This window comes from Triticum aestivum, chromosome 4A (assembly GCF_018294505.1).
Source record: "Triticum aestivum cultivar Chinese Spring chromosome 4A, IWGSC CS RefSeq v2.1, whole genome shotgun sequence".
Taxonomy (NCBI): domain Eukaryota; kingdom Viridiplantae; phylum Streptophyta; class Magnoliopsida; order Poales; family Poaceae; genus Triticum; species Triticum aestivum.
The window spans coordinates 498808848-498953026 of record NC_057803.1 but is presented as its reverse complement, the minus strand read 5'-3'; positions in this window follow the sequence as shown (position 1 = coordinate 498953026).

The window sequence follows — 144179 nt, the reverse complement described above, 5'->3', positions numbered from 1 at the left end:
TTCACTGGTTCGGCTGTGGTGTGAGGCTGCCGTCGCCGCAGGGGCCTGGCCAGTGGTGGGAATAGTAGGGGCCGGTGAGGCCTTCGCGGCAGCACAACCGACCACGGGAGGCAAGAGCACGCGGTGGTTTGGACGGCTAGAGCAAGAAAATTAGAGGTTGAAGAAGCAGGACGACCATTGGATGTTAACAATCCAACAATCACTGGTGATAGAATCGTTCGTTGACTAAGTTCACAAAGCCCACAGTCCGCGTCAACTTAGTAGGCCCACAAGTCAGTCTCCCATATGGTGGGTCCCAGCTAGCAGGGGGTATTCATTTTTTGTGCGTAATAAGGAGGCACTTCCTTGCGTGCGAAGATATAGCTGGTGGGTCCGAGCTGTCAGCTGGGGGAACATTTTTTTCCGCAAAATACAGAGCCCTTCAGGTGGGTCCCAGATGTCAGGTGGAGGAATCATTATTTTGCACGTAATAAGGAGGCATTTCCTTGTGTGCAGCCGTGGACCCAGCTGTCAGCCTCTCCCACGTATAGTCCACTTCCGATGGATGTCGTTCATTGACCACGTTGACCACGCCGTGCCGAGAGCACCAGGGCGGTGGACGACAGCGAGGCCTACGAAGGGAACGACATGGGGCTGGGGAAGACACGACAATGGCTGCCCACGCGGTGGGGAGTACGAGGGTTGACTGGTTGGGCTATCGTCGCCAGAAAATAATAGAAGGTGTGGGTGAGTAAAGGGATATCCAGGCCAGGGATGCGAGTATGGTGGGGCCGTGAGGCCTGCCCGACAACATAGACGGCCACAGGAGGCGAGAGCAGGCAGTTCCGCCAGCGCTGGTTTGGGCGGCTGGAGCAGGAAGATCAGAGACTGAAGAAGCACGATTGCCGTTAGATTGACATCTAATGGTCTGACGCTGGTAGAGTCGATTGTTGACTAAGTTTCTTTTTTTTGAGAAACCTTGTGTATGCATGAACTTAGTAGGCCCGCAAGTCAGCCTCCAAATCTGTGGCAGACAACATAGAGCCCATTTGCTATTTTTTTTAATAATTTGCAGTCCATTTGCTAATTCTTAAGCAATTTATTACAACCCATTTTCAACCCAGGACCACGGTCAAAAAATCCAACCTTATTTTGCATATTTTGGTGGAGTCCGAACTATTGTAATCCCAAAATGATAAACATTTATTTTTTAAGAACTTATTGATTTGCCAAAATATCATTTTGTTTTTGTAAGCAAATAAGACGTGGGACAATTGAGTTGGTTTAAGGGAAACCCAGTGGTAAAAAAATCAGCGCCGGGAGGAAAAAAAATAAGGATGTAAATATTAAAAGGGAACTTTATGTATTTTCAATATAATGATACATGCATATGAACTAGTAAAACTATAGGTAGATATTAGAAAATGGAAGTAGGACATGACGTTTCAAGAGGAAAATAGAACTGAGTTGTGTGTTTGATTCAGTAAAAAAACTGCTTGCCGATATTCTAACACAAATATAACTAACGCTGGCGGGCTAGAGGCCAGTAGATACCTGCTGGATCTTTGTGCCCCATTGTCATCATGGGTTGTGCCTGTTAAAAACAAAACCAAGACTGGGCAGTCTACAACCCAGTTGAAACTTGCTCGACCTGAAAAAACAATATACCTGCTCAATAAACGAGAGATTTCTGCAAGTACGGACTGATAACTGGGATCCAATAGGTATATTATTTTTTTCATCGTGATAATAAGTGCATGCACTTGTTTCAAAAAAATTGGAGAACTGGGAATTCGAACGGCAGGTGCTTATGCTACCCATTAAATAAAAATCAGGTGCCTGCAAATTCATTTCGAAACAAATGATTCAGCTTTATATCCACGTCGACCCTCGGCATGATGGTTGGAAGCAAATGCCAAGTTCATACCGAAAGATTGTTAATAACAATACCAACTTGCGGACGACAAGGTAGTACAAGTACTAATACCAAACTAACTTATAATCTTTTTAGTCCTGGCCCTAGTGTTTGTCTGGTAGATAATCTTGTAGAGGACCAGCTCCCGCTCCTTCTCTTTCTCCAGGTCCCCGAGGTGGTACTGGTGCATCACCCAGTTGGTCCTCTGCTGGTTGAAGTTCTTGTTGGTGTGCAGCACCAGAACCTTTTTGCTTCCCGTCTGCCAGCCGTTGACCATCACCGGCAAGGTGTTGCTGGTCTTGTGCCACATCGCGTGCATGACGCACTTCGACTGTATCTTGCAACACGTCCACGTGCCCCTTTTGAACGCCCTGGAATTACGCTGGAAGAAATGCTTGCTTAGGCCACTTAGTGTGATACCTGCAGCATTGTCAAATACATGTTTTAGTGTACGTAGTTGGCATTTTCATAACATCTTTGGCATGTTGCAGTCACTTGTTTCACTTTTTATTAACTGTCAAATTGTAATTGCTTCACTAGGTCTGCGTCTAAAAAGAAAAATAGAGCTATAAACAAAGGAATATGTTTGTGCAAGTAGACGGCCGGTCGGTGTCTTACCTGGAAGTTTCTCAGGATGGGTGTAGCATATGCCGTGCTCGCTGTCGATGGTTGGTATGGACAAATCGATGAGAGGGTGAGATCTCGCGCTGTCAGCACTCACTTTGTCCTCAAGGTGCTCGATCAGCTCCTGATCCGTGGGATCAAACTTGACGTCAGCCGACAGCACCAGCCAATCCTTCTTGGACTTGCATCAGTTAATTCCAGTTATATGGTACTCAATGTATGATCAATCGACTATTTTAAGTGAATGATGAAAGATTTCGACAGATAAGTGGTACCCCAAATCCGAAGTCCATAATACCCAAACACGCCAACGGGATTCTTGTGTCACCTCACGTGCATCGTGCTGTCACGTCAATTCAATGTGAGGACATGATGAATAATTTGACCAACCTATACTAGTACTGCTACTGTACTACTTACTAGTCGTATTTAGTGTCACATTTTAACCATAGGTTTAACTAACAAAATGTCAATGCATGTCACCGAAAATTATTCCATTGGAAACTATGTTCGAATAAGAATAAAACGATATAATTTTTTGTGACATGCATTAACATTTAGTTAGTGAAATTTATGGTCAAAATTTGACACAAATTACGAAGGAGACCGATAAACCAGGAGGGAGGTAGTAGTACGAGTAGCGCAATATACGATATAGAGGACTAGTACACATTTAGAAATGGAGTAAGAAGTTACAAGGCTGTGCGACAGACTTTGTAGGCTACATGAGTAATACAAAATATAATTCCCATTGGATAACACTTTCACCAACAAGTATGCACTTGAAGCCTAATTGATATATATATATATATATCTACACAACGTCTCCATCATCATTATCAGTACATCCTACGCAGGTGAGTTAGGATGCACTTGATCCCAGAAAGGTATCTTTCCTTCAAACCACATGAGTGCTTCAAATTAATAACAGTACATAATATCCAACAAAAGAGGGTCATGCTAGAGCAGCAGGATACATGGCTCAGTCTATATATTAGTACGAATCAAGTTGTGCATATTTGCTGTTGGCATGAACCACATCAATGCATGTCGGGTTTGCAAAAGCCATCCATCGCATGGAAGCTTGATACCTTTCACACACTGAAGATTATCTGGCAACAAGTTGTGTCGACGAATCTCTGGATATGGTGATTCATGAAACCCATGGTATGGTGTGTAAACGCAGTTCCCCCTAGCGAATGGAAGTTGCATAGCATGGTAATCATCACCGGTGATATGATCGATGATTGGTTGAATGATCGGATAATTGAGCCCGAGGAACATGGAGTGGTTGTCGAGGCTGTAAACCCGCCTCCAGTTGAATACGCCTGACCCAATGGAGCTGGGATCTTTCTTGAACACGAAGCAGCCATAGCCATCAATGTCACGAACGCCCCAGACATTGTACTGCATGTGGTTTGATGTAATGGTTTGCTCAATTTAGTACGTGCGGATGAGCATCAAATGACCGTCGTCAGCTGAACAAGCGGTAAACCACCACCCATCGGCTGGTATGATTCCAAGTCCTGGAATCATGAAGGCCAGCGCATTTGCGTCTGCTGCAACAATTCAAATTGGAGACCAAAGGGAAAAAATAAACAATCATATTCAGAGTATGTGTGGAATTAAGATTATTATAAAATGACACATATCATGGACAGAGAATTGCAATGCCGTGGTCATAATCATACCCCAAGTTAAAAAAACAAGCCAATGGCTTTCATATTCTAGTAATATGTCATGGTTCAAACATCATGTAACAATGAGAGGAAAACAGCTATGACAAGGCCTACTCATATTCTACCATAGCACTTACTACTGTTCTCAAATCAACTCTAAGCAATAACATGCGTTGTTATAAAAATCTTGGAAATGAGAGTAACATATAGCAATCATGAGGTTATACTCATAATATCTGTTCTAACAATAATTAGATGCCAATTGTTCTCATATCAACTCTAACAATAACATGTGTGGTCATAAAAATCTAGGAAATGAGAGGAGCATATAGCAACGATGTGGTTATAGACATACCATCTATTCTAAATTTGTAACAATGAACAGGCAGTCATATTCATAAGGTAAAGATGAGATGAGATAGAACAATTACACGACGATAGATTCCACCAGTATAGGCAGCCAATCTGTGTGTCAACCACGTAAATGATGCCATCATGCACTATAGCATCAGACAGAAATGTTGCCTCAACAGGATTGACGATGAGCCATAACCATGTATGGCGACCGGATTCCAGATAGACTAACCCCATGTTGAACAAGGCAATGAGCTTGTAATCCATGTCATCTTCTGATGGTGTGGGCACTTCACAGATTACAACCTTTAGCAAACAGAGGTCGAGCCAAAAGCTCGACGTGTCTCGTGCGTAGTAGGCAGGAGTGTCCTGCGGGCTTCGAGGCTTGATGGCGGCGGTATCCAACGATGGAAGGGTGATCTCTCGCTAGGTGTAGATATCCACGAGACACCTAGGACTACCGGATTGGTGGATGAGGATGATCCAGTTGGCCTTCATGCCCGCCCAGTAGTGGCCGCGCATGAAGGACAGGTGGACGGGTAGTGGTAGCATGTCGAGGGGAACCATGACAACCTCCATAGGATCATCAAGTCGGTGTTTGGGCCACCTGCGAGGATCGGGCATCAACAAGCAGGGTGTCTTGAAAAGAGCCGGTCGGTTGCAGACGAGTAGACGGTACAAAGACACCGAGCATGCGGCCAGACGGACGGTGCTGAGTAGGTCCATATGATTATAGATCTGTTCCAAGAGAACATCAGGGAGGGAATTTCAATCGCAGCTCTGTGTGTCCGTCGGTTCTGCCATAGGTTTTTTAAGGGCGCTGAGTGATTGGGGTTTCCGGTTCCTGCGAGCCAGCGGGGAAGTGGATTCGGGCGGGCGAGCAAAGAAGATGGCGTGTGTGGCCGAGCAGTGAGCGGGGAGATATGGTACGCGTGAGCTACCAAGGAAGATGGTGCGGGAGGGCGAGCAGTAAGCGGGGGGAAATGGTGTGCAGACGACGATGGGGAAGAGAGGAGGAAGAAGAGTGCATGACGGGGAAGAAAGTGCATTAAATCTCAATTCTACTAGTACTACTACTAGGATATACCGTCCTTTAGAGTGTAAATAGTTACACCGATGACATGTGGGTCTACCTCAAGAGGGCCCATATGCCAGTTAATGGAGGAGAGAGGTGCGTAGTCGTATTTGCGGAAGCGTGCTCCACTGGCAAATATGATGGCAGTACTGGGTAAGGCTGATTTAGTAACACCAACACGTCGTTCAGCTTATTAATTAAGTGTCCCATCTGCTACAGCGTGTATTGTCACTTCACTGTGAAGACTAGTTGAATAGTTCTCTCTGACCGAGATGGGGAATAATGGATCGCGAAGACTTCCTATCTACAGTATCCCTATGCCTGTACGCTCATCCTATCCAACAAGATGAAACATTGGCCAAGGCACCCGACGCCAATAATGTAGGAGTACTAGTACTACCTCCTTTCCGGTTTATAGGGCTCAATTCAAAAATCTCATCAACCAAGGTAGATGATGAGTGGTGGAATAATTTTTGTAGTTTGCAAAACACTCAATTAATGCACTCGTTTTCCTCAAAAAATTATGTTTACCAATGCATTAATTTTGTGTCAAACTTTGACCATCTACTCCCTCCATCCAGGTGAATAAGTCATCTTTGGTTGTGCACCGTGACTAAGGTGGAAAAAGCAAGAGAACTTAATGTTTATTTGCTAATTAATAACATTGCATGTAATGAACTAACCACTGCATGTCTTGGTTGGTAGTCTCGAGTCATTGAAAACATGCACGCCCACATCTCTTATTGGTTGATATGTCAAGAAACAAGGTGGGAGTTAATGCACCGTGCCTAAGTGTTTTGGGATTATTTGGTTTTCGTAAAGTGACTTATACACTTAGATGGAGGGAGTATTTAACTAATAAAATGATAATGCATTTCACCAAAAATCATATCATTGGATTCGTATTTGAACATAGTTTTTAATGGTATAGTTTTTTATGACATGCATTGACACTTTGTTAGTTAAATTTACAGTCAAAATTTTACACTAAGTACGAAGGGGACCATTAAACTAGGACGGAGGTTTATATACAGGTCAATAAAAAATCATCAACTAATGTAGTTGTAAATGATGAGTGCCCGAAGATTTTTTTCTGAAAGTACTCAATAATGGGCTCGTTTTCCTCAAGAAAATTGTGTTTATGAATGTATTAATTGGAATGCATGCATGAGGAACAAATGACCAGAACTTTTACATGCATTGGTGAGTTATCTCTTAATTCTTGCATGTAATGTTTTAATGAAGCTTGAAATATGAACATGTCAATGGGAGGGAGTAAAAGCCTCATGCATGCATGCAACATGCAACACTCACACGTACACATGGACGCACACAACACTCACGCACCCATGCGGCACACATCACATGACGCAACACACACGCTCAAGTGCTCAACCTACTCCCTATGTTCATGAAAGACCGTACATTTAGAGATTTACACATTGACCAGGGCATAATTAATGTCCAAAAGTAGGAGACTTATGTGTGCATGCGACCATTGAGAGAAGAAGATTAAATGAAGGTTGTTGCATGTTGTAACTAAGGATAGACATGTAGCCTATAGAGCACAAGTTGGTGCATTAGTCAATCAATATAGATTTAGATTAAAGGCTAAATGCATTGGAAGTGTAGATGTACACTCTTTGTTTTTTATCTGATGTACACTCTTTGTTGGAAGACCGAGGGAGTACACGTGCATGCACTCACATACGGAGCCAGGGTGGTTCGCACACAAGGGTTGGACTCCTGTGGCGCCTGCGTAAAGTTTTGTTTAACTGATTTTTTTGCTCTGCCAACTGACAGGTGGGACCCAGAAACCACGTGAGAATTTAACCAGTCAACAAAGTGCCACGTTGACTATGTGGCCGGTCAGTAGGGTGCAATACGGTGCTCTACGATGAGCTAGTGATCGTATAATCACCGCAAAACAATATAGTTATCGTAAAGAGCGTATTGTTACATACGATGACCGCCAGTGTATTTTTCTCGTTTCAAATTAAGCCATGTTAACCGGAAAGGACGCAATATGGACTAGTACTAGTACCGCTTTGATGTGTCCCGTCAACATGCCGAACGAGGAGAAGCTTGCTTACTATGCCTCTCCCTCGCCCACGCGCGAGGTGGCTCACAGGACGAGGAGAGGGTTTTGACTACATCACCCTCTCCCCTCCCTCTCGCTCGCCCTCGCGGTGGACGTGCAACAGTTAAATCGGTGTCAAATTGCCAGAAGCATATTGTACTATAGTATCATCATTGTTGGACCTTCCGAAGTGGCGAAGAGCCAAGTGCAAGGTTCACACGAGTACTAACTGTTGAACCTCCTGAAGAGGCAAACATCCAAGCGCAAGGTTTTATAGGAGTTTTCGTCCTAGTAGGAGTATACTACAAGTATAGCGAATGATGCTACTGTATGATGCCGCCACGCCACCTATATCCAAAGCTATGCCACTTTTTTTTCTCAAAGAGCGTGTTAGAGCTCGTGCAACAACCACACAAGTTGCACGCACACATAACACATTTACTAGTAATAAATTCTAAAGGACAAATGCCAGTATGCCACACAAATTCATCTCCACTTCATGTGATAAATTTGTGCATGACTAGTCTACATATATTCACAGCGCTACCGTTCACAATTTACCATACTCCACTTACATGTTATAGATGGGCTACATGTCCTCCTCCAGGTTCCAGTCCCAGGTGTTCTTCATGGATGGCATGATCCATAGCAGTGGGCAACGGGAATCATTGTCGCAGCTTTCTAGTCTGGTTCCACATGATGGAGACTCATCCAAGCTGAAGCGGCATAAATCAAGGATAGCGTTTCCCAGCATGTCGTTCATCCGGCGGTGCGCACTGAAGACACAACCATGCTTCATGAACGGCAGGCCTTCGGTGTCATGCACAGAAGGTGGCATCCACTTCACAATGGGGTAGCTATCCCCAATGAAAAGCGAGTACTCTCGAAGAGTGTTCCTTGGCACCCACGTAGCATCACGGGGATCGAACTCGACGGCGTTCATCTGGTACACGCGGCATCTCAGATCGGGACACATGGTGACATACATAGTCAAGGTCCATGCATAATAATGTTGTGCTCAAATATGGCGGTCAGTAATACTATGTAGCAAATAGTACTACTCCGGTATAGAGGAAGTAAAATAACCGGCTTATTATATATAGCCACTCTTGGCTACATGGATGAGATAGTAAGACATGGAAAAACAAAAATGGTGGGAGCTAGTGGGTTCAAGTCTTCAAGGGCCTAGCTAGCTATACGCGTCCTCCAAGGTAAAAGTACTCCTACTAGTACTAGTAAGTAGTACAATAATGAAAGAGAAGGCGAGAGGGTTAAAAAATATAATACTAAATGGAATACCTAGGTAGATGGTGACGGTCCGGTCGTTGTAAATTGTGTGACCATGTTGCACATCAATGGTACCATGGGTAATGAATGCTAAGATAGTTGATCCCAATATGCCAAAGTCAGCTACAAGGTTCCAGGTTAAATCGAATAGCAGATGCAAATGCACATCCAGGATCGGCGATCTTATTTTGATCGGGGGATGACTGGTCCCTGCAAAATAATGGAGTACCGTTAGGGATGCAAATGATGGTTTATGCATTCCGTTTGTAATCTCCGTACCGTAGGATGGCAACCAGATGAAACAAGTCTCCTAGCTTGTCATCGCGAAGATGCGGCCTAGATCGCACACGGTGTTTTCGAATGTGTAGGGGTACAAATCTGCCGCGGCCAACATGCGCCAGCTTCTGCAATTACCGCCTCTTACATTGATGGCAATCCTTATGTCGAACACCGTGATGAGATAGTAATCGTCGTAGCCACATCGCTTTGTCGGCGGGTCCGCGATTGCTATCTTTGTCAATCTCATGTAGGCATCATCATACGTATTCAAGCCTAGTCAGTTCGGAAGGACGATTCCAATGGTGGAGAAGGGGTCTACGGGAATGGCCACACTGCTGTGGATGTTGTGCAAAATGATGGTGGTATCCGGCCAGAGGTATGCAAGACAATCTTCGTTGGCATCGACCCGGACCTATATATAAGACAGTGGGCAGTGAAGAAATTACGGGATGGAAATGGAATAACTAAGTACTGCATGATCAAACTCCATGTCTGACCTGCTCATCGGACAAAATCCGACTACCTCTCAACATCGGCAACTCTAGTGGAGTCAACATGCAACCATGGCCCGGGAGCGGTGGACTGTTCGAAGGATTGTCCCATAGAAGAACCTTCTCCTCGAGGACGCATGGAAGACCAGCAAGCATGGCCTTTTCCCAAGCCTGTTTCGAAGGAAATATGCCCTAGAGGCAGTAATAAAGTTATTATTTATTTCCTTGTATCATGATAAATGTTTATTATTCATGCTAGAATTGTATTAACCGGAAACATAATACATGTGTGAATACATAGACAAACAGAGTGTCACTAGTATGCCTCTACTTGACCAACTCGTCGATCAAAGATGGTTATGTTTCCTAACCATAGACATGAGTTGTTATTTGGTTAACGGGATCACATCATTAGGAGAATGATGTGATTGACTTGACCCATTCCATTAGCTTAGCACTTGATCGTTTAGTTTGTTGCTATTGCTTTCTTCATAACTTATATATGTTCCTATGACTATGAGATTATGCAACTCCCGTTTACCAGAGGAACACTTTGTGTACTACCAAACGTCACAACGTAACTGGGTGATTATAAAGGTGCTCTACAGGTGTCTCCGAAGGTATTTGTTCGGTTGGCGTATTTCGAGATTAGGATTTGTCACTCCGATTGTCGGAGAGGTATCTCTGGGCCCTCTCGGTAATGCACATCACTCAAGACTTGCAAGCATTGCAATTAATAAGTTAGTTGCGGGATGATGTATTACGGAACGAGTAAAGAGACTTGTCGGTAACGAGATTGAACTAGGTATTGAGATACCGACGATCAAATCTCGGGCAAGTAACATACCGATGACAAAGGGAACAACGTATATTGTTATGCGGTCTGACCGATAAAGATCTTCGTAGAATATGTAGGAGCCAATATCAGCATCTAGGTTCCACTATTGGTTATTGACCGGAGACGTGTCTTGGTCATGTCTTCATAGTACTCGAACCCGTAGGGTCCGCACGCTTAAAGTTCGGTGACGATCGTAATTAGGGTTTTTGTGTTTTGATGTACCGAAGGTTTTTCAGTGTCCCGGATGTGATCACGGACATGACGAGGAGTCTCAAAATGGTCGAGACATAAAGATTGATATATTGGAAGCCTATATTTGGATATCGGAAACATTCCGGGTGAAATCGGGATTTTACCGGAGTACCGGGGGGTTACCGGAACCCCCCGGGGGTTATTGGGCCTACATGGTCCCTAAGGGAGAAGAGGAGGGTCGTCCAGGGCAGGCCGCGCGCCCCTCCCCCTAGTCCGAATAGGACAAGGAAGGGGGGGGGGGCAGCGCCCCCTTTCCTCTTTCTCCCTTCCCCCTTCCTTTTCCAACAAGGCAAGAGGGGGGAGTCTGTTAGGGATCGTAGCAGAAATTTAAAATTTTCTACGCATCACCAAGATCAATCTATGGAGTAATCTAGCAACAAGGGAAAGGGGAGTGCATCTACATACCCTTGTAGATCTCTAAGCGGAAGCGTTGCAAGAACGCGGATGAAGGAGTCGTACTCGCAGCGATTCAGATCGCAGTTGATTCCGATCTAGCGCCGAACGGACGGCGCCTCCGTGTTCAACACACGTACAGCCCGGGGACGTCTCCTCCTTCTTGATCCAGCAAGGGGAGAGGAGAAGTTGAGGGAGAACTCTAGCATCATGACGGCGTGGTGGTGGAGCTTGTGGTATTCCTGCAGGGCTTCGCCAAGCTCTACGGAGGAGGAGGAAGAGTTGGAGGAGGGAGGGCTGCGCCAGGGAAGAGGTCACGGCTGCCCTCCCACCCCTCCACTATATATAGGGGCAAGGCGAGAGGGGGAGGCACCCTAGGGTTTCCCCTAGGGGGCGGCGGCTAGGCAGATTGGATCTCCCTAGGGAAAATCCTAGGGAGGCTTGCCCCCCAAGCCAAGCAGGTGGAGGCTTGCCTCCCAAGCCAGGTGGAGGCGCCCCAACCCCCCAAGTAACATGGGAAAGGGTGTGGGGGGCGCACCACCCCTTAGTGGGCTGGTTTGCCCCTTCCACTTTGGCCCATGAGGCCCTCCCACACTTGTCGGGGCTCCCGAAACACCTTTCGGTCATGCTGGCCATAGCCTGATACCCCCGGAACACTTCCGGACTCCAATACCCTTCGTCCAATATACCGATCTTCACCTATGGACCATTCCGGAGCTCCTCGTCATGTCCGGGATCTCATCCGGGACTCCGAACAACCTTCGGTAACCACATACTATTTCCCATAACAACTCTAGCGTCACCGAACCTTAAGTGTGTAGACCCTACGGGTTCGGGAACCATGCAGACATGACCGAGACAACTCTCCGGCCAATAACCAATAGCGTGATCTGGATACCCATGTTGGCTCCCACATGTTCCATGATGATTGAGGGAGTCCTGGATTAGGGGGTGTTCGGGTAGCCGGACTATACCTTCAGCCGGACTCCCGGACTATGAAGATACAAGATTGAAGACTTCGTCCCGTGTCCGGATGGGACTTTCCTTGGCGTGGAAGGAAAGCTTGGCGATGCGGATATTCAAGATCTCCTACCATTATAACCGACTTTGTGTAACCCTAACCCTATTCGGTGTCTATATAAACCGGAGGGTTGTAGTCCGTAGGACATCAACTCCATATACAACAATCATACCATAGGCTAGCTTCTAGGGTTTAGCCTCCTTGATCTCGTGGTAGATCTACTCTTGTACTACCCATATCATCAATATTAATCAAGTAGGAGTAGGGTATTACCTCCATCGAGAGGGCCCGAACCTGGGTAAAAACATCGTGTCCCTTGTCTCCTGTTACCATCCGGCCTTAACGCACAGTTTGGCACCCCCTACCCGAGATCCGCCGGTTTTGACACCGACATTGGTGCTTTCATTGAGAGTTCCTCTGTGCCGTCGCAATCAGGAAGGATGCCTCCTCCCGTCTTTAAAGACGGCGCCATTGCTAAGGGAGCCTTGGCTGTCGGCCAAACTCTCTGGCTAGGTGTTTTCCTCATGACCGCCTGTTCGGCTGTTGCGCCGACGGTGACCTCTCGGGTCATCAAAAGCAACCTACACGTCAGCTCGGAGCTCGTCGAGCAGCTAGATCCAATGGAGCTCTCTTCCGTAAACGAGCTCTTGGATCGCATCGCCGCCCTGGGGGTCACTACGGATTACGACCAGGTTGGGCTTAAACTCGATCTAAGAGAAATTAACTCTCCCCAAGTCACCCACCATGTTGCCGTGGTAGAGGCGCAGTGCGGCGACCCTTCATCTATTTTAAGGACTAGCTACGTCCAAATTCCCGACCCTTCCAAGCCGGTTACCCGCGGAGAGGAGGATGTAACTCAAGACCTGAGCTTAGGATCAGGCAACGGGATAGATTTGTTGGACAACATCCAAGAATCCGAACTTCAGAGTTCGGAAACTCTTAGGCCTCCGAATCTTGGATTGGGTGAGGTTTCAGATTCAACGACACCCGCCCACCCGAACATAAGCGATCTCTCCCAAATCAGGCAGAGGCCCGAGGAAACAGTACATCATTACTGGGCCAGATTCCTCCTGGTTATGAACATGATAAAGGATTGCCGCGAGGGAGACGCAATCTCAATTTTCTGCAGTAATTGCACGGACGAGGGAATCCTTAACGCCGTAAGTCGTCGTGATATTACACGCTTCGCTGACTTGGCGTCCATAGTACAAAAATACTGTGCGATGGAAAGCGCCTGGAAAACCGAAATAAAATTTTGGGATAATCCGGCCTTGAAGAGTAATCCCGTCCGAACTAAGAGGGTGCATCATCATAGGACACCCGGGATAAACACCAAAAAGCCAAAACCCTCTACAGGGCATGGAACCATACTGGAAAGGTGGCTTGATGGACCCTGTAGAATTCACAGTACAGATGACGCTGCACCAACTCACAACCTTAGAGCATGTTGGATACTCTGGCAGGTGTCCAAAATTGGCGAGGACCTCTTAATTCTGGAGGCCGCAGAAAGCCAGCCCGAGGACACCAGTACCGTTCTCACAGTCTTCGAGACTTTCGCATCAAACAATATGCGAAAAAGAACACTCCGCAGCCTCGCCGAAGTCTATCAAGTTGCAACAATAAATCCATGGAGCGACATTGCTATTACCTTCAACGCAAGTGATGAACCTAGATTCCGAATAGCCCGAGCACCAGCCGCATTGGTCCTCAGTCCCATAGTGGAAGGCTTTCGCCTTACCAAGGTGCTCATGGATGGAGGCAGCGGACTAAACCTCATTTATGAGGAAACCCTTCAAAAAATGGAAATAGACTGGAACCGCATCGAGCGAAGCAGCACAACCTTTAGAGGAATAATCCCCAGTCGGGAAGCGCGCTGCACAGGAAAAATCACACTAGATGTGGTGTTCGGCACGCCGGATAATTAAAGGTCCGAAGAAGTCACGTTTCAGGTGGCCCCGTTCAAAAGCGGATATCACACTTTACTAGGGCGGGAAGCATTCACAATCTTCCAAGCAATACCCCATTACGGGTACATGAAGCTTAAGATGCCCGGGTCGAACAGAATTATCACTCTAGCTAGTGATCCGGACATAGCACTCCGTGCCGAAAACAAGACGGCCGCATTAGCCCTTGAGGCACTATCCGAAGCCTTAGCGGCCGAGGAACTGACTGCGCTGCGCTCCACGGTTAACAGGGATGATGTGATACTCGACAAGAGATCCAAATCCACATCCTTCAAGCCAGCTGATGAAATAGTCAAATTCCAGGTCCATCCAATGGACCACAATAAAACAGCTTCCATCGGGGCACGACTGAACCCTGATGTAGACGCCACACTACGAGAGTTCCTACGAGAGAACTGGGACATTTTCGCTTGGCACCCTTCAGACATGCCAGGGATCCCACGCAGGCTGGCCGAACACAGCTTAAATATCCTAAAAGGATTCAAACCTGTCAAACAAGCCCTTCGGCTTTTTTCCGAACCCAAGAGACAGGCTATGGGAGAGGAGCTAGCCAAGCTATTGGAGGCCAGATTCATTAGAGACATAAAACATCCGGACTGGCTAGCAAACCTGGTGATGGTACCAAAGAAGGATAAATCCTGGCGCCCGTGTGTCGATTTTAAAGACCTTAACAAGGCTTGCCCAAAGGATCCCTTCCCCCTCCCCCGTATCGATCAAATTATCGATGCCACCGCAGGACACGATTCGTTGTGTTTCCTCGACGCATACTCCGGTTACCATCAAATCAAGATGGCAGAATCATACCAAGCCGCAATAGCATTCATCACACCATACGGCCCATTCTGCTTCAACACAATGCCCTTCGGGCTGAAAAACACCGGCGCAACATATCAGCGCATGATCCAGACATGTCTGGAAAACCAGATCGGCAAAACAATGGAGGCGTATGTGGATGATGTGGTCGTCAAATCAAGATATGTCAAATCTCTAGTAGACGACTTGAGGCTTACATTCGATAACCTCCGAAAATATGACATCAAGCTCAACCCGGAAAATGCGTCTTCGGTGTTCCAGCCGGAAAGCTCTTGGGCTTCATTGTATCCGGTAGAGGAATTGAAGCAAATCCAGCCAAGATCCGAGCTTTGTCACAACTGGATATCCCAAAGGACCTCAAACAAATACAAAAATTAACCGGATGCGTGACGACTTTAAGCCGCTTGGGAGAAAAGGCACTACCCCTCTATCGCCTCCTTCGGCGTACCGAACACTTCGAGTGGACGGATGCCGCCACGGCCGGACTTGATGAAATAAAAGCCATATTGGCAACAAACCCAGTCCTGGCCGCGCCGAATACCGGCGAACCAATGTTATTGTACATTGCAGCAACACATCAAGTTGTCAGCGTAGTGCTCGTTGTCGAGCGGGAAAAGGATGGACACAAATTCCCCCTTCAAAGGCCGTCTACTACGTGTCCACTGTCCTCACTCCATGCAAATCACGGTACCTGCATTATCAAAAGATGGCATACGCGGTATTCATGGCATCCCGGAAGCTACGACACAACTTTCAAGAGTGTTCCATAACAGTAGCCTCGGAAGTACCACTCAATGATATTATCAACAACCGCGATGCAACGGGCCGGATTGCAAAATGGGCCATCGAGCTTCTCCCATTCGATATAACCTATAAGCCATGGTGAGCTATTAAATCGCAAGTTTTGGCTGACTTCGTCGCAGAATGGACGGAGGCCGAGCTCCCTAAAGAGTATGGCACATATTCAAACTGGATTATGCATTTCGACGGCTCCAAAATGTTGGCCGGACTGGGGGCTGGCGTCGTCTCGACGTCCCCCACAGGAGACACAGTCCAATATGTGCTCCAGATCATGTACACGGATTCCAACAATGCATCCGAATATGAGGCCCTCCTACATGGTCTCCGGATAGCAGTATCCATGGGTATCTAGCGCCTAGAGGTACGCGGGGATTCAAACCTCGCGATATCCCAAATAAATGGAGACTTCAATGCCAAGGACCTAAAAATGGCAGCTTACCGCAACGCCGTCCTAAAAATGTCAGCTCGGTTCGAAGGGCTGGAGTTTCACCATATAGCCCGAGAAAACAATCAAGCAGCGGACGTCCTGGCACGCATCGGAGCAAAACGCGATGTAGTCCCCCCAACATTTTTTTGGAAAGATTGTTCAAGCCATCCGTAGCATGGGAGGGGGAACCCACAAATAACAGCCCGGACCCAGCCGCACCACTCGTCGCCAAACAATCTAACACAATTGGAGGCTCTGCCAATGAAATTACACCTTCAGCCCACGTAATAATGGCGGTTATCGCCCCATGGACAGAACCACTCCTAGCCTACCTTACTAGGCAGGAACTCCCGGAAGACCAAAACGAGGCCCGCTGCATAGTGCGGCGATCTAAAGCCTATAGAGTCCATGAGGGAGAGCTTTATAAGAAAAGCACTACTGGAGTGCTTCAAAGGTGCATCTCCGAAGAGGAAGGGCGGAACCTTCTGGCTGAAATTCATGCCGGACTCGGTGGTCACCACGCCGCTGCTCGGTCCCTTGTTAGCAAGGCTTTCCATACAGGCTTTTATTGGCCGACGGCCCGGGCAGACACTCAGGACCTAGTCCAACGATGCGCTGGTTGCCAACTTTTTGCCAACCAAAGCCATATGCCACCCACCGCACTCCAAACTATACCCATCACCTGGCCTTTTGCGGTCTGGGGGCTTGACATGGTCGGACCCCTTAAAGGTGGGACCGATAGGAAAAAATACTTACTGGTCATGGTGGATAAGTTCACCAAATGGATAGAAGCCAAGCCTGTGAAAACGGCCGAATCCGGACCTGTGATAGACTTCATATCCGGGGTTGTACACCATTATGGCGTCCCCCACAGCATCATAACCGATAACGGTACAAACTTTACCGCCGGCGAGGTAAAACTCTGGTGCAAAAACATGGGCATCAAGCTCGATTATGCTTCCATCTATCACCCACAAACCAACGGCCAGGTCGAACACGCAAATGGTCTTATCATGAGCGGCATTAAACCCAGACTGGTGCGGTCCCTCAAGGAATCTAACACGCATTGGGTAGAGGAGCTCGACTCCGTGCTATGGGGGCTGCGGACCACGCCAAATCGCACCACCGGATACACACCATTTTTTATGGTGTACGGCGCAGAGGCAGTTCTGCCCTGCGACATAATTCATGACTCACCTAGAGTGCGCATGTACAAAGAAAGAGAAGCGGAGCTCGATCGGCAGGACAACTTGGACGCCTTGGAGGAGGAGCGTGACGTGGCAAAAGCCCATTCCGCATTTTATCAACAGCAGGCCCGAAGATATCAAAGCAGAGAAGTACGGACCAAAATTACAATGTTGGCGAACTAGTTCTACGCCTGCCGGATAAGAGAAAGGACAAACTCAAGCCCAAGTGGGAAGGTCCATTCATAATCGACCAAGTCCTGACTGGTGGGGCGTACCGCCTGCGAGATGCGTTGGATAACCGACTCGAGCCAAACCCGTGGAACGCCACCCGTCTCTGAAGATTCTATGCCTAGCGCCGGACTCTGTGTTCGTCTCCTTCCTCTGTCCATTTTTTGCATTTTTCTGTCTTACATTTCTCTCCTTCCCCTCTTTTCTTTTATAGCCCTTAAAGGCTCATCTAGTGACACGCCACTCGCGCTCATTAAACCTGGGGGCTTCTTTAACAGAAGCTTATTTATACGGGCTTCACGCCCAACACATGCGTCAAACTTCTGCATGTACCTTTTTCTTCACCATTATATGCATCGATATGACTTAAGTTTTGGCCAAGCTGGGTTGCCTGGCTCCTGTGCTTACCCCTACATTCCCGATTGTTCGGCTAGGCGGTAAAGGGAGCACCTCTGCGATTGTTACTGTCGGGTCAGCCGGATGTGTACCTCGGACTGGGTGAAGCCGAAAGCTAGCGTTCTTAAGGGAATATTTGGTCGATGAAATAAAAGATGATCTTTTTACTCATTTTATGCGCCCCCAGATGCTTTTTTCTGCGTCTTCACGCAGTCCGGACATGCACTTTAGGGCATGCCTCCCAGCGAAAGGAACCCCTAACGGAACTATTCTCTCTGGAAGATGTTTCTTACTAACCATGTAATATAACATAACTAGTTGGGCACTTGTCTGATAAAGCACTAATGACCCCTACGCCTGGTCTCCACGCATACCCCAGTTCTTATATAACCGCTATGGTATTCGGACACACTCCGGACCGTCAGGTCCCGAGGTTGAAGCGAAAAGGTCGGCAATGACAAACGATCTACAATCCGGCTAGAAGGCTGTCTAATTTACAGTCCTGCTGGGAATACTTCGTGGCCAACTCTACTTGGCCATATACTAAGCTTACAGGGATCTCCTTCCCGTCAGGCCCCACTGGTCCGACCTCGGCCATGTGGTTTGGGTCAGACTTCGTAAAACGGGTCTTCACCATGGCCCAGGCCTCCCTAGCGCCTTGTCGGCAGGCCGATATCTTCCACAACCGGAAGCGCCGCCGAGCTCCCTTCAGCTTCTCCGCAAGCTCTCCAAGGCCCTCGGGCATGGAGTGGGCAGGCCATAAGGCTTGGGCAATGCTTCGCATCACCTGCCGAATTCGCTCGTGCAGTTGCAAGAGTTCAGGAAGAAGGTCACCCGTAGAACTGGGCATCTCCTCTGCAGGACGACCTGTGAGCATACCTACAGACATTACTCTGTTAGTCGACTTCCTCGCCGAACTCTTTTTTCAAAGTTCGTTCAAGCACTTATTAAATATGCCGCGTCGAAGCCGCTGATTCTCCTTCGTGGAGTCCGACAGCTGGCCACGAACATCTTTAAGTTTGACGTCCAGCTTGGTGTTGGCGTCCTGAAGATCATTCTTCTCTCGCCTCACCTTTGTCAATGTACTCTCACCGGCCTTTAGCCAGCATAAGAGTTGTTGCTTTTCCGGATCAAGTCCGGCGCCATCTGCAATATGATTTATCAGATTTGCACCCACACCGCACAATACTAATCTTTCGAAGTGTATCTTACCTGAGAGGGTCTCTTTGGGATCCCCTGCTGTGGCTAGTGCGGCCCCTAGTTGGGCCTTGCACTTTTCTAGCTCCTGGGACAGTACGGTATTCTTCTCTGTAAGAACCTTCATATTAAATGATCCTTAAATCAATTGCTCTAACTGTTTCAAGTCTCGGGGGCTACTGGTATATATATATTTGACCAAAATTTTCTTACCCGTATGTCTTTTACATACTGCTCCGTGGCTCTGGCTAAACCATTTTGAGCGGCACGGAGGTACGCATCTCCCGAATTAAAGGCATCTAAAGCCTCTTGGGAGAAACCAGCGTCGCGTAGAACTGTCCGGCGACGCCTGTGGTTCATGGCACTCTCCACTTTAGAATTTGTGGCAGACAGCCTGTCCGCATCCTCTGTCGGAGGAGCATCCGGTGCGTGCCTTGTGCTCGCCTCCGCTTCCTGGCCAGACGTTTGAGCCTGGCTGGTGGAGGCGCGTTTGGCAACCTCTTCGGATGTAGTCCGACGAGGTCTCTTCGTTCTGAAGATAGCACGAACGTTAATATGCCCTGACAGAATAACACCAGGGAAACAGAGGGTGCGCTATACCTTTGCGCCGGCATCTCAGTCCGGACTACATTCCTTTTTGCCCCACGGGGCCCTGCGGCCCCTCGTTGGCTAGCCACCGCAGGTTCGGCCTCCCGCCTCGGAAATCTCCCCTGCAAAACACGGTTGTCGTCAGAAACACCGGAATACGTGAGAATGGAATCTCTCTCAAGGGAATGAGACTCCGGTTCCTGTCACCTGGGAGGCTGGGATTAACCCTGGGTAATCAGCCGTAATGGCTACCAAGGTATTGTCCTTGCTTAGCTGATGGAACACACCATCGATAAGCGCCACCGATATGTCCGGATCCTCTTCGGAGTTCGGATCGAGGGACCGTTCTGGGTTCTCGGGCTGTGGATGGCGGCTGTTTATATCCTTTACCTCCTGTCGAAGTTCCTGCATTGAAGTCGTTAGACTACATATCTAACCATGGGAGTATAAAACAAACGGGTAAGCGCAATTGTTCACTTACCCAACTTGGAGGATCGTACATAGTAAATCCGGCCTGCGGGTTGACGCGGAGGAATTCCTCCTTTTCTCCCTTGTACAAAGAGGATAAAATCTTTACTAGGGCGGCGGCTGAGGCCGGCCCCTTACGACCATAACGGGTGGTGTCATCCTCCCCGTTGAAATCCCACATAGGGTGGCCTCTATATTGAAGCGGCTGCACCCCCCGCATAATGCATGCGGCCATGACTCCAATCATGGTTAGTCCGGAATGAGCCAACAGTCTTATCCGGCCCATCAGGTAAAGGACGTCTCTGTCGCTTTCTCTCTGAGAGCTCCGCGGACGCCAGCTCAAGCGTTTCTTCAATGGAGCACTGTTGAACTCAGGGAGACCGACCCGGATAGGGTCCGGTAGTGGGACGTCATCTATGTAAAACCATTTCGAAGGCCAGTCCTCGGACGCCTTCTTTGGGGTTCCGGATAGGTATCCGGTCCCGGCGATGCGCCATACTTCGGCTCCGCCCACTTGGTATATAGACCTCTCTTGAGAACGGGGCACCAGGCAGAATAACCTCTTCCACAACGCCAAATGAGCCTCAACGCCTAAAAATAGCTCGCAAAGGGCGACGAAACCCGCAATATGTAATACGGAGGCGGGCGTGAGATTGTGCAGTTGGAGGCCGTAGAACTCCAGAAGCCCGTGGAGAAATGGATGAATTGGAAATCCCAGTCCCCTTATTAGATAGGGGACGAGGCACACCCGCTCTCCTTTAGAAGGATTGGGGGTGCTCTCTACTTGTTTTCCGCCATTGTAGGTGGCGAGACCGGCTCGGACCGGGACCATGTATGCCTGAGGGAGAAATCCCTTGGCCTGAAGCGACACTAACTCGCTATGCAGGATGGTGCAACTCTCCCAGTCCCCGGGTTTGGGACCGGAGGGGCAAGGGGAGGAGCTACGACGGCTGGCCATGCTGGAATGGACCTTTGCTGGAAGCGCTCTGATGATAACTCACGGAGAGGAGAAGATGTGGTTTGGACCTAAATCCCCATCCCGTTAAATAGGCGGATCGTTTATACGGCTGGGGGTGTCGATGTGAAAACGCCCCGGCTTTTCGCATTCGTTTGACGCGTGGAAGACGGCCATTATTGGGCGTGGAAGCCGAGGAGCACTACATTACAAAAATCGGACATTATTCCTATAGGTACACAGGATTTGGAGAAGAACCCGCCTTGCAATGCCGAACAATCTGTGCGCCGGACTCATCGTCATTGAAGCCTGGTTCGGGGGCTACTGAGGGAGTCCTGGATTAGGGGGTGTTCGGGTAGCCGGACTATACCTTCAGCCGGACTCCTGTACTATGAAGATACAAGATTCAAGACTTCGTCCCGTGTCTGGATGGGACTTTCCTTGGCGTGGAAGGCAAGCTTGGTGATGCGGATATTCAAGATCTCCTACCATTATAACTGACTCTGTGTAACCCTAGCCCTATCCGATGTCTATATAAACCGGAGGGTTGTAGTCCGTAGGACATCAACTCCATATATAACAATCATACCATAGGCTAGCTTCTAGGGTTTAGCCTCCTTTATCTCGTGGTAGATCTACTCTTGTACTACCCATATCATCAATATTAATCAAGAAGGAGTAGGGTATTACCTCCATCGAGAGGGCCCGAACCTGGGTAAAAACATCGTGTCCCTTGTCTCCTGTTACCATCCGGCCTTGACGCACAGTTCGGGACCCCCTACCTGAGATCCGCCGATTTTGACACCGACAATGATCTCATCGGATGAACCACGATGTCGAGGATTCAATCAATCCCGTATACAATTCCCTTTGTCCAGCGGTATTGTACTTGCCCGAGATTCGATCGTCGGTATCCCGATACCTTGTTAAATCTCGTTACCGGCAAGTCTCTTTACTCATTCCGTAACACATCATCCCATGATCAACTCCTTGGTCACATTGTGCACATTATGATGATGTCCTACTGAGTGGGCCCAGAGATACCTCTCTGTTTACATGGAGTGACAAATCCCAGTCTCGATTCGTGCCAACCCAACAGACACTTTCGGAGATACCTGTAGTGTACCTTTATAGCCACCCAGTTACGTTGTGACGTTTGGCACACCCAAAGCACTCCTACGGTATCCGGGAGTTGCACAATCTCATGGTCTAAGGAAATGATACTTGACATTAGAAAAGCTTTAGCAAACGAACTACACGATCTTGTGCTAGGCTTAGGATCAGGTCTTGTCCATCACATCATTCTCCTAATGATGTGATCTCGTTATCAACGACATCCAATGTCCATGGTCAGGAAACCGTAACCATCTATTGATCAACGAGCTAGTCAACTAGAGGCTTACTAGGGACATGGTGTTGTCTATGTATCCACACATGTATCTGAGTTTCCTATCAATACAATTCTAGCATGGATAATAAACGATTATCATGAACAAGGAAATATAATAATAACCAATTTATTATTGCCTCTAGGGCATATTTCCAACAGTCTCCCACTTGCACTAGAGTCAATAATCTAGTTCACATCGCCATGTGATTAACACTCATAGGTCACATCGCCATGTGACCAACATCCAAGAGTCTACTAGACTCAATGATCTAGTTCACATCACTGTGTGATAAAAACTCAAACAGTTCTGGGTTTGATCATGTTATGCTTGTGAGAGAGGTTGTAGTCAACGGATCTTGCCATATTCAGATCCCTATGTATTTCGCAAAACTTTATATCGTAGATGCTGCTACCACGTTCCACTTGGAGCTATTCCAAATTATTGCTCCATTGTACATATCCGGTATCTCTACTCAGAGCTATCCGGATAGGTGTTAAGCTTGCATCAATGTAACTCTTTATGTCGAACTCTTTATCACCTCCATAACCGAGAAACATTTCCTTATTCCTCTAAGGATAATTTTGACTGCTATCTAGTGATCCAGTCCTAGATCACCTTTGTACCTTCTTGCCAGACATGTGGCAAGGCACACATCAGGTGCGGTACTCAGCATGGCATACCGTATAGAGCCTATGACAAGAGCATAGGGGACGACCTTCGTCCTTCCTCTTTCTTCTGCCGTGGTCAATCTTTGAGTCTTACTCAACTTCACACCATACAACTCAGGTAAGAACCCCTTCTTTGACTGATCTATTTTGAACTCCTTCAAAAACATGTCAAGGTGTGTGTTCTTTGAAAGTATCATCAGGCATCTTGATCCATCTCTATAGATCTTGATGCCCAATTTGTAAGCAGCTTTATCCAGGTCTTCCTTTGAAAAACACTCTTCAAACAACCATTTATGATTTCCAGAAATTCTACATTATTTCGGATCTTACAATATGTCATCCACATATACTTATCAGAAATGTTGTAGTGCTCCCACTCACTTTCTTGTAAATACAAGTTTCTAGCAAACATTGTATAAACCTAAAAGCTTTGATCACTCCATCAAAGCATGTATTCTGACTCTGAGATGCTTGCTCTAGTCCATAGAAGGATTGCTGGAGCAAGCATACCTTTTAGCATCCTTAGGATTGACAAAACCTTTTATTGTATCACATACAAACTTTTCTTATGGAAACTGGTAAGAAAACTTGTTTTGGCATCCATCTGTCAGATTTCATAATCGAAAAATACAGCTAATGCTAACATGATTCCGACGGACTTAAGCATCGCTACGGGTGAGAAATTCTCATCGTAGTCAACTCCTTGAACTTGTGAAAAGACTCTTTCCCACAAGTCGCACTTCATAGAAGGTAACATTACCGTCCATGTCCGTCTTCTTCTTAAAGATCCATTTATTCTCAATGGCTTGCCGATCATCGACCAAGTCCACCAAAGTCCATACTTTGTTCTGATACATAGATCCTATCTCGGATTTCATGGCTTCTAACCATTTGTCAGAATACGGGCCCACCATCGCTTCTCCATAGTTCATAGGTTCATTGTTGTCTAACAACATGATATCTAAGACAGGATTACCGTACCACTCAGGAGTAGTACATATCCTTGTCGACCTACGAGGTTCGATAGCAACTTGATCTGAAGCTTCATGATCACTATCATTAACTTCCTATTCAACAGATGTAGGTGCCACAGAAAACATCTTTCTGTGTTGCATCATTCTCTGGTTGAAATAAAGGTTCGACAACCTCATCAAGTTCTATCTTCCTCCCACTCAATTCTTTCGAGAGAAACTCCTTCTCGAGAAAGGACCCGTTCTTAGCGACAAACAATTTGCCCTCGGATCTGAGATAGAAGGTATACCCAACTGTCACCTTTGGGTATCCTATGAAGATGTGTTTTTCCGCTTTGGGTTCGAGCTTCTCTGGCTGAAGCCTTAAGCATCGCAGCCCCAAACATTAAGAAACGGCAACTTTGGTTTCTTGCCAAACCAATGTTCATACGATGTCGTCTCAACGGACTTAGATGGTGTCCTATCTAAAGTGAATGCAGTTGTCTCTAACGCATAACCTCAAAATGAAAACGGTAGATCGGTAAGAGACATCATAGATCGCACCATATCTCATAAGGTTCGATTACGATGTCCGGACACACCATTACCCTATGGTGTTCCAGGTGGCTTCAACTATGAAACAATTACACAATGTCTTAAGTGATTGCCAAACTCATAACTCAGAAAATCCCCTTTTGATCAGATCGTAGGAACATGATCTTTTTGTTATGATGATTCTTAACTTCACTCTGAAATCGCTTGAACTTTTCAAACGTTTCAGACTTGTGCTTCATTAAGTAAATATACCTATATCTACTCAAATCATTAGTGAAGATGAGAAAATAGCGATATCCACTGCACGCTTCAATTCTCATTGGATCACACACATCTGCATGTATGATTTCCAACAAGTCACTTGCCTGTTTCATTGTACCTGAAAACGAGGTCTTAGTCATCCTGCCCATGAGGCATGGCTCGCATGTGTCAAGTGATTCAAAATCAAGTGACTCCAAACATCCATCGACATGGAGTTTCTTCATGCATTTTACGCCAATATGACCTAAGCGGCAGTGCCACGAGAAAGTGGTACTATCATTATTAACTCTACATCTTTTGGCGTGAACATGTGTATTACCACGACCAAGATTCAATTAACCATTCACATAGGGTGCTTGACCATGAAAGGTATCATTCATGTAAACAGAATGACCATTATTCTCTAACTTAAATGAATGACCGTATTGTAATGAACATGATCTAATCATATTTATGCTCAACATAGATACCTGATAACATTTATCTAGGTTCAATACTAATCCCGAAGGCAGATGGAGCATGCGATGGCGATCTCATCAACTTTGGAAACACTTCCAACACACATCGTCTCCTCGCCCTCAGCCAGTCTCCATTTAGTCCGTAGCTTTTGCTTCAAGTCACCAATAATAGCAACTGAACCAGTATCCAATACCCAGGTGCTACCAGGAGTACTAGTGAGGTACACATTAATAACACGTATATACTTTGTTGAAGTTTCCAGCCTTCTTATCTACCATGCATTTGGGGTAATCCCGCTACCAGTGACCGTTCCCTTTACAATAGAAGCACTTAGTCTCGGGTTTGGGTTCAACCTTGGGTTCCTTCACTAGAGCGGCAACTGGTTTGCCATCCATGAAGTTTCCCTTCTAGCCCTTTCCCTTCTTGAAACTAGTGGTCTTGTTAAACCATCAACACTTGATGCTCCTTCTTGATTTCTACCTTTTGCGGTCTTAAGCACCGCGAACAGCTCCGGGATCAACTCCATCCCTTGCATGTCATAGTTCATCACGAAGATCTAGTAGCTTAGTGATAGTGGCTAGAGAACTCTATCAATCACTATCTTATCTGGAAGTTTAACTCCCACTTGATTTAAGTGATTGTAGCACCCAGACATTCTGAGCACATGCTCACTAGTTGAGCTATTCTCCTCCATCTTGTCGGCTAAAGAACTTGTCAGAGGTCTCACACCTCTCAACACGGGCATGAGCCTAAAATCCCAATTTCAGCTCTTAGAACATCTCATATGTCTTATGGCATTCAAAACGTCATTGGAATCCCGATTCTAAGCCGTAAAGTATGGTGCACTAAACTATCAAGTAGTCATCAGGATGTGTCTGTCAGGTGTTCACAACATCCACAGACGACACTGTACGGGTTTGCACATCGAGCGGTGCATCAAAGACGTAAGCCTTCTGTGTAGCAGTGAGGACACTCCTTGGACTACGGACCTAGTCCGCATCATTGCTTACAATATCTTTCAACTTGGTCTTTCTCTAGGAACGTATTGAAACAGGGAGCTACAACGTGAGCTATTTATCTACAACATATTTGCAAAGACAATTTAGACTATGTTCATGATAATTAAGTTCATGTAATCAAATTATTTAATGAACTCCCACTCAGATAGACATCCCTCTAGTCATCTAAGTGAAACATGATCTGAGTCAACTAGGCCATGTCCGATCATCACGTGAGACGGACTAGTCAACATCGGTGAACATATTCATGTTGATCGTATCTTCTATACGACTCATGCTCGACCTTTCGGTCTTCTGTGTTCCGAGGCCATGTCTGTACATGCTAGGCTCGTCAAGTCAACCTAAGTGTATTGCGTGTGTAAATTTGGCTTACACCTGTTGTATTCGAACGTTAGAATCTATCACACCCGATCATCACGTGGTGCTTCGAAACAACGAACCTTCGCAACGGTGCACAGTTAGGGGAACGCTTTTCTTGAAATTTTAGTGAGGGATCATCTTATTTAAGCTACTGTCGTTCTAAGAAAATAAGATTTAAAACATGATAAACATCACATGCAATCAAATAGTGACATGATATGGCCAATATCATTTTGCTCCTTTTGGTCTCCATCTTCGGGGCTCCATGATCATCATTGTCACCGGCATGACACCATGATCTCCATCATCATGATCTCCATCATCGTGTCTTCTTGAAGTTGTCTCGTCATCTATTACTTCTACTACTATGGCTAACGCTTTAGCAATAAAGTAAAGTAATTACATGACGTTTATGTTGACACGCAGGTCATAAATAAATTAAGACAATCCTATGGCTCCTGCCGGTTTTCATACTCATCGACATGCAAGTCGTGATTCCTATTACAAGAACATGATCAATCTCATACATCACATATATCATTCATCACATCCTTTTGGCCATATCACATCACACGGCATATGCTGCAAAAACAAGTTAGACGTCCTCTAATTGTTGTTGCAAGTTTTTACGTGGCTGCTATAGGTTTCTAGCAAGAACGTTTCTTACCTACGCGAAAACCACAACGTGATATGCCAATTTCTATTTACCCTTCATAAGGATCCTTTTCATCGAATCTGATCCGACTAAAGTGGGAGAGACAGACACCGGATAGCCACCTTATGCAACTAGTGCATGTCAGTCGGTGGAACCAGTCTCACGTAAGAGTACGTGTAAGGTCGGTCCAGGCCGCTTCATCCCACGCCCACAACTGCTTTGTGTTCTACTCGTGCATAGAAACTACGCATAGACCTAGCTCATGATGCCACTGTTGGGGATCGTAGCAGAAATTTAAAATTTCCTAAGCATCACCAAGATCAATATATGGAGTAATCTAGCAACAAGGGAAAGGGGAGTGTATCTACATACCCTTGTAGATCGCTAAGCGGAAGCGTTGCAAGAACGCGGATGAAGGAGTCGTACTCGCAGCGATTCAGATCGCGGTTGATTCCGATCTAGCGCCGAACGGACGGCGCCTCCGCGTTCAACACACGTACAGCCCAGGGAAGTCTCCTCCTTCTTGATCCAGCAAGGGGAGAGGAGATGTTGAGGGAGAACTCCAGCATCACGACGGCGTGGTGGTGGAGCTTGTGGTATTCCTGCAGGGCTTTGCCAAGCTCTACGGAGGAGGAGGAAGAGTTGGAGGAGGGAGGGCTGCGCCAGGGAAGAGGTCACGGCTGCCCTCCCACCCCTCCACTATATATAGGGGCAAGGGGAGAGGGGGAGGCGCCCTATGGTTTCCCCTAGGGGGCGGCGGCTAGGCAGATTGGATCTCCCTAGGGAAAATCCTAGGGAGACTTGCCCCCAAAGCCAAGCAGGTGGAGGCTTGCCTCCCAAGCCAGGTGGAGGCGCCCCAACCCCCCAAGTAACATGGGAAAGGGTGTGGGGGGCGCACCACCCCTTAGTGGGCTGGTTTTCCCCTTTCCCTTTGGCCCGTGAGGCCCTCCCACACTTGTCGGGGCTCCCGAAACACCTTTCAGTCATGCTGGCCATAGCCTGATACCCCCGGAACACTTCCGGACTCCAATACCCTTCGTCCAATATACCGATCTTAACCTCCGGACCATTCCGGAGCTCCTCGTCATGTCCGGGATCTCATCTGGGACTCCGAACAACCTTCGGTAACCACATACTATTTCCCATAACAACTCTAGAGTCACCGAACCTTAAGTGTGTAGACCCTACGGGTTCGGGAACCATGCAGACATGATCGAGACAACTCTCTGGCCAATAACCAACAGCGGGATCTGGATACCCATGTTGGCTCCCACATGTTCCATGATGATCTCATCGGATGAACCACGATGTCGAGGATTCAATCAATCCCGTATACAATTCCCTTTGTCTAGCGGTATTGTACTTGCCCGAGATTCGGTCGTCGGTATCCCGATACCTTGTTCAATCTCGTTACCGGCAAGTCTCTTTACTCGTTCCGTAACACATCATCCCATGATCAACTCCTTGGTCACATTGTGCACATTATGATGATGTCCTACCGAGTGGGCCCAGAGATACCTCTCCGTTTACACGGAGTGACAAATCCCAGTCTCGATTTGTGCCAACCCAACAGACACTTTCGGAGATACCTGTAGTGTACCTTTATAGCCACCCAGTTACGTTGTGACGTTTGGCACACCCAAAGCACTCCTACGGTATCCGGGAGTTACACAATCTCATGGTCTAAGGAAATGATACTTGACATTAGAAAAGCTTTAGCAAACGAACTACACGATCTTGTGCTAGGCTTAGGATTGGGTCTTGTCCATCACATCATTCTCCTAATGATGTGATCCCGTTATCAACGACATCCAATGTCCATGGTCAGGAAACCGTAACCATCTATTGATCAACGAGCTAGTCAACTAGAGGCTTACTAGGGACATGGTGTTGTCTATGTATCCACACATGTATCTGAGTTTCCTATCAATACAATTCTAGCATGGATAATAAACGATTATCATGAACAAGGAAATATAATATTACCCAATTTATTATTGCCTCTAGGGCATATTTCCAACAGAGTCCTACTCCCAGTGGGAGTAGGACTCCTCCAGGCGCACCCCTTGGGCCGGCCGCACCTCCCCCTCTCCCTTCTTTATATACGAGGGCAAGGGGGCACCCCATGACACACAAGTTGATCTTCGTGATCGTTCCTTAGCCGTGTGCGGTGCCCCCTTCCACCATATTCCACCTCGGTCATATCGTAGCGGTGCTTAGGCGAAGCCCTGCGTCGGTAGAACATCATCACCATCATCACGCCGTCGTGCTGACAAAACTCTCCCTCAACACTCAACTGGATCAGAGCTTGAGGGACATCGCCATGTTGAACGTGTGCAGAACTGGAGGTGCCGTGCGTTCGGTACTTGGATCGGTCGGATCGGGAAGACGTACGACTACTTCCTCTATGTTGTGTCAACGCTTCCGTTGCCGGTCTACGAGGGTACGTAGACAACACTCTCCCCTCTTGTTGCTATGCATCACCATGATCTTGCCTGTGCGTAGGATTTTTTTTGAAATTACTACGTTCCCCAACAGTGGCATCCGAGCCTAGGTTTTATGCGTTGATGTTATGCACGTGTAGAACACAAGTGAGTTGTGGGCGATATAAGTCATACTGCTTACCAGCATGTCATACTTTGGTTTGGCGGTATTGTTGGATGAAGCGGCCTGGACCGACATTACGCGTACGCTTACGCGAGACTGGTTCTACCGACGTGCTTTGCACACAGGTGGCTAGCGGGTGTCAGTTTCTCCAACTTTAGTTGAACCAAGTGTGGCTACGCCCGGTCCTTGCGAAGGTTAAAACAGCACCAACTTGACAAACTATCGTTGTGGTTTTGATGCATAGGTAAGAACGGTTCTCGCTAAGCCCGTAGCAGCCACGTAAAACTTGCAACAACAAAGTAGAGGACGTCTAACTTATTTTAGCAGGGCATGTTGTGATGTGATATGGTCAAGACATGATGCTAACTTTTATTGTATGAGATGATCATTTTTTGTAACCGAGTTATCGGCAACTGGCAGGAGCCATATGGTTGTCGCTTTATTGTATGCAATACAATCGCGCTGTAATGCTTTACTTTATCACTAAGCGGTAGCGATAGTCGTGGAAGCATAAGATTGGCGAGACGACAACGATGCTACGATGGAGATCAAGGTGTCGCGCCGGTGACGATGGTGATCATGATGGTACTTCGGAGATGGATATCACAAGTACAAGATGATGATGGCCATATCATATCACTTATATTGATTGCATGTGATGTTTATCTTTTATGCATCTTATCTTGCTTTGATTGATGGTAGCATTCTAAGATGATCCCTCACTAAATTATCAAAGTATAAGTGTTCTCCCTGAGTATGCACCGTTGTGAAAGTTCTTCATGCTGAGACACCACGTGATGATCGGGTGTGATAGGCTCTACGTTCAAATACAACGGGTGCAAAACAATTGCACATGCGGAATACTCAGGTTAAACTTGACGAGCCTAGCATATAACATATATGGCCTCGGAACACGGAGACCGAAAGGTCGAGCGTGAATCATATAGTAGATATGATCAACATATTGATGTTCACCATTGATACTACTCCATCTCACGTGATGATTGGACATGGTTTAGTTGATTTGGATCACGTGATCACTTAGAGGATTAGAGGGATATCTTTCTAAGTGGGAGTTCTTAAGTAATATGATTAATTGAACTTAAATTTATCATGAACTTAGTACCTGATAGTATCTTGCTTGTCTATGTTTAATTGTAGATAGATGGCTCGTGTTGTTGTTCCGTTGTATTTTAATGCGTTCCTTGAGAAAGCAAAGTTGAAAGGTGATGGTAGCAATTACACGGACTGGGTCCGTAACTTGAGGATTATCCTCATTGCTGCACAGAAGAATTACGTCCTGGAAGCACCGCTAAGTGCCAAGCCTGCTGCAGGAGCAACACCAGATGTTATGAACGTCTGGCAGAGCAAAGCTGATGACTACTCGATAGTTCAGTGTGCCATGCTTTACGGCTTAGAACCGGGTCTTCAACGACATTTTAAACGTCATGGAGCATATGAGATGGTCCAGGAGTTGAAGTTAATATTTCAAGCAAATGCCCGGATTGAGAGATATGAAGTCTCCAATAAGTTCTATAGCTGCAAGATGGAGGAGAATAGTTCTGTCAGTAAACATATACTCAAAATGTCTGGGTATCATAATCACTTGACTCAACTAGGGGTTAATCTTCCTATTGATAGTGTCATTGACAGAGTTCTTCAATCACTGCCACCAAGCTACAAAATCTTCGTGATGAACTATAATATGCAAGGGATGAATAAGACTATTCCTGAGCTCTTCGCAATGCTAAAAGCCGCGGAGGTAGAAATCAAGAAGGAGCATCAAGTGTTGATGGTCAATAAGACCACCAGTTTCAAGAAAAAGGGCAAAGGGAAGAAGAAAGGGAACTTCAAGAAGAACATCAAACAAGTTGCTGCTCAGGAGAAGAAACCAAGTCTGGACCTAAGCCTGAGACTGAGTGCTTCTACTGCAAGTAGACTGGTCACTGGAAGCGGAACTGCCCCAAGTATTTGGCGGATAAGAAGGATGGCAAAGTGAACAAAGGTATATGTGATATACATGTTATTGATGTGTACCTTACTAATGCTCGCAGTAGCACCTGGGTATTTGATACTGGCTCTGTTGCTAACATTTGCAACTCGAAACAGGGGCTACAGATTAAGCGAAGATTGGCTAAGGACGAGGTAACGATGCGCGTGGCAAATGGTTCCAAAGTCGATGTGATCGCGGTCGGCACGCAACCTCTACATCTACCTTCGGGATTAGTATTAGACCTAAATAATTGTTATTTGGTGCCAGCGTTGAGCATGAACATTATATCTGGATCTTGTTTGATGCGAGACGGTTATTCATTTAAATCAAAGTATAATGGTTGTTCTATTTATATGAGTAATATCTTTTATGGTCATGCACCCTTGAAGAGTGGTCTATTTTGATGAATCTCGATAGTAGTGATACACATATTCATAATGTTGAAATCAAAAGATGCAGAGTTGATAATGATAGTGCAACTTATTTGTGGCACTGCCGTTTAGGTCATATCGGTGTAAAGCGCATGAAGAAACTCCATACTGATGGACTTTTGGAACCACTTGATTATGAATCACTTGGTACTTGCGAACCGTGCCTCATGGGTAAGATGACTAAAACGCCGTTCTCCGGTACTATGGAGAGAGCAACAGATTTGTTGGAAATCATACATACAGATGTATGTGGTCCAATGAATGTTGAGGCTCATGGCGGATATCATTATTTTCTCACCTTCACAGATGATTTAAGCAGATATGGGTATATCTACTTAATGAAACATAAGTCTGAAACATTTGAAAAGTTCAAAGAATTTCATAGTGAAGTTGAAAATCATTGTAACAAGAAAATAAAGTTTCTATGATCTGATCGTGGAGGAGAATATTTGAGTTACGAGTTTGGTCTACATTTGAAACAATGTGGAATAGTTTCGCAACTCACGCCACCCGGAACACCACAACATAATGGTGTGTCTGAACATCATAATCGCACTTTATTAGATATGGTGCGATCTATGATGTCTCTTACTGATTTACCGCTATCGTTTTGGGGTTATGCTTTAGAGACGGATGCATTCATGTTAAATAGGACACCATCGAAATCCGTTGAGACGACGCCTTATGAACTGTGGTTTGGCAAGAAACCAAAGTTGTCGTTTCTGAAAGTTTGGGGCTGCGATGCTTATGTGAAAAAGCTTCAACCTGATAAGCTCGAACCCAAATCGGAGAAATTTTTCTTCATAGGATACCCAAAGGAGACTGTTGGGTACACCTTCTATCACAGATCCGAAGGCAAGACTTTTGTTGCTAAATTCAGAGTTTTTCTAGAGAAGGAGTTTCTCTCGAAAGAAGTGAGTGGGAGAAAAGTAGACCTTGATGAGGTAACTGTACCTGCTCCCTTATTGGAAAGTAGTACATCACAGAAACCAGTTTCTGTGACACCTACACCAATTAGTGAGGAAGCTAATGATAATGATCATGAAACTTCAGATCAAGTTACTACCGAACTTCGTAGATCAATCAGAGTAAGATCCGCACCAGAGTGGTAGGGTAATCCTGTTCTGGAAGTCATGCTACTAGATCATGATGAACCTACGAACTATGAAGAAGCGATGGTGAGCCCAGATTCCGCAAAATGGCTAGAAGCCATGAAATCTGAGATGGGATCCATGTATGAGAACAAAGTGTGGAGTTTGGTTGACTTGCCCGTTGATCGGCAAGCAATTGAGAATAAATGGATCTTCAAGAAGAAGACTGACGCTGACGGTAATGTTACTGTTTACAAAGCTTGACTTGTTGCGAAAGGTTTTCGACAAGTTCAAGGGATTGACTACGATGAGACCTTCTCACCCGTAGCGATGCTTAAGTCTGTCCGAATCATGTTAGCAACTGCCGCATTTTATGATTATGAAATTTGGCAAATGGATGTCAAAACTGCATTCCTGAATGGATTTCTGGAAGAAGAGTTGTATATGATGCAACCAGAAGGTTTTGTCGATCCAAAGGGAGCTAACAAAGTGTGCAAGCTCCAGCAATCCATTTATGGACTGGTGCAAGCCTCTCGAAGTTGGAATAAACGCTTTGATAGTGTGATCAAAGCATTTGGTTTTATGTAGACTTTTGGAGAAGCCTGTATTTACAAGAAAGTGAGTGGGAGCTCTGTAGCATTTCTGATATTATATGTGGATGACATATTATTGGTTGGAAATAATATAGAATTTCTGGATAGCATAAAGGGATACTTGAATAAGAGTTTTTCAATGAAAGACCTCGATGAAGCTGCTTACATATTGGGCATTAAGATCTATAAAGATAGATCAAGATGCTTAATTGGACTTTCACAAAGCACATACCTTGACAAAGTTTTGAAGAAGTTCAAAATGGATCAAGCAAAGAAAGGGTTCTTGCCTGTGTTACAAGGTGTGAAGTTGAGTAAGACTCAATGTCCGACCACTGCAGAAGATAGAGAGAAAATGAAAGATGTTCCCTATGCTTCAGCCATAGGCTCTATCATGTATGCAATGCTGTGTACCAGACCTAATGTGTGCCTTGCTATAAGTCTTGCAGGGAGGTACCAAAGTAATCCAGGAGTGGATCACTGGACAGCGGTCAAGAACATCCTGAAGTACCTGAAAAGAACTAAGGATATGTTTCTCATATATGGAGGTGACAAAGAGCTCATCGTAAATGGTTACGTTGGTGCAAGCTTTGACACTGATCCGGATGATTCTAAATCGCAAACCGGATACGTGTTTACATTAAACGGTGGAGCTGTTAGTTGGTGCAGTTCTAAAACAAAGCGTCGTGGCGAGATCTACATGTGAAGCGGAGTACATAGCTGCTTCAGAAGCAGCAAATGAAGGAGTCTGGATGAAGGAGTTCATATCCGATCTAGGTGTCATACCTAGTGCATCGGGTCCAATGAAAATCTTTTGTGACAATACTGGTGCAATTGCCTTGGCAAAGGAATCCAGATTTCACAAGAGAACCAAGCACATCAAGAGACGCTTCAATTCCATTCGGGATTTAGTCCAAGTGGGAGACATTTAAATTTGCAAGATACATACGGATCTGAATGTTGCAGACCCGCTGACTAAGCCTCTTCCACGAGCAAAACATGATCAGCACCAAGGCTCCATGGGTGTTAGAATCATTACTGTGTAATCTAGATTATTGACTCTAGTGCAAGTGGGAGACTGAAGGAAATATGCCCTAGAGGCAATAATAAAGTTATTATTTATTTCCTTTTATCATGATAAATGTTTATTATTCATGCTAGAATTGTATTAACTGGAAACATAATATATGTGTGAATACATAGACAAACAGAGTGTCACTAGTATGCCTCTACTTGACTAGCTCGTTGATCAAAGATGGTTATGTTTCCTAACCATAGACATGAGTTGTTATTTGGTTAACGGGATCACATCATTAGGAGAATGATGTGATTGACTTGACCCATTCCATTAGCTTAGCACTTGATCGTTTAGTTTGTTGCTATTGCTTTCTTCATAACTTATATATGTTCCTATGACTATGAGATTATGCAACTCCCATTTACCGGAGGAATACTTTGTGTGCTACCAAACGTCACAACGTAACTGGGTGATTATAAAGGTGCTCTACAAGTGTATTCGAAGGTATTTGTTGGGTTGGCGTATTTCGAGATTAGGATTTGTCACTTCGATTGTCGGAGCGGTATCTCTGGGCCCTCTCGGTAATGCACATCACTCAAGCCTTACAAGCATTGCAATTAATAAGTTAGTTGCGGGATGATGTCTTACGGAACGATTAAAGAGACTTGCCGGTAACGAGATTGAACTAGGTATTGAGATACCGATGATCAAATCTCAGGCAAGTAACATACCGATGACAAAGGGAACAACGTATATTGTTATGCGGTCTGACCGATAAAGATCTTCGTAGAATATGTAGGAGCCAATATGAGCATCTAGGTTCCGCTATTGGTTATTGACCGGAGACGTATCTCGGTCATGTCTACATAGTTCTCGAACCCTTAGGGTCGGCACGCTTAAAGTTCGGTGATGATCGTAATTAGGGTTTTTGTGTTTTGATGTACCGAAGGTTGTTCGGTGTCCCGGATGTGATCACGAATATGACGAGGAGTCTCGAAATGGTCGAGACATAAAGATTAATATATTGGAAGCCTATATTTGGATATCGGAAACGTTCCGGGTGAAATCGGGATTTTACCGGAGTACCAGGGGGTTACCGGAACCCCCCCGGGGGTTATTGGGCCTACATGGGCCCTAAGGGAGAAGAGGAGGGTCGGCCAGGGCAGGCCGCGTGCCCCCTCCCCCCTACTCCGAATAGGATAAGGAAGGGGGGGGGGCGTCCCCCTTTCCTCTTTCTCCCTTTCCCCTTCCTTTTCCAAGAAGGCAAGAGGGGGGAGTCCTACTCCCAGTGGGAGTAGGACTCCTCCAGGCGCACCCCTTGGGCCGGCTGCACCTTCCCCTCTCCCTCCTTTATATACGGGGGCAAGGGGGCACCCCATGACACATTGATCTTCGTGATCGTTCCTTAGCCGTGTGCGGTGCCCCCTTCCACCATATTCCACCTCGGTCATATCGTAGCGGTGCTTAGGCGAAGCCCTGCGTCGGTAGAACATCATCACCGTCATCATGCCGTCGTGCTGACAAAACTCTCCCTCAACACTCGGCTGGATCGGAGCTCGAGGGACGTCACCGAGTTGAACGTGTGCAGAACTCGGAGGTGCCGTGCGTTCGGTACTTGGATCGGTCGGATCGGGAAGACGTACGACTACTTCCTCTACGTTGTGTCAACGCTTCCGTTGCCGGTCTACAAGGGTACGTAGACAACACTCTCCCCTCTCATTGCTATGCATCACCATGATCTTGCGTGTGCGTAGGAATTTTTTTGAAATTACTACGTTCCCCAACATGTTTAAGCATCGTCTTGAAAAAGTTGGTGTAGGAAGCACCGAGTCTTGCGGCGGTGAGGACGTCGAGCAGCATGCGATTTCTACCAAAGGATCCTCGTCCAAGGTTTCCCAGCCTCGACGAGGAGGAGAACCGTCTGGCGAATCCATGGGAGCAGCGACGAACTGCCTTCTCTTCGGGGGGAGGGGAACTGGCGAGGAGGAGATAAGAGTGTAGTAACCGCAGGGCCTCGCCCCTTCCAACTATAGCTCCTCGATCGTTCCTTAGAATAGGGGTGAGGCTATTATTTACTACATTCCTTAGAATAGGGGTGAGGCTATTATTTACTACATACTCGTACTGTAGCTACTTGTCTGCAAGGTTTGCTGGCTTGATTGGCACGGCGGTGCGGCGGCTTGCTCGGGCGCGCCGCGCTAAGGCCAGCCATCTGGCTCGAGGGAAGGCCAGCGTGACGGCTTGCTCGCACGTGAGTCACGCTCGGGCCAGCCTGCCATCCCGTGCGGAGGCTAGCGCGGTGTCCGGCCCGTCTGGCGGAGCGGCGGCCAACTCACTCATCACCGGCGCCACCAACGAACACGCATCAGTACTGTTTGAAGTAATGTTCAGGAAAAATAATGATTTGAGGGGAATAACAAGACATATGGTCAGATGTGGGTCCCTTGTGTCAATGGTCAAACAAAATGTGTTGGTTTAAGCTGCCTCGTCAGCACGGATGTGTGGGCCAACCCTCGCACTAGGTAGTAGATTTTGGCATGGATTAAGAAATTTTGGGTATGTTTTTGCTATTTTTTGTACAATAGTTCATTCCTAGCTAGGGCTGGTTGAAAGTGGTAGTTTTTTGTTAAATACTCTACATACTATAAGTAGGAGTGAAAGTTAAGCTTTGGAAGCCAATAAGCAAGGCTAGTTACATATTGCCTATGTGTACGCGATTGAAACTAAATATCAACCATGAGTGACTAATATCTTGATGGAAAACTCGAAACTATGGAAATACTAGCATTCTTTTGCATGGTTGGAAATACTAGCAATGTTCATGTGCCTTGCAACGGATCATAATTAGAATAATACTTATTCACAAACTTGTAAAAAACACTCTAATTTTGATATACATATATCACTAGAGATATATTGTGTTTCAATCAGAATATATTCCTTGGGTTGTTTTGGTGAGGTGAGGGAGGGATGTGGTTGGTTTTAAGATACTAATTATGGGTTTTTCTGCAAATTGGTAGAGAAGTGGGATGTTGGTGCGAAAAGGCAACAACTTACCTCACAGTCGTTAGATGTAGATCTAATGGTCAGAAATGACGGATGCCATATGAAGGAAATATGCCCTAGAGGCAATAATAAAGTTGTTATTTATATTTCCTTATATCATGATAAATTTTTATTATTCATGCTAGAAATGTATTAACCGGAAACTTAGTACATGTGTGAATACATAGACAAACAGAGTGTCCCTAGTATGCCTCTACTTGAGTAGCTCGTTAATCAAAGATGGTTAAGTTTCCTAGCCATGGACATGTGTTGTCATTTGATGAACGGGATCACATCATTAGAAGAATGATGTGATGGACTAGACCCATCCGTTAGCTTAGCACTATGATCGTTTAGTTTATTGCTATTGCCTTCTCCATGACTTATACATGTTCCTATGACTATGAGATTATGCAACTCCCGAATACCGGAGGAACACCTTGTGTGCTATCAAATGTCACAACATAACTGAGTGATTATAAGGATGCTCCACGGGTGTCTCCGATGGTATTTGTTGAGTTGGCATAGATCGAGATTAGGATTTGTCACTCCGTATATCGAAGAGGTATCTTTGGGCCCACTCGGTAATGCACATCACAATGAGCCTTGCAAGCAATGTGACTAATGAGTTAGTCACGAGATGATGCATTATGGAACGAGTAAAGAGACTTGCCGGTAACGAGATTGAACTAGGTATGATGATACCGACGATTGAATCTCGGGCAAGTAACATACCAATGACAAAGGGAACAACTTATGTTGTTATGCGGTTTGACCGATAAAGATCTTCGTAGAATATGTAGGAACCAATATGAGCATCCACGTTCCGCTATTGGTTATTGACCGGAGATGTGTCTCGGTCATGTCTACATAGTTCTCGAACCCGTAGGGTCCGCACGCTTAATGTTCGATGATGATATGTATTATGAGTTATGTGATTTGATGTACCGAAGGTTGTTCGGAGTCCCGAATGAGATCACAGACATGACAAGGAGTCTCAAAATGGTTGAGACATAAAGAATCATATATTGGAAGGTTCGAGTCATTTCGGATAAGTTTTGGAGTACCGAGGGTTACCGGAACCCCCTCCGGGAAGTTATTGGGCCTAGTGGTGGAAGAGAGGAGGCAGGCCAAGAGGTGGCGCCCCCAGCCCAAACCTAATTGGACTAGGGCTAGGGGGGCTGGCCCCCCTTTCCTTCCTTCTTCTCCTACTTGGACTAGGAAAGGGGGAAACCTACTCCTACTAGGAGTAGGAATCCCCCCTTGGGCGCGCCCCTTGAGGCCGGCCCTCCTCCTCCTCCCCTCCTTTATATACGGGGAATGGGATACCCCATAGACACACAAGTTGGTCTTTAGCCGTGTGCGGTGCCCCCCTCCATAGTTTTCCACCTCGGTCATATTGTCATAGTGCTTAGGCGAAGCCTGCGTCGGTAACTTCATCGTCACCGCCAACACGCCATCGTGCTGATGAAACTCACCCTCGGCCTTAGCTAGATCAAGAGTACAAGGGATGTCACCAAGATGAACGTGTGCAGATAGCGGAGGTGCCGTGCATTCGGTGCTTGATCGGTTGGATCGTGAAGACATTGTACTACATCAACCGCGTCACTTAACGCTTCCGTTTTCGGTCTACAAGGGTACGTAAACACACTCTCCCCTCTCATTGCTATGCATCTCCTAGATAGATCTTGCGTGATCGTAGGAATTTTTTTGAAATAATGTGTTCCCCAACAACATACACACCATGATCACCAACTAAGTCTTCTGTAGGAGTACTAGCAAGGTGTCCGTGCATTGCATGGAACATCAAGATGCATTTTTTTTATAAAACACTTGTTGTGATTGACCCATGCGTGAGTAATCCCATGTGTAAAAACTAATGATATCTCGAGAAAGAGGAGATACGGTGAAGAGGAGTGGGGCGTGATGGTGATTGGTGGTCGGACTGAGCGGAGGCATGGGGATGGACGACGCCGGTAGCGACCACCATGCCAGTTTGTTCCAGAGGCTTCCTTTTTTAATTTCTCAACAATGAGGTTGTTGGAGACAAGGATGAACAAGGGAAGGCCTTGTCTGCAAATGTGGAGAGAGGTGCGGGTATCTTTTAGTTTAATTTCTATGCGTCCGATATAGATCGGACGGTCTATATTGCAAGATGGCACGTGTACCATCATCACCAACTCGGTTTTTTTACAAGATAAGAAATATAAGTGTGGAGATACAAACGTATTATCGATACTTGTTTCCGTAAACTAGGATCTACATTCTATTCAATGGCTCAGCATGTGGGGCCTTAGCACAATGACTTTTCGACTGTGTAAAACAAAGGTTTTCCCGTCGCCGATAAGGAGGGGGTCACGGCGGCGCGCTTTCGTCTTGCTCTAGTCCTAGTAGTCATACTAGGTGGTCTACGCATGTGTAGATTTATTCTTTTTCATGTCTCATGTTCACCGTACTGCCATGATTGCTGATGAATAGACGGTAAGTTATTCACGGGGAAACCCTTGTTGAGCGTGTTTGCGAGAGAGAGAGAGAGAGTGCGTGTGTGATATGTGTAGAGATTGGGACAATGATAAGAGATTCTTTGTGTCTATGTGTGTGGAGGATAGAGAGAGACATGTACATGGGGCTTTGTGTTGTGTAACATGGAGACACATAGACATAATAAGAGAGTGAGTGTGTGAGATACACATGCGGACACGGGGAGAGATGTGTGAATTAGAGAGATGGAGAATTTTGGTGTGCATCTGAGCTAGGGAGAGGGGGGATATATACATACCTAGAGCTGGAGAGAATATGCAAGGGTGTGTGTCTTAAAAGAAGGATCCAAATAGATGGGTGTTTGTGCGTGTCTATGTGTGTTTGTGCGCGCGTTTGTGTATGAGAGGGAGTGTGTGTATGTGGAGTAGAGAGACCACTAATGATGTAGACCTAGTATAGGGAAGGGGTAATGGTGTGACATGTGTGTCAAAGAGAGACAAAGGCATGCGTAGTAGCGGGATAGCATGGGTGCGGGCGGGGAGCAGACTATTTGGAAGAGACATCGAGTGTGTGTGGGAGAGGGGTGTGAGAGCGAGAGAGAGAGAGAGAGAGCTAGCGACAGATAGAGAGAGAGAGAGAGAGGAAGAGAGGGGGAGAGAGAGGGGTCGTTTGTCTGCAGAAGTGGCATATAGATAGGGAGACAATGTTGATGTTGTTCGAAAGTAGCCTATGTATGGAGACGCAAGGGAAGCGAGTCATCGTGTGTGTGATAGGGACTTCATGAGAGATCTAGAATAGATGGTGTAGAGAACAACATGCGAAATTGAGAACGATGATACATTAGGGAGCTATGGAAAGAGTCACGACATATATGTATACAGAGAAGGAGCTGGGGCGGGTCCGCATGTGGGAGAGGTAGAAAGAGGAGAGTGGTGCACAAGGAGACAAAGTGTGCTTGTTTGCAGTGGGGGTGTGATACGTCTCCAACGTATCTATAATTTTTTATTGTTCCATGTTGTTTTATTATCAATCTTGGATGTTTTATAATCATTTTATATCATTTTTTGGTACTAACCTATTGACATACTGCCGAGTGCCAGTTCCTATTTTTTCATGTTTTTACATCGCAGGAAATCAATATCAAATAGAGTCCAAATGGCATGAAACTTTACGATGATTTTTATGGGCCAAAAGGAAGCAGATGGGGCATCGCTCGAACTACGCCCAGCCCGGACTAGGGGCTGAGAGCGGGGAATTTTACGTCCCACCCACCACCCACTTCATAGCCACTGTCGAGGACTTAACCGACATGCTCGATTACGGCTCCGAAGACATCGACGGTATGGACGATGATGCCGGAGAAGAGCAGGCCCAAAACACGCCGTTTACCGGACAATGGACGGCCACCTCTTCGTATGACATGTATATGGTGGATACACCCAAAGAGGGCAATGACGATAACAAGAAAAATCCAATCGAGGATATACCTCCCGAGACTCAAACAAAGCGCTGACGTCAGGGGCGCCGCTCTAAATCACGCCGTGGAGAAGACAACAATACTGGCACCAGAGAGAACAACAGTCCGGATGATGCCGAAGACCAAGAAGATCCCGGCGAGCGAACCTCCGAATAGGACGATGGGGAAGATGAGAAAATTAGCCCTGATGACCAGGCTATAAACAAAGACTCGAAGGATAGTAAACCCTCCGAGGAGGAGGTGAGCCTCGGCGACGAAGACTTTATCGTGCCCGAGGAACCCCTTAAGCAGGAATGCTTTAGGCGCAGGCTAATAGCCACTGCAAGGAGCCTGAAAAAGAAGCAGCAGCAGCTCCAAGCTGACCAAGATCTTCTCAACGACAGATGGACTAATGTCCTGGCAGCCGAGGAATACGGCCTCGAGCGCCCAACCAAGAGTTACCCGAAGCCTAAGTCGCTACCTCAATTCGATGACGAGGCGCTGGAGCCCATACCATCAACACATAATGCAGCCGACCAGTCACCACGTGGCCGTGACAAAACGGCAACTCAAGCTGAACACCAGCCCACACTACCTTGCTGAAAAAGTAGAGACACAACAGCTCGGGGAGATACGTACGATCTATGACAGGACTTGGAAAATAAAGCAGGTCAGATCAAATCAATCTACGGATCACGGGGGAGCGCCTCGACGCGCGAGGATGGCTATCTAGCCGGATGCGACAAGCATAACCACCCCTGAGCTGAAAACCGCAAACGGACTACATCCGAGCTGCGTCACAACTTGGCCCGATATAGAGGCGCCGCACACCCCCTATGCTTCACTCATGAAGTAATGGAGCACAAATTCCTAGAAGGGTTTAAACCCGTGAATATCGAATCATATGATGGAACAACAGATCCCACAGTATGGATTGAGGACTTTATTCTCCATATTCATATGGCTCACGGTGATGATCATCATGCCATCAAATACCTCCCGCTAAAGCTTAAAGGACCAGCTTGACACTGGTTAAACAGCCTGCTAGAAAACTCCATTGGCAGCTGGGAGGACCTGGAAGACGCCTTTCGCAACAACTTCCAGGGTACATATGTCCGACCCCCGGACACCGATGACCTAAGTCACATAGTTCAACAACCCGGAGAGTCGGCCAGGAAATTCTGGACTAGGTTCCTAACTAAAAAGAACTAGATCATTGACCGCCCGGATGCCGAAACCTTAGCGGCCTTCAAGCATAGCATCCGCGACGAATGGCTTGCCTGACACCTAGGCCAAGAAAAGCCGAAGTTCATGGCAGCCCTTACGGCACTTATGACACGCTTTTGCGCGAGCGAAGATAGTTGGCTAGCCCGTAGTAGCAATACTGCAAGCGAACCCGGCCCCTCAGAAGCTAGAAATAGCAACGGCAAGCTCCGACGCAACAGGCACAAGCGTCGAAACAACAGCGACAATATCGATGACACGGCGGTCAACGCCGGATTCAGTGGCTCCAAGTCTGGTCAGCGGAAGAAGCCATTCAAAAGAAACAATCCAGGCCCATCCATCTTGGACCGAATACTCCATCGACCATGTCAGATCCACGGCACCCCCGATAAACTCGCCAATCATAACAACAGAAGCTGTTGGGTCTTTAAACAGGTCAGTAAGTTCAATACCGAGGACAAGGAGAAGGGGTCACTGTCGGTGTCAAAACCGGCGGATCTCGGGTAGGGGGTCCCAAACTGTGCGTCTAGGATCGATGGTAACAGGAGACAGGGGACACTATGTTTACCCAGGTACAGGCCCTCTCTATGGAGGTAATACCCTACGTCCTTCTTGATTGATATTGATGAGTATGAGTGTTACAAGAGTTGATCTACCACAAGATTGAGATGGCTAAACCCTAGAAGCCTAGCCTATATGACTATGGTAATGAATATCCTTTCCGAACTAACCCCTCCGGTTTACATAGACACCAAGGGGATCTAGGGTTTACATAGAGTCGGTTGCTGATACGTCTCCAACGTATCTATAATTTATGAAGTATTCATACTATTATATTATCCATCTTGGATGTTTATTGGGCTTTACTATGCATTTTTATATTACTTTTGGGACTAACCTATTGACCCAGAGCCCAGTGCCAGTTTCTGTTTTTCCCCTTGTTTCAGTGTTTCACGGAAATTCAATATCAAACAGAGTCCAAACGGAATGAAACCTTCAGAAAAGTTATTTTTGGAAGGAGAGCAATACAGGAGACCTGGAGTGCATGTCGGGAAAGAAACAAAGGAGGCACGAGGTAGGGGGGCGCGCCCACCCCCTGGGCGCGCCCTCCACCCTCGTGGGCCCCTCATGGCTCCCCTGATGTATTTCTTCCACCTATATATCTCTATATACCCAAAAACGATCTGGGAACACAATAGATCGGGAGTTCCGCTGCCAGAAGCCTCCGTAGCCACCGAAAACCAATCTAGACCCCTTCCGACACCCTGCCGGAGGGGGAATCCCTCTCCGATGGCTATCTTCATCATCCCGGTGCTCTCCATGAAGAGGAGGGAGTAGTTCTCCCTCGGGGCTGAGGGTATGTACCAGTAGCTATGTGTTTGATCTCTCTCTCTCTCTAGTGTTCTTGAGGTGGCATGATCTTGATGTATCGCGAGCTTTTCCATTATAGTTGGATCTTATGATGTTTCTCCCCCTCTACTCTCTTGTAGTGGATCGAGTTTCCCCTTTGAACTTATCTTATCGGATTGAGTCTTTAAAGATTTGAGAACACTTGATGTATGTCTTACCGTGCGTATCTGTGGTGACAATGGGATATCACGTGATTCACTTGATGTATGTTTTGGTGATCAACTTGCGGGTTCCGCCCATGAACCTATGCATAGGGGTTGGCACACGTTTTCGTCATGATTCTCCGGTAGAAGCTTGGGGCACTCTTTGAGGTTCTATGTGTTGGTTGAATAGATGAATCTGAGATTGTGTGATGCATATCGTATAATCATACCCACGGATACTTGAGGTGACATTGGAGTATCTAGGTGACATTAGGGTTTTGGTTGAGTTGTGTCTTAAGGTGTTATTCTAGTACGAACTCTAGGGCTGTTTGTGACACCTATAGGAATAGCCCAACAGATTGATTGGAAAGAATAACTTTGAGGTGGTTTCGTACCCTACCATAATCTCTTCGTTTGTTCTCCGCTATTAGTGACTTTGGAGTGACTCTTTGTTGCATGTTGAGGGATATTTATATGTTCCAATTATGTTATTATTGTTGAGAGAACTTGCGCTAGTGAAAGTATGAACCCTAGGCCTTGTTTCCTAGCATTGCAATACCGTTTATGCTCACTCTTATCATTTGCTACCTTGCTGTTTTTATATTTTTCAGATTACAAATACCCATATCTATTATCCATATACCACTTGTATCACCATCTCTTCGCCGAACTAGTGCACCTATTCAATTCACCGTTGTATTGGATGTGTTGGGGACACAAGAGACTCTTTGTTATTTGGTTGAAGGGTTGCTTGAGACAGACCATCTTCATCCTACGCCTCCTACGGATTGATAAACCTTAGGTCATACACTTGAGGGAAATTTGCTACTGCCCTACAAACCTCTGCAGTTGGAGGCCCAACAACGTCTACAAGAAGAAGGTTGTGTAGTAGACATCAAGCTCTTTTCTGGTGCCGTTGCCGGGGAGGTGAGTGCTTGAAGGTATATCTTTATACCTTGAAATATAATCTTTTTGTTTCTTGTTTTATCACTAGTTTAGTCTATAAAAGAAAACTACCAAAAAATGGAATTAAGGGTACCCCATATGCTCCATCTTTTTGATATCTACCATGAAAATAAGGATTCTGATAATTGTGCTCAAGTGCTAGAAGAAGAATGCATTAGAATGTTTGGCACTAAATCTTTGAATGATGAGCATGATTGCAATATTGTTAGTATGAATTCCTTGAATATCCATCATGCTAATGATATGCAAAGCCACAAGCTTGGGGAAGCTATGTTTGATGAAGATGATATTTTTTGTCCCCCAAGTTGTGATGAGCAAATTTATTATGATGAAAGCATGCCTCCAATCTATGATGATTATTGTGATGACACATATGCTTTAAAGAATAATGATAACAATGGAACTTGTCATCTTGATTTCAATTTTCAATCCCATGATAGTTACTTTGTTGAGTTTGCTCCCACTACGATTCATGAGAAGAAATTTGCTTATGTGGAGAGTAATAAAAATTCTATGCTTGTAGATCATGAAAAGAATATTTTAGGTGCTGGTTATATTGTTGAATTCATTCATGATACTACTGAAAACTATTATGAGGGAGGAATATATGCTTGTAGGAATTGCAATAATATCAAGTTCCCTCCCTATGTGCTTAAAGTTTTGAAGTTATGCTTGTTTTGCCTTCCTATGCTAGTTGATTATTGTTCCCATAAGTTGTTTGCTCACAAAATCCCTATGCATAGGAAGTGGGTTAGACTTAAATGTGCTAGTCATATTCTTCATGATGCTCTCTTTATGTTACAATTCTTATCTTTTATATGGGCATCATTGAAATCATCATGCCTAGCTAGGGGCGTTAAACGATAGCGCTTGTTGGGAGGCAACCCAACTTTATTTTTGTTCCTTAATTTTTTTTCCTGTTTAGTAATAAATTAATCATCTAGCCTCTGTTTATATGTGGTTTTATGTGTTTAATTAGTGTTTGTGCCAAGTAGAACCTTTGGGAAGACTTGGGTGAAGTCTTTATGATCATGCTGTAAAAAACAGAAACTTTAGCGCTCATGAGAATTGCTGCCATTTTTTTATTGGAGAGTGATATTTAGTTAATTCTTTTTTCAGATGATTAATATATAAATTCCTCACGTCCAGCAATTTATTTGAGAATTGTATTAGTTCCAGAAGTATACGTTTTATTCAGATTACTACAGACTGTTCTGTTTTTGACAGATTCTGTTTTCATCGTGTTGTTTGCTTATTTTGATGAATCTATGAGTAGTATCGGAGGGTATGAACCATATAGAAGTTGGAATACAGTAGATATCACACCAATATGAATTTAGAATGAGTTCATTACAGTACCTTATGATGATGATTTGCTTTCTTATACTAATGGAGCTTACGAGTTTTCTGTTAAGTTTTGTGTTGTGAAGTTTTCAAGTTTTGGGTAAAGATTCGATGGACTATGGAATAAGGAGTGGCAAGAGCCTAAGCTTGGGGATGAACAAGGCACCCCAAGGTAATATTCAAGGACAACCAAGATCCTAAGCTTGGGGATGCCCAAGGCACCCCAAGGTAATATTCAAGGACAACCAAGATCCTAAGCTTGGGGATGGCCCGGAAGGCATCCCCTCTTTCGTCTTCGTTCATCGGTAACTTTACTTGGAGCTATATTTTTATTCACCACATGATATGCGTTTTGCTTGGAGCGTCAATTTATTTTGTTAGGATTTGCTTGCTGTTATTTAGAACAATGTTTTGCATCTTTTATTTCAATAAACGTGGCATTGATAGCCTTTACTATACCCATTTTACAAGCCTTCATGTTGCTGTTTGAAAACAGAAAGTTTACCACTGTTGCAATAATTCCCTAGAAAATTCAGAATGTGATAAAATGTTGAAACCTTTTGCATATTAAGATCTGATAAATTTACTACAGTGGGAATTTTCTTTCACAATTTTTGGAGGTAGGGAAGTATGGATCTTGATGCACTCTTTACAGACTGTCCTGTATAGGCAGATTGCTGTTATGTTTGCATTGTTTTCATATGTTTGCTTCTTTAATGATTCTATTTGAGAATAGGACTATTAAATATGCAGAAGCATTTAGTATGCAATGTTGAATAATAATTTTAGTGATTTGCTATAGTATAGTATGATAAGGTTTTTGCAATGGTTTATACTAACTTATCTCACGAGTCCTTGTTGAGTTTTGTGTGGATGAACTTTTGAGATTTAGGGAGACCATGATATGAGAGGAATTAAGGAGACACAAAAGCTCAAGCTTGGGGATGCCCAAGGCATCCCAAGATAATATTTCAAGAAGTCTCAAGCGTCTAAGCTTGGGTATGCCCCAGTTGGCATCCCACCTTTCTTCTTCAATAACTATCGGTTAGTTTCGGTTGATCCTAAGTTTTTGCTTCTTCACATGATCTTTGCCATTCTTAGAATGTCATTTTATTTTGCTTTGCTTTCTGTTTGAATAAATTATCAAGATCTGAAATTATTAAATGATAGAGAGTCTTCACATAGCTACATAATTATTTAAACTACTCATTGATCTTCACTCATATCTTTTTGGAGTAGTTTGTCATTTACTCGTGTGCTTCACTTATATCCTATGAGTAAACAGTTGAGTGAGCGAATATCATAAATCTGAAATTATATATGTTTCATATGCTTATCCCATGGGGAGTGATGACTTCACATATAAGAAGTAGAAGTGGTAAATTTATTGAAGGTTAGCAAACATTGTATTGGTCACTTGAACAATTCATGAAAGAATATTGAAGGAAGAGAGATTTCACATATAAATATACTATCTTGGACATCTTTTGTTGTTGTGAGAACTCATTAAAATATGACATTCTAAAAGGTTGAGGTTGGACAAGGAAGACAACATAATGGGTTATGTTTTCTTATATCTGAAATAAAGTATATTTGTCATGGATCATCCAACATGTTGAGCTTGCCTTTCCCCCTCATGCTAGCCAAATTCTTCGCACCAAGTAGAGATACTACTTGTGCTTCCAAACATCCCTTAAACCAGTATTGTCATGAGAGTCCACCATACCTACCTATGGATTCAGTAAGATCCTTCAAGTAAGTTGTCATCAGTGCATGCAATAAAAATTGCTCTCTAAATATGTATGATCTTTTAGTGTGGAGAAAATAAGCTTTATACGATCTTGTGATATGGAAGCAATAAAAGCGACGGACTACATAATAAAGGTCCCTATCATAGGGGACAATAAAGTGACCTTTCTTTTGCATTAAGATTTTATGCATCCAACTATAAAAGCACATGACAACCTCCGCTTCCCTCTGCGAAGGGCCTATCTTTACTTTTATCTTCTACCCTTATGCAAGAGTCATGGTGATCTTCACCTTTCCTTTTTACATTTTATCCTTTGGCAAGCACATTGTGTTGGAAGTTCTGATATATATATCCAATTAGATGTAAGGCATCATGAACTATTATTGTTGACATTACCCTTGAGGTAAAAGGCTGGGAGGCGAATCTATAAGCCCCTATCTTTCTCTGTGTGTGATTAAAACTTTGAACCCATAAATATCGCGTGAGTGTTAGCAATCGTAAAAGTCTACATGATAGTTGAGTATGTGCGGTTTGCTAAATCAAAGCTCTGACATAGACTCTTCCTGAAAATAAGATGAATTGTAATTGTTTGATGACTGATAACATGGTTTGTTAGTTTTCAAGAAAGTTTACGATCTATACTTTAACATGTGAATAGCGTATTACTTGATCATGAGAAGCTTTATGAGATGAACTATTGTTATGATATAATGATGCTAGAAAAGGTGATTGAAATTATCATTGATCAAACTTGTGCACCTGCTTGCATTCACACTTCATAAATTATATCTTTTATCATTTACCTACTCGAGGACGAGCAGGAATTAAGCTTGGGGATGCTGATACGTCTCCAACGTATCTATAATTATGAAGTATTCATGCTATTATATTATTCATCTTGGATGTTTATTGGGCTTTACTATGCATTTTTATATTACTTTTGGGACTAACCTATTGACCCAGAGCCCAGTGCCAGTTTTTGTTTTTCCCTTGTTTCAGTGTTTCACGGAAAAGGAATATCAAACGGAGTCCAAACGGAATGAAACCTTCGAAAAAGTTATTTTTGGAAGGAGAGCAATACAGGAGACTTGGGGTGCACATCGGGAAAGAAACGAGGGAGGCACGAGGTAGGGGGGCGCGCCCTCCACCCTCGTGGGCCCCTCGTGGCTCCCCTGACATATTTCTTCCACCTATATATCTCCATATACCCAAAAATGACCGGGGAACACAATAGATCGGGAGTTTCGCCGCCAGAAGCCTCCATAGCCACCGAAAACCAATCTAGACCCGTTCCGGCACCCTGCCGGAGGGGGAATCCCTCTCCGGTGGCTATCTTCATCATCCCGGTGCTCTCCATGACGAGGAGGGAGTAGTTCTCCCTCGGGGCTGAGGGTATGTACCAGTAGCTATGTGTTTGATCTCTCTCTCTCTCTCGTGTTCTTGAGGTAGCATGATCTTGATGTATCACGAGCTTTGCTAATATAGTTGGATCTTATGGTGTTTCTCCCCCTCTACTCTCTTGTAATGGATTGATTTTCCCCTTTGAAATTATCTTATTGGATTGAGTCTTTAAATATTTGAGAACACTTGATGTATGTCTTGCCGTGCGTATCTGTGGTGACAATGGGATATCACGTGATTCACTTGATGTATGTTTTGGTGATCAACTTGCGGGTTCCACACATGAAGCTATGCATAGGGGTTGGCACACGTTTTCGTCGTGATTCTCCGGTAGAAACTTTGGGGCACTCTTTGAGGTTCTATGTGTTGGTTGAATAGATGAATCTGAGATTGTGTGATGCATATCGTATAATCATACCCACGGATACTTGAGGTGACATTAGAGTATCTAGGTGACATTAGGGTTTTGGTTGATTTGTATCTTAAGGTGTTATTCTAGTATGAACTCTAGGGCTGTTTGTGACACCTATAGGAATAGCCCAACAGATTGATTGGAAAGAATAACTTTGAGGTGGTTTCGTACCCTACCATAATCTCTTCGTTTGTTCTCCGCTATTAGTGACTTTGGAGTGACTCTTTGTTGCATGTTGAGGGATAGTTATATGTTCCAATTATGTTATTGTTGTTGAGAGAACTTGCACTAGTGAAAGTATGAACCCTAGGCCTTGTTTCCTAGCATTGCAATACCGTTTATGCTCACTTTTATCATTTGCTACCTTGCTGTTTTTATATTTTCAGATTACAAATACCCATATCTACTATCCATATACCACTTGTATCACCATCTTTTCGCTGAACTAGTGCACATATACAATTTACCATTGTATTGGGTGTGTTTGGGACACAAGAGACTCTTTGTTATTTGGTTGCAGGGTTGCTTGAGAGAGACCATCTTCATCCTACGCCTCCTACGGATTGATAAACCTTAGGTAATCCACTTGAGGGAAATTTGCTACTGTCCTACAAACGTCTACACTTGGAGGCCCAACAACGTCTACAAGAAGAAGGTTGTGTAGTAGACATCAGTTACATAAGAAGGAATCTTCATAGTCGGTCACCAAGCTTGCCTTCCACGCCAAGGAGAGTCCAATCCAGACACAGGTACAGTCTTCGGCCTTCATGTCTTCACAGCCCATCAGTCCCGCCCAATAGATAACAGGCCGGACGCCTGAGGACCCCTTAGTCCAGGACTCCCTCAGTAGCCCCCGAACGAGTCTTCAATAGCGAGGTGTTCGGCACACAAATTGTCTTCGGCATTGCAAGGTGGGTTCCTCCTTTAATGATCTCCAAGTGATGTATTCGACCATTGATTCCATGTCGCTCCCCTCGGCTTCTGCGCGTTAAATAACTTCGCCTCCCACGTGTCAAGCGAAGGTGGAAGGTTAGGGTATTTTTGCAGATAACACCCCACCCATGCAAGGAAGAGCACCTATTATAGAGATTGGATCCTAGATCCATCCGAAACAACACAGAGGAAATCCCCAGAAACTACTTGGGAGAAACCATTCCAGCATGGCTAGCGCCCCCAGCTCCTCCACCCGTTTCGGCCCAGAGAAAGGCCAGTGGGAGAGGTGTTCTGTGTCCCACAGTCAATTGATGAAGCTGCAGACGCAGGGATTTCTTCCCCCCGCAGATCTAGTTCCCGTTCAAGCGGGGCTAGATTCCTTCAACGGTGAGATTCAGGCAGAGGACTTCCCTAATCCATTCGGGGGAGAGCGAGTATGTTTCGTCCCCTACCTGCTAAGGGGCGTCAGATTTCCCATTCATCCGTTCCTCCGAGGGCTTCTGGAATACTATGGCCTCTAGTTACACAACTTCACCCCTGCCTCTGTTCTGCACATTGCGGGTTACGTCGCTATATGTGAACTATTCCTGGGTATCGAGGCTCACTCCGAGCTGTGGAGGAAGTTGTTCTGTCTTGTCCCATGTAATCACGAGGGGTCAATATTTGAAGTGGGCGGAGCCGAACTATGGCGTGTCGCTGATACCGAATATCTGTCCGGCACACCAAGGAAGGCATCTGAAGAATGGCCTTCCGAATGGTTCTATATTGAGGACGCCGTGCTTCCCGACCCAGTTCGAAAGGGACTTCCTGAATTTGCAAGCGTCCCGCTGAAGAAACACCACAGTTGGCATCCTCTGAGTCTTGAAGAGGACGACAGCGTAGAAGTTTGCCAGCTTATGAGAAAGATAAGGACGCTCGCTCAGTCCGGACTCACAATAATCGAGGTAATGGCGATCTCCATAGTGCATGGGGTTCAGCCGCTACAATACAGAGGGCTGCCCATGTGGCACTATAATGGAGAGGATGACGCCTCCCGCTATGGCCGGAAGGGTCCGGATACCCCCAGCGCTGTGGCCAAAATATTGGTCGAGCTGTTTAAAGGGAAGGAAGAGGAATTTCTTCGTATTAAGCACATATATGGATATTCTCTGTATAATCCTCCCAGTTGGGTAAGCTTCGACCCCTCGATTTCACTCATTCCCCTTCCGTATTACTTTTGATAAATTTCAAGTCTGTTTGTTATGACAGCACTGGCGGAAGGTCACCGAAGGACTTCATAGTCCTGCCCCCACAACGAGAGATCCACAACCGGGAACTAGATCCTGGGTTTGAAGAGGATCCGGATATATTCGTGGTGCTCACGGGGGGAGTGTTCTACCAGACAAGCTATGACGGCACCGAAATGGCCATCACCGCCGACTACCCTGGCCTTCTTCCTGCTTCACATGTAAATAATTAAGAAACACCTTCTCTAAAAGAGTGCTCTTACGCCGTCTCACCCACTGCACTGTATCGTGCTTCACAGGGGAGACGTTCGGCGATTTCGAAGAGATCGGTTCCCGCGCCGGACAAGCCTTCCAAGAGGAAAGTAAACAAAGACACGACCGTGCCTTCATCAAAGAGGTATGAATTCACCAACCTGCACCTGAGCAGTCACGTCCAATCGTGACCTTCCCGTTTGCCATGTGTCAGGAGGAAGGCGCACCGGACTATATCCGGAGGTCCGAGGCCGTACTTCCCATAGCCAGGGTTCAAATCCTGCCGTGAAGACGGGGGCTGATGCAGGGGCGACGCCGGACTGTCCTCCAGCCGAGGACTCGGACGATGTATCCGTCACCAACTCAGAAGTGGAGAGTGCTATGAATCATCAGCGCCGCCGGGCCATTTTACAAGACCCTGGTTTTTCAGAAGAGTCGTTTAACGCCTTCAACTCAGCCGATGCATACATCCGGGCTGCTCGAGATGGGATTAACAGGGCCACAACGCAACATTTGAAAGATGTGCAGGTAAATTCGCTTTGTCTGACTATGATAACCATATGCCAGTAGCCCCCGAGACTTAAAGGGGTTGAAACAACTGATTTAAGGATCAATGTATGACCAGGTGCTTACGGAGAAGAATACCCGGCTAGCTCAGGAACTAGAAAAGTGTCAGCGGCACCTGCTTGCTGCCAATGCCGAACTAGAGAAATACAAGGCATCTCCCGGTAATAGTTTCCTCTATCGAAAACTCATAATGATACACCAATAGTGTGAATCTGGGTTCTAATCTTTATGTTGGGTCGTTAGACCAAGTACGAGAGCAACTGGACGCCGCTCGAAGCGAAGAACATGGAGCCAAAAAGCTACTAGCAGCGGGCGAGCGTGTATTGACAAAAGTCGTTGAAGAGAAAAAGAAACTCCAGGATTCGAACACCAAACTAGGCGAAGAACTGAAAGATGTGCGAGCGCAGCTAGCCGACTCTGTGAAGGAGAACAAGAAGCTGCGAGGCGGCATATTCAGTACGTGGCTGCTTTTATCTTATAGCAGTTTGGAGGTAACGATAGCTGATATAGTTGTAATTGCTGGTGTTTTGACGAACCGCCCCGAAGAGGAAGTGTCTGGATCATCAAGTGATCTTCTGCAAGGGCTGTCGCAGTTGCACGAGCAAGCTCGGCAGGCTATGCGGAGGGTAGCCAAGGCTTTATGGCCATCCGACTCCCCTCCAGGAAGCATGGAGAAGCTGGTAGAGCTGTTCAAGGGAGCGCGGCGGCGTATCCGTCTGTGGAAGATATTCGCCTGCCGAGAGGGTGCGCGAGAGGCCTGGGCCATGGTGAAGATGCGCTATACCAAGCTGGATCCTAATCACATGGCTCGTGTCGGGCCGGTAGGGCCTAATGGGGAAGAAATTCCTATTAGTATAGTGTATGACCAAGTAGAGTGAAAGTGCGTTATATCGACTAGAGGGGGGTGACTAGGAGATTTTTATGAATTCTTCACTGAGGAATTTACCAGTGAGGAAATTCCTTAGTGAAGAACTACTAGCAGTGGAATAAGTACTCAAAAGTAAACATAACAAAACACAAGCATAGTCATCATCATGAAATGAAGACAGGCACAGAGTACATGAAGCGTAAGCACAGGATAACATAGGATGAAGACAGACAGACTAAAGAAATTGAACTGAGGAAATTGAGAAAGTCTTCAGTCAAAGTCTTCAAACACAGATATGAACAATAGCACAACACAATTATGAGGAAATGAAAGAGTTGAGGAAATAAAACCAGTAGGCTTGGTGAAGACAATGATTTGGTAGACCAGTTCCAACAGCTGTCTCAGTTGTACATCTGGTTGGAGCGGCTGAGTATTTAAACTCGAGGACACACAGTCCCGGACACCCAGTCCTGAACACGCAGCTCAGGACACCAAGTCCTCACCGTATTCTCCTTGAGATAAGGTCACATAGACCTCGCCCAATCACTCGTGGTAAGTCTTCAGGTGACTTCCAAACCTTCACAAACTCGGTCACTCGGCGATCCATAATTCCTATTGGATGCTCTAGACCATGATGCCTAACCGTCTGGAAGAAGCACAGTCTTCAAAGGTAACAAGCATCGGATCCACGCAGGATCAATCTCTTCAGTGATGCTCAATCACTTGGGGTTTGAAGGTGTTTGGTTTGGGTTTTCCTCACTTGATGATTTTCGCTCAAAGTCCTCGGAGGATGGGTTGCTCTCAAATGACAAGTGTCAGTTTCTCTCGGAGCAGCCAACCAGCTAGTGGTTGTAGGGGGTGGCTAATTATAGCCTAGGGAGTAGCCCGACATGATAAGACATAAATTCCCTTCAATCATATGACCGTTAGGTGGGTAGATATTTTGGGACAGCTGGCGCATAGCACAGCAACGGTCGGAATTTTGAGTAGCAAAATCCTCAGGGCTATCATGTTCCTCACTGTGTAGGCAATCCGCACTGGCGAATTCCTAACTCCTCAATCAGAACAAATTCCTCAGAGACCAGAAGAACTTCGTCTCTGTCACTAAAGAAATTGACTGAACTGTATGAGATTTCCAATGGCTTCACTCGAAGGGATTGGTAGGTGTAGGATTTTGAGTTGAGCATCACATGGAAATTTTTCCTTAGTATTTCCTTGACCCCCTTTAACAGTACGGTGTTTCCTATGACTCAAGAAAGAGAAAATGAAACTACGAAAACAAAAGTCTTCACGCTTCATGTTCCTCGAATGAATACCAAGTCTTCAAGGTCACACCAATTTCTTCACTTTCAAAGTCTTCAGAAAGTCTTCAGAAATCCAAAGTCTTCAGTCGAAGAACTTCATTTTTAGGGGTCGACTTTCTCTGTAAATATCAAACTTCTCATAGACTTATAGACCTGTGTACAACTCACAAACGCATTAGTCCCTTAACCTATAAGTCTTCAATACACCAAAATCACTAAGGGGCACTAGATGCACTTACAATCTCCCCCTTCTTGGTGATTGATGACAATATAGGTTAAGTTTTCAATGGGGATAAACATATGAAGTGTAAATACTGATATTGAGGAATTTGATTGCAAGATATAGAAGAACTCCCCCTGAATATGTGCATGGTGAGGTATTTGCTTTTCAAGCATTGCACATTTGAAGAGTAGAATCAAGGAGATCTCCCCCTATATCTTGTAATTCATACACGCATTTGACATATCACAATGAAGAATATGAAATGCATGATGAAATATGGTGACTGATGTAATTCAGCATGCGTGCATTAGCATAATTTAGGAATAAGCATGCAGAAAAACATATCAAAAGTATCAGAGCACCATCGGGTTTAAGTTTACAACTCGACCCAATAAAGTTTCAGAAGAACGAGAGTTGTAACTTAGCAAAAAACGCCCATATAAGATAGACCCTGTCGGTGTCAAAACCGACGGATCTCGGGTAGGGGGTCCCAAACTGTGCGTCTAGGCCGGATGGTAACAGGAGGCAAGGGACACGAAGTTTTACCCAGGTTCGGGCCCTCTCGATGGAGGTAAAACCCTACGTCCTGCTTGATTAATATTGATGATATGGGTAGTACAAGAGTAGATCTACCACGAGATCGAGGAGGCTAAACCCTAGAAGCTAGCCTATGGTATGATTGTTGATGTGTATGCTGTCCTATGGACTAAAACCCTCCGGTTTATATAGACACCGGATAGGGTTAGGGTTACATAGAGTCGGTTACAATGGTAGGAGATCTACATATCCGTATCGCCAAGCTTGCCTTCCACGCCAAGGAAAGTCCCTCCCAGACACGGGACGAAGTCTTCAATCTTGTATCTTCATAGTCCAGGAGTCCGGCTGAAGGTATAGTTCGGCTATCCGAACACCCCCTAATCCAGGACTCCCTCAGTAGCCCCTGAACCAGGCTTCAATGACGATGAGTCCGGCGCGCAGATTGTCTTCGGTATTGCAAGGCGGGTTCCTCCTCCAAGTACTTCATAGAAGATTTTGAACACAAAGATAGTGTCCGGCTCTGCAAAATAAGTTTCCACATATTGCCATAGAGAGAATAATATTTACACCAATCTAATCTGCTGACGTATTCCATAGCGTGACACACCACGACCAAGCCTTTATCCGAGTCGTTTCATTATCCCACCTCCACGCGTTATGCGAGGCGGTTTCCTTGGCACGTCTTGTTAAAGCAGAGATCGTGTCCCCTTATCCCGGGATTCTCATCAATACGGGTGTGGGTAACCCAACCGCGCCATTGATTACAGCACTTGGAGATAAGCGAGTTTTACCAGGCTGGTGGGGACATGTAGTTGCGTCCTATATAAGGGGATAAGGATCCACCTTTTCACCTACGCCTTCTTCCTCCTTCGCCTATCCATTCTTGCGCACTCGAGCTCCAGCGCCCAAGTCCGCACTCCCCACCTCAACCTCCTCCAGCCATGTCCGGAGCAGGAGGCAAGTGGATGGTCTCCTCCGTCACGGAGGGACACATCAAAAAGCTGAGGAAGGCCGGATACCTGTCTAACGACATCGCGTACCGGCTCCCCGAAAAGGGGTAGCTCATCCCCACCCCTAGGCCCCATGAGAGGGTGGTGTTCCTCCCCCATTTCCTCCGCGGACTGGGCTTCCCTCTCCACCCATTTGTCCGGGGGCTCATGTTCTACTACGGCCTGGATTTCCACGATCTGGCTCCGAACATCGTCCTCAACATCTCGGCGTTTATCGTCGTGTGCGAGGCCTTCCTCCGCATCCGCCCCCATTTCGGCCTATGGCTCAAGACTTTCAACGTCAAGCCCAGGGTGGTGCGCGGAAACCAGGCGGAGTGCGGAGGCGCCATGGTGGGCAAGATGGCCAACGTCCTATGGCTCGAGGGCTCCTTTGAGGAGACCCTGAAGGGGTGGCAATCGGGGTGGTTTTACATCACCGAGCCGCGCGATGCCGAATGGGTCGCACCCCCCGAGTTCCGATCCGGACCCCCTACGCGGCTCACCTCCTGGAAGGAGACGGGCCTGTCTTGGGGTAAAAAAGGAGAGCTGACCGGACTCCAAACGTGCATCCAAACCCTGGCGGACAAGAAGCTCAAACTTGTCAACATAGTCCAGGTTATGCTCATCCGCCTGATCCTCCCGTGTCAACAGCGGGCTTTCAACCTGTTGGAGTTCGACCCGGCGCGGCACCAAACTCTGAGCAGGCTCTTCGACATGACGTACGAAGATGCCTGGAAGGTGCTTTTCAAAGGCGCCGAGGCTCCCGCATCCGCTACCAAGGATCGCGGATTCAGTGCGCAGCGTCACGCTCTTGCGGTAAGCTGTTTTTTTTCCTTAGGGTATCAATTTTTCATAGTTTGACTCCATGCGGGATCTAAGCTCCCTTACCTTTGACAGGATTGGCAGGTGATGTCCGGACAGATCAACTGTCTGGCTCCTTTGCCCAAAGGCCCAGCGGACGCTCGCTTGGCGAAGCTGCTGGTTCTGGCACCCTATGTGGTGCCGGAGAAGAAGGCCGCAAAAAAGGCCGCGGGGACTCGAAAGAGTGCCCAACGCCAGGAGGTGTCGGATCCATCATCCGATGGTTCCGAGGCGCATTCCTCCCGTGAAGACGAGGAGGAAGAAGAGGAGAGCTCTCCCCCTCCAGCGGGAGGAGAGAAGAAAAGGAAGGCCGCCCTCTCTGGGGAGGCCGAAGGGTCCAAGAAGGGGAAAACCCTTCCTCTGGACTACTCCACTGACGCTGACGCCGGAGAGGAGTGGCAGCCCAGGGCCAAGCCCCTGGCAAAATCGTAAGTATCCGGATACCAGAGTAATTCATAGTATTCGTTTATTGCACAACTTTCCCTTATGTCGAATATGTTTATGCAACCCACCCAAAGACCAGCTCGACGCGTCGTCGAGCGGCTCACTGGACTCGTCGGATGTGAACTCGCTTCCGACAGCTTCCTCCCCCCGCCCTACGGACGACGCCGAAGTGTTGTCCCAACTGGTTCCAAGCCAGGAGGGGGTGGTCCTGGGGGCGTCGCAAGGCGACCTCCCGGACTCCAGGAGTAAAGGGGATGAAACCCCTCAGGGCTCCAAGTCCGGCTCTAGGCCGGACACTGCCCCAGAACCTTCAAAGGTTCCAGAGTCCGGCGGGGGACCTCCTTCCAAGAGGATCAAGTCCACCGTGCCGGCGGCCCCCGTCCAACCGGAGGCGCCGGACAATATGTTGGAGGCGCTCCAAGGCGCCTCCATCGACGAGGAGCACCGCACTATTATGAGTGCGGTGGTCCAGAAGGTTCAGTCCGCCAAGAGCGGACTGACTGAAGCTTGTACTAGCCTTTTTACAGGCTTTGAGGTAAGTAAAGAATGTGCAAATAATAGTACCGCATAGGCAGTAGCCCCTGATGCTCTGTTTGGCGTTCGGGAAGAAAAGCCGAATAGAGGATCAAATAGAATTCGCAGGAGTCTAACAAAAATGAGTCAATATGCATATGCAAGCTTCCCTGCTTGCGCCCGCCACACTGACTGCGGAAGTGGACATGTTAAAGCAGAACCTCGAGCGGTCCGAGCAAGAGCTCGGGCGCGCCAAGAAGCAGCTCGAGGACAATGAGGGTAAGAAATACCATGTTTTTAAATATATATAAAAAGGTGCAATTGCAAAGAATGATAGGATTATCGTGGCTATTTTAGGGGCCATGTCTGAAGTGGCGACCCTTAAGCAGGCGCTGGTCGAGGCCGAGAAGAGGGCGGCCTCAGAGCGCACCGAGCGGGAGAAGTATGAGGCCGAGGTTGGCAAGGTGCGGCAAGAGCTCCAGGCTGTCATGGAAAAACATGAGAGTTTGGAGCTTGACTCAAAGACGTGAGCGTCCGAGCTCGCGGTGGCTATTGAAAACACCAAGTCTGCCAAGGCCGAATCCCAGAAGACCCTCCAGGAGTTGGATGAGGTGAAGAAGATAGCGGCGGGTAAGGCATTCTTTATGCAAAGCAAACACATAAGCGTGAGTTACTTGTTACTTACCCGAATCCGGAGCTCTCCAGGAGCGTTCGTAGATCTTCCCCGGAGTGTATCCAATGTCGCTGCATTCTACCGAGCCGAGGAGGGCAGCTCGACAGAGAAGGTGTTCTGTTCTCAGTATACTGAGGCCGGACACCCCATGCCCCTGAGCGACCAGCTGAAGCAACTAGTCGAGCTCCACAAGGCGGCCGAATAGGCCATGAAGGGCCTCATTGTTCGGCTGTGGCCTGGAGGGGCTCTGCTTGGGAGCTATTTCGGGCTGGTGCGGCGGTTGGTGGAGGCCTGTCCAAGGCTCGAAGTCATCAAGCGCTCCGTCTGCATTGAAGGTGCCCGTAGGGCCCTTGCCCGTGCTAAGGTGCACTGGGGCAAGCTGGATGCTGAGAAGCTGGTGAAGGACGGGCCACCGCTGGGGAAAGAGCATCGCAAGCCCGAGAATTACTATAAGGATGTTCTGAAGGGTGCCCTCCTTGTGGCGAATGAATGTTCTAGGGATGTAATTTTTGAGTGAAACTTGCTCGTTTTGTCCTGTGCGCTGAAAACTTGTTTATATGCGCTAAGCAATGCTGTTGGAATTTAAAATATTACCTTCTGTGCGGCTATTTATCAATTCTGAGAGATGGCGAGTCGTCGGCTTCTGCCCCCGTGCCGCTAGTGCTGGGGTGTTCGGGGATAAACCTGAGCGCTCTTTTCCCCATGTTTGGGTCCTTCGAGGGAGGCGCTCAGCCCAACGAACAAGGCAATTGGACTATAATGCGTGAACACTCTCACTTAGCCATAGAATTCTATAATTTTAAATTTCGGCGAAGCCCCTGGTATTCGGAAGACCGAGTTCGGGGCGCTATCCACGCCTTGGCCGGACAGAGCCGGCTCCTCGCCCTAAGCGGCATAAGTCTTTAGGGACTCGAAAAACCTCTCGAACAGCGACCAGCGCTCGCTTCATCATGACAATCAGTTTTAGCTTTCTCCACTGAGGTGCTCGACCCAGCTCAACTAGGGCACAATCACAGTGGTTCTCCTAGTGCTACCTTAGCCGATATAGCAGAACGTAAGGCACCAAAACATAGGAGCCGGACAAACCCAACTATTGACCCAAGACATGATTCGGAGCCGATGCATATAATTCTATAAGTTCGGGGTGCCGCACTTGTTAAAGTGTTCGGACTTCTCACACCATATTGGGGGGTACTAAAGCCCCTGGCGTATTTTGGCCGTACCAACGTGTACGGGTGCAACATGTCGCTAAGGAACATACATAAAAAGAAAAAAGGTAATGCAAAAATAGATGAAAGCTATGCATTGTTTATTAAAAAGTGCTGCGATCAAAGTAGAACAATACAAATAATGCGATAAGTGGAAGGTTGGACTAGTTAACATGTCCGTTCCAGGGGCAAGCTGCGGAATAGTATGCGGAACAAGTATACTGCTCGTGATAGAGACCACCTGGGAGTTCCGTACTGCGGCGTGGCTTGTCTGCTTCCCTGGTTCTTGCACCGTTTGTGCGGCAATTGAACTGCCGAACAGGCCTTCCGAAGGATGGAGTCCTGAAAGTAAGAGAAAAATAATAAAAATAAAAACATCAGCAGCCCTTGGTATGGTTTAAGCCGTATTTTTGGGCGTGCCGTGATGGTGCCCCTCCCCCTGTACCCATGGTATGTCTAGGGCGTAGTTATGGACGCAAAGTACTGGCGTCGCCTTTTTGCGAGGGTTGGGGTTGGGGCCGCATTGCTACGCCTGCTCAGATCGTGCCAGGCGGTCTTGTTGTAGGTTACGTCGGGCGTGCTTGACGGTGTCCGGTCGTTTAGTGGCCGGACTAGAGAACTGCCTGGAGAGGCTGCTTTGTACTTCCGCTGCAAGGGCCGCCATGTGCTCCTCCATTCGGAGGGAGCGTTTGGTGTTTCCATTGACCGTAATTACTCCTCGAGGGCCTGGCATCTTGAGCTTAAGGTATGCGTAGTGCGGTACCGTATTGAACTTAGCGAATGCGGTTCGCCCGAGCAGTGCGTGATAACCACTATGAAACGGGACTATGTCGAAAAGATTAACTCCTCGGTTCGGAAATTATCCGGAGATCCGAAGACCACTTCATGTGTAACTGAGCCTGTACAGTTGGCCTCTACACCTGGTATTACGCCTTTAAAGGTCATTTTGGTGGGCTTAATCCTCAAGGGACCTATGCCCATTTTCCGCACTGTATCCTGGTAAAGCAGGTTTAGGCTGCTGCCGCCGTCCATAAGGACTCTAGTGAGATGAAATCCATCAATGATTGGGTCTAGGACCAATGCGGCGAATCCGCCATGACGGATGCTAGTGGGATGGTCCCTTCGATCAAAGGTGATCGGGCAGGAGGACCATGGGTTGAACTTTGGGGCGACTGGCTCTACTGCGTATACATCCCTTAACGCGCGCTTCCGCTCCCTTTTGGGGACGTGGGTTGCGTATATCATGTTCACCGTCCGCACTTGTGGGGGAAAACCCTTCTGTCCACTGTTGTTCGGCCGCCGGGGCTCCTCATCGTCATCGCTATGCAGCCCCTTGTCTTCATTTTCGGCGTTTAACTTGCCTGCCTACTTGAACACCCAACAATCCCTGTTAGTGTGATTGGCCGGCTTTTCAGGGGTGCCATGTATCTGGCACAAGCGGTCGAGTATTCGGTCCAAACTGGACGGGCCCCTAGGATTCCTTTTGAATGGCTTTTTCCGCTGACTGGATTTAGAGCCTCTGAATCCGGCATTAAATGTCGTATCCTCAGCATTGTCGCCATTAATGCGGCGCTTCTGCTTGTTGCAACGCGACCTGCCACTACTATCCCTGGTGTCCGAATTACCAGGGTTTTTGGTCATATTGTTGCTACGCGCAAGCCAGCTGTCTTCTCCGCGCAAAAGCGGGTCATGAGTGTCGTGAGTGCTGCCATAGATTTCGGCTTTTCCTGTCCAAGGTGCCGGGCCAGCCATTCGTCACGGATATTGTGTTTGAAGGCTGCTAGGGCCTCATCATCCGGACAGTCGACTATTTGATTTTTCTTTGTTAGGAATCGTGTCCAGAATTGCCTGGCCGATTCCTCTGGCTGCTGAATTACGTGACTTAGGTCATCGGCGTCTGGGGGTCGCACATAAGTGCCCTGGAAATTGTCGAGGAATGCGGCTTCCAGGTCCTCCCAACAACTGATTGATCCTGTTGGCAAGCTGTTAAGCCAATGCCGAGCTGGTCCTTTAAGCTTGAGTGGGAGGTATTTGATGGCGTGGAAATCATCGCCGTGGGCCATGTGGATATGAAGGAGATAATCCTCGATCCATACCGCAGGATCTGTTGTGCCATCATATGATTCGATGTTTACGGGTTTGAAACCCTCGGGGATTTGATGATCCATTATTTCGTCTGTAAAGCAGAGTGGGTGTGCGGCGCCTCTGTACTGGGCTATATCATGACGTAGCTCCAAGTAGCCTTGTCTACTGTGTTCGGCCCCGCCGAATTTGTGGCCGGCGTGACGGTTACTGTCTCGAGCCATGGTCACCCACATGATCCGTAGATCGATCTTGTTTGCCTTGCCTTGTCCTCCAACATGTCTTGTAAGTCCGGCGCATATTCCCGTGCCTTGGTATGGGGTGCGGCTTGAGTGGAGGGCCGAGAGGCCTCTCTATCGCGACCACGAGGTGGCCGGTCGGCCGCATCAAGTGCTTCCTCCTCTAATCGGGGTAGCAACCTGCGCTTTGGGTAGCTCTTGGAGGGGCGTTCGAGTATATGCTCTTCGGCCGCAAGGACTTCAGTCCATCTGTCGACTAGCAAATCTTGATCGGCTCTAAGCTGTTGCTGTTTTTTCTTGAGGCTTCTTGCCGTGGCCATAAGCCTGCGTTGAAAACGCTTTTGCTCGACGGGATCCTCTGGCATGACGAATTCGTCGTCGTCGAGGCTTGCCTCGTCTTTGGAGGGAGGCATATAATTATCGTCCTCGACCTCTCTGTCTGCCGCTCTCTCATGAGGGCTGGTTTCTCCATCCTCCTATGCTAAATCTTGCAGGAGGGGGTTTTCTACGGCGCTTTCCGGAGTATTATTATCTCCCGTGCTGGAATCACCTTGTTTGTTTTGGCGGTATTTTGAGCGGCGCCGCTGACGCCGGCGCTTAGGCTGTTTCTTGGAGGGGTCATCCTCCGCTGTTCCATCGCCATCTCCCTCTTTTGGGGTATCCACCATGTATATGTCATACGATGAGGTGGCTTTCCAGGGCCTAGTAGGCGCTGGTTCTTCATCATCTCCTTCATCGGCGTCCATACCGTCGATGTCTTCGGAGTCGAAGTCGAGCATGTCGGTTAAGTCGTCGACAGTGGCTACAAAGTGGGTGGTGGGTGGGCTTTGAATTTCTTCATCGTCCGTACCCCAACCTTGCTGACCGTAGTTCGACCAGGGCTCTCTTGATAAAGAGAGAGACTTCAGTGACTTCAGGATATCGCCGAAAGGCGAGTGCTGAAAGATGTCCGCGGCAGTGAACTCCATGATCGGCACCCAATCGGATTCGATCGGTAGGGGCGCGGAGGGTTCGGAGTCTGGAGAGGAGTCCGGCTCCTTGGAGTCACGAGTGTCGCAGAGTACGGGGCTGGTGCTTGTTCGATCGCCGTTGGGGTCGCAGCCCCCGAGGTGGCGTCCAACCACCCATCCTCAATCGGCGCAGTTGGCTCCGAATTAAGGGTCGGAGCCGATGCGGGTGCGGCCTCCAGGGCACTGTTCGGCGGCAGAGCTAGATCATGCTCGTCGTGACAATGCCGCGCGCTCGGCAGTGGCTCGAATCCGTCGAAGATCAAGTCCCCGCGGATGTCAACCGTGTAGTTTAAACTTCCAAATCTGACCTGACGGCCAGGGGCGTAGCTTTCGATCTACTCCAGACGGCCAAGCGAATTGGCCCGCAGTGCGAAGCCGTCCGATGCTATGTTCAGAGGGATGGTCACATCCTCTCGCGGGTGGGCATCCGGCTCTTCCTGATCGGCGGTCCGATCATAGCCCGTCTTCGTTATAGATGAAGACTCGCCGTCCTGCTCCATGACTACTGCAATCTGGTGGGTGACCGGTAGGGTCTCGATTTCTCCTTGATCGGTTTTAGGCCCGACCCTTTCATAGTCTGTGGCTATTCCAAAAGCAGCGATGCGATCTAGGAGTTCGTTCAAAGACGAAAACTCTGTCAGATCCATCTGCTTGGAGTGCTCGAAGTTGATGCGAAGGGGGTTTTCAATGGCCCGAGAGGTCATCGTTGGCTCAACGACCGAGCGGGCGATCATAGTGAAGCCGCCCAACCGGGGGGTTTGGTCCGGGGCCAGAGCTACCCCGGAGGTGATTTTGTATTTAAGGACGAGGCAAACCATCGAGCCTTTCATCGATGACACAGTAGAACTCTCAATGAAAGCACTAATGTCGGTGTCAAAACCGGCGGATCTCGGGTAGGGGTCCCGAACTATGCGTCTAGGGACACTATGTTTACATAGGTTCGGGCCCTCTCTATGGAGGTAATACCCTACGTCCTGCTTGATTGATATTGATGAGTATGAGTGTTACAAGAGTTGATCTACCACGAGATCGATATGGCTAAACCCTAGAAGCCTAGCCTATATGACTATGGTAATGAATATCCTTTCCAGACTAACCCCTACGGTTTATATAGACATCGAGGGGATCTAGGGTTTACATAGAGTCAGTTACATAAGAAGGAATCTTCATATCGTTCGCCAAGCTTGCCTTGCACGCCAAGGAGAGTCCAATCCGGACACATGTACAGTCTTCGGCGTTCATGTCTTCACAGCCTATCAGTCCGACCCAATAGATAATAGGCCGGAAGGCCGAGGACCCCTTAGTCCAGGACTCCCTCAGTTACCAAGCAAAGACGATGACGAGGAGCCCCGTCCACTGAACATAGGGGGACAAAATAAATCCCCCCAAGTCAAAACGGTGAACATGATATACGTCACTCATATCCCCAAGAGGGAGCGCAAACGCACGCTCAGGGACGTCTACGCGATAGAGCCAGTCGCCCCAAAATTCAGTCCATGGTCATCTTGCCCGATCACTTTCGATCGTAGGGACCATCCGACCAGTATTCGTTATGGTGGCTCAGCCACACTGGTCCTTGACCCAATCATTGATGGATTCCACCTCACGCGAGTCCTCATGGACGGTGGCAGCAGCCTTAACCTTCTATATCGGGACATAGTCCGCAAGATGGGCATCGATCCGTCAACGATCAAGCCCACCAAAACTACCTTTAAAGGAGTAATACCAGGTGTAGAGGCCCGCTGCACGGGCTCAATCACATTGGAAGTCGTCTTCGGATCGTCGGACAACTTCCGAAGCGAAGACTTGATCTTCGACATCGTCCCCTTCCGTAGTGCTATGGGCGAACCACATTTGATCGCTTCAATGTGGTGCCACACTATGCCTATCTCAAACTTAAGATGCCCGGGCCACGCGGTGTCATAACAGTCAACTGAAACATGGAATGCTCCCTCCATACCGAGGAGCACACCGCGACCCTGGCAGCGGAAGTACATGGCGGCCTTATCAAGCAGAACATCAATTCTGCGGCCAAGCCCCCGTACACTATTAAACGAGTCCGGATTACTCCGCAGCATGACAGCCCGGCTCGTCAGGAGTTGGACTAGCAATTTAGCCTCTATCTCAGTCCCGACCGAACTGCGGCGTATGTACTGCGCGTACATAACTATGCACTAGAAATACCATGGGCAAAGACGGAGGTATAACTCGATCATGGCCCACAATATGGCTCAACCTTATCCGGGTACTCATACTTTCCCTTTTTTTCTATCCTTTTTCAGGTTTCTTTTCCACAGGCCCCTCACGACGGCCTCATCATCGATCCTTTCGAATGATAAACACACCAAGGAGGCAAGCATCATAGACGTGTGGTAGAAACATCTAGATGATCTTTTTGACGATCACTTTGCATGTTTGAAGGTCCTGCACGCAACTTCCCCTGGTTCTCGGCATGTTAAATAGCCCTGTTGCTTATCACATTATTTGTACAAATACACTTTGACGTATCAATCATATTATAATGGAAACAGTTTGCGGCCCAATATATGTGGCACTGGCTTACTCCTTCATCATATTTAAACTTTTTTTAATTGCACCCGTACACTTTGGTACGACTTAACCCGCCAGGGGCTCCTTTGCGCTCCATATGTTGGCAACAAGTCCGAACACTTTTTACAGTACAATTCGGCGCCCCGAATATTGCATTATATGCATCGGCTTTGAATCATGTCTTTGGTCAATAATTGGGTTGCCCGGCTCCTGTGCTTGCTACCTTACGTTCTGTTTTATCGGCTAGGGTAGTAAAGGGAGAACTACCGCGATTGTGTTTCTGGTTTATCCGGATAAACACCTTAGTAGAGAAAGCCAAAAACTGACTGTCATGATACGGCGAGAGCTGGTCAGCTATTCGGTGGCTAAAATATCTTGCGATTTTTTCTGCATTACGCGACTGATCGGCTTCCACCCGATCAGGTGTTTACAGCCCCTAGTCCGGATAAACAAATTAGGGGTTGCGCCTATACTCCTATTTGTCAAACTCCTATGGCTAAGTGAGGGTGATAAAGCCACATAGTCTGATTGCCTGGTTCGATGCACTAAACACCTCCTTCAAGGACCAAACTCTTGGGTCAAGTGTGTTTAGGTTCCAATCCGAACACCCCCATACTATGTACGTGGGGGCTAAAGCCGACGACTGGCCAACTCTCAGATTTAAATAAACGACCGCACAAGAGGAAATATTTTCAAAAAATAATAAGCAATATATTACATATAGGCTTTGTTCCATAATACAGGATTGGATAAACACAAATACATTCATTCAAAGATAATGTCCTTCGCACACTGTCCTGCTACAATGCGGGATCCTTCCAGGACGTCATCAAAATAGCGCTCGGGCGTGCGGTGCTCTTTGCCCTCAGGCGGCCCCTCGGTCGCAAGCTTGACAGCGTTCATCTTCGCCCACTGCACCTTGATGTGGGCGAAGGCCATCCGCGCACCTTTGATGCAGACCGATCGCTTTATGGCATCAAGACGAGGGCATGCTTCGACCAGCCGCTTCACGAGCCCGAAGTGGCTGCTGGGTATGGCTTCGGTAGGCCATAGACGGATCATAAAATCCTTCATGGCCAATTCGGCCACCCTATGCAGTTCGGACAGCTATTTCAGCTGATCGCCGAGGGCCACCGGATGCTCCAGCTGTTTCAAGTTCTTCGATGAGCTCCCCTCCTTGGCTCGGAAGAACTCCGTAGCATCAGCCACACTGCGAGGCAAATCCGCAAACGCTCCTAGAGAACTCCAAATCTGGGTCAGTAAGAGGTACCTTTTCTTCACAAATTTGCTATGCATAATAAAGGTCTTACCCACCGCAATTTGCTTGGCCTTCTGGACTTCCCGGAAGGCTCCTTGGGCTTCAACCCGGGCCTCTTGTGTGCTTTGGCGGGCCTTAGCAAGTTCAGACTCTTGGCCTGCAATCTTGTGCTCCAAGGACTCGCACTTCTTTACGGCGTCCTCGAGCTCCTGCTGAACCTCCCCGACCCTTGACTCATGTTTCTTGCAGGCGGCTTCTTCCTGCTCCACCCTCTTCTGGACCTCTCTCAGAGCTTTTTGGAGGGACTCCACCTCGGCCGTAGCTCCTATGAAGTATCATATTAATGTGATCAACACAAACAATTCTTATCACTTTTAAGATCTGAATAGGCCATTGCGTAGCTTGCTTGTCCTCAAGCTATTTTTTGACACGGTCGAGCTCTTCATCGGCCTGCTCCAGCCTCTGCTTCAGTTTGGCTACTTTGGCAGCATGGGAGGTCGAAACCAGCATCGACGCCTGCTTATTCACATAGACATATATGATTAGTATCCTGCGAATTATTCGATCCTCTGTCCGACCTTTCTTTTCGAACACCGGACAGAGTCTCAGGGGCTACTGTCTGTACTACGACATTCTTTTTGCATAATTGCGTCACGTACCTCAAAGCCTGTTAGAAGGCTGGCACAGGCTTCGGTTAGTCTGCTCTTAGTGGACTGAACCCTCTCAACCACCATACCCATAAGGATACAATGTTCTTCTACGATGGAAACACCTTGGAGCGCTTCCAGTAGAGTGTCCGGTGCCTCCGAATGGACAGAGATCACCGGCGGAATAGGTGCACCTCCTTGTTTCAAAGGAGGCTGCTTACCTAATTCCGGAGCTGTACAGGCCTCTGGAATAGTATTCAGCTAGGGGCGGAATTGGGTATGGCCCCCATCACCAGTTTCTAGGAGAATTTGCTCCCCCATGTGTCCAGCGTCCGAGGTATCACCCTCTGCCACCACCTTGACGGCCTCCTGTACCTCTCCCTGGAAAGGGAGGGTCCTTCGGGACAACACTTTGGCGTCTTCCGTAGTCTTGGGGGAGGAGGCCGGCGGAAGCGACCCACAGTCCATCACATTTGGATCCAGCAAATTCCCTGAAGATGAGGATCGCTGGAGGTGGATGAGAGCCAGAATGCAGCGCATGATTCAACATATTAAAACCACGAAGTAAAGGAGCTGGATATATATGTATGTAAGTGCCTTTAAGTACTTACGATCCGGCCAGGGGCTTCTTCCTGGGACGCCACTCAGGGCTACTATCGGTGTCAGATTCGGAATCGTCCGCAAGGGAGACTCTCCCTCTCTTGGACGCCTCCGCCCTTCCTCCAGATCCGTGGAGGCCGCCCTTTTCTTCCTTCCCCCTCGAGGGAGAATTGCTTTCCTCCTCCTCCTCGATGTTCTTGGCGGGGGAGGAGTGGGTTTCGGCGTCTTCGGATGTTATGTCCGAAGTGTCTTTACGGCGGAGGCTGCTTCTTGTCTCCTGGCCCTTCTTCTTGGCCTTCTTCTCCGGCGCTTGATAGGGTGCCGAAACCAACATCTTTGTCAGGAGCGCAATAGCTGGGTTTTCGGGCAGCGGAGCCGGACACTGGATCCGCTCCACCTTCTTTGTCCTGCTCTAAAAAGACAAATGGAGTAACTTAGACATCTTCCTTGAATGCACAGGAAGAGATACACCTTGAAGTATGAAGAACTTATCGGACTGGCTAGATGGGCCAGGTCGTATCTGCGGTCCTCAGACATCTGCGACCACGTTTGATTGGCCTTGAAAAGCACCTTCCAGATATCTTCGTGCGTGGAGCCGAAGAACTGTCGCAAGGTCTGGTGCTTGGACAGATCAAACTCCCACAGATGGCAAGTCCGGCTTTGGAAGGGAAGTATTCGGCGAAAAAGCATCACCTGGATCACATTGACGAGCTTGATGTTCTTGTCTACCATGATCTTGACGCGCGCCTGCAGCGCTGATATCTCGTCTGACGATAACCAGTCCAGCCCCTTTTTAGCTAGGAGGTAAGCCGCATTGGGGGCTTGGACTTGAATTCGGGAGCCGCGGCCCAGGTGGTGTCGCAGGGCTCAGTGACATAGAACAACTACTTTTGCCACCCCTTGAGGGTTTCCATGAAAGTGCCGGTGGGCCATGTGACATTGGATAGTTTGCTCACCATGGCACCTCTACACTCAGCATGTTGACCATCCAGCACTTTCGGCTTAACATTGAAGATCTTCAGCCATAACCTGAAGTGGGGTGGGATGCGGTGGAAGGCCTCGCACATGACAATGAATGTCAAGATGTTGAGGAAAGAATTCGAGGCTAGATCATGGAAATCTAGCCCGTAGTAGAACATGAGTCCATGGACGAAGGGGTGGAGGGGAAATCCTAACCCGTAGATGAAGTGGGGGATGAATACTGAGGGAGTCCTGTATTAGGGGGTGTCCGGATAGCCGGACTATACCTTCGGCCGGACTCCTGGACTATGAAGATACAAGATTGAAGACTTCATCCCGTGTCCGGAAGGGACTTTCCTTGGCATGGAAGGCAAGCTTGGCGATACGGATATGTAGATCTCCTACCATTGTAACCGACTCTGTGTAACCCTAGTCCTCTCCGGTATCTATATAAACCGGAGGGTTTTAGTCCGTAGGACGAACAACAATCATACCATAGGCTAGCTTCTAGGGTTTAGCCTCTTTGATCTCGTGGTAGATCTACTCTTGTACTACCCATATCATCAATATCAGTCAAGCAGGATGTAGGGTTTTACCTCCATCAAGAGGGCCTGAACCTGGGTAAAACATTGTGTCCCCTGCCTCCTGTTACCATCCGCCTAGACGCACAGTTCGGGACCCCCTACCCGAGATCCGCCGGTTTTGACACTGACATTGGTGCTTTCATTGAGATTTCCTCTGTGTCATCACTTTTAGGCCCGATGGCTCCTCCGATCATCAACAGTGATGCGATCCAGGGTGAGACCTTTCTCCCCAGACAGATCTTCATATTCGGCGGCTTTGCACTACGGGCCAATTCGCTTGGCCATCTGGAGTAGATCGAAAGCTAGGCCCCTGGCCATCAGGTCAGATTTGGAAGTTTGAGCTACATGGCCGAGCTCCGTGGAGACTTGATCTTCGACGGATTCGAGCCGCAGCCGAGCGCGCCGCACTGTCACGATGGGCATGATCTAGCTCTGCCGCCGAACAGTGCCCTGGAGGCCGCACCCGCATCAGCTCCGACCCTTAATTCGGAGCCCACTTCACCAATCAAGGATGGGTGGTTGGACACCGCCTCGGGGGCTGCAATCTCTATGGTGATCGAGCCGAACACCAGCCCTTTTCTCTGCCAAGCCCGTGACTCCAAGGAGCAGGACTCCTCTCCAGACTCCGAGCCCTCCGCGCCCCTACCGATCGAACCCGATTGGGCGCCGATCATGGAGTTCACCGCCGCGGACATCTTTCAGCACTCGCCCTTCGGCGATATTCTGAATTCACTAAAGTCTCTCTCTTTATCAGGAGAGCCCTGGGCGGACTATGGTCAGCAAGGTTGGGATGCGGATGATGAAGAAATTCAAAACCCATCCACCACCCACTTCGTAGCCACTGTCGATGATTTAGCCGACATGCTCAACTTTGACTCCGAAGACATCGATGGTATGGATGCCGATGCAGGAGACGATCAAGAACCAGCGCCTATAGGGCACTAGAAAGCCACCTCGTCGTATGATATATACATGGTGGACACCCCAAAAGAAGGCAATGGCGATGGAACAACGGAGGATGACCCCTCCAAGAAGCACCCTAAGCGCTGGCGTCAGGGGCGCCGCTCTAAATCCCGCCAAAGCAAAAACGGTGATTCCGGCACGGGAGATAATAACACCCCGGACAGTGCCGAAGACAACCACCTCCAGCAAGATTCAGCACAGGAGGATGGAGAAGCCAGCCGTCACGAGAGAGCGGCAGACAGAGAGGTCGAGGACGATAATTATATGCCTCCCTCCGAAGACGAGGCAAGCCTCGACGATGACGAATTTGTCGTGCCGGAGGATCCCGTCGAACAAGAGCGTTTCAAACGCAGTCTTATGGCCACGGCGAGGAGCCTCAAGAAAAAACAGCAACAGCTTATAGCTGATCAAGATTTACTAGCCGACAGATGGACTGAAGTCCTTGCGGCCGAAGAGTATGAACTCGAACGCCCCTCCAAGAGCTACCCAAAGCGCAGGTTGCTACCCCGATTAGAGGAGGAAGCACCTAAACCTACATCACCAGCGCATGATGCGGCCGACCGGCCACCCCGTGGCCGCGACAGAGAGGCCTCTCGGCCCTCCACTCAAGCCGCACCCCGGTGCCGCTCAAAAAATACCAAGGCACGGGAGAATGCGCCAGACCTGCGAGATATATTGGAGGACAAGGCAAGGCAAACAAGATCGATCTACGGATCGCGTGGGCGCCCCACGGCATGAGACAGTAATCGTCACTCCGGATACAGTAAATCTGGCTGGGCCGAACATAGTGGACAAAGCTTGTTTGAGCTGCGTCGTGATATAGCCCAATACAGAGGCGCCGCACACCCACTATGCTTCACAGATGAAGTAATGGATCATCAAATCCCCGAGGGTTTCAAACCCGTGAACATCGAATCATACGATGGCACAACAGATCCTGCGGTATGGATCGAGGACTATCTCCTTCATATCCACATGGCCCGCGGTGATGACCTACACACCATCAAATACCTCCCACTCAAGCTTAAAGGACCAGCTCGGCATTGGCTTAACAGCTTGCCAGCAGAATCAATTGGTTTTCAGGAGGACCTGGAAGCCGCATTCCTCGACAATTTCCAGGGCACTTATGTGCGACCACCAGACGCCGATGACCTTAGCCAAATAATTCAGCAGCCAGAGGAATCTGCCAGACAATTCTGGACATGGTTCCTAACCAAGAAAAATCAAATCGTCGACTGTCCGGACGCAGAGGCCCTAGCAGCCTTCAAGTATAACATTCACGACGAGTGGCTTGCACGGCACCTAGGACAGGAAAAGCCAAAATCTATGGCAGCCCTCACGACACTTATGACCCGCTTTTGCGCGGGAGAAGACAACTGGCTAGCTCACAGCAATAACATGACCAAGAGCCCTGGTAATTCGGACACCAAGGACAACAGTGGTAGGTCGTGTCGCAACAAGCAAAAGCGCCACATTAATGGCGACAATGCTGAGGATACGACAGTTAATGCCGGATTCAGAGGCTCTAAACCCGGTCAATGGAAAAAGCCATTCAAAAGAAATACTCCGGGCCCGTCCAGTTTGGACCGAATACTCGACCGCTCATGCCAGATACATGGCACCCCCGAAAAACCAGCCAATCACACCAACATGGATTGTTGGATGTTCAAGCAGGCAGGCAAGTTAAATGCCAAAAGCAGAGACAAGGGGCTGCATAGCAATGACGAGGATCAGCCCCGACCGCTGAACAACAGTGGACAGAAAGGTTTTCCTCCACAAGTGCGGACGGTGAACATGATATACGCAACCCACATCCCCAAGAGGGAGCGGAAGCGTGTGCTAAGGGACATATACGCGATGGAGCCAGTCGCCCCAAAGTTCAACCCATGGTCTTCATGCCCGATCACTTTTGATCGAAGGGACCACCCCACTAGCATCCGTCATGGAGGATTAGCCGCATTGGTTCTAGACCCAATTATTGACGGATTTCACCTCACTAGAGTCCTTATGGACGGCGGCAGCAGCCTGAACCTGCTTTACCAGGATACAGTGCGGAAAATGGGCATCGATCCCTCGAGGATTAAACCCACTAAAACGACCTTTAAAGGCGTCATACCAGGTGTAGAGGCCAACTGTACAGGCCCAGTTACACTTGAAGTGGTCTTCGGATCTCCGGATAATTTTCGAAGCGAGGAGTTAATCTTCGACATAGTCCCGTTCCACAGTGGCTATCACGCACTGCTCGGGCGAACCGCATTTGCCAAGTTCAATGCGGTTCCGCACTATGCATACCTTAAGCTCAAGATGCCAGGCCCTCGAGGAGTCATTACGGTCAATGGAAACACCGAACGCTCTCTCCGAACGGAGGAGCATACGGCGGCTCTCGCAGCGGAAGTACAAAGCAGCCTCTCAAGGCAATTCTCCAGTCCGGCCATTAAACGTCCGGACACTGCCAAGCGCGCCCAGAGCAACCCACAACAAGACCGTCTGGCATGTTCCAAGCAAGCGTAGCAATGCGGCCCCAACCCCAGCCCTCGTGAACTTGCGAAACCAGTGTTGCACGTACAAAACTACACTCTGGAAATACCATGGGCACAGGGGGAGGGGCACCATCACGGCACGCCCGAAACGCGGCTTAAACCGCACTAGGGGCTAACGACTTCTTCATTTTCTCTTATTTTCAGGACTCTATTCTTCGGAAGGCTTGTCCGGCAGTACAATTGCCGCATAAACGATAGAACCAGGGAAGCAGAAAGCTACGCCACACTACTGAACTCTAAGGTGGTCTCTATAACGAGCAGTATACCTGTTTCACATACCATTCCGTAGCTCGCCCCTGGAAAGGACATCTTAAATAGTCCCATCTTTTGCTTATTGCACTATTTGTATCGTTCTGCTTTGATCGCAGCTTCTTTTTAAATAAACAATGCATAGCTTCCATCTATTATTGCATTACTCTTTTTTACAAATATATGTTCATTAATGACATGTTGCACCCGTACACTTTGGTATGGCCAATACGCCAGGGGCTTAAGTACCCCACAATACGGTGTGAGAAGTCCGAACACTTTCACAAGTGCGGTACCCCGAACTTATAGCATTATATGCATCGGCTCCGAATCATGTCTTGGGTCAATAGTTGGGTTTGCCCGTCTCCTATGTTTTGGTACCTTACGTTCCGTTATATCGGCTAAGGTAGCACTAGGAGAACTACTGCGATTGTGCCCCAGTTGAGCTGGGCTAAGCACCTCAGTAGAGAAAGCTAAAACTAACCGTCATGATGAGGCGAGAGCTGGTCGCTGTTCGAGAGGTTTTCGAGTCCCTAAAGACTTATGCCGCTTAGAGCGAGGAGTCGGCTTTGTCCGGCCTAGGCGTGGATAGCGCCCCGAACTCGGTCTTCCGAACACTAGGGGCTTCGCCGAAATTTAAAATTATAGAATTCTATGGCTAAGTGAGAGTGTTCAAGCATTATAGTCTGATTGCCTTGTTCGTTGTGTTGAGCGCCTCCCTCGAAGGACCCAAGAATGGGAAAAAGAGCGCTCATGTTTATCCCGAACACCCCAGCACTCGTGGCATGGGGGCAGAAGCCGACGACTCGCCATCTCTCAAATTTGATAAACGACCGCACAGAAGGTAATATTTTAAATTCAAAAGCATTGCTTAGCGCATATGAACAAGTTTTCAGCGTACAGGATCACAAATGCGAGTTTACTCAAAGATTACATCTTTGGAGCATTCATCCGCTATAAGACGGGCACCCTTCAGGACGCCCTCATAATACGCTTCCGGGACACGGTGCTCCTTGCCCGGCGGCGGCCCGTCCTTCACCAGCTTCTCCGCATCCATCTTGCCCCAGTGCACTTTAGCACGGGCAAGCGCCCTACGGGCACCTTCGATGCAGACAGAGTGCTTGATTACTTCAAGCCGTGGACAAGCATCCACTAGCCGCCTCACCAGCCCAAAGTAGCTCCTAGGCAGAGCCTCTCCAGGCCAAAGCCGAACTATGAGGCCCTTTATGGCCTGTTCGGCCACCTTGTGGAGCTCGACCATTTGCTTCAGCTGGTTGCTCAAAGGCACCAGGTGTCCGGACTCAGGATACTGAGACCAGAACACCTTCTCTGTCGAGCTCCCCTCCTCGGCTCGATAATAGGCGGCGGCATCAGACGCACTGCAGGGAAAATCTGCGAATGCCCCTGGAGAGCTCCGGACTCGGGTAAGTAACAAGTAATTCACTTTCACGTGCTTGCTTTGCATAATGAATGCCTTACCCGCCACTATCTTCTTCATCGCTGCAATTTCTTGGAGGGCTTTCTGGGCTTCGGCCTTGGCAGACTTCGCGCTTTCGAGGGCCGCCGCAAGCTCGGACGCTTGCGTCTTTGAGTCAAGCTCCAAACTCTCGTGTTTTTTTACGAGAGCCTGGAGCTCTTTCTGCACCTCCTCCACCCGCGCCTCCTGCTTCCCTCTCTCTGTGCGCTCCGCGGCCACTCTATTTTCGGCCTCGGACAGTGCTTTCTTAAGGGTTGCCACCTCGGTCGTGGCCCCTATAATAGCATGTTGATCCTGTCATTTTTTGCAACCACATCTTCTCTATATACTTGCGCAAGGTATTACTTACCTTCCTTCTCCTTGAGTTGCCTCTATGCATGGCCGAGCTCGTTCTCGGACCGCGCGAGGTTTTGCTTCAGCGTATCCACCTCCGCAGTCAGGGCGGCGGAGGCCAGCAACAAAGCCTGCATACGCATATTGACTTGATTATGTTAGACTCCTGCGAATGTTATTATATCCTCTATTCGGCTTTTCTTTCCGAACGCCGAATAGAGCATCAGGGGCTACTGTCTATGCGGTAATATTTTTACATATTCTTTACTTACCTCAAAGCCTGTTAGAAGGCTGGCACAGGCTTCAATCAGTCCACTCTTGGCAGACTGAACCTTCTGGATCACCGCACTCATAATAGTGCGGTGCTCCTCGTCGATGGAGGCGCCGTTAAGCACCTCCAGCAATTGTCCGGTGCCTCCGGTTGGACGGAGGTCACCGGCTCGGCAGGCCTGCTCCTCTTGGGAGGAGGCTGCCTACCAGAGTCCGGAACCGTTAACGGCGCGGTGTCCGGCTCAAGGCCGGACTCGGAGCCCTTGGGGGTTTTATCCCCTTTACGCCTGGAGTCCGGGAGGTCACCTTGCGGTGCCTCCAGGACCACCTCCTCCTAGCTTGGAACCTGTCGGGACGCCACCTTGGTGTCGTCCGTAGAGTGGGGGGAGGTAGCCGTCGGAAGCGAATTCACATCCGGCGAGTCCAGGGAGCCGCTCGACGACTCGTCGAGACCGGCCTTGGGCGGACTACATAGTCATATTCGGCGTAAGGAGGAGCTGTGCAAGAAAGGAACACTATGAATTGCTCTGGTGTCCGAATACTTACGATCTCGCCAGGGGCTTGGCCTTGTGCGGCCACTCCTCTTCGCCGTCGTCGGCGTTGGTGGAGTAGTCCGGATGAAGGGTCTTCCCCTTCTTGGACCCTTCGGCCTCCCCAGATGGGGCGGCCTTCCTTTTCTTCCCTCCCCCCGCTGGAGGGGGAGAGGTCTCTTCTTCCTCCTCCTCGTCTTCATGGGAGGGGTGCGCCTTGGAGTCGTCGGATGATGAATCCGACACCCCCAGGCGCCGGGCACTCTTTCGAGTCCCCGTGGCCTTCTTCTCCGGCACCACGTAGGGTGCCGGAAGCAGCAGCTTCGCCAAGTGAGCGTCCGCTGGGCCTTCGGGCAAAGGAGTCGGACAGTTGATCTGTCCGGACGTCTCCTGCCAATCCTGTCAAAGGTAAGGGAGCTTAGATCCCGCATGGAGTCAAACTATGAAAAACTAATACCCTGTAAAAGGTAAAAACAGCTTACCGCCCTAGCGTGATGCTGCGTGCTGAATCCGCGATCCTCGGTAGTGGATGCGGGGGCCTCGGTGCCCTTGAAAAGCACCTTCCAGGCATCTTCGTACGTCATGTCGAAGAGCCTGCTCAGAGTTCGGTGCTGCGCCGGGTCGAACTCCCACAGGTTGAAAGCCCGTTGTTGACACGGGAGGATCCGGCGGATGAACATAACCTGGACTACGTTGACAAGTTTGAGCTTCTTGTCCACCAGGGTTTGGACGCATGTTTGGAGTCCGGTCAACTCTCCTTTTTTACCCCACGACAGGCTCGTCTCTTTCCAAGAGGTGAGTCGCGTAGGGGGTCCGGATCGGAACTCGGGGGCTGCGACCCATTCAGGGTCGCGCGGATCGGTGATGTAAAACCACCCCGATTGCCACCCCTTTAGGGTCTCCACGAAGGAGCCCTCGAGCCATAGGACGTTGGGCATCTTGCCCACCATGGCGCCTCCGCACTCCGCCTGGGTGCCGCGCACCACCTTCGGCTTGACATTGAAAGTCTTGAGCCATAGGCCGAAATGGGGGCGGATGCAGAGGAAAGCCTCGCACACGATGATAAACGCCGAGATGTTGAGGACAAAGTTCGGGGCCAGATCGTGGAAATCCAGGCCATAGTAGAACATGAGCCCTCGGACAAATGGGTGGAGAGGGAAGCCCAGTCCGCGGAGGAAATGGGGGAGGAACACCACCCTCTCATGGGGCCTAGGGGTGGGGATGAGCTGCCCCTCTTCGGGAAGCCGGTGCGCAATGTCGTTAGACAAGTATCCGGCCTTCCTCAGTTTTTTGATGTGTCCCTCCGTGACGGAGGAGACCATCCACTTGCCTCCCGCTCCGGACATGGCTGGAGAAGGTTGAGGTGGGGTGTGCGGACTTGGGCGCTGGAGCTCGAGTGCGCGGAAATGGATAGGCAAAGGAGGAAGAAGGCGTGGATGAAAAGGTGGATCCTTATCCCCTTATATGGGCGGACGCGACTATGCGTCCCCACCAGCCTGGTAAAACTCGCTTATCTCCCAAGCGCCGTAATCAATGGCGCGGTTGGGTTACCCACGCCCGTATTGATGAGAATCCCGGAATAAGGGGACACGATCTCTGCTTTGACAAGACGTGCCAAGGAAACCGCCTCGCTAAACGCGCTGAGGTGGGACAGTAAAACGATTCGAATAAAGACTTGGCCGTGGTGTGATGTCACGCTACGGAATACGTCAGCAGATTAGATTTGTGTAAATATTATTCTCTCTATGGAATATGTGGAAACTTATTTTGCAGAGCCGGACACTACCTTTGTGTTCAAAATCTTCTATGAAGTACTTGGAGGAGGAACCCGCCTTGCAATGCCGAAGACAATCTGCGCGCCGGACTCATCGTCATTGAAGCCTGGTTCAGGGGCTACTGAGGGAGTCCTGGATTAGGGGGTGTCCGGATAGCCGGACTATACCTTCGGCCGGACTCCTGGACTATGAAGATACAAGATTGAAGACTTCGTCCCGTGTCCGGAAGGGACTTTCCTTGGCGTGGAAGGCAAGCTTGGCGATACGGATATGTAGATCTCCTACCATTGTAACCGACTCTGTGTAACCCTAGCCCTCTCCGATGTCTATATAAACCGGAGGGTTTTAGTCAGTAGGATGAACAACAATCATACAATAGGCTAGCTTCTAGGGTTTAGCCTCTTTGATCTCGTGGTAGATCTAATCTTGTACTACCCATATCATCAATATCAATCAAGCAGGACGTAGGGTTTTACCTCCATCAAGAGGGCCCGAACCTGGGTAAAACATTGTGTCCCCTGCCTCCTATTACCATCCACCAAGACACACAGTTCGGGACCCCCTACCCGAGATCCGCCGGTTTTGACACCGACAAATACCACCCTCTCGTTGGGATCTGGGTGGGGACGATCTGCCCCTTGGCCGAAAGCTGGTGGGCGATTCCTTGGGCCAAGTACCCCGCTTCCCCAAGCTCCGTGATGTTCCCCTTGGTGACGGAGGAGGCCATCCACTTGCTCTGCATTCCAGATCCGGACATGGTTGGAGTGCTTTTTGGAGGAGGAAAGGATGGAAGCTTGGGCGCTGGAGCTCGAGAATGGATGGGTAGAGAGGAAGAAGGTGTGCGCGAAAGAATGGATCTTTATCCTCTTATAAAGGCAGCGAATATCAAGCACCTCCCCACTCGCCTTAAAACTCGCCTATTCCCCAAGGATCGTGCGGACGGCGCGGTTGGATTACCCACGCCTCCCGCGATAAGGGGACACTATATCTGCTTTGATAAGACGTGCCAATGAAAACCGCACCTCGAAATATGGAGCGGGAGGCTAAAAAACGGTTCGAAATAATGACCGGGCAGGGACGTAACGTCTCACTACAAAAAGTTGTCAGTAGACGGGACTTGTGAAATATTATACTCTTTGCGGCTATGTGTGGCGCCTATCTTGCAGAGTTGGACACGTTTTCTATGTTTGAGGACTACTTTGAAGTATTCGGAGGAGGAACCAGCCTTGCAATGTCGAAGACAATCTACGCGCTAGACACATCGTCATTGAAGCCTGGTTCAGGGGCTACTGAGGGAGTCCTGGATTAAGGGGTCCTTGGACGTCCGGGCTATGTGACGTGGGCCAGACTAATGGGCCATGGAGATACAAGATATAAGACTTCCTCCCGTGTCCGGATGGGACTCTCCTTGGCGTGGAAGGCAATCTTAGCGTGTGGATGTGAACATTCCTTTCTCTATAAACCGACTCCGTACAACCCTAGCCCCCTCCGATATCTATATAAACCGGAGAGTTTAGTCCATAGAGGCAATCATAATCATACAGGCTAGACACCTAGGGTTTAGCCATTACGATCTCGTGGTAGATCAACTCTTGTAACCCCTGTACTCATCAAAGTCAATCAAGTAGGACGTAGGATATTACCTCCATCAAGAGGGCCAGAACCTGGGTAAATATCATGTCCCTTGTCTCCTGTTACCATCAATCCTCAGACGCATAGTTCGGGACCCCCTACCCGAGATCTGCCGGTTTTGACACCGACAGGGGCACAACCCACCAGGGCGCGCCAGGAGGCCCTGGCGCGCCCAGGTGGGTTGTGCCCACCTTGGGTGCCCCCCGGACCGCCTCTTTGATCTATAAATACCCAAATATTCCCAAAAACCTAGGGGAGTCGACGAAATATTCATTCAGCCGCCGCAGTGTCCAGAAACACCAGATCCAATCTAAACACCATCACAGAGGGGTTCAACACTTCCATTGGTGCCTCTCCGATGATGCGTGAGTAGTTCCTTGTAGACCTTCGGGTCCGTAGTTAGTAGCTAGATGGCTTCATCTCTCTCTCTTGATCCTCAATACAATGGTCTCTTGGAGATCCATATGACGTAACTCTTTTGTGGTGTGTTTGTTGGGATCGATGAACTTCGAGTTTATGATGAGATCTATGTTTTTATATTCATGAAAGTTATTTGAGTTTATTTGATCTCTTATATGCATGATCTCTTATAGCCCCATATTTCATCTCTGATATTTGGGTTTTGTCTAGCTAACTCGATCTATTTATCTTGCAATGGGAAGAGGTGCCCGGTAGTGGGTTCGATCTTATGGTGTTTGATCCTAGTGACAGAAAGGAAACCGACACGTATGTATCGTTGCTACTAAGGATAAAAATACGAGATCTATATCTACCGCCATATAGATAAACGGATCTTGTCTACATCATGTCATCGTTCTTATTGCATTACTCTGTTTTTCCATGAACTTAATACACTAGATGCATGCTGGATAGCGGTCAATGTGTGGAGTAATAGTAGTAGATGCAGGCAGGAGTCGGTCTACTGATCTTGGACGTGATGCCTATGTAATGATCATTTCCTAGATATCGTCATAATTATTTGATGTTCTATCAATTGCCCAACAATAATTAGTTTACCCACTGTTTGCAATTTTTCTCGAGAGAAGCCACTAGTGAAACCTACGGGCCCCGGGTCTTATTTCTCATATATTTGCCTTGCGGTCTACTTTTTCCTTGCTTTCATTTTCAGATCTATTAAACCAAAAATATAGAAATACCTTGCTACACTTTATTTTATTTGCGATCTATTTATCCAATCTATTACAACCTTTTTACCGTCATGCACCAATTTCTGGCGCCGTTACCCGAAAGGGATTGACAACCCCTTTAACACGTCAGGTTGCAAGGTGTTGTTATTTGTGTGGAGGGGCTGTTTACGTTGTGCTTCTTGGTTCTCCTACTGGTTCGATACCTTGGTTTCATAACTGAGGGAAATACTCTACGTCGCTGTGCTACATCATCCTTCCCTCTCTGGTGAAATACCGACGTAGTTCTAGCTGCCATCATGGAGAATTTGTGGCGCCGTTGCTGGGGTGGATCTTCAACGTAACCAGGTTCCTAATCACAATTATCATCTCCTTGCAATTTACATTATTTGCCATTTTCCTCTTGTTTTCATCTCCCCCACTTTACAAAAATTTGCCATTTTATTCGCCTCTCTTTTTCGTTCGCCATTTTCTGGTCAGATCTCATGTTTGCTTGTGTTTCCATGTGTCCTCTATTTTCTTGCATCTTTGCTTACTAAAAATCAATTGTTATGGAACCTAATCCACTTGCTAATCTTTTCAACAGATTCAATTATGATGAACCCACTGCTAGTGAATTGAGGTCACTAGATTATCTTTATGAAGTTTTGCTTGAGATTCATGAATCTGAATATTGTGATGAAGAAATTTATGAAGTGATTCATGATAGCTCCTTGAATGAAAAGCATGATTGCAATGATTTTAATATAAGTTCCATTAATGTCAACTGTGCTAATAATATGCAAAACCCCAAGCTTGGGGATGCTTGTTTTTTCATGTCCGCTACTTATTGCAATGATCATGATTGGGGTGATAATGTTTCTTATGATCCTGAAAATTTATTTAAGCCTCATGTTGAATATGTTTGCGATAATATTGAAAGTGGGTTTGTAAGAGTGTCAACTTTAGATAATAATCCCACATATTTTAAGAGTGTTCAATATTATGAAATTTCTAACAAAAGTGGGTTCGGAGAGGTCATGACATTATTTCATGATAATCCCACTATTTTGGAAAAGTGTCAACTTTAAATGCATGTGGATCATGAAGAGAATATTTTATATGATAGCTATATTGTTGAATTTTAGTATGATCCTACATGTAATTATTATGAGAGAGGAAAATATGGTTGTGGAAATTTTCATGTTACTAAATTACCTCTCGTTATGTTGAGATTTTCAATGTTTTATTCCTCTCCTTTGCATATGCTAGATATTTGTTGTCTTGACAATTTGTTTTCCTATAAAATTCCTATGCATAGGAAGTATGCTAGACTTAAATATGTTTGTCACATGTTTCATGATGATCTCTTTGTTTCAATTATTAACTTCGTGTGAGCATCGTTGAAATCTTATGCCTAGCTAAGGGAGTAAAACTATAACGCTTGTAGGGAGGCAACCCAATGAATAAAATTTATTTTTGCTTTTTTCTTTCTGTTCTTGAGTGTTAGCACAATTGTGCTACTGTTATGATTGTGTTTTTTTATGTTTTAATTAGTGTTTGTGCCAAGTAAAGCCTTTAGAATCTTCTTGGGCAATAGTTGTTTGATCTTGCTGAAAAAAACAGAAAGTTTGCCCTCACAAAATTAATTTTCATTTTTTTACCAGGGAGCAATAAAATACCCATTCCACTTGCGGTAGATCAATATATAAATTTCCCAGGTCGTCCTAATTTTCAGAGTTTTTTGAGTTACAGAAGTATTCGAGATAGTCAGATTGCTACAGACTGCTCTGTTTTGACAGATTCTGTTTTCTTTGTGTTGTGTGCTTATTTTGATGGCTCTATGGTTTTCTTTGATGAGTTTTTGCCATAGAAAAGTTGGAATACATTAGATATAATACTAAAATAAAATATGAATTGGTTTGATACAACACTTATAGTAGTGGTTTATAATTCTTATATTAACGGATCTCACGAAGGCTTTGTTGAGTTTTGTGTGATTGAAGATTTCAAGTTTTGGGTTATCTTACGATGGATGAAGGAAGGATGTAAGAGCCTAAGCTTGGGGATGCCCCGCCATCCCAAGCTATTATCCAAGCATGAGAAACCAATTAAGCTTGGGGATGCCCCAGAGTGGCATCCCCGCTTTCTTCCAACAACTATCGGTATTTTACTCGAGACTATTTTTATTCGTCACATGATATTTGTTTTGCTTGGAGCGTCCTGTATGATATGTGTCCTTGCTTGTTTTATTTTGTGTTTTAAGTTATCAATCCTTGCTGGACACACCTATTTGAGAGAGCAAAAATTATTTCATGACTTGTGAGAATTGCTCTCTATGCTTCACTTAAATCTTTTATGAGCTAGGACTTGCTCTAGTGCTTCACTTATATCTTTTTGAGCACGGTGTGCTTTGTTATTTTTGAAGAAATGCTCTCTTGCTTCACTTAGATTTATTTGAGAGTTAGTAAAATTTTTAAGAAATTCTCTCTTGCTTCACTTAAATTATTTTGAGAGAAAGAAAATTTGTTATGCTCATGATCTTCACTTATATTTGTTTGAGCTTATGAAAAGCAACACATGTCCCAAAGTGATAGATATCCAAGAAGGATAAAGTAAAAGAAAATGTCATGAAGATCATTGGACAAAATAAACTTGATTCTTAGTAATAGTTTTGAGATATGATGATATGATATGTGAGTTATGTTGATGAGTAATTGTGCTCTAGTAGGAATATTGGTGTTAAGGTTTGTGATTCCCTATGCAAGTAGGAAAGTCAACAGTCATGCAATGAAAATTATATCCTACTTGTGGTGCATTATTCAGTGTTAATTATGCTTAATGCTTTCTTATGAGATTATTCATTTCTTGGTTGGTCGCTTCCCAATCTTTTGCTAGCCTTCCTTTTGCACTAAGTATGACCTCTACTTGTGCATCCAAAATCTATTAAACCAGCTTTGCCATATGAGTCCACCATATCTACCTATATGTGGTATTCTTTTGCCGTTCCAAGCAAATTTGCATGTGCCATCTCTAATTTGCAAAATAAACTTCTCTTTTGTGTGTTTGTTTCGCTCGCGGAGCGGTGAGGGGTGGCTAATATTTTCCATGCTAGATGTGTTATTCTCAAGATGAGTGTTTATTCACTTGTCATTGCATGAGAGTAAGGCAAAGGTATTAGGGATGCCCAGTCCCGAAATGCAAAAACAAAAAAGAATTTACTTTATGTTGTCAAATAATAAATTCCTTGGAAAGTGTTGGTATGGAGGGCACCCGTGGATACGGTTAGCCATGGAAAGTGAAAGTTATGGTGGAAAAAGGAATAAACTTTATTTTCTGTTTGGGAACCGCCTATGATATATCTATGCATGGAAAGTATTCGGAACTCTAAGTCATTTTCGTTGGTGGGATGGATACACCTCCCAAAATGTTTTTATCTCAAATTTTTCTCTTTGAGCTCTGGCACCTCTACAAATCCCTACTTCCCTCTGTGAAGGGACTTTCTTTTACTTTATGCAATTTTTATTTTGAAATTTGAGTCTCCATCTTCTCTCATAAAAGCACCAACTAAGAGGCAATATGATCATGCTCAAGTATTGGGTGCAGTTAATATTCGAGTGTGTTTCATGAATGGATCAATGTTTGAGCATGATGGGCTAGGGATAACTTATTTTAGCATTGATATTTTGAAAGACATGGTTGCTTGCTAATATGCTTGAGTATCTAAATTATTATGTCAAAACTAGACTATTGCTTTGAATCACATAAAAGTCCAAATGTCCATGCTATAAAGAAAATAATATGATATGACTTGATGAACAACACTCCACATCAAAATTTTTGTTTTTATCACTTACCTACTCAAGGACGAGTACGAGTTAAGCTGGGGATGCTGATACGTCTCCAACGCATCTATAATTTTTGATTGTTCCATGTTGTTTTACTATCAATCTTGGATGTTTTATAACCATTTTATAGTCATTTTATATCATTTTTTGGTACTAACCTATTGACATAGTGCCTAGTGCTAGTTCTTGTTTTTCCCTGTTTTTTGCATCACAGGAAATCAATATCAAACGGAGTCCAAATGGCATGAAACTTTACGATGATTTTTATGGGCTAAAAGGAAGCGGATGGACCCTGGTTGCACCTGGGGGGGTGCCCCGAGGGGGCACAACCCAGGAGGGCGCGCCAGGAGGCCCTGGAGCGCCCAGGTGGGTTGTGGACACCTCGAGTGCCCCCCGGACCGCCTCTGTGCTCTATAAATACCCAAATATTCCCAAAACCCTAGGGGAGTCGATGAAATATTCATTCAGCCGCCGCAGAGTCCAGAAACACCAGATCCAATCTCAACACCATCACGGATGGGTTCACCACTTCCATTGGTGCCTCTCCGATGATGCGTGAGTAGTTCCTTGTAGACCTCCGGGTCCGTAGTTAGTAGCTAGATGGCTTCATATCTCTCTCTCTTGATCCTCAATACAATGGTCTCTTGGAGATCCATATGATGTAACTCTTTTGCGGTGTGTTTGTTGGGATTGATGAACTTCGAGTTTATGATCAGATCTATGTTTTATATCCATGAAAGTTATTTGAGTTTCTATGATCTCCTATATGCATGATCTCTTATAGCCTCGTACTTCTTCTCCGATATTTGGGTTTTGTCTGGCCAACTCGATCTATTTATCTAGCAATGGGAAGAGGTGCCCAGTAGTTGGTTCGATCTTACGGTGCTTGATCCCAATGACAGAAAGGGAACCGACACGTATGTATCGTTGCTACTAAGGATAAAAAGACGAGATCTATATCTACCGCCATATAGATAAACAGATCTTGTCTACATCATGTCATCGTTCTTATTGCATTACTCCGTTTTTCCATGAACTTAATACACTAGATGCATGCTGGATAGCGGTCGATGTGTGGAGTAATAGTAGTAGATGCAGGCAGGAGTCGGTCTACTAATCTTGGACGTGATGCCTATGTAATGATCATTGCCTAGATATCATCATAATTATTTGATGTTCTATCAATTGCCCAACAGTAATTTGTTTACCCACCGTTTGCTATTTTTCTCTAGAGAAGCCACTAGTGAAACCTACGGCCCTCGGGTCTTATTTCTCATATATTTGCCTTGCGATCTACTTTTTCCTTGCTTTTATTTTCAGATCTATAAAAATACGAAAATACCTTGCTGCACTTTATTTTATTTACGATCTATTTATCCAATCTATTACAACCTTTTTACCGTCACGCACCAATTTCTGGCGCCGTTACCCGAAAGGGAATGACAACCCCTTTAACACGTCGGGTTGCGAGGTGTTGTTATTTGTGTGCAGGGGCTGTTTACATTGTGTTGCTTGGTTCTCCTACTGGTTCGATACCTTGGTTTCATAACTGAGGGAAATACTCTACCATCACTGTGTTGCATCATCCCTCCCTCTACGTCGGTATTTCTACGCATATACCTTGATGTACCAGAATTACAAACCTAAGATTGGAATTTTGGAATTCGACTCCATCATTAGCTTTTATAATTCATTTAAACGGAGGTACATTTTTAAGCCAGGATTTCATGATTTCAAATTCATATATCAAACCTAGAGATATACACATACGGGCATGTACAAACTTTATAATCATCTACTTTATTAATACACATACACATTTTTGCTTTTGTCACCATATTTAGGATAAACACATTTGGAATTTCATTTGAATTGGACCGTATGCTGGTATTTGCTTGTACTATCTCAATGATCCATATTTTTGAATTGAATGGACAATCTAAAGTTTCGAGTTGGAGACATTGATTTTCAAAACTTGCACTTTTTTGTGTGCAAAACAAATAAATTCTCGACCATGATATCATAGTTGGCCGTACAAGAGCAGAACACTTATAATTTCAGGCGCCAAAAGCTTTCAAACTTCCTGCTCCCATCGAAATATCTCGCGCCCGAAAGTTTAGCCCTATGATATTCCTGTTTTACCCTGCCACATGAACAAAAAAGGGCTGCTTTGGTAACTCCATTGTTTTCCCCTCTTTGCCCCAAACATTCTTCCCGAGAGCCCCTCCCCGACCCCCCAACCATGGCAAGCCGCCAAATCTAGTCCTCCGCCGCAGTGGTGGACCTCACACCCCGCCGGATCTACCTTCCACACCTTGGAACCCCAAACTGCCAACTCACCACTTCACCGGAGCCGCTTCAGCGACTGACTTGTCCACTGCTACAGATCTTCTTGACCGCCATCATGGTCCACCGCACCCGATCTTCTTAACGGACGCCCTCGTCCACCACAGTGTAGGCCCTTCACTGACTCCCTCGTCTGCCCCATCGTTGGCCCTTCATACAAGCCCTCATCCGCCACAACAGATCCGCCTCACCGAAAGCACTGTAGACCACGCCCGCCAAAGCCTTCGTCCACTGCACCGGACCCACTCCACGGACGCCACATTCAACTCCACCGGCCCTGCTTTACTGACGCCGCAGCCTCATCAGGTTATTTCGATTTGTACTCCTTCGGTTTTTCTCTCTTCATCGTGCAACTGTTCACTTACCACATATGAGCTTTCTTGTACGTCGACAGGCGCCGCAACCGAAGCACCGGAGCCGCTTCACCAACGGCGACATCCGACCCAAACTCAACCACAACACGAGCACCATCGACGATCCTTAGCTATCAAGTATGACAACGATACCCATACACCACCGAGAATCAGGTACAATTATCCAACGGTCGGCGCCAACGTTCACTTTCTTAGCATAAGCACCGCACCTTTGAATTTCTTCAGGGCATCATTCAATTTTCATGAGACGCGTTATTTTGCTTGCACCTGTAGGGCCATACTTCTGGCAGTGAACATGTTACATGTGCTAAATTACAAACCAGTGCACATATAGTTACAATGCTTTAGTTTTTTCCTAAGTATTACTATACTTCCTAGATATCACTGCCTACTATTTTACTTCTTGCATGCTATATTTATGATAATGGCGTTGTTCTGATGCCACCTGTTGGTTCCATCAGACTGCTTCATGTTCTCTATGCTTAATTACACATCAGCAAACTAGCATGGGGTTCCGCTGCTTTTTGTTTGTTTTACCCTAGATTTTCTGATGCTAGCTATTACATCACTGCTCCGAGCCTCCGGTCATTACTTTCTCGTGTGTTCCTAATCTTCCCAAGTTGCATGACTAATTTGATGCTTCTATTAATTATGGAGTTGCCAACCCCATCAAGCAAAATATTTGTTCTTTTAGGGCTGACACCTCGAACAAGCATAAAAATATAGTGAAGCACATATATTGTCATGTAAGCACACACCCTTCTTTCATTAGTTTAGATGAACCATTGATGATCAATTCGAACCAGTGCATGCGACTAAAATTAATTTTACCTAAATAGAGGGTGTAGAATAAACTACAACAACTAGATTTGCAACCACGGGATGCTGACGATATCTTCAAAGAACATTGCAACAACAGCGAGGCTTCACAGCAACATATGGTAAGCCAGTGTGTTTTAGTACATGTGAAATTTAATGTGTGTGGGCTGCTTTCTTGGCTTGTTCCCTCAACCTGTAATCCTATAGAATTACAAATAGTTCAGTTGTCTGCTTTGCTGTATTGCTTGATTCAAATGCTTGTTTGTTACTTGTTAGGCTATACCTGAGTTGGCCAATATGTCAGCAGTGCCTGATGTACTATTGTAAATAAATGCATGCCTAGTTCATTTGAGTCCTTAACTTTTCCTATGAACTTCATCACAAGACTATCTTCGTAGTTTATATGAGGCCACACTGTTAAGTGCTTTCTCAGATTATTTCAACTACTTAGATGCCTTGGCAACTTAAATATAGCGGTGGTACACTCCCTTTCAACTAGGGATGTCAACTGGGCCCCGTTTAATCCCGATTAAAGTCCACTAGTGGTATGATAGTTCAAAAGAGTTTTTGTTTTTTGAGGAAAATGAACTAGGGAGCTAGCAAAAACTAACTAGATGGGACTGGCGGATGTCGTTTATTTGCCACTTACATCCCTAGTTTCATCTTACCATTTTAATTTCTTTTCGGCTCATGCTGCTTCGAACCATTTTAATATAGCTTGCCATGCTCGGCAATAATTCGGATGTCGTTTACCATGTAAGCTTACTGCCTAGATCATGCGATAACTATCTCTTACTTATGTCCAGCGGAAACCTTTCAGGATGCCGTTCACACTAGGACACAATGCACAACCCCAGAATCTATTTGTGGAAGCAGTGCGCTATCCACCATAGCATATGGTAGTAGTTCACAGGCAACACCACCGGAGAGCAGTCTGAGCACATATATTATAGTTCTTGAGGCTCTACTAGAGGCAGAAAGAGATGGTGTGGCTGCCATGAATGAGGTAATCTTGACCTTGAGGCTGGAAATTATGCAATTAGCTGCACGCATTATGCAAGCAACCAAAGAATTGGAGGAAGTAAGAATGTTGCATTTGAAGACGGAGGAGGTCCTGCTATTTCTGCAATCTGAAGCCTAGGATTATCCCAGTCCTTCTTCAGATACCAGTTGAAATTGTCATTAGATTATTGTACTTGCATGTTGTGTCATGTCTCTGAATGGATTATGTTGTAAGACCCCCTATGTTGTCCATGTGTTGTAATGATCCGAATTTTTTAGGCGAGGTAATCCTCAGTACTTGTATGATTGACATAAGGTGAACTATTTTTCGTGTGAGCATATTGTATTGGAGGAAATAACCGTTTAACCCAAAGTGTATCAAACCTACTAAATTCGAAGATCACGTCATTTCTAAATCATAATCATATATAAAGGTGGAATAAATCTTTGTCGTGGTTTTGAAGAAATAAATAGCAAAATGTAGAATTATCTGTGGATATTTGTAATCGAATACAAATTGGATTTGAATTTAGTTGCCAGGGCCCAGGGCAAACGTGAATGCTAATTCTCCCAAGTTTTGAACGAGGCGGCTAAACACCCACTATCATTTGTCGGCTGCTCGAAGCAAGTGATTGCGAGATGGAAATTACTGTCTACCCCTAACACTAGACATCCTTATCGACTAGATTTACACTGCTATCGATAGGGGTAGACTAATAACTTCAATCGGACGTGACACGACCGCCTCTGAGCCCATTCAGACACGGTGGCAAAAAAAACTCTCCTCATCGGAAATCAATGTAGGCAAATATTTTAAATAGGGGCAGTGTGTAACTTCCCTCAGACGTGACACAACCACCCTACATGTCAGCCTCGTTCATACACCGTGGGCGGCAAAACACCCTCTCCTCGCCCGAAATCACTACCGACAAATATTTGGGAGATGTGAGATTACCATCCTATCTCCAACCGACGTGATGTCCGAAATTTTAAATGGGGGATAAGTTCGTAACTTTCCCACATTTCAGACAAGCGCGTCCCAAAGTTTGAGATCCCCTCCCCCTCCATTTCCCCATTCATACACCATCGGTGCCACAACAACCTCCCCACTGCGGCCAGCCTCCTCCGTCTGCCACCCTATCCTCCACCTTGCTGGAGCCGCTACCCCTACCCCATCGTCCACTGCAAGAGATGGACGTCTCTCATCCATGGCGCTGAACCAGGATCCTTCACGTCCTCTCGCTTCATCTGTGCCGTCGTCCACCTTGTTGTTGCCACTCCTACGACCGCCTCGTCCACGGCAACATGATTTATCCCCCGACCCGGCCGTCTGCCGTCTAAAGTCTTCTTTCCCGCCGCCGACAGCCATCGCACCCGCAGCACCCTCAACGTATCAGCAGGGGCCTACACGGCGTCGCAAGAGAGGTGGTACTCTTCCATATGTGCTTAAGTTATTGATCTCACCTAGAAAATAGATCGTAAATTGTTTACTGTACTTTTCTTGTCCGTACCAAATCGTAGTGGCTAGTTGAAAGCAAACATTGGTTGCGAAGTAGCTTTGTCCGGTTTGCACCTTCGGATCCGCCATGGCATGGTCAATATACTCGTAAAGCTTATGGTTTCCCCCTTTATATTCACTACCATCATCGTAGGTGCTTCATGTCATGCTAGCACTACTCCTCAAGACCTCAACCCATCAAGCAAAACAACATGACATTCATAATTCCAAAGCTTAGGTGTTGAAATACGAATCTGATATGATGCTCATATTACAAAAACAGAGAACGTTTAATTGGTCACGTAATGTTCCTATATTCGTTTCGAAAAGCATGTGCGCCACCCACTGGTCCAGCTAGTTCCACTTTCCTGATTTTACTCTTGATGCCTAGGGTTTTCCCCTTTTATCTACTCTACTATGATCTACGTAGGTGCTTTTTCTCATACTAGCATTACTCCACCCTTCAAGCTAAACAACACAACACTCAGAATTCCAAAGCTTAGTTCTTCAAATATGATTGTTATATGATACTGATATTAGTTAACAGACACATTTAATTGGTTAGCTAAAGGTCCCACTTGAGTTTCCAAATGCATGTCGCGACATATAGAGATACATCAGAATTGCATTTCTTTGTCACTTGTTGACTGTACTTTCTTGTCCATAACAAATCTTAGTTGTTATTTCAAAGCAAACATCAGTTGCTAACTACCCTTTGCGCGGTTTGCAGCTTCAGATCTGCCATCCCACTACCACGGTCAACACTATACTCATCATGCTTACGGTTTCCCCATTTTATGATGACCACGATCAGCCTACGTGGTTCGTGTCGTAATAGCACTGCTCCACCCATTGAGCTAAACAAGCTTAGTTGTACAAATTCAAATATGATATTATGCTGATATTAGTAAAACTGAGAGATGTTTAATTGGTCAGCTAAATGTTCCTACTTTAGTTTCGAAATGCATGTGAGCCACATATGGAGAGACCAGAAGGAATAGTATTTCTCTGTGCACTTTGGTTCATCATGGGTGGGCAACCGACATTGTATAGAAGGACTTGTAATATCTTCAATCTGCTTGCTCTTATGCTCTTCTTTAAGATGACCCTCTTCTTTTCTTTAATAAGTATGTTCCTTGTTGGAAGAGTAGCAGAGACATTTGCGGTCGACTGGTTAGGTCAAGTTGTTCTCCCTTAGTATATTTTGAATCTGTCAGGTCAGGTCGACTTGTTCTTCTTTACTATATGTTGAAGCTGTCATCTATGAAGTATCATCACTTTTGGAGATCTCATATTTTGAGTAGTAGGCCACATTATATTAATGTACACACCAAATTACAGCATGCATGGCATCTCTTAGAAGAATTGCAGAGATAGCACAAAGGGGTTTACATGGAGGCAGTATTTAATTAGAATCACTTCTGCATTACAAACATAATCTCACTTGTTTTTATGTTTTCATGCATGCCAGGTATTGGACATTATCAAAATGAATATGAGAATGGGTGCACAAGAGGAATATTGTGGAACAATCCACCGGCTAACAAACTTGGCATGGTGGAGGATGGCCTATCTTACTCACCCATCAAGGTGCTTACTCTAACTTGGCAAGGTTGTATTGGTCGCACATATTTTGCATCTGACCTCTTGCACTACTTCTACTTTGTTACACCATCTGCTTAGTTTAAGCATCATATATGAGTATATGCCATACCTATCCATTTTCTGTACCTATTCCATGTGTCATCATACTATGTTTTTCTAGTCAAACGTTGTTCTTTCGTAATAGATGTCCAAAAGGAAGAGGGTGAGTGCAGATCCTCAAGGAGTACAAACTAGGTATTTGGAAAAGGTAGTGATACCTGTTAAATCAGATAGATCAGCAACCACAAAAAACACAGGCCCAACTGTACCACACTTTACCCCTACTCCACTGGCCAAACCCCTATTAGAACTATTGAGAGCCCAGCGTCAGGTACTGTCTATGATATTAATTCAAAATTTGAACTCCTAAATTTCTGCATGTGCCTTACCTTCTCTCTTGTATGAAAACTAATTTCAGATGAATCTCCTTGCTCAAAGGATCATAGGATCTCACAACAATACTGGGCTCAGCATTGCTCTTGTCAGTACCTCTTGCCCTTTGTCAGCATACTTACACTCATTGCTGTTTGATTATGTAGCATCACTATAAATGTTCGCTTCATTATCCTCCCTTTGCTTGAAATTATAAGATATATATTTACTCTTAGATAAATGTAGAATTAAGACAATGGTTATGAAGTTTTGGATTGCTCATGTAAGTACCCATTGTCATGTACTCCCTCTGTATCGAATTAATTGTTGATCAATTGGATGTATTTAGAACTTAATAGTGCTAGATACATCCATTTGAGAGACAAGTAATAATGGATGGTGGTGGTATTACTGTACTTGCATCGCAAGATAGTTGATTGTCTAGCATTACTCTGCATCTTATCTGCCCTGCCCTCCACTTTCTCCAAGTTATCATATCTACATTGACTCTTACCAAAATGTTGAATAAAGCCAATGCCACTGCACATGTTGATGCCTGCATTCCTCTTGTCAGTACCTTTTGCCTTGTAACGCTGTACTTAATTAATTGCTATTTGATTATGTATCATCAGTCTACACCTGAGCTTCATTATCCTTTGTTTCTTCCCATTATTTGATCTATATTTACTCTTTGAAAAATGTAGAATAATGGCAACGCTTACAAAGAATTTTCTTTGGGGAATTAATTGAATTATCCTTCCATCAACATGGAGAAGGGTTTTGTCCAGCCCGTGCTAACATGTAATGTAAGTTCATCCTTCTCAAGCCTTCAAACTTTGTTCTAGTATAGATTTGGATAGGCATCATTTCCTCCACTGTTGTTTACTTTGTTGTTTACATCTGATTGGATGTTTGCAACAACTACCAGTTTTAAATTGTAGCTATAAAAACATGTTCCTTATGCAGAACAGATTCATTTATTTGTTTATATAATTGTGAAACCGGTTACGTGTCTCCTTGTTTCTCATTCAAAGTCGTATCTCTTATGCCAGGCAAAACTTTAGGGAAGATAGTGAGCCAGACCATCTTGAGGAGAGCGAGATGACCCCAAAGTCCTGTCTTGATGAAGACAGTGAGTTAAAGCTACTCACCAGCAGGTGTGAGACAACCTCTGTGCAGTCGCTGCCTCAATCAATTCGGCTTCTTCAGTCTCAACTTAAAGCGGAAAGGCTTGCTTCATCTCAGCTCCGACTTGAAGTCAAAGATGCAATGAAGATGTCAGAGGACTGCCTTGCGCAATGTGGTGCTATACAACTAGGGATGGAGCATCTATCATTGACATAACTAAGGTCTCATCAGCTTGTTCGGCTGCTTGTGGGGCCCATCCTGGCCAGTCCTAGTGCCTTCTAAAGCGCTCTCAGTTTTGTATATTCTTTTGTCGGTGCATTTATATGCACTGGTGGCGACCTTTGATGCCTAATGTATGTAATCCACGGTCACGTTGCGCTTTATTATCATCGGTAGCAAACTTTGATTCCCAGTGGATGTAATATGCCGTAATTTCTTTATTGTATAGTCTAGGTTTATTATTTGGTCGGTATGCTGTAATTTAGGCCGAAATGTTCAGTGGATCTCAGTGTTGTCGGTCTTCAGGCCGGCCCGTTACTCATATGGGCCAAAACATGGGCCTATAATCATCTTGGGCCATTAGGAGGTCTAAACCTATAGTAGTTTCCCGCCTTTAACAAGCCGAGTAAAGTTCTGGGCAGCTGGGCCATAGAATACCATGGGCTTTTAACAAGCTAATACCATGGGCTAGCGTTGCACCGAAAAAATCACGGGCCAATACGGGCCAAAACTGCCTAAGGCCCATGTTTGGCCCAAATAGGAAAAGCAGTTAACAGGCCGAAATATATCTCGGGCCTGCTTGGCCCAATAAAATTATGGGCTTTAGGCAGGCCAGTATCCACGCGGGCCATAGTCCCAAAAGTGTCAGGGGCCATGATAACCCACAAGTATAGGAGATCGCAACAGTTTTCGAGGGTAGAGTATTCAACCCAAATTTATTGATTCGACACAAGAGGAGACAAAGAATATTCTAAAGTATTAGCAGTTGAGTTGTCAATTCAACCACACCTGAAAGACTTAATATCTACAGCAAAATATTTAGTAGCAAAGTAGTATGGAAGTAATAGTAATGGTGACAAAAGTAACAGTAGTAGTTTTTGTAGCAATCGCAATAGTGGCAACGGGAAATTAACTAAGCAAAAGATCAATATGTGAAAAGCTCGTAGGCAATGGATCAATGATGGATAATTATGTCGGATGCGATTCCTCATGCAACAGTTATAACATAGGGTGACACAGAACTAGCTCCAGTTCATCAATGTAATGTAGGCATGTATTCCGAATATAGTCATACGTGCTTATGGAAAAGAACTTGCATGACAACTTTTGTCCTACCCTCCCATGGCAGCGGGGTCCTATTGGAAACTAAGGGATATTAAGGCCTTCTTTTAATAGAGTACCGGACAAAAGCATTAACACTTAGTGAATACATGAACTCCTCAAACTACAGCCATCATCGGGAGTGGTCCCGATTATTGTCACTTCGGGGTTGCCGGATCATAACACATAGTAGGTGACTATTGACTTGCAAGATAAGATCAAGAACTCACATATATTCATGAACACATAATAGGTTCATAAATCATGGCACTCGGGCCCTAGTGATAAGCATAGCAAAGTCATAGCAACATCAATCTTAGAACATAATGGATACTATGGATCAAACCCTAACAATACTAACTCGATTACATGGTAAATCTCATCCAACCATCACTATCCAGCAAGCCTACGATGGGATTAATCACACACGGCGGTGAGCACCATGAAATTGGTGATGGTGGATGGTTGATGATGACGATGGCGACGGATTCCCCTCTCCAGAGCCCCGAACGGACTCCAGATCAGCCCTCCCGAGGAAGATTAGGGCTTGGCGGCGGCTCCGTATCGTAAAACGCGATGAATCCTTCTCTCTGATTTTTTTCTCCCCGAAAGTGAATATATGGAGTTGGGGTTAAGGTCGGTGGAGTCCCAGGGGGACCATGAGGCAGGGGGCGCGCCCCAGGGGGCGCGCCCTGCACCCTCGTGGACAGGGTGTGGGCTCCCTGATGCTGATTCTTTCGCCAATATTTTTCATTAATTCCAAAATGTGTCTCCGTGGATTTTTCAGGTCATTCCGAGAACTTTCATTTTTGCACAAAAATAACACCATGGCAGTTCTGCTGAAAACAACGTCAGTCCGGGTTAGTTCCATTCAAATATTGCAAGTTAGAGTCCTAAACAGGGCAAAAGTGTTTGGAAAAGTAGATACGTTGGAGACGTATCAACTCCCCCAAGCTTAAACCTTTGCTTGTCCTCAAGCAATTCAGTTGACAAACTGAAAGTGATAAAGAAAGACTTTTACAAACTCTATTTGATCTTGTTGTTGCAAATATGTAAAGCCATCATTCAAGTTTCAGCAAAGATTATGAACTAAACATATTCACAATAACATTTAGGTCTCATGTTTACTCATATCAATGGCATAATCAACTAGCGAGCAATAATAATAAATCTCGGATGACAACACTTCCTCAAAATAATCATAATATGATATAACAAGATGGTATCTTGCTAGCCCTTTCTAAGACTGCAGAACATAAATGCAGAGCACCCCTGAAGATCAAGGACTGACTAGACATTGTAATTCATGGTCAAAGAGATCCAGTCACAGTCATACTCAATGTAAATTAATAGCAATGCATGCGAATGACAATGATGCTCTCCAACTTGTGCTTTTTAATAAGAGGATGATGACTCAACATAAAAGTAAATAGATAGGCCCTTCGCAGAGGGAAGCAGGGATTTGCAGAGGTGCTAGAGATTGAGTTTTCAAACAGAGATAAATAATATTTTGAGTGGCATACTTTCATTGTCAACATAACAACAAGAGATCTCGATATCTTCCATGCTACACACATTATAGGCGGTACCCAAACAGAATGGTAAAGTTTATACTCCCCCATCACCAACAAACATCAATCCATGGCTTGTCCAAAACAACGGGTGCCATCCAACTAACAACAATCTTGGGGGAGTTTTGTTTGCAATTATTTTAATTTGATTTGAGCATGGGACTGGGCATCCCAGTTACCGGCCATTTTCTCATGAGTGATGAGCGGAGTCCACTCATCGTGAGAATAACCCACCTAGCATGGAATATATAGACAACCCTAGTTGATACATGAGCTATTCGAGCATACGAAACAGAATTTCATTTGAAGGTTTAGAGTTTGGCACATACAAATTTACTTGGAACGGCAGGTAAATACCACATATAGGAAGGTATGGGGGACTCATATGGAAAAACTTTGGGGTTTATGGAAGTGGATGCATAAGCAATATTCCCGCTTAGTACAAGTGAAGGCTAGAAAGAGACTGGGAAGCGACCAACTAGAGAGCGACAACAGTCATGAACATGCATTAAGATTAATCAACAACGGGTGCAAGCATGAGTAGGATATAAATCACCGTGAACATAAATATCATGGAGGCTCTGTTGATTTTTTTTTCAACTACATGCGTGAACATGTGCCAAGTCAAGCCACTCAAATCGTTTAAAGGAGGATACCACCCTATCATACCACATCACAACCATTTTAATAGCATGTTGGCATGCAAGGTAAACCATTATAAACTCCTAGCTAATTAAGCATGGCATGAGCAACTATAATCTCTATTTGTCATTGCAAACATGCTTCATTCATAATAGGCTGAATCGGGAATGATGAACTAATCATATTTACAAAAACAAGATAGGTCGAGTTCATACCAGCTTCTCTCATCTCACTCCATCCATCATATATCGTCATTATTGCCTTTCACTCGCATGACCGAATGGTGTGGATAATAATAATAGTTCACGTGCATTGGACTAAGCTGGAATCTGCAAGCATTTAATACAAGGGAGAAGACAAGGCAATATGGGATCTTGGTTAAATCAACAATAATGCATATGAGAGCCACTCAACATTTTCATCATGGTCTTCTCCTCTCGACCCCCAAAGAATAAGAAAAGAAATAAAACAGTTTACATGGGAAAGCTCCCAACAAGCAAAAGAAGAGCGAGAAATCTTTTTGGGTTTTCTTTTAATTTCTACTACTACAGGCATGGAAAGTAAACTAGCTAAAAGCTACAACTATTTTTTTTGGTTTTTCTTAAGTTTTTTCAAACACACAAGAAGAAGGCTTAGAAAAGAAAATAAACTAGCATGGATAGTACAATGAAAAAGTATGAGCACCGACAACTAGAATGAGTGTGTGAACATGAATGTAATGTTGGTGAGAAATACGTACTCCTCCAAGCTTAGGATTTTGGCCTAAGTTGGTCTATTCCCACAGATCGAAGCTACTCTCTCTGGTGTACTGAGGAGGCTCCTCAGGGTGCCGTTGGTTGGCGGTCTCCTCTGGATCCCACTGATAAATAGACTGTCGATAAGGGTCAAGTGGTGGCTCAGGCTCAGGCTCTGGGACTTGTGTCAGCCTCTAGTATGCATAAATGGCCTCGGGTAAGATGAGGTAGATGCTTGAAAGTGTGTTAAACAAAGAGGGCGCAAGCAAGGTAATAGTCTCATAGTGAGTTTTATCAAATATCAAATTATACTTAAGCATCTTCTTCTTATTTTTAACAATAAATTCATGTGCTACCATACTCTTATAATCTAGAAAAATAGGGGGCAACAACTTTTCTCTTTCTCATAATTCCTAATAGGTCTCTCAAAGTGTTTAGCAAGGCGTGAAGCAAAGATGCCTCCGAAGATGGGGACCTTTGTACGGTTCAGACTTAATCGTTTAGCAACAATAGCGCCTAAGCTAAAAGTTGTATCACGAAACAAAGCATGGCGCAAAATGACAAGATTAGGAGCACTAAGATTTGCACTGTTCCCGCGACCAATTGAGCATCTACTAGCAAATATTGCAAAGTAACGTAGAACAAGAAAATGTATACTAGTAATTCTTGCATCGGAAACTTTCCTCATTTCCCCTACAACAATTCTATCAATAAATCCATCCACATCACTACGATGTGGTTCCTCGATGCTGCCCACAAAGGGTATCTTGCAGACCCGAAAAAAATCATGGAGTGACATCTCCTTAACCTCATCATATAAGTGAAACTCCACTTAAGGTGGTGATTTCTTAGCATGGAAATAAAAATTTTGCATGAAAATATTAGTGAGTAGGAGATACTATTCGCGCTGTTCGTGGAGGAACTCGGTGAGGTCTACATTCTCAGCCAAGTAATAAAAGTCATCGTAAATTCCGGTGGCTCTCAAGAACGCATCACAAGGCCATTCGCACGACTGAACCTCCGCAGTGCGAGGAAGATTGTATTTGGACTTTTTATTCTCCTCATTCTGCTTATCCTTCGAGCTTCGGCTCGAAGAGCTCCTCAACAATATCTTCATTATTTTCTTTCTCTGAAAAATTTCTGAAATTTTTTAGTGACTCAAAATAAAAGTGAACCAAACTCAACAAGATTGATAGCAACTACTCCCAAAAGTGCCTAGAGGCTATATCATGCATTAAAACTACTTTGGACCACATAAATTTGACATGCAAGCTTAAGAACAGGGTCACCTTGGCAGCAAAAATTTGCAATAAATAAAGCACTAGAACAAAAACTAATTGGACCTTTGGAGGAGTCACATACCGAAGAACAATCCCCCAAAACAGTTTTGTGAATGGAGTTTTGAGCAAAGAGATCGAAAATGGCAGCAAGATGAGCTAGAACACGGGTTTGAGCTATGGGAGGATTTTTTCTGGAGGAAGACGAAGTGAGTGGGTGCTGGAATAAGTGGAGGGGGTCCAAGTGGGGTCCACGAGGCAGGAGGGCGTGCCCCAGGGGTGTGGGCGCGTCCTGTGCCCTCGTGGACAAATGGTGGTTCCCTGGTGTGTTCTTAGTACCATAAATTCTTAAATATTCTACAAAAAATCATATTTTATTTTCAGGACATTTGGAGAACTTTTATTTTTGGGGTATTTTTATTGCAAGGATAATTTAGAAAACAGACAGAAAATACTACTGTTGCTTTATTTAATCTAAATAACAGAAAGTAAAAGGAGGGTATAGAGAGTTGTGCTTTCTAACTTCATCCATCTCGTGCTCATCAAAAGGAATCCACTAACAGGGTTGATCAAGTCTTGTTAACAAACTCTTTTCGAATAACATGGAACCGGAGAATTTTCGATTAACACTAGGTTACCTCAATGGGGATATGCATGTCCCCAACAATAAGAATATCATATTTCTTCTTGACAGTAGGAAGAGGGAATTCAAAACCTCCAATAGTAATCGTTGAGATTTTTCCAATAGAATTGATACTGTGGACTTAAGGTTGTCTCCTCGAAAAGTGTAACGTATGCTCATTACCATTAACATGAAAAGTGGCATTGCCTTTATTGCAATCAATAACAGCCCCTGCAGTATTCAAAAAGGGTGTACCAAGGATAATCGACATACTATCGTCCTCGGGAATATAAAGAATAACAAAGTCCGTTAAAATAGTAATGTTTGCAACCACAATAGGCACATCCTCACAAATACCGATAGGTATAGCAATTGATTTATCGTCCATTTGCAGATATTTCAGTAGGTGTCAACTTATTCAAATCAAGTCTATGATATAAAGAGAGAGGCATAACACTAACACCGGCTCCAAGATCACATAAAGCAATTTTAACATAGTTTCTTTTAATGGAGCATGGTATAGTTGGTACTCCTAGATCTCCTAGTTTCTTTGGTATTCCACCTTTAAAAGTATAATTGGAAAGCGTGATGGAAATTTCAGCTTCCGGTATCTTTCTTTTATTTGTAACAATATCTTTCATATACTTAGCATAAGGATTCATTTTAAGCATATCAGTCGAACGCATATGCAAAAAGATAGGTCTAATCATTTCAGCAAAGCGCTCAACATCCTCATCATCCTTTTTCTTGGATGGTTTAGGAGGAAAAGGCATGGGTTTCTGAACCCATGGTTCTCTTTCTTTATCGTGCTTCCTAGCAACAAAGTCTCTCTTATCATAACATTGATTCTTCGATTGTGGGTTATCAAGATCAACAGCAGGTTCAATCTCTACATCATTGTTATTGCTAGGTTGAGCATCAACATGAACATCATCATTATCACTAGGTTCATGTTCATTACCAGATTGTGTTTCAGCATCAGAAATAGAAATATCATTGAGATTCTAAGGTGTGCCAACAACAGGTTCACTAGAAGCATGCAAAGTCCTGTCATTTTTATTTTTCTTCTTCTTAGAAGGACTAGGTGCATCAACATTAGTTCTCTAAGAATCTTGCTCAACTCTCTTAGGGTGGCCCTCAGGATACAAAGGTTCCTGAGTCATTCTACCCCCTCTAGTCATAACTCTAACATCATTATAATTTTTGTTATTATTTAATTCATTGAACAAATCATCTTGTGCTTTAAGAACTTGTTCTACCTGAGTGGTAACCATAGAAGCATGTTCACTAATAAGTTTGAGGTCACCTTTAACTCTAGACATATAATCACTCAAGTGTTAAACCATATAAGCATTACGTTTCAATTGTCTACCAATGTAAGCATTGAAGTTTTCTTGTTTAACAATAAAATTATCAAACTCATCCAAGCATTGTCTAGCAGACTTATTACAAGGAATATCACCTTCATCAAATCTATAGAGAGAATTTACCTTTACTACTTGTGTCGGGTTATTAAGACCATGTATTGAAAGTGCAACTATCCCTGGGTGGTTTTGGTAATTCCTAACAACATATAGCTCATTGAGCTAACATTATTCCAAGATTAATATTTCAGGAAAGCTCAATGAATGGCATGGCATGGATGAGGAAAGTGGATCCCTCAAAATTCTAAGGACAAAAAGTTCGGCTCAAGCTTGAAGCTCAAGACTCTACATTTTATATTTTAGTGATCCAAGATCACATTGAGTCTATAGGAAAAGCCAATACTATCAAGGAGGGATGAGGTGTTGCTTAATGGCTTGCTTGCTCAAAATGCTTAGTGATATGCTCCAAAATCCTCAACTACCTTCCCACATCCACATATGACCTAAACCAAAAGTCAAACTCGGCCCCACCGATTCTTTCTATCCGGCGCCACCGAGTTTCAAATGTCATAGCCACTGCCACAAACCCTAGGCAAATCGGTCTCACCGATAGGGATCTCGGTCTCACCGAGATGGGATTGTAATCTCTCTGTTTCCCTTCGTAACGTTTCGGTCTTACCGAGATGAGCGATCGGTCCCACCGAGATTGCAATGTAAACTCTCTGTTTCCCTTTTGTAACATTTCGGTCTCACCGAGATGAGCGAATCGGTCCCACCGAGTTTACCTGACCAACTCTCTGGTTAGCTTATTACCAAAATCGGTCCCACCGAGTTTGTGTAATCGGTCACACCGAGATTACGTTATGCCCTAACCCTAACCATATCGGTCCTACCGAGTTGCATCTCAGTCCCACCGAAAATCCTAACGGTCACTAGGTTTGCTGAATCGGTCCGACCGAGTTTAACCATTCGGTCCCACCGAGTTTGGCAAATTGTGTGTAACGGTTAGATTTTGTGTGGAGGCTATATATACCCCTCCACCCACTCTTCATTCGTGGAGAGAGCCATCAGAACATACCTACACTTCCAATACACATTTTCTGAGAGAGAACCACCTACACTTGTGTTGAGGTCAAGATATTCCATTCCAACCATATGAATCTTGATCTCTAGCCTTCCCCAAGTTGCTTTCCACTCAAATCTTCTTTCCACCAAATCCAAATCCTGTGAGAGAGAGTTGAGTGTTGGGGAGACTATCATTTGAAGCACAAGAGCAAGGAGTTCATCATCAACACACCATTTGTTACTTCTTGGAGAGTGGTGTCTCCTAGATTGGCTAGGTGTCACTTGGGAGCCTCCGACAAGATTGTGGAGTTGAACCAAGGAGTTTGTAAGGGCAAGGAGATCGCCTACTTCGTGAAGATCTACCGCTAGTGAGGCAAGTCCTTCGTGGGCGACGGCCGTGATGGAATAGACAAGGTTGCTTCTTCGTGGACCCTTCGTGGGTGGAGCCCTCCGTGGACTCGCGCAACCGTTACCCTCCGTGGGTTGAAGTCTCCATCAACGTGGATGTACGATAGCACCACCTATCGGAACCACGACAAAAACATCCGTGTCTCCAATTGCGTTTGAATCCTCCAAACCCTTCCCTTTACATTCTTGCAAGTTGCATGCTTTACTTTCCGCTGCTCATATACTCTTTTGCATGCTTGCTTGAATTGTGTGGAGATTGCTTGACTTGTGCTAAGATAGCTAAAATCTGCCAAGAACTAAAATTGGGAAAAGGCTAGATTTTTATTTGGTCAAGTAGTCTAATCACCCCCCTCTAGACATACTTTCGATCCTACAAGTGGTATCAGAGCTTTGGTCTCCATTTGCTTTGATTTCCATAGCTTTTGGCGGTCATAGCCTTGGTTTCACAACCTAGGAGAGTATGGCGTCTAGCGAGGGAAATTATCACCGTAGAGGTCCTTACTTTGATGGCACTAATTTTGCTAGTTGGAAGCATAAGATGAAAATGCATATTCTTGGACATAACCCCGCCGTTTGGGCTATTGTGTGTATTGGCTTGCAAGGTGAATTCTTTGACGGGAAAGAACCGAACCGTGAAGCCACCGCGGAAGAGTTGAAAATGCTGCAATACAACGCTCAAGCTTGTGATATCCTCTTCAACGGATTGTGCCCCGAAGAATTCAACAAAATCAGCCGTCTTGAGAATGCAAAGGAAATTTGGGATACTTTGATTGATATGCACGAAGGTACCGACTCCGTCAAGGAATCCAAATTGGATGTGCTTCAAAGTCAACTTGACAAGTTCAAAATGAAGGATGGTGAAGGTGTTGCTGAAATGTACTCTAGGCTTGCTCTTATCACAAATGAGATTGCCGGCTTAGGGAGTGAAGAGATGACCGATAGATTCATCATCAAGAAGATCCTAAGAGCCTTGGATGGAAAATATGATACCGTGTGCACATTGATCCAAATGATGCCAAATTACAAAGATCTCAAGCCAACGGAAGTCATCGGAAGAATTGTTGCTCATGAGATGTCACTCAAGGATAAAGAGGAACTTCACAACAAATCAAGTGGTGCTTACAAAGCCTCATGTGAAGCCCCCACATCATCGAGTGAGAAACAAACCTTCAATGAAGAATTGAGCTTAATGGTGAAGAACTTCAACAAGTTCTACAAGAGTAGAAGCAAAGAGAGAAGCTCCAAGTCAAGGTCCTACAATGACAAAAGATCTTCTAGTCGAGAGCGAAACTGCTACAATTGTGGAAGGCCCGGACACTATTCCAATGAGTGTACGGCCCCCTACAAGAGAAGAGAAGATTCTCCCAAGAGAAGAAGTAGAAGAGAAGAATCACCATCTAGAGAAAGAAGGAGTAGAGATGATCGTTATGAACGAAGACCCTCACGGAGAAGCAAGGATTCGGAAAGAAAGGACAAGTCATCAAGGAGCTACACAAAACGAAGACATCAAGCTCATGTTGGTGAATGGGTATCCGGCTCCGACTCCGACAACCACTCCGAGAGAAGCTATCACTCCGACTCCGAATATACTCAAGATGAAGGTGTTGCCGGTCTAGCACTTGTGACAACCAACTCCTACGACATATTTGACTCACCAAATGAAGGAGTTGGAACATGCTTCATGGCTAAAGGCCCAAAGGTATCACACCCCGAGTATGTTGATTTCAATAGTGATGAAGATGACTTGTTAGGTGATGATGATTTACTTGTTGACAACTCTAGTGATGAATACTGTGATGAAACGTCAATTAATCATGCTAATCAAGATAAAACGAATGACAATGATAAGGAGAAGATTGAGTCTCTAACTAAAGAACTAAACACTCTTAAGTTAGCTCATGAAACTATCTTAGGAGATCATCGAGAACTTTTAAGGACTCATGAGAAATTACGCTTTGAAAAGCTCAACCTTGAGCAAGAGCATGAGTTCTTAAAAGCAATCAATGATGATCTTCGTAAGAAAAGTTCTTCTTACATTGCCAAGCGTTTACTCTTATCCACTTACATGCCTCAAGTCAAGTCTAGTAACAAGAACAAGAAAGATTCTTCCTCTAGTAGTAACAATAATCATGCTAAATCCAATATTGTTGCTTCTAGTAGTTCTCTTGATTCCACTAATGATTCTCTTAGCCAAGTTACACTTGAGCAAGAAAATAGCTTATTGAAGGGAATTATAGAGAAAGGTGTTTACAAGAGCCTTGCCGGAAGTAAGCAATTCGAGGAAATTGTACGCAAGCAAGGAAGGCACCGGAAGAATCAAGGTGTTGGTTTTGAACGAAAGTTCAATGCCAATGGAGTTGAGTGGGAAGAAGATCAATACCCCAAGACGAAGTTTGTTCCTCAACAAGAGAAGTATGATCCTACTTCTTTCAAAGGGACACAAGCTCAAGATGATCTTCCACCACAAGACCACAAGCAAAAAGGCAAGGACAAGCTTCAAGAGGAAATTGATGCATTTGAAGAAGCTCCTAAGGCCTTGGTCAAGTGGGTTCCCAAGACTACTTCAAGTTCCACTTCATCAAGTACAACTACAACACCGAGGATTCCCATCAAGATGGTGTGGATCCCGAAGAAGAAGAACTAGAGAGTTCTTGAGGGTGACTCCGCCAACATACTTCACTCTTATCATCTTGGCAAGAACAAGTGCAATCAACTTCCACATCTTGCACTAGTTCAAGGAGTCACAAACCCTCTTGTTGGTAAGACAAGGGACAAGGTAACCTAAAAGCTTTCATAGACATCATCTTGTGTGTGCATCACTTTATGTCTATGGATATCCTTGTTTGTTCCTTGTGGGACTAACCCGTGTAGGTATTGAAAGTGCAACTCACTCCAATGGATAGCTTCAAATGATCTACATCAACATTGAGCATCCACATCTTCAACATCTACATGAAGTCATCATCGACAAAACCCAAGGTTAGTTCATCCCTCTTAGGGGGGATCTCACATCTAGGGGGAGCTTTACTCTAAGAATTGAGCTAAAGCAACTCTAATGGTGTGAACACAACAATGCTTTATGTAAAAGTGGTAACCCCACTTGTGCTTAAACGATGAGTATGACCTATGATCAAATGTTCTCATTTGACTCCTAAGTCAATATACTCATATATAGATGACCTAGTCATCGCAAATTGTTTGATAGATGCTAGAATTGGTTGTGCATGCTTTGCCACATATTTCAATTGCCATTTTATTGTGTGAGCATGTTGATTGCATATTTTACTCATTCGAGGACATCCACTTGTTGTTTTGATTGATTGGTTTTCTTTTCTTTTGCCAAGTGGATGGACAAGAATGCCTAAGAACCCTCTCTAGCTATCTATGCTTTTCTCGTCTCAAACTCTATTCATGCTACATCACAAAATTTGATCAAGTCAGATTCGAACCACTCTGTGTGAGGAGCACTCGGAGTCCCCGATTCGTCATAGACTTAAACTTCCAAAACTTCTTTGTGCGTTTCGGTCTGACCGATTCATCCATTTCGGTCATACCGAGATCACTAAGTCGATCTAGGTTTTCAATCTCGGTGCAACCGATTTGAACCTTTCGGTCACACCGAGTTTCAGTAACTGATTGCAGTTATGAATCTCGGTGCCACCGAGTTGTTCCACTCGGTCACACCGACAGGGTCGGGCTATATATACCCACGGGTCAAATTTTGGAAAACTTTCCGAACCTCCTCGACCCGCGCTTAGCCCGCTCTGCCTCCAGGGTCTCCGGATCGTCTTCCTCGTCGCCAGCCGCCTCCTGCCGCTGGTCTCCGCCGCCGTCAACGGGAATCATCCCCGTCGTTGCCGCCGTAGCGAGTTCATCGCCGAACTAGGGTATGAACTCGATCACTGTGCTATCCTCAATCTGATTCCTAGCACATTGTGTTCGCCATGTATCTTGCCACGATTGAAATCATTCTTATCCAGTCAAAACACTCCGTAGTTTAGAGTTGAATTGAAAATTTAGGGTTAGGTTTCCGCCGAAACCATCTCGGACCCACCGAGTTGTGGAACTCGGTACCACCGATTCGGCTCAGGCCATTGCACATGTAATTTTCGGTCTGACCGAGAATTGCAAATCGGTGTGACCGAGTTCAGGACTTTGTGAAACCCTAGCAGTCTCGGTGCCACCGAACTGTGACTCGGTCTGACCGAGTTCACTAGTTTAGGTTCCAACAGCTGCTTCGGTATCACCGAGTTTACAAATCGGTTGATCCGAAATGCTTTCTGTGGAAAACTAAAACTAAGTTTTTGACTCATTCTTTTGCAAAAACCTCTGCATTTTGTGATGCTCATCCACTCTATCTCATCTATATCTATTCACAGGGTCTGCTGTCAGTGTTTGCAATATGTCTGATCAGAGTGACAGCCAGAACAGGTCAGAGGAGCAGGTTCACCTGAGTGAGGGCACTAGTCCCTCTAGCAGTTCAGATGATGGTAGCAGGAGCACCCCAAGCAACTTACCCAAAGCTGCCACCAGGGCCAGAAAGAAGAAGACCTCTGAATCTGAGGATGAAGACTATGTGGCAGTTGAGGATGAGGCCACTTCCAAGAAGAAAGTGGTTAAGAAGGAATATAGCACTGCTGCTGCCACCAAGCCAGGCATGAAGCAAAAGGTTCCTGCAAAGAGAATTCCAATGTCTAAGGCCAGAGCATCTACTCAAGTCCCTTTGGGATCTGAACCCAAAGAGGCTGCTGCAGAAGGGAAGAAGAGGAAGGAGAGGATCAAAAAGACCACTGCTAGAGTGCTTGGGAGATCCTCAATCATGAGAGATTCTGAAGAGGAAGAGGAAGAAGAGGTTGCTGCACCAGCACCCAAGGCACAAAAGCTGATGGGTGATGCTATAAAGTCAGGGGCTGCAACATCAAAGCCCAAAGAAGCACCCAAAGCAGCCTCCAAGCCCAAGAGTGCACCTAAGAGGAATACCAGGAGTATACCAGCTGCTGAGAAGAACAAGGCCCCAGTGCCTGAAGTTGCTGCTGATGAAGATGATGAAGGACAAGTCCTGAGGAAGCTCAAACCCAAAATCCCAGATCACAATGATGCTCATCCAGTAGCTGAGAACATGAAGATAAGGAAGGACTCAGGTCTGAGGCTATGGAGAGAGTCAGATCCATATGCCACCAGGAGAAGGACTGCTGTTGATTACAGGTTCCACACAAAGGAACAGCAGGACTTCTATGAGACAGTGTTGCTTGACAAGAAGCCCATAGTGTGTGACATGAGATGGGTCGACTGGGACTACATCAAGGAGAATGAGGATCACTATCCAGGTGTACATGATAGTTTCAAGGCTTGTGGAGTCGATGAGTTTGTGGCTCAGAAGCTCACAAAATGGAATGATGAGCTCATCATGCAGTTCTACTCCACAGCTCATTTCTACCCAGATGGAAGGATTGTCTGGATGTCTGAAGGTACGAGGTACCAGTCCACGGTTGCTGAATGGGCGAAGTTGATCAATGCCCCAAAAGAGAGTGAAGATGACTTGGATGTCTATGCCAACAGGAAGAAGGATCACAACACAATGGCACACATGTACAAGGAGATCCCAGATGCTGCTCTTGAGACACATAAGTTTGGATCTGTACATTACCTTCTGTCAGGCTTGCCAACCATCAACTGGATCCTCAGGCACACTCTCTTGCCAAAGTCAGGTGATCACAAGATGATCAGAGGCCATGCAATTAACTTGCTTCACATCTTTGATGTCCCACAGAAGTTCAAAGTCATGAGCCTAATAGTTGAAACTATCAAGAGGACAGCTGCAGATCAGAAGAGGAGTTGTGGGTATGCCCCACAGATCCAGGAGCTAATCAACTCCAAGATGGGCACTGGTACATATCTGCTGGACAAGGAGCACATGCCTATCTATCCAGACTTCGAGGACAACATTGTGGTTATGAATGAGGATGAACCATCTTCTGTGCACGCACAAGCCAAGAAGGAGAAGGCAAAAGCTGAAAAGGCTACAAGGATGCCAACTACTGAAGAAGCATCTCAGTATCTCCTGAAGAGCAAGCAAGATCAGCTTGGCCACCTGATTGCATCCACTCTGAGGATTGAGAAGGGACTGGCCACCCTGACTCAAAACCAGGAGAGCTTGGAAAGAATCGTGGAGCAAAAATTCTATGACTTGGATGTGAAGGTAACTGAGATTCAGTCTGTTGTGGAGCAACTTCAAGATGATATGCAAGAGAGGAAGGGCAAGACAACCACTGATGCATTTGCCAGAGTGCCTAGAGCTCAGAGGTCTACTTCAGTACCAGTACCAGACACTAGAGCCACTTCATCTGCACCAGCTACAGCTTCAGCGCAACCAGCTCCAGCACCAACTCCTTCAGCTCCATCCACATCAACTGAAGTCTTCGTCTAGGAGCATCTCTACGCCACCACCTGAAGACCAAGCTTGAGAGACGTTTTAGTGCTATGCATTTTCTATGAACTTTTTGGTAACTTGTTGCCAAAGGGGGAGAAACATGTATAGATCATAGGCTTCGAGAGAGAGCGTTGCTTTTTATTCTCTCTTGCTTTGGTGGTTGAACTTTGTTTGTCTTTTGATTGCTTGAGATACTATGCTATTATCTGTGAGACATTGATGATCATGTGGTTGATCATAAGCTACACTTATGCTTGTTAGATGATATTATCTTACTTATCCTTATATGATCATTCACTTTGCTTGGTGATGAGTGCATGTATTCAATCTTTATTATTTTGAGCGCTCCACCAAGATGTATGTGACATGGAAGAGTAACCCATGATCCTAACTCATTGTGCATTTGCAGTCCAAAGCAAATCTTAAGATATGCACAAATTTAGGGGGAGCTCTTGCTTTTCACATACTTCTCAAAGCGACAATATCTTTCACTCTTATTATCATTTGTCGAAGCTTTGATCTATATGTTGTCATCAATTACCAAAAAGGGGGAGATTGAAAGTGCAACTATCCCTGGGTGGTTTTGGTAATTCCTAACAACATATAGCTCATTGAGCTAACATTATTCCAAGATTAATATTTCAGGAAAAGCTCAATGAATGGCATGGCATGGATGAGGAAAGTGGATCCCTCAAAATTCTAAGGACAAAAAGTTTGGCTCAAGCTTGAAGCTCAAGACTCTACATTTTATATTTTAGTGATCCAAGATCACATTGAGTCTATAGGAAAAGCCAATACTATCAAGGAGGGATGAGGTGTTGCTTAATGGCTTGCTTGCTCAAAATGCTTAGTGATATGCTCCAAAATCCTCAACTACCTTCCCACATCCACATATGACCTAAACCAAAAGTCAAACTCGGCCCCACCGATTCTTTCTATCCGGCGCCACCGAGTTTCAAATGTCATAGCCACTGCCACAAACCCTAGGCAAATCGGTCTCATCGATAGGGATCTCGGTCTCACCGAGATGGGATTGTAATCTCTCTGTTTCCCTTCGTAACATTTTGGTCTTACGGAGATGAGCGATCGGTCCCACTGAGATTGCAATGTAAACTCTCTGTTTCCCTTTTGTAACATTTCGGTCTCACCGAGATGAGCGAATCGGTCCCACCGAGTTTACCTGACCAACTCTCTGGTTAGCTTATTACCAAAATTGGTCCCACCGAGTTTGTGTAATCGGTCACACCGAGATTACGTTATGCCCTAACCCTAACCATATCGGTCCTACCGAGTTGCATCTCAGTCCCACCGAAAATCCTAACGATCACTAGGTTTGCTGAATTGGTCCGACCGAGTTTAACCATTTGGTCCCACCGAGTTTGGCAAATTGTGTGAAACGGTTAGATTTTGTGTGGAGGCTATATATACCCCTCCACCCACTCTTCATTCATGGAGAGAGCCATCAGAACATACCTACACTTCCAATACACATTTTCTGAGAGAGAACCACCTACACTTGTGTTGAGGTCAAGATATTCCATTCCAACCATATGAATCTTGATCTCTAGCCTTCCCCAAGTTGCTTTCCACTCAAATCTTCTTTCCACCAAATCCAAATCCTGTGAGAGAGAGTTGAGTGTTGGGGAGACTATCATTTGAAGCACAAGAGCAAGGAGTTCATCATTGAGGGAGTCCTAGATTAGGGGGTGTTCGGGTAGCCGGACTATACCTTCAGCCAGACTCCTAGACTATGAAGATACAAGATTGAAGACTTCGTCCCGTGTCCGGATGGGACTTTCCTTGGCGTGGAAGGCAAGCTTGGCGATGCGGATATTCAAGATCTCCTACCATTGTAACCGACTCTGTGTAACCCTAACCCTATCCGATGTCTATATAAACCGGAGGGTTGTAGTCCGTAGGCAATCAACTCCATATACAACAATCATACCATAGGCTAGCTTCTAGGGTTTAGCCTCCTTGATCTCGTGGTAGATCTACTCTTGTACTACCCATATCATCAATATTAATCAAGCAGGACGTAGGGTTTTACCTCCATCAAGAGGGCCCGAACCTGGGTAAAACATCGTGTTCCCTGCCTCCTGTTACCATCCGGCCTAGACGCACAGTTCGGGACCCCCTACCCGAGATCCGCCGGTTTTGACACCGACATTGGTGCTTTCATTGAGAGTTCCTCTGTGTCATCGCATTTAGGCCCGATGGCTCCTTTGATCATCAACAACGATGCGTTCCAGGGTGAGACTTTGCTCCTCGGACAGATCTTCGTCTTCGGCGGCTTCGCTCTGCAGGCCAATTCGCTCGGCCACCTGGAGCAGATCGAAAGCTACGCCCCTGGCCATCAAGTCAGGTTTGGAAGCTTAAACTACACAGCTGACATTCGCGGAGACTTGATCTTCGACGGACTCGAGCCACGGCCAAGCGCGCCGCACTATCTTGAGAGGCATGATCTAGCTCTGCCCCCGGACAGTGTCCTGGAGGCCGCACACGCATCGGTTCCGACCCCTAACTCAGAGCCTATTGCGCCAATCGAGGATGAGCGGTTGGACGTCACCTCGGGGGCTGCGATCCCAAAAGCGATCGAGCCGAACGCTAGCCCCGCACTCTGCACGACCCGTGACTCCGAGGATCCGTACTCCTCCCCGGAGTCCGAACCCCCCGCGCCCCTGCCAATCAAATCCGATTGGGCACCGATAATGGAGTTCACCACTGCAGACATCTTTCAGCATTCGCCTTTTGGCAACATCCTGAATTCTCTTAAGTCTCTCTCTTTATTAGGAGAGCCCTGGCCGGACTACGGTCAGCGAGGGTGGGATACGGACGATGAGGAAATTCAAAGCCCACCCACCACCCACTTTGTAGCCACTGTCGATGATCTAACCGACATGCTTGACTTCAGCTCCGAAGACATCAACGGCATAGACGACGATGTAGGAGATGAACAGGAACCAGCACCTGTAGGGCGCTGGAAGGCCACCTCGTCATGTGACATATATATGGTGGATACTCCAAAAAATGGAGATGGCGATGGAACAGTGGGGGATGACGCCCCCAAGAAACAGCCAAAGCGCCGGCGTCAGCGGTGTCGCTCTAAATCCCGCCAAAGCAAAAACGGTGATTCCGGCACGGGAGATAATACTACCCCGGATAGCGCCGAAGAACACCCACATCAGCAAGATTCGGCACAGGAAGATGGAGAAGCCAGCCCTCATGAGAGAGCGGCAGACCGAGAGGTCGAGGATGATAACTGCCCTCCAAAGACGAGGCAAGCCTCGATGACGACGAATTCGTCATACCACCAGACCCCGCCGAACAAGAGCATTTTAAACGCAGGCTTTTAGCCACGGCAAGCAGCCTCAAGAAAGAGCAGCAACAGCTTAGAGCTGCCCAAGATTTGCTAGCTGACAGATGGACTGAAGTCCTTGCGGCCGAAGAGTATGAACTCGAACGCCCCTCCAAGAGTTACCCGAAGCGCAGGCCGCTACCCTGATCAGAGGAGGAAGCACCTACATCACCAGCGCATGACATGGCAGACCGGCCACTTTGCGGCCGCGACAAAGAGGCCTCTCGGCCCTCCACCCAAGCCATGCCCCGACGCCGCTCAACTAAGGCATGGGAAAATGCGCTCGACCTGCGAGACATACTGGAGGATAAGGCAAGACAAACAAGATCGATCTATGGATTCGCAGGCGCCCTATGGCATGTGACAATGATCTTCACTCCGGATACAACAAATCCGGCCGGGCTGAACACAACAGACATAGCTCTTCCGAGCTGCGTCGTGATATAGCCCAGTACAGAGGCGTCGCACACCCACTATGCTTCACGAATGAAGTAATGGATCATAAAATCCCAGAGGGTTTCAAACCCGTAAACATCGAATCATACGATGGCACAACAGATCCGGCGGTATGGATCGAGGATTATCTCCTTCACATCCACATAGCACGCGGCGATGATCTACATGCCATCAAATACCTCCCGCTCAAACTTAAAGGACCAGCCCGGCATTGGCTTAACAGCTTGCCAGCAGACTCAATCGGTTCTTGGGAGGACCTGGAAGCCGCATTCCTCGACAACTTCCAGGGCACTTACGTGCGACCGCCGGATGCCGACGACTTAAGCCACATAATTCAGTAGCCAGAGGAATCGGCCAGACAATTCTGGACACGGTTCCTAACAAAGAAAAACCAGATAGTCGACTGTCCGGACGTAGAGGCCCTAGCAGCCTTCAAGCATAACATCCACGACGAGTGGCTTGCTCGGCCCCTGGGACAGGAAAAGCCGAAATCCATGGCAGCCCTCACAACACTCATGACCCGCTTTTGCACGGGAGAAGACAGCTAGCTAGCTCATAGTAACAACTTATCAAAGAACCCTGGTAATTCGGATACCAAGGACAAAAGTGGCAAGACACGTCGGAATAAGCAAAAACGCCGCATTAACAGCGACAGGAATGAAGACACGGCAGTCAATGTCGGATTCAAAGGCTATAAATCCGGTCAGCGGAAAAAGCCATTCAAAAAGAATACTCAGGGCCCGTCCAGTTTGGACCGAATACTCGATCGCTTGTGCCAGATACATGGCACCCCCAAAAGGCCAGCCAATCACACTAACAGGGATTGTTGGGTGTTCAAGCAGGCAGGCAAGTTAAGGGCCGAAAACAGAGACAAGGGGCTGCACAGCGACGATGAGGAGCCCAAGCCGCCGAACAACAATGGACAGAAGGGCTTTCCCCCACAAGTGCGGACGGTGAACATGATATACGCAACCCACATTCCCAAGCGGGAGCGGAAGCGTGCGCTACGGGACGTATACGCGATGGAGCCAGTCGCCCCAAAGTTCAACCCATGGTCCTCCTGCCAAATCACTTTTGATCGAAGGGACCATCCCACTAGCATCCGTCATGGCGGCTTCGCCGCATTGGTTCTCGACCCAATCATCGACGGATTTCATCTCACAAGAGTCCTCATGGACGGCGGCAGTAGCCTGAACCTGGTTTATCAGGATACAATGCAGAAAATGGGCGTAGATCCCTCAAGGATTAAGCCCACAAGAACGACCTTTAAAGGCGTTATACCAGGTGTAGAAGCCAACTGTACAGGCTCAGTAACACTTGACGTGGTCTTCGGATCCCCGGACAATTTCCGAAGCGAAGAGTTAATCTTCGATATAGTCCCGTTTCGCAGTGGCTATCACGCCCTGCTCGGACGAACCGTATTCGCAAAGTTCAATGCGGTGCCGCACTACGCATATCTCAAGCTCAAGATACCAGGCCCTCGAGGAGTAATTACGGTCAACGGAAACACTGAACGCTCCCTCCATACGGAGGAGCACACGGCAGCTCTCGCAGCGGAGGTACAAAGTAGCCTTCTCAGGAAATTCTCCAGTCTGGCCATTAAAAAGCCAGACACTGCCAACGCGCCCGGAGTAACCCACAGCAGGACCGCCTAGCACACTCTGAGCAAGCGTAGCAATGCGGCCCCAACCCCAGCTTTCGCGACATAGCGAAACCAGTACCTTGCGTACATAACTACGCCCTTGAAATACCATGGGCACAGGGGAAGGGGCACAATAACGGCACGCCCAAAATACGGCTTAAAACGTACTAGGGGCTGCCAGATTCTTTTTTTAATTTTTTCTTACTTTCAGGACTCCATACTTCGGACGACCTGTTCGGCAATTCGACTGCCGCACAAACAATGCAAGATCCAGGGAGGCAGACAAGCCATGCCGCATTATGGAACTCCCAGGTGGTCTCTGTTACGAGCGGTATACCGGTTTTAAATACAATTCCACGGCCTGCCCCTGGTCAGGACATACTGAATAGTCCAATATCTTTTGCTTACCGCACTATTTGTATCGTTCGGCTTTGATAAATAGCCTCTCTATAAACAATGCTTAGCTTCTTGTCTATTTTTTGCATTATCTTCTTTTCACATTTATGTTTATTAAATGACATGATTGCACCCGTACACCATGGTACGGCAAACACGCCAGGGGCTTCAGTACCCCTCATAATGGTGTGAGAAGTCCGTACACTTTCACAAGTGCGGCACCCCGAACTTATAGCACTATATGCATCGGCTCCGAATCATGATTTGGGTCAATAGTTGGGTTTGCCCGGCTCCTATGTTTTGGTGCCTTACGTTCCGCTCTATCGGCTAAGGTAGCACTAGGAGAACCACTGCGATTGTGCCCCGGTTCAGCTGGGTTAAGCACCTCAGTGGAGAAAGCTAAAACTGACTGTCATGATGAGGCGAGAGACCGGTCGCTGTTCGAGAGGTTTTTCGAGTCCCTAAAGACTTATGCCGCTTCAAGCAAGGAGCTGGCTTTGTCCGACCAAGGCGTGGATAGCGCCCCGAACTCGGTCTTCCGAACTAGGGGCTTTGCCGAAATTTAAAATTATAGAGTTCTATGGCTAAGTGAGAGTGTTCAAGCATTATAGTCCGATTGCCTAGTTCGTTGTGCTGAGCGCCTCCCTCGAAGGACCCAACTATGGGAAAAAGAGCGCTCAGGTTTATCCCGAACACCCCAGCACTAGTGGCATGGGGGCAGAAGCCGACGACTGGCCATCTCTCAATTTTTTGATAAACGGCCGCACAGAAAGTAATATTTTAAATTCAATAAGCATTGCTTAGCGCATATGAACAAGTTCTCAGCGCACAGGATAAACACGAGCGAGTTCATTCAAAAATCACATCCTTGGTACATTCATCTGCCACAAGGCGGGCACCTGCAAGAACATCCTAGTAGTAGTTCTCGGGCTTGCGATGCTCCTTCCCCGGTGGCGGCCCGTCCTTCACAAGCTTCTCACCGTCCAGCTTACCCCAGTGCACCTTTGCACGGGCAAGGGCCCGACGGGCACCTTCGATGCAGACGGAGCGCTTGATGACCTCAAGCCTCGGACAGGCCTCCACCAGCCGCCGCACCAGCCCGAAATAGCTCCCAGGCAGGGCCTCTCCGGGCCACAGCCGAACTCTGAAGCCCTTCATGGCCTGTTCGACCGCCTTGTGGAGCTCGACCAGTTGTTTCAGCTGGTCGCTCAAAGGCATAGGGTGTCTGGCCTCAGAATACTGAGACCAGAACACCTTCTCCGTCGAGCTGCCTTCTTCAGCTCGGTAGAATGCGGTGGCATCGGATACGTTGCGGGGAAGATCTGCGAATGCCCCTGGAGAGCTCCGGATTTGGGTAAGTAACAAGTAGTTTACTTTTATATTTCTGCTTTGCATGAAGAATGCCTTACCCGCTGCTATCTTCCTCATCTCCTCCAACTCTTGGAGGGCCTTTTGGGTTCGGCCTTGGTAGACTTGGCAGTCTCAAGGGTCGTCGCGAGCTCGGATGCTTGCGCCTTTGACTCAAGCTCCAAACTCTCATGTTTTTTCATGAGAGCCAGAAGCTCTTGCTGCACCTCGCCGACCTGAGCCCCAAGTCTGTCTCGCTCGGTGCGCTCCATGGCCGTTTTCTTTTCGGCCTCAGACAGCGCCTACTTAATGGTCGCCGCCTCAGTCGTGGCCCCTACAATAAGCAGTACAATCATGTTATTTTTTTGCAATAACGCCTTTTTATAGGCACTTTTTCTGTAAGGTATTTCTTACCTTCTCTCTCCTCGAGTCGCCGCTTGGCAAGGCCGAGCTCTTGCTCGGTCCGCTCGAGGTCCTGCTTTAGGACACCCACCTCCGTAGTCAGTGCGGTGGTGGATAGCAGCGAAGCCTGCATACGCATATTGACTCTTTTTTGTTAGACTCCTGCGATATTTAATAGATCCTCTATTCGGCTTTTCTTTCCGAACGCCAAACAGAGCATCAGGGGCTACTGTCTATGCGGTAATATTTTTACATATTTTTACTTACCTCGAAGCCTGTTAGAAGGCTAGCGCAAGCTTCAGTCAGTCCGCTCTTGGTGGACTGAACCTTCTCGATCACCGTACTCATAATAGTACGGTGCCCCTCGTCGATGGAGGCGCCGTCAAGCACCTCCAGCAGATTGTCCGGCACCCGCGGTTGGACGGAGGCCGCCGGCTCAGAAGGCTTGCTCCTCTTGGAAGGAGTTCGCCTACCGCGGTCTGGAACTGTGGAAGATTCCGGCGCGGTGTCCGGCACAAAGCCGGACTTGGAGCCCTGGGGGGCCTTATCCCCTTCACTCCTAGAGTCCGGTAGGTTGCCTTGCGGCTCCTCTGGGACCACCTCCTCCTGCCCCGGAGCTTGTCGCGACGCCACTTCGGCGTCGTCTGCAGTGCGGGGGGAGACAGCGGGCGAAACTGAGTTCACGTCCGATGAGTCCAGGGAGCCGCCCAACGATTCGTTGAATTCAGCCCGGGGTGGGCTACATAATTATGTTCGACATTAGGGAAAGCTGTGCAACAAAGGAACATCATGAGTTACTCTGATATCCAAACTTACGATTTCGCCGGACGCTTGGCCCTGTTTGGCCACTCCTCTCCGCCCTCTTCGGCGTCGGGGGAGTAGTCCAGCGGAGGGGTCTTCCTTTTCCTAGACCCCTCGGCCTCTCCCGTTGGGGCGGCCTTCCTCTTCTCTCCTCCCTCCGTTGGGGGGGAGAGTTTTCTTCTTCCTCCTCCTCGTTTTCACGGGAAGAGGGCGTCTTGGACTCGTCGGATGACGAGTCCGACACCACCACGTTGCGGGCACTCTTTCGAGTCCCCGTGATCTTCTTCTTCTTGGCCTTCTGATGGGGAACATAGCAGAAATTCAAAATTTTCCTACGTGTCACCAAGATCTATCTATGGAGAGACTAGCAACGAGGGGAAGGAGAGTGCATCTACATACCCTTGTAGATCGCTAAGTGGAAGCGTTCAAGTGAACGGGGTTGATGGAGTCGTACTCGTCGTGATTCAGATCACCGATGATCCTAGTGCCGAACGGACGGCACCTCCGTGTTCAACACACGTACAGCTCGACAATGTCTCCCACGCCTTGATCCAGCAAGGAGAGAGGGAGAGGTTGAGGAAGACTCCATCCAGCAGCAGCACAACGGCGTGGTGGTGATGGAGGAGCGTGGCAATCCTGCAGGGCTTCGCCAAGCACCTACGGGAGAGGAGGAGGTGTCACGGGAGGGAGGGAGGCGCCAAGGGCTCAGGTATAGATGCCCTCCCTCCCCTCCACTATATATAGGGGCAAGGGAGAGGGGGGAGGCGCAGCCTTGCCCCTTCCTCCAAGGAAGGGGTGCGGCCAAGAAGGGGGGGAGGAGTCCATCCTCCCCAAGGCACCTCGGAGGTGCCTTCCCCCTTGAGGACTCTTCCCTCTAGGGTTCCCTAGGCACATGGGCCTCTTGGGGCTGGTGCCCTTGGCCCATGTAGGCCAAGGCGCACCCCCTACAGCCCATGTGGCCCCCCGGGGCAGGTGGCCCCACCCGGTGGGCCCCCGGGACCCTTCCGGTGGTCCCGGTACAATACCGATGACCCCGAAACTTGTCCTGATGGCCGAAACAGGACTTCCTATATATAAATCTTTACCTCCGGACCATTCCGGAACTCCTCGTGACGTCCGGGATCTCATCCGGGACTCCGAACAACATTCGGTAACCACATACAAGCTTCCTTTATAACCCTAGCGTCATCGAACCTTAAGTGTGTAGACCCTATGGGTTCGGGAGACATGCAGACATGACCGAGATGTTCTCCGGTCAATAACCAACAGCGGGATCTGGATACCCATGTTGGCTCCCACATGTTCCACGATGATCTCATCGAATGAACCACGATGTCAAGGACTCAATCGATCCCGTATACAATTCCCTTTGTCTAGCGGTATGGTACTTGCCCGAGATTCGATCGTCGGTATACCGATACCTTGTTCAATCTCGTTACCGGCAAGTCTCTTTACTCGTTCCGTAACACATCATCCCGTGATCAACCCCTTGGTCACATTGTGCACATTATGATGATGTCCTACCGAGTGGGCCCAAAGATACCTCTCCGTTTACACGGAGTGACAAATCCCAATCTCGATTCGTGCCAATCCAACAGACACTTTCAGAGATACCCGTAGTGTACCTTTATAGACACCCAGTTATGTTGTGACGTTTGGCACACCCAAAGCACTCCTACGGTATCCGGGAGTTGCACAATCTCATGGTCTAAGGAAATGATACTTGACATTAGAAAAGCTTTAGCATACGAACTCCATGATCTTGTGCTAGGCTTAGGATTGGGTCTTGTCCATCTCATCATTCTCCTAATGATGTGATCCCGTTATCAACGACATCCAATGTCCATGGTCAGGAAACCGTAACCATCTATTGATTAACGAGCTAGTCAACTAGAGGCTTACTTGGGACATGGTGTTGTCTATGTATCCACACATGTATCTGAGTTTCATATCAATACAATTCTAGCATGGATAATAAACGATTATCATGAACAAGGAAATATAATAATAATCAATTTATTATTGCCTCTAGGGCATATTTCCAACAGTCTCCCACTTGCACTAGAGTCAATAATCTAGTTCACATCGATATGTGATTAACACTCAAGGTCACATCCCCATGTGACTAACACCCAAAGAGTTTACTAGAGTCAATAATCTAGTTCACATTTACCATGTGATTAACACTCGATGAGTTCTGGGTTTGATCATGTTATGCTTGTGAGAGAGGTTATAGTCAACGGGTCTGAACCTTTCAGATCCGTGTGTGCTTTACAAATCTCTATGTCATCTCCTAGATGCAGCTACCACGTTCTATTTGGAGCTTTTCCAAATAACTGTTCTACTTGGAGCTATTCTAAATTGTTGCTCCATTATACATATCCGGTATCTCTACTCAGAGCTATCCGGATAGGTGTTAAGCTTGCATCGACGTAACCCTTTACGACGAACTCTTTTACCACCTCCATAATTGAGAAAATTCCTTAGTCCACTAGTTACTAAGGATAACTTTGACCGCTGTCCTGTGATCCATTCTTGGATCACTCTTGTACCCCTTGACTGACTCATGGTAAAGCACACTTCAGGTGAGGTACACAGCATAGCATACTGTAGAGCCTATGTCTTAAGCATAGGGGACGACCTTCGTTCCTTTCTCTCTATTCTGCCATGGTCGAGCTTTAAGTCTTAACTTCATACCTTACAACTCAGGCAAGAACTCCTTCTTTGACTGATCCATCTTGAACACCTTCAAGATCACGTCAAGGCATGTGCTCATTTGAAAGCACTATTAAGCGTTTTGATCTATCCTTATAGATCTTGATGCTCAATGTTCAAGTAGCTTAATCCAGGTTTTCCATTGAAAACACTTTCCAAATAACCCTATATGCTTTCCAGAAATTCTACGTCATTTCTGATCATTAATATGTCAACAACATATACTCATCAGAAATTCTATAGTGCTCCCACTCACTTCTTTGGAAATACAAGTTTCTCATAAACTTTGTATACACCCAAAATCTTTGATCATCATCAAAGCATACATTCCAACTCCGAGATGCTCACTCCAGTCTTCAGAAGGATTGCTGGAGCTTTGCATACTTATTAGCATATTTCAGGATGGACAAAACCTTTCGGTTGTATCACATACAACCTTTCCTCAAAAATCGTCGAGGAAACAATGTTTTGACATCCTATCTGCAAGATTTCATAAATAATGCAGTAATTGCTAATATAATTCCAACAGACTCTTAGCATCGCTACGAGTGAGAAAGTCTCATCGTAGTCAACTCCTTGAACTTGTCGAAAAACATCTTAACGACAAGTCGAGCTTTCTCAATGGTGACACTTACCATCATTGTCTGTCTTCCTTTCAAAATCCATATGTACCTAATAGCCTTACGACCATCAAGTAGTTCTTCCAAAGTCTACACTTTGTTTTCATACATGGATCCTATCTCGGATTTTATGGCTTCTAACCATTTGTCGGAATTTGGGCCCACCATCGCTTCTCCATAGCTCGTAGGTTCATTGTTGTCTAGCAACATGACTTCCAAGACAGGATTACTGTACCACTCTGAAGCAGTACGCATCCTTGTCATCCCACGAGGTTTGGTAGTGACTTGATCTGAAGTTTCATGATCACTATCATAAGCTTCCACTTCAATTGGTGTAGGTGCCACAGGAACAACTTCCTGTGCCCTGCCACACACTAGTTGAAGAGACGGTTCAATAACCTCATCAAGTCTCCACCATCCTCCCACTCAATTCTTTCGAGAGAATCTTTTCCTCGAGAAAGTACCCGATTCTAGAAACAATCCCTTATTGCTTTCGGATCTGAGACAGGAGGTATACCCAACTGTTTTGGGTGTCTTATGAAGATGCATTTATCCGCTTTGGGTTCGAGCTTATCAGCCTGAAACTTTTTCACATAAGCGTCGCAGCCCCAAACTCTTAAGAAATGACAGCTTAGGTTTCTCTAAACCATAATTCATATGGTGTCATCTCAACGGAATTACGTGGTGCCCTATTTAAAGTGAATGTGGTTGTCTCTAATGCCTAACCCATAAACTATAATGGTACTTCGATAAGAGACATCATGGTATGCATCATATCCAATAGGGTGCAGTTATGATGTTCGGACACACCATCACACTATGGTGTTCCAGGATGTATTAGTTGTGAAACTATTTCCACAATGTCTTAATTATGTGCCAAACTCGTAATTCAGATATTCATCTCCATGATCATATCATAGATATTTTATCCTCTTGTCACGACGATCTTTCAACTTCACCCTGAAATTACTTGAACCTTTCAATAATTCAGACTCATGATTCATCAAGTAAATGTACTCAACATCCACTCAAATTATCTGTGAAGTAAGAACATAACAATATCCACTACATAACTCAGCACTCATTGGACTGTACACATCAAAATGTATTACTTCCAACAAGTTGCTATCTTGTTCCATCTTACTGAAAACGAGGCTTTTCAGTCATCTTGCCCGTGTGGTATGATTTGCATGTCCCAAGTGATTCAAAATCAAGTGAGTCAAAACGGTCCATTTGCATGGAGTTTGTTCATGCATATACACCAATAGACATGGTTCGCATGTCTCAAACTTTTCAAAAGCGAGTGAACCCAAAGATCCATCAATATGGAGCTTCTTCATGCGTTTTATACCGATATGACTTACGTGGCAGTGCCACAAGTAGGTGGTACTATCATTACTATCTTTTGGCATGAACATGTGTATCACTACGATCGAGATTTAATAAACCATTCATTTTAGGTGTAAGACCATTGAAGGTATTATTCAAATAAACAGACTAACCATTATTCTCCTTAAATGAATAACCGTATTGCGATAGTCGTAATCCAATCATGTCTATGCTCAACGCAAACACCAAATAACAATTATTTAGGTTTAACACCAATCTCTTTGGTAGAGGGAGCGTGCGATGCTTGATCATATCAAGCTTGGAAAAACTTCCAACACATATCGTCAGCTCACCTTTAGCTAGTCTCCGTTTATTCCGTAGCCTTTTGTTTCGAGTTACTAACACTTAGCAACCGAACCGGTATCTAATACCCTGGTGCTACTAGGAGTACTAGCAAAGTACACATTAACACAATGTATATCCAATATACTTCTATCGACCTTGCCAGCCTTCTTATCTACCAAGTATCTAGGGTAATTCTGCTCTAGTGGTTGTTCCCCTTATTACAGAAGCACTTAGTCTCGGGTTTGGGTTTTACCTTGGGTTTCTTCACTAGAGCAGCAGCTGATTTGCCGTTTCATGAAGTATCCCTTCTTGCCCTTGCCCTTCTTGAAACTAGTGGTTTCACCAACCATCAACAATTGATGCTCCTTCTTGATTTCTACTTTCGCGGTGTCAAACATCGCGAATACCTCAAGGATCATCATATCTATCCCTGATATGTTATAGTTCATCACGAAGCTCTAACAGCTTGGTGGCAATGACTTTGGAGAACCATCACTGTCTTATCTGGAAGATCAACTCCCACTCGATTCAAATGATTGTTGTACTCAGACAATCTGAGCACAAGCTCAACAATTGAGCTTTTCTCCTTAGTTTGCAGGTTAAGAAAGTCATCGGAGGTCTTATACCTCTTGACATGGGCACGAGCCTGAAATCCCAATTTCAGCCCTCAAAACATCTCATATGTTTCGCGATGTTTCAAAACGTCTTTGGTGCCTCAACTCTAAACCGTTTAACTGAACTATCACGTAGTTATCAAAACGTGTATGTCAGATGTTCGCAACAACCACAGACAACGTTCGAGGTTCAGCACACTGAGCGGTGCATTAAGGACATAAGCCTTCTATGAAGCAATGAGGACAATCCTCAGTTTACGGACCTAGTCCGCATAATTGCTACTATCAACTTTCAACTAATTTTTCTCTAGGAACATATCTAAACAGTAGAACTATAGCGTGAGCTACGACATAATTTGCAAAAACCTTTTGACTATGTTCAGGATAATTAAGTTCATCTTATGAACACCCACTCAGATAGACATCCCTCTAGTCATCTAAGTGATTACATGATCCGAGTCAAACTAGGTCGTGTCCGATCATCACGTGAGACGGACTAGTCATCATCGGTGAACATCTTCATGTTGATCGTATCTTCTATATGACTCATGTTCGACCTTTCGGTCTCCGTGTTCCGAGGCCATGTCTGTACATGCTAGGATCGTCAAGTTAACCCTAAGTGTTTCGCGTGTGTAAATCTGTCTTACACCCGTTGTATGTGAACGTTAGAATCTAACACCCGATCATCACGTGGTGCTTCAAAACACGAACTGTCGCAACGGTGCACAGTTAGGGGAGAACACTTCTTGAAATTGTTGTAAGGGATCATCTTATTTACTACCGTCGTTCTAAGCAAATAAGATGTATAAACATGATAAACATCACATGCAATCAAATAGTGACATGATATGGCCATCATCACTTTGCTCCTTTTGATCTCCATCTTCGGGGCTCCATGATCATCATCGTCACCGGCATGACACCATGATCTCCATCATCATGATCTCCATCATCGTGTCTTCATGAAGTTGCCTCGCCAACTATTACTTCTACTACTATGGCTAACGGTTAGCAATAAAGTAAAGTAATTACATGACGTTTAAGTTGACACGCAGGTCACAAATAAATTAAGACAACTCCTATGGCTCCTGCCGGTTGTCATACTCATCGACATGCAAGTCATGATTCCTATTACAAGAACATGATCAATCTCATACATCACATATATCATTCATCACATCCTTTTTGGCCATATCACATCACATAACATACCCTGCAAAAACAAGTTAGACGTCCTCTAATTGTTGTTTGCATGTTTTACGTGGCTGCTATGGGTTTCTAGCAAGAACGTTTCTTACATACGCATGAACCACAACGTGATATGCCAATTGCTATTTACCCTTCATAAGGACCCTTTTCATCAAATCTGATCCGACTAAAGTGGGAGAGACAGACACCTGCCAGCCACCTTATGCAACTAGTGCATGTTTGTCGGTGGAACCGGTCTCACATAAGCGTACGTGTAAGGTTGGTCCGGGCCGCTTCATCCCACGATGCCGCCGAATCAAGATAAGACTAGTAACGGCAAGCATATTGAACAATATCGACGCCCACAACTACTTTGTGTTCTACTCGTGCAAAGAATCTACGCAATAAACCTGGCTCTGATACCATTGATGGGGAACGTAGCAGAAATTCAAAATTTTCCTACGTGTCACCAAGATCTATCTATGGAGAGACTAGCAACGAGGGGAAGGAGATTGCATCTACATACCCTTGTAGATCGCTAAGCGGAAGCGTTCAAGTGAACGGGGTTGATGGAGTCGTACTCGTCGTGATTCAGATTCGTGCCAACCCAACAGACACTTTCAGAGATACCCGTAGTGTACCTTTATAGCCACCCAGTTACGTTGTGACGTTTGGCACACCCAAAGCACTCCTACGGTATCCGGGAGTTGCACAATCTCATGGTCTAAGGAAATGATACTTGACATTAGAAAAGCTTTAGCATACGAACTCCATGATCTTGTGCTAGGCTTAGGATTGGGTCTTGTCCATCTCATCATTCTCCTAATGATGTGATCCCGTTATCAACGACATCCAATGTCCATGGTCAGGAAACCGTAACCATCTATTGATTAACGAGCTAGTCAACTAGAGGCTTACTAGGGACATGGTGTTGTCTATGTATCCACACATGTATCTGAGTTTCCTATCAATACAATTCTAGCATGGATAATAAACGATTATCATGAACAAGGAAATATAATAATAATCAATTTATTATTGCCTCTAGGGCATATTTCCAACACCTTCTTCTCCGGCACCACATAAGGCGCCGGAACTAGCAGCTTCACTAGTAGAGCTGGGGCTGGGTCTTCGGGCAGCGGAGCCGGACAGTTAATCAGTCCGGACATCGCCCGCCAAGCCTGTCAAAGGTAAGGGAGTTTAGATCCCGCATAGAGTCAAACTATGAAGAAAGCTTAACATCCTGTAAAAGGTGAAGATAGCTTACCTCGCTAGCATGACGCTGCGAGCTGTATCCACGGTCCTCGGAAGCGGATGCGGGAGCCTCGGCGCCCTTGAATAGCACCTTCCAGGCATCTTCGTACATCGTGTCGAAGAGCCTGCTAAGGGTTTGGTGCTGCGCTGGGTCAAACTCCCACAGATTAAAATCCCGTTGTTGGCACGGGAGGATCCGGCGGACAAGCATAACCTGGATTACATTAACAAGCCGGATTGGCTTGTTCACCAGGGACTGGATGCATGTTTGCAATATGGTCACCTCTTTTTCGTCACCCCACGACAGGCCTGTCTCTTTCCAGGACATAAGCCATGTGGGGGTTCCGGATCGAAACTCGGGGGCTGCGGTCCATTTCGGATCGCGTGGATCGGTGATGTAAAACCACCCAGATTTCCACCCCTTTAGGGTCTCCACAAAAGAGCCCTCGAACCATAGGACGTTGGCCATCTTGCCCGCCATGGCGCCTCCGCACTCCGCCTGGCTGCCGCGCACCACCTTGGGCTTGACGTTGAAGGTCTTGAGCAAGAGGCCGAAATGAGGGTAGACCCGGAGGAAAGCCTCGCACACGACGATAAACGCCGAGATGTTGAGGATGAAGTTCGGGGCCAGATCGTGGAAATCCAGGCCATAATATAACATGAGCCCCCGGACAAATGGGTGGAGTGGAAAACCCAGTCCGCGGAGGAAGTGGGGGAGAAATACTACCCTCTCATGGGGCCTTGGGGTGGGGAGAAGCTGCCCCTTTTCGGGAAGCCGGTGCGCGATGTCCTTGGACAGGTATCCGGCCTTCCTTAGCTTCTTGACTTGGCCCTCCGTAGCGGAGGAGACCATCCACTTGCCTCCCGCTCCGGACATTGCTGGAGAAGGTTGAGGTGGGAAGTGCGGGCTTGGGCACTGGAGCTCGAGTGCGCAGGAGATAGATACGCAAAGGAGGAAGAAGGCATAGGTAAAAAGGTGGATCCTTATCCCCTTATATGGGCAGATGCGGTTGTGCGTCCCCACCAGCCTAGTAAAACTCGCTTGCCTCCCAAGCGCCGTGATAAATGGCGCGGTTGGGTTACCCACGTCCGCATTGATGAGAATCTCGTAAAGGGGGTACACGATCTCTGCTTTGACAAGACATGCCAAGGAAACCGCCTCGCAAAACATGCGGAAGTGGAAAAGTAAAAATGATTCGAGTAAAGGACTTGGCCGAAGTGTGATGACACACTGCGGAATACGTCAGCAGCTTTGATTTGTGTTAATATTATTCTCTCAATGGCGATATGTGGAAGCTTATTTTGCAGAGCCGGACATTACTCTTGGTGTTTACAATCTTCTATGAAGGACTTGGAGGAGGAACCCGCCTTGCAATGCCGAAGACAATTTGCGCGCCGGACTCGTCGTCATTGAAGCCTGGTTCAGGGGCTACTGAGGGAGTCCTGGATTAGGGGGTGTTCGGGTAGCCGGACTATACCTTCAGCTGGACTCCTAGACTATGAAGATACAAGATTGAAGACTTTGTCCCGTGTCCGGATGGGACTTTCCTTGGCGTGGAAGGCAAGCTTGGCAATGCGGATATTCAAGATCTCCTACCATTGTAACCGACTCTGTGTAACCCTAACCCTATCCGGTGTCTATATAAACTGGAGGGTTGTAGTCCGTAGGCAATCAACTCCATATACAACAATCATACCATAGGCTAGCTTCTAGGGTTTAGCCTCCTTGATCTCGTGGTAGATCTACTCTTGTACTACCCATATCATCAATATTAATCAAGCAGGACGTAGGGTTTTACCTCCATCAAGAGGGCCCGAACCTGGGTAAAATATCGTGTTCCCTGACTCGGATTACCATCCGGCCTAGACGCACAGTTCGGGACCCCCTACCCGAGATCCGCCGGTTTTGACACCGACAATCATCAACACACCATTTGTTACTTCTTGGAGAGTGGCGTCTCCTAGATTGGCTAGGTGTCACTTGGGAGCCTCCGACAAGATTGTGGAGTTGAACCAAAGAGTTTGTAAGGGCAAGGAGATCGCCTACTTCGTGAAGATCTACCGCTAGTGAGGCAAGTCCTTCATGGGCGACGGCCGTGATGGAATAGACAAGGTTGCTTCTTCGTGGACCCTTTGTGGGTGGAGCCCTCCGTGGACTCGCGCAACCATTACCCTCCGTGGGTTGAAGTCTCCATCAATGTGGATGTACGATAGCACCACCTATCGGAACCACGACAAAAACATCCGTGTCTCCAATTGCGTTTGAATCCTCCAAACCCTTCCCTTTACATTCTTGCAAGTTGCATGCTTTACTTTCCGCTGCTCATATACTCTTTTGCATGCGTGCTTGAATTGTGTGGAGATTGCTTGACTTGTGCTAAGATAGCTAAAATCTGCCAAGAACTAAAATTGGGAAAAGGCTAGATTTTTATTTGGTCAAGTAGTCTAATCACCCCCCTCTAGACATACTTTCTATCCTACATGTATTTCTTCAATAGGTGGTAAATTCTTAAAATCTTCAGCTTTGATACCCTTTTCTTTCATAGATTTCTTTACCTCTTGCATATCTTCAGGACTGAGATATAGAATACCCCTTTTCTTCGGAGTTGGCTTAGGAGTTGGTTCAGGAAGTGTCCAATCCTTATCATTACTCAATACATTATTCAATAGCAATTCAGCTTGCTCAATAGTTCTTTCCCTACAAACGCAACCAGCACAACTATCCAGGTGGTCTCTGGAAGCATCGGTTAGTCTATTATAAAATATATCAAGTATTTCATTTTTCTTGATAGGATGATCAGGCAAAGCATTAAGTAATCAGAGAAGCCTCCCCCAAGCTTGTGGGAGACTCTCTTCTTCAATTTGCACAAATTATATATTTCCCTTAAGGCAACTTGTTTCTTATGAGCGGGGAAATATTTAGCAGAGAAGTAATAAATCATATCCTAGGGACTACGCACACAACCAGGAGCAAGAGAATTAAACCATGTTTTAGCATCACCCTTTAAGGTGAATGGATATAACTTAAGGATATAGTAGTAACGTATTTTTTCCTCATGAGTGAATAGGGTGGCTATATCATTCAATTTAGTAATATGTGCCACAATAGTTTCAGATTTGTAGCCATAAAAAGGACCAGATTCAACCAAAGTAATTAACTCAGGATCGACAGAGAAATCATAATCCTTATCAGAAATACAGATAGGTGAAGTAGCAAAAGCAGGGTCATATTTCATTCTAGCATTCAAAGACTTTTCTTTCAGCTTAGTTAATAGTTTCTTAAGATCATATCTATCTTTGCAAGCAAAAAGGTCTCTAGCAGTTTCTTCATCCATAACATAACCCTCAGGCACATCAGGCAATTAATATCAAGGGGGAGAATCTTCATCATCACTTTCATCAATATTATCTCTTTCAATAATTTCATTCTCTCTAACCCTAGCAAGTTGTTCATTAGGAAATTCACCTAATGGCACAGTATTATCAAGCATAGAAGTAGTTTCATGATAAGCATCATGCATAGCAGAAGTGGCATCATCAATAACATGAGACATATCAGAATCAATAGCTAGTGTAAGTGTCGCAAATTTACTCATAACAGAAGGTGAATCAAGTGCAGAGCTAGATGGCAGTTCCTTACCTCCCCTTGTAGTTGAGGGAAAAATCTTGGTTCTTTCATCTTTCAAGTTCCTCATAGTGATCAACAGATATAAATCCCAAGTGACTCAAAGAATAGAGCTATGCTCCCCGGCAACGGCGCCAGAAAATAGTCTTGACAACTGTAACATCCCAAATTTTCAATTTGGAATGTTATACATAGATCATCCATGCATATCATGATTTGCTGCATTTCCGTTCCGCAATCCTCGAAATCCTAAGCAACTCAAGGACCCACGAAGAGAGTTGGGGATTTTTTTCGGTTTTCATATTTGATTTTTATCAGAATAATGGAACAAGGATTTTGATTTTAATAATCTTTCTCTCCGAAGAATATTTCATATTAAATCAAATGAGTGGAGATAATATGACTTCTCCAAAATAATTGAAATATTGGAGGAAAAACTATTAAAATCATTTATTGGATTTTATTTGGTTCTATTTGGATTTTATTTGCATTAGAAAAATTGCATGTTTTCAAAATTTTATTTTAGGGCCAAGAAAATGTTCAACTCGTCCTAAAACCCTCGAGTCGTATGCTTTCTGATCACTCTCCTATGCTGGTTACTTTTCTTTCAAACGTTACGTCGTTGCAGGTCCTCGCCCTTCAAGTTAAAGGAGATGTGTACTCGACTTCCTTTAAGTAAGTGGTGGCCCATAATAGTAGAGATGTATAACAACAGTAGCTTAACCAAAGGGATAGACTTGAACTCTTCCACACCCCCTTGCCAGAGGTTTTAAGAGAATATTTGAAAAAAGATGAAATTGACTATTTCATTTAGACGGTGAAAATTTGTTTTGGCATTTTTAGATTTTTATTTATTTATTTAGGATTTTATTTTGGTCGGCGAAGTTTTTTTTTTAAAAAGGGGTTCCCGCGCCGAATGGGCCTAAGGCCCAGCCGCGCCAGGCCGCCGCCGCCGCCTCCTGCGCGCGCGCGCGCCGCCACCACCACTCGGACCGGAGTCCGAGTTGGACTCCGCCTCTGCCGCGCCTTGCCCCCTACTCCAAGTCGCCCTGCCCCGTCCTTTATATACGCCGCCACCCCTGCCCCCGACACCCGAACACACCACCGCCGACCGCGCCGCGCCAAGCCGCCGCCGCCGCCGCCTGCCGCACCGCTGCCGCAGCAGCCGCCGCCCCTAAGCCGCCGCCCCGCCGGACTTCTCGCCGGAGGTAGCCGCCGCGCCCCGCCGCTGGTTTTTTTAAAAGACCGTTCGGTTTTTTTTGAAACCCTAGATCCGTTTTTTTTGGCATTCACCGGTTTTTTCCTGTTCTTCTAGTTAGTGGACGTTCGTCTGAACGTTCGTTTTAACAAACGGTTCCTCGCCCGTTAGAAACAACTAACGAACGCTCGTTCGTTAGTCTGTTCGTGAGTTTTCTTGTATCAGATTTATTCCACGATTTTCTCTGATCGCGATTTCTGATCCGATCTTAGATTATGTTTATCTTTTCGCTCGTTTAACGGAATCAGGCGATTCAAGCGCCTGTAGTTTCGTCTCAAAACCCTATTTCCGGTTAATCAACTCAAACAAGTTTTCTCTACTGTAAAATTTGACCTAGTTTCAGATTAGTAAACGAAGCTTCTTTCTTTCGCCGTTTGACTTTTGTTGCTTCGTTCGATTTGATTCTTTTTGCATACCAGAGTTCTTAAGTTGAACTTTCTGGTCAACCTCTATTATTTGAGTTTTGCTTGTGCATCGTTGCTTGTTACTTATGTATGTTATTGTTTGCTTGCGATAGAATTCCCGGAGTGCGAAGCATGTTACTACGAGTCTCTAGGATTCACGGATCATCAGCAAGGCAAGTAACACTTTGATAATATCCCATTATTACCCAGTTTTATGCATTAGTTCCAATCCTCAAACATTGCATGATTAGGATGTCATTAACTTGTGGGTTGGGAAGTAGTTGCTGAGGTAGAACCTATTGCCCTGTTACATTCAAACCCTTGGGAGTTACTTCTACGTATTGCTTATATTGCTATGCTATGCTCATAGACGTGGTTTGGGTTTGAGTGAAATTCATGTCAGATGTGAGATTGTTAATTAATGGTTCAACTTAAGGTGGCAACTTAATCAAAAAACTGGGTGGATTGAGGCACCTGGGGAACCCAGTGTTGTCTGTTTTTTTGGAAATCCTGGGGTACCCGTGTGATCTTCCTATGGACCGCCACCCAGGCTCAAAGGGAACTGAGATGATTCATGCTAGAAACTTCCGTGTGCAGCCACAAGCTATTATGGGCTCTAGCATAGTTGAGTAAGTTACGTGAAGCTTTTGAAGAGGTAGATCAGCAGGTAGTGGGTTTTGTAGGTTTGGTATGGTCTACCCGGAGTAGAGAGTTAACATTTCTGAAAGACTGTGTCTCAGTCATCCGTTTCTCAAACACCTTATAGTGCGAGAAATCCAACGGAGGCAATCGAGTCTTGTGGGGAAAAGTGCACAAACCTCTACAGAGTGTACAATCTAATCATGGTTAGCCATGTCCCCGGTTATGGACAATTCTTGAGTATCTAGTACTTGGGTTATCACATGTATCTCACCATGTTTAAATAATACTGTTGGGTTGTTAATCACTTTAATTGGGATTGAGTTGGGGTTACCTTCTCAATGATGTTTCAACCACCATGATAATAGAATTAAAATTTATTCCATTGCTGTAGGGAAAAATTGGCTTTTCGCAAAACTATAACCATAGAGCTTTCCACCAGCCATATATGCATATAGTGATAGCATTATTCTGTTTCTGCTCTACTTTGTTATATTGCCGGCATATTCCATGTGCTGACCCGTTTTCAGGCTGCAACATATTATGTTGCAGACTTTTTAGACGAGGAGTAAGGTTCGTTAGGTCGTTGCCGTGCAGCTCAGCTATGCCGTTGGAGTTGATGGACTCACCTTATCTTCCAAGCCTTTCGCTATTATCGCATTAGATGGCCTTAAGCCATATTCTTGTAATAAGTTCTCTTTGGAGACATTCGATGTAATAAGTGTGCGATTTCTACTCTGTTATAAATCCTTCGAGTACTGTGTGTGTCAGCATTACCGATCCAGGGATGACACTGAAGCACAGAGACTTGACCATCTGAGGTCGGGTCGCTACAAGATGGTATCAGAGCACATGCTGAGTGTAGGACACGACCACTAAGATAAACCCTAGGTCACACTTCTCTTCTCATTTCTGACTCCTCTCCATTTTCTACTCTTTAGGATGATGGAGATGAAGAACAAGTTTGCACAACCGGATGAAGACACACCTTTTGGACGTCACTTGAAGGAAGTCACTAGGTACTTGAACATTGGAATACCAAGCTTCACCGGGACATACAACGCCACTTTACCAGAAGAAGAGCACTAGATGATTCAAGTACAAGTTCCAGGAAGGACATTCTCGCGAACCTCTAAATCCATAGAATTTTCTTTCGAGGCACCCACCTGGAGTCTAGGCAAGAGCATGGCAGCCCACATTACCATGGGACGCATTGGAAAAGTTTACAACAGGGAGCTTAAGGACACTATTTACCAAATATGTGGGCGCCGAGACGAGCAATGGGAAGTAATCAGCACCAGGAAGGATAGATCCATTGCAGCTTTCATCCAGGAGTTAAACCAGCACATTCGACGTCAGCAGAACCAGATGTGTGCAGACACGATGGACTTAAAGAAGGCAAAGACCAGGATCATCGAGCTGGAGGAAGAACTCAAGTTTACCCACGATGGATATGAGGAGGAAATCAAGACCCTACTAGAGAAGAATGACGACTTAGTCAATAAGATCGGAGTATTCATGGGAGGACCAGCACCAATAGAAGAAGAAGAACCCAAGGAAATACACCCCGAGGACTACATCATCATCGACGACACCAATTCCGATCCTAGTGATGATGACTATAAAGACGAAGCTGGAGCAGACGTCATGGAGTCTTCCACCGATCAAAACTTCTAGATGACCACCAACTATTAGTAGTATTTTCCCCATGTATTTAGTAGTAGTTGAGCACTTGTGCGATAGTTCTAGATCGTTGGTATGCCCTTGCTTGATTGATTGAGTGAAATGACTGTGTTTGTCTCATGTGCATATGGGTAGTGTTTTCTCATTAGACCTCTTCTATTCTAAATCTCTCCCATCTAAACCCCTCAAATGCCTCCGAGACGTGACCCCGGTTTTGCTTTCCCGCCGGAGCTCACCCAATTGATCCAGCAGCAGAATGCCTTGATGCAATTGCTAGTTCAGAACCAGGGCAACAACAACAACAACAACCCACCTCTAGTGGACAACCTAGCCCGTTTTCTAAGGTTACAGCCACCGGTGTTTTCCAGTAGCACCGAGCCTATAGTTGCCAATGATTGGCTACGCCGTATTGGAAGGGAGTTGACCACCGCAGGTTGCACAGATGCTGAGAGGGTGCGCTTTGCCGCATATCAATTGGATGGACCAGCAGCCTCATGGTGGGAGAATTACACAACCACTTTTCCTGTAGCCAACGTCACTTGGGACCAGTTTCAGCAAGCTTTCCGCACCACCCATGTCTCAACTGGAGCTATGCAGATGAAGAAGCGGGAGTTCCGCAACCTACGCCAGGGGAACCGTACTGTGGCTCAGTACGTGGATGAGTTTAGCAAATTATCATGCTATGCCCCTGATGATGTGGCCACAGATGCCGCGAAGCAGGAGAAGTTTATGGAAGGGCTGAATGATGAGATGAGCATGCAGTTGATGGTAGCAACTTTCAACAACTACTAGGAGTTGGTAGATAAGGCTCTTATGATTGAAGGGAAATAGCAGGAGATGGAGAGCCGCAAGAGAAAGTATGGACAAGGGAAGTATAACTCAGGAGCTCAGCAGAAGCCTCGCCTAACCCCGAACTCGGGAGGACTTGTTCACAACCATGGAGGTCACAACCACACTGGAGGAGGATCACATAACCACAGTGGTGCTAGGAATGGGAATGGGAACGGAGCTAACAACAATCAGAACTGCTCCAACCCGTCCACTCCCGCCAAAAGAGACTTAAGTCAGGTTACCTGTTTTAAGTGCGGGAAGACAGGGCACTATGCCAATGATTGCCCCGAAGGAAGGAATGGAAACGGAAATGGAAGCGCTGGGAAGAAGCCCAATCCATTCAACAAAGGACAAGTGAACCACGTTAACGTGGAGGAGGTTGAAGAGCAGCTGAACGCGGTAATAGGTAAGTTTTTGGTTAAGTCATTTACCGCTCTTGTTCTTTTCGATACTGGTGCATCACATTCATACATATCAAGGGGATTCATGGATAAGTTTAAACTACCAACCCAAACCCTTAGGACCCCTCTTTTAGTGAGTTCACCCAGAGCAGAATATATGGCTAGCCGATGGTGTGATCAGATACCCTTAACCATTAGCACACATGTGTTTCCGTCCGACCTAATTATCTTGGAGTCGCAAGGATTGGATGTGATATTGGGTATGGACTAGATGTCAAAGTATGGAGGAAGCATTGACTGTGCGAGTAAGTCGATTTATCTCACCACCCCGGAGGGAAAAAGGATTAAGTATGTGTCTAGGCATGTGCCAAAAAGGAGCCGAGTGAATGCCCTTACGGGAGTTGTTCAGGAGGAAGTGCCGGTAGTAAAGGATTACCCGGATGTTTTCCCAGAGGAGTTACTAGGCATGCCACCGGACAGAGACATTGAGTTTTTGATAGAGCTGATACCAGGAACTGGAAAAATATCCAAGAGACCCTATCGGATGCCCGCAAATGATCTGGAAGAAATTAAGAAACAGATCAAGGAGTTATTGGAGAAAGAATACATCCGAAGAAGTTCATCACCTTGGGGAGCCCCGGTACTTTTGGTTGAGAAGAAGGATAAATCCCTAAGGATGGTTGTTGATTATCGAGCCTTGAATGAAATGACGATAAAGAACAAGTACCCACTACCGATGATCAACGATCTATTTGATCAGTTGCAAGGAGCTAAAGTGTTCTCAAAGATTGATTTACGATCAGGGTATCATCAGTTGAAGATACGAGAGAAGGACATACCAAAGACGGCATTCACAACGCGATATGGATTATACGAGTACACAGTCATGTCGTTTGGACTGACTAACGCCCCAGCCTATTTCATGAGCATGATGAACAAGGTGTTCATGGAGTATTTGGACAAGTTTTTTTTGGTGTTTATTGATGATATCATGGTATACTCAAAGAGCGAGGAGGAGCACAAAGAGCATTTGCATTTAGTTCTCGAGAAGCTCAGGGAACACCTATTATATGCTAAGTTTAGCAAAAGCGAGTTTTGGCTGAAGGAAGTCGGATTCCTTGGACATGTTATATCAGGAGAAGGTATAGCAGTAGACCCCAGCAAGGTTCAGTCAGTCACTGAATGGTTGGCACCCATTTCAGTTAGCGAGATCCGCAGTTTTCTTGGACTCGCGGGATACTATCGGAGAATCATTGAGAATTTTTCCAAGAGTGCAAAACCAATGACTGAACTGTTGAAGAAGGATACCAAGTTTAAATGGACAGAAGATTGTGAAGCAAGTTTCCAGGAGTTGAAGAAACATTTGACTATAGCCCTAGTGCTAGTACTGCCAGATATACATAAGGAGTTCCAAGTGTATTGCGACGCCTCTCGCTTAGGACTTGGATGTGTGCTTATGCAGGATGGAAGAGTTGTTTCGTATGCCTCACGACAACTAAAACCTCATGAGTTGAATTATGCCACACATGATTTGGAGCTAGCAGCCGTAGTGCATGCATTGAGGACTTCGAGACATTACCTTATTGGAAACCGTTGTGATGTGTACACGGATCACAAAAGTTTGAAGTACATCTTCACCCAGAAGGAGCTGAACCTTAGGCAGAGGAGATGGTTGGAGCTTATAAAGGATTATGACATGAAGCTACACTATCATCCAGGAAAGGCCAATGTCGTAGCAGACGCATTGAGTCGGAAGAGTTATGCTAATATCCTTGAAAGTAAAGGACTGCTGAAGGAATTAGCAAAGGACATCATGGAACTTCGATTAGAGATTGTACCTAGAAGGTTCATTGCCACAATGGAGGTTCAGTCGACATTGCTGGATAAGATTCGGGAAGCCCAGAAAGATGATAAAGAGATTGCCGAGATAAAGGAGAAGATGGGCAAAGGAAAGGCCAAAGGTTTTCGTGAAGATGAGCACGATACCCTATGGTTTGAGGACCGAGTTTAGTTGCCCAACAACCAGGAGATCAGGAAATTAATACTTCAAGAGGCCCATGACTCACCATACTCGATACACCCCGGAAGCACCAAGATGTATTTGGATTTGAAGGAACGTTTCTGGTGGACTGGTATGAAGAAGGATATTGCCGAGTATGTAGCCGTATGTGATGTATGTCAGAGAGTTAAGGCAGAACATCAGAAGCCAGCAGGACTGTGACAGCCTATTTCCGTTCCGCAATCCTCGAAATCCTAAGCAACTCAAGGACCCACGGAGAGAGTTGGGGATTTTTTTCGGTTTTCATATTTGATTTTTATCAGATAATGGAACGAGGATTTTGATTTTAATAATCTTTCTCTCCGGAGAATATTTCATATTAAATCAAATGAGTGGAGATAATATGACTTCTCCAAAATAATTGAAATATTGGAGGAAAAAATATTAAAATCATTTATTGGATTTTATTTGGTTTTATTCGGATTTTATTTGCATTAGAAAAATTGCATGTTTTCAAAATTTTATTTTAGGGCCAAGAAAATGTTCAACTCGTCCTAAATATTTTATTTAGATGATGAAAATTTGTTTTGGCATTTTTAGATTTTTATTTATTTTTTTTAGGATTTTATTTCGGTCGGCGAAGTTTTTTTTAAAAGGGGTTCCCGCGCCGACTGGGCCTAAGGCCCAGCCGCGCCAGGCCGCCGCCGCCGCCTCCTGCGCGCGCGCGCCGCCGCCACCGCCACTCGGACCGGAGTCCGAGTTGGACTCCGCCTCCACTGGGCCTTGCCCCTACACCAAGCCGCACCGCCCCGTCCTTTATATACGCCGCCACCCCATCACCGTCCAGCAAGCCTACGATGGGATTACTCACGCATGGCGGTGAGCATCATGAAATTGGTGATGGAGGATGGTTGATGATGAAGATGGCGACGGATTCTCCTCTCCGAAGCCCCGAACGGACTCTAGATCAGCCCTCCCGAGGAAGATTAGGGCTTGGCGGCGGCTTTGTATCGTAAAACACGATGAATCCTTCTCTCTGATTTTTTTTTCTCCTCGAAAGTGAATATATGGAGTTGGGGTTGAGGTCGGTGGAGTCCCAGGGGGCCCAAGAGGCAGGGGGCGCCCCAGGGAGGCGCGCCCTGCACCCTCGTGGACAGTGTGTAGGCCCCCGTATGTTGATCCTTTCGCCAATATTTTTCATTAATTGCAAAACGTGTCTCCGTGGATTTTCAAGTCATTCCGAGAACTTTTATTTCTGCACAAAAATAATGATATCTACTACACAACCTTCTTCTTGTAGACGTTGTTGGGCCTCCAAGTGCAGAGGTTTGTAGGATAGTAGCAAATTTCCCTCAAGTGGATGACCTAAGGTTTATCAATCCGTAGGAGGCGTAGGATGAAGATGGTCTCTCTCAAGCAACCCTGTAACCAAATAACAAAGAGTCTCTTGTGTCCCCAACACACCCAATACAATGGTAAATTGTATAGGTGCACTAGTTCGGCGAAGAGATGGTAATACAAGTGGTATATGGATAGTAGATATGGGTATTTGTAATCTGAAAATATAAAAACAGCAAGGTAACTAATGGTAAAAGTGAGCATAAACGGTATTCCAATGATAGGAAACAAGGCCTTGGGGTTCATACTTTCACTAGTGCAAGTTCTCTCAACAATAATAACATAATTGGATCAAATAACTATCCCTCAACATCCAACAAAGAGTCACTCCAAAGTCATTAATAGCGGAGAACAAACGAAGAGATTATGGTAGGGTACGAAACCACCTCAAAGTTATTCTTTCCAATCAATCCGTTGGGCTATTCCTATAGGGGTCACAAACAGCCCTAGAGTTCGTAGTAGAATAACACCTTAAAACACAAATCAACCAAAACCCGAATGTCACCTAGATACTCCAATGTCACCTCAAGTATCCGTGGGTATGATTATACGATATGCATCACACAATCTCAGATTCATCTATTCAACCAACACAGAGAACTTCAAAGAGTGCCCCAAAGTTTCTACCAGAGAATCAAGATGACAACGTGTGCCAACCCCTATGCATAAGTTCATGGGCGGAACCCGCAAGTTGGTCACCAAAACATACATCAAGTGAATCACGTGATATCCCATTGTCACCACAGATATGCACGGCAAGACATACATCAAGTGTTCTCAAATCATTAAAGACTCAATCCGATAAGATAACTTCAAAGGGGAAACTCAATCCATTACAAGAGATTAGAGGGGGAGAAGAAACATAAGATCCAACTATAATAGCAAAGCTCGTGATACATCAAGATCGTGCCAAATCAAGAACACAAGAGACAGAGATCAAACACATAGCTACTGGTACATACCGTCATCCCCGAGGGAGAACTAATCCCTCCTCGTCATGGAGAGCGCCGGGATGATGAAGATGGCCACCGGTGATGGATGCCCCCTCCGGCTGGGTGCGGGAACGGGTCTAGATTGGTTTTCGGTGACTACGGAGGCTTCTGGCGGTGGAAGTCCCGATCTATTTTGTTCCCCGGTCATTTTCGGGTATATGGAGATATATAGGTGGAAGAGATATGTTAGGGGAGCCACGAGGGGCCCACGAGGGTGGAGGGCGCGCTCAGGGGGGTGGGCGCGCTCCCTACCTTGTGCCTCCCTCGTTTATTTCCCGACGTGCACTCCAAGTCTCCTGTATTGCTTTCCCTCTGAAAATAACTTTCCCGAAGGTTTCATTCCGTTTGGACTCCGTTTGATATTCCTTTTCCGCAAAACACTTAAACAAGGGAAAAAAACAGAAACTGGCACTGGGCTCTGGGTCAATAGGTTAGTCCCAAAAGTAATATAGAAGTGCATAGTAGAGCCCAATAAACATTCAAGATGGATAATATAATCGCATGAATACTTCATAAATTATAGATACGTTGGAGACGTATCAGCATCCCCAAGCTTAATTCCTGCTCGTCCTCGAGTAGGTAAATGATAAAAGAAATAATTTATGAAGTGTGAATGCTAGTAGGCGCACAAGTTTGATCAATGATAATTTCAATCACCTTTTCTAGCATCATTATATCATAACAATAGTTCATCTCATAAAGCTTCTCATGATCAAGTAATAAGCTATTCACATGTTAAAGTATAGATCGTAAACTTTCTTGAAAACTAACAAACCATGTTATCAGTCATCAAACAATTACAATTCATCTTATTTTCAGGAAGAGTCTATGTCAGAGCTTTGATTTAGCAAACCCCACATACTCAACTATCATGTAGTCTTTCACAATTGCTAACACTCACGCGATATTTATGGGTTCAAAGTTTTAATCAGACACAGAGAAAGATAGGGGCTTATAGATTCGCCTCCCAACCTTTTACCTCAAGGGTAATGTCAACAATAATAGTTCATGATGCCTTACATCCAATTGGATATATATATATATATATCAGAATCTTTCCAACACAATGTGCTTGCCAAAGGATAAAATTTAAAAAGGAAGGGTGAAGATCACCATGACTCTTGCATAAGGGTAGAAGATAAAAGTAAAGGTAGGCCCTTCGCAGAGGGAAGCAGAGGTTGTCATGCGCTTTTATAGTTGGATGCATAAAATCTTAATGCAAAAGAAAGGTCACTTTATTGTCCCCTGTGATAGGGACCTTTATTATGCAGTCCATCGCTTTTATTTCTTCCATATCACAAGATCGTATAAAGCTTATTTTCTCAACACTAAAAGATCATACATATTTAGAGAGCAATTTTTATTGCATGCACCGATGACAACTTACTTGAAGGATCTTACTCAATCCATAGGTAGGTATGGTGGACTCTCATGGCAATACTGGTTTAAGGGATGTTTGGAAGCACAAGTAGTATCTCTACTTGGTGCGAAGAATTTGGCTAGCATGAGGGGGAAAGGCAAGCTCAACATGTTGGATGATCCATGACAATATACTTTATTTCAGATATAAGAAAACATAGCCCATTATGTGTCTTCCTTGTACAACATCAACCTTTTAGCATGTCATATTTAAATGAGTGCTCACGACAACAAAAGATGTCCAAGATAGTATATTTATAGGTGAAATCTCTCTTCCTTCAATATTCTTTCATGAATTGTTCAAGTGACCAATACAATGTTTGCTAACCTTCAATAAATTTACCACTTCTACTTCTTATATGTGAAGTCATTAGTCCCCATGGGATAAGAATATGAGACATATATAATTTCAGATTGATGACATTCGCTCACTTAACTATTTACTCATAGGATATAAGTGAAACACACGAGTAAATGACAAACTACTCCAAAAATATATGAGTGAAGATCAATGAGTAGTTTAAATAATTATGTAGGTATGTGAAGACTCTCTCTCATTTAATAATTTCAGATCTTGATAATTTATTCAAACAGCAAGCAAAGGAAAATAAAATAAAATGACGCTCCAAGCAAAACACATATCATGTGGTGAATAAAAATATAGCTCCAAGTAAAGTTACCGATGAACGAAGACGAAAGAGGGGATGCCTTCCGGGGCATCCCCAAGGTTAGGCTCTTGGTTGTCCTTGAATATTTCCTTGGGGTGCCTTGGGCATCCCCAAGCTTAGGCTCTTGCCACTCCTTATTACATAGTCCATCGAATCTTTACCCAAAACCTGAAAACTTCACAACACAAAACTTAATAGAAAACTCGTAAGCTCCGTTAGCGAAAGAAAACAAAACACCAATTCAAGGTACTGTAATTAACTAATTCCTTATTTATATTTGTGTTAAACCTACTGTATTCCAACTTCCCTATGGTTTATAAACTCTTTTACTAGCCATAGATTCATCAAAATAAGTAAACAACACAATGAAAACAGAATCTTTCAAAAACAGAACAGTCTATAGTAATCTGTAGGGTGTCGACCACTTTTGGAACTCATAAAATTCTCAAATATATTGGTGGACCTCAGGATTTGTCTAGTAATCATCTGCAAAAAGAATCAACTAAATAGCACTCTCTAGTAAAAAGGTTTAGCTAATCTCGTGAGCGCTAAAGTTTCTGTTTTTACAGCAAGATCAAAAAGACTTTCCCCAAGTCTTCCCAAAGGTTCTACTTCGCAGAAACACTAATTAAAACATAAAAACACATCTAAACAGAGGCTATATGAATTATTTATTACTAAACAGGAACAAAAAGCATGGAACAAAAATAAAGTTGGGTTGCCTCCCAACAAGCTCTATCGTTTAACGCCCTAGCTAGGCATGATGATTTCAATGATGCTCACATAAAAGATTAGAATTGAAACATAAAGAGAGCATCATGAAGAATATGACTAGCACATTTAAGTCTAACCCTCTTCCTATGCATAGGGATTTTGTGAGCAAACAACTTATGGGAACAATAATCAACTAGCATAGGAAGGCAAAACAAGCATAACTTCAAAACTTTAAGCACATAGAGAGGAAACTTGATATTATTGCAATTCCTACAAGCATATATTCCTCCCTCATAATAATTTTCAGTAGCATCATGAATGAATTTAACAATATAACCAGCACCTAAGACGTTCTTTTCATGATCTACTAGCATAGAAATTTTATTACTCTCCACATAAACAAAATTCTTCTCGTTCGGAATAGTGGGAGTATCATAAGAGACTTGAATACTATAAATTGTTTCCACATTAGAAGAGTAATGTTCAGAAAAAGGGTAATCATAATCATGACAAGTTTTATAAATATAATCATCACTACTTCTTATAGCAAAAGTTTCATCACAATAATCATCATAAGTAGCAACTTTGTTCTCATCATAATCAATTGAAACCTCTTCCGAAATAGTGGATACATCACTAAATAAAGTCATGACCTATCCAAATCCACTTTCATAAATATTATAAGGTTCAACATCCTCCAAAATAGTGGGATCATTACTTCCTAAAGTTGACACTCTTCCAAACTCACTTTCATCAATATAATCATCATAGGTAGAAGGCATGCTATCATCATAACAACTTTGCATATCAAAACTTGGGAGGCTA